The sequence below is a fragment of the Fistularia commersonii genome, chromosome 23, assembly GCF_037954325.1.
Source record: "Fistularia commersonii isolate RoL2024-O1a breed Wild chromosome 23, RoL_Fcom_v1.0, whole genome shotgun sequence".
Taxonomy (NCBI): domain Eukaryota; kingdom Metazoa; phylum Chordata; class Actinopteri; order Syngnathiformes; family Fistulariidae; genus Fistularia; species Fistularia commersonii.
This window is the reverse complement of record NC_141306.1, coordinates 8332276-8474984: the sequence shown is the minus strand read 5'-3', so window position 1 is coordinate 8474984 and position 142709 is coordinate 8332276. Positions and strand designations below refer to the sequence as shown.

The 142709-nt window shown below is 42.6% G+C and overlaps 8 protein-coding genes, 1 long non-coding RNA gene and 1 other non-coding gene across 13 annotated transcripts in view; 2 read left to right on the top strand and 8 right to left on the bottom strand.

The window, feature by feature from the left end:
* npr2 (natriuretic peptide receptor 2) overlaps positions 1–53666 on the bottom strand; it is a 62640-nt gene extending 8974 nt beyond the window's left edge. The window contains exons 1-15 of the mRNA XM_086171123.1: positions 52662–53666; positions 43344–43525; positions 39100–39213; positions 38689–38824; positions 37368–37462; positions 31383–31518; positions 28439–28523; positions 17724–17844; positions 16632–16706; positions 15412–15489; positions 13504–13608; positions 11512–11583; positions 10584–10743; positions 10349–10504; positions 6910–7078 (exon numbers count right to left, since the gene is read on the bottom strand). Coding sequence (XP_086027249.1) covers positions 6910–7078; positions 10349–10504; positions 10584–10743; positions 11512–11583; positions 13504–13608; positions 15412–15489; positions 16632–16706; positions 17724–17844; positions 28439–28523; positions 31383–31518; positions 37368–37462; positions 38689–38824; positions 39100–39213; positions 43344–43525; positions 52662–53439 — 2462 coding nt within the window. The 5' untranslated portion in view covers positions 53440–53666. The remainder of the gene's footprint in view (positions 1–6909; positions 7079–10348; positions 10505–10583; positions 10744–11511; positions 11584–13503; positions 13609–15411; positions 15490–16631; positions 16707–17723; positions 17845–28438; positions 28524–31382; positions 31519–37367; positions 37463–38688; positions 38825–39099; positions 39214–43343; positions 43526–52661) is intronic.
* On the top strand, positions 10883–13252 carry LOC147220946 (uncharacterized). The gene is made up of 2 exons (XR_015107988.1): positions 10883–11024; positions 11862–13252. It is a non-coding gene; the product is annotated as an uncharacterized LOC147220946 (long non-coding RNA).
* A 5125-nt stretch (positions 53667–58791) lies between the features above and the next one.
* Positions 58792–67042, bottom strand: LOC147220944 (inactive all-trans-retinol 13,14-reductase-like). Its single transcript, XM_086171120.1, has 12 exons — positions 66821–67042; positions 65706–65888; positions 64053–64191; positions 63860–63962; positions 62437–62632; positions 62159–62356; positions 60617–60736; positions 60370–60508; positions 60134–60243; positions 59808–59974; positions 59542–59701; positions 58792–59418 (listed from the first exon to the last, which is right to left on the bottom strand). Exons 1-12 carry the CDS (start codon positions 66981–66983, stop codon positions 59270–59272), a joined length of 1827 nt encoding a protein of 608 aa, XP_086027246.1. The 5' UTR covers positions 66984–67042; the 3' UTR covers positions 58792–59269.
* Positions 67043–72762: 5720 nt separating this feature from the next.
* On the bottom strand, positions 72763–83573 carry mpp2a (MAGUK p55 scaffold protein 2a). The gene is made up of 14 exons (XM_086171119.1): positions 83499–83573; positions 81799–81847; positions 81292–81392; positions 80882–81040; positions 80607–80780; positions 78972–79079; positions 77760–77879; positions 76118–76249; positions 75905–76007; positions 75072–75140; positions 74816–74977; positions 74466–74668; positions 73158–73286; positions 72763–73060 (listed from the first exon to the last, which is right to left on the bottom strand). Exons 2-14 carry the CDS (start codon positions 81827–81829, stop codon positions 72884–72886), a joined length of 1668 nt encoding a protein of 555 aa, XP_086027245.1. The 5' UTR covers positions 81830–81847; positions 83499–83573; the 3' UTR covers positions 72763–72883.
* A 1619-nt stretch (positions 83574–85192) lies between these two features.
* pyya (peptide YYa) lies at positions 85193–88743 on the bottom strand. Its single transcript, XM_086171118.1, has 4 exons — positions 88602–88743; positions 87405–87592; positions 85452–85532; positions 85193–85356 (listed from the first exon to the last, which is right to left on the bottom strand). Exons 2-4 carry the CDS (start codon positions 87584–87586, stop codon positions 85332–85334), a joined length of 288 nt encoding a protein of 95 aa, XP_086027244.1. The 5' UTR covers positions 87587–87592; positions 88602–88743; the 3' UTR covers positions 85193–85331.
* On the bottom strand, positions 86004–86075 carry trnah-gug (transfer RNA histidin (anticodon GUG)). The gene has a single exon. It is a non-coding gene; the product is annotated as a tRNA-His (tRNA).
* A 6113-nt stretch (positions 88744–94856) lies between the features above and the next one.
* On the top strand, positions 94857–103503 carry LOC147220940 (complement component C7-like). The gene is made up of 18 exons (XM_086171116.1): positions 94857–94922; positions 95568–95626; positions 95852–95927; positions 96055–96196; positions 96323–96467; positions 96565–96703; positions 97114–97242; positions 97320–97563; positions 98106–98219; positions 98453–98619; positions 98695–98923; positions 99325–99496; positions 99571–99658; positions 99745–99877; positions 100469–100660; positions 101889–101985; positions 102063–102256; positions 103109–103503. Exons 1-18 carry the CDS (start codon positions 94917–94919, stop codon positions 103273–103275), a joined length of 2493 nt encoding a protein of 830 aa, XP_086027242.1. The 5' UTR covers positions 94857–94916; the 3' UTR covers positions 103276–103503.
* Positions 103504–103878: 375 nt separating this feature from the next.
* Positions 103879–106805, bottom strand: rpl23 (ribosomal protein L23). The gene is made up of 5 exons (XM_086171117.1): positions 106762–106805; positions 105731–105814; positions 104919–105047; positions 104477–104590; positions 103879–104004 (listed from the first exon to the last, which is right to left on the bottom strand). The coding sequence occupies exons 1-5, from the start codon at positions 106772–106774 to the stop codon at positions 103922–103924; spliced, it is 423 nt and encodes a 140-aa protein (XP_086027243.1). The 5' UTR covers positions 106775–106805; the 3' UTR covers positions 103879–103921.
* A 1249-nt stretch (positions 106806–108054) lies between these two features.
* Positions 108055–121623, bottom strand: LOC147220938 (SWI/SNF-related matrix-associated actin-dependent regulator of chromatin subfamily E member 1-like). 4 transcript variants are annotated; one of them, XM_086170322.1, is made up of 11 exons: positions 121569–121623; positions 120984–121038; positions 120388–120431; positions 119660–119758; positions 117104–117196; positions 116535–116666; positions 116028–116199; positions 115746–115918; positions 110778–110879; positions 110359–110623; positions 108055–109911 (listed from the first exon to the last, which is right to left on the bottom strand). In XM_086170322.1, the coding sequence occupies exons 2-11, from the start codon at positions 120988–120990 to the stop codon at positions 109547–109549; spliced, it is 1452 nt and encodes a 483-aa protein (XP_086026448.1). In that variant the 5' UTR covers positions 120991–121038; positions 121569–121623; the 3' UTR covers positions 108055–109546. The 4 variants fall into 4 exon arrangements, with proteins under 4 accessions (XP_086026448.1, XP_086026449.1, XP_086026450.1 ...); XM_086170323.1 differs by having other exon boundaries at positions 117116–117196; XM_086170324.1 differs by lacking the exon at positions 119660–119758.
* Positions 121624–123662: 2039 nt separating this feature from the next.
* Positions 123663–131611, bottom strand: LOC147220937 (von Willebrand factor C domain-containing protein 2-like). The gene is made up of 3 exons (XM_086170118.1): positions 131249–131611; positions 127886–128015; positions 123663–124766 (listed from the first exon to the last, which is right to left on the bottom strand). Exons 1-3 carry the CDS (start codon positions 131609–131611, stop codon positions 124525–124527), a joined length of 735 nt encoding a protein of 244 aa, XP_086026244.1. The 3' UTR covers positions 123663–124524.
* Between the last annotated feature and the right edge of the window lie 11098 nt (positions 131612–142709).

The window sequence follows — 142709 nt, the reverse complement described above, 5'->3', positions numbered from 1 at the left end:
TTTACGAATTACTTCATATTTTCGGCATTTAAAAAAAAACGGATCGCTGCCCTTGAAAATGAGTAAATAAAATGATAATTCAGGTGGTTCCCACGACGGCGCACGCGGTCTGCCGAGCGGCCCTCGGCTCGTACCATCAAGTCGATCGATCGGTCTAATTTGAGGAAGTCTTTCTATAATGTATGAGGACAAGTGGAGAGAAGAAAATTGTGCAGAGAACGGAGGTTTAACGTCACCGGAGGTTGGTTGTTGTAACACAGTCCTGATATAAAACTGAGGTCGAAAATGAAATGAATGGACTTTTTACGAGATCTTATGCTTTCTGTGAGCGTATGATTAGTAAGCGCTGGCACGCAAGGTGCTAACCAAGTCATCTGGTTGAACAAGGGGGGGGTCAGTGTCTTGCCGGGGATATTTCGACATGCAGGTGGAAGGAGGTGACTCCATTCTCACCCTGAGCACATTTCACATATATATTCTAATTATGTAATGCATGTGCCGTATAGTATGCGTCTCGGGAGAAGTCTGCTCACACACACACACACACACACACACGTATCTGCGCACACTCTGGCGGAGAAAGAGTGTGAGTCATCCTCATCATCAATCATCATCGCCTGGCGGGCCGCCATGCTTTCACCGGGTCACAGATCCTACACACACCCACAGGTTTGAGTTGAAAGGACCAAAACATCAGTGAGAAACGCTTGAGAACCGGTGTGTGTGTGTGTGTGTGTGTGTGTGTGTGTGTGTGTGTGTGAGCCCCACTGTCCTGCTCATCATATACATCACACACTTCTGATTTCAGAAAATCATAACTTTCTGTCTTTGGGTTTCATGATAAAAAAAAAGAGAAGTAATTCACATTTTCGTGCATTCGCCGAAAGACATGCTTTTCCAATATGTCCGGTCGGCATAGTTTCTGGAAACCTCCAGTCATGGTCATTGTCTCGCTACTCCTGTCTCTTTTACACACATCTGGAATAAGAAGACAATTTACAAGATTGCAGCATTTTTCTACTCAGAGATGCAGCGAAGTATAAAAAGTCTTGGCCGAGGCTCCTGTTGTTTACTAAGTGGTTTCACATGCGCGGGGAGGTTCCGCCCAAAGCCCGACGATGACTTTTTTTTTTTCCAGCAAACCAGTCTGGAGGAATACTAGAAAATATTCACAACATGCGGCGCATCTAAATGCATGATAGGAGGCGGTTTGTTCGCATCCTGGTGACGGGACGAGTTTCAGACGCTCTCATTGGTCAACATGAACCCCTCAAACACACACCAAATGTAACACCTCGTCCATCACGTCACCTCAGCGACATACAGTTAATTAATAAAAATAAGCATTGGGTAGTGCTATTGCGTTGCTGAGGGGGCCACACACACACACACACACACACACACACACAGGCAGGGGAGTGGCGATTGAGCACGTCACTGTCAAGGGCATCCTCGATGGCTGTCAATCATAGCGATCCCCCGGCCGTACGTCAACAAGCTGATCCAACGTAGACTTGAAAATGAGCGCAGGAGAGGTGACGGGAAACACACACAGTCATAGACACACACACACACACACACACACACACGCGTGCGCGCGAATCTTAACTACCTGTTTAACACAACTGACATGAGAAGAGAGTTTTGGCACGATTGTTCGGAGACGGCATGGATTTAAACCTTCTTCTGATGATGGAATGAAGAAAAAAAAAACACTCGCCGTGAATTCATTGGAGATTAATCGATTAAATAAAACCCGCCGCCTATCGATGAACTCAAAAATGCGGCGGAGTCACCGGGACGAGGGGCCTTACTAACAACCGCTATCCAAAACGACCTAACAGGTCGTCGGAATAGACTCCGACAGTTGTATGCGGTGGTATCGCCATGGAAACCGATCAGCAACTAAGACAGACTGTTTACATCCTTTCCCTGCAGCTGCACATAAAGAAAAGGGTTGCATTTTTCTATAAATAGCCAACGGCGCAGCATGCAGAGCGATCGCTGATGTTCCTCCATCGGCTCGCTTCCTTGAGCTTGTCAAGCCACACATTCCCCGATCAACTTCATTTTTCCTCTAATATTTGCGCTAATCATTTTTTGGGTGAAAAAAAAAAAAAGCCTGGCGCTTATCACCGCTCCTTTGCTTATTTATATGTTAATGAGCATAAAACGCACTTGATGAATATATAGTTTTTTTAAATCCCTTTCATGCTTTTTTCAAACACGAATGACTGAATTATCATGCAGAGAGATGTGCACTGTGCATGAGTGTGTGAGTTTACACGGACCGGTTAGAGGCGAATAATAAAAACTTTTGTCAGTTCATAGTATTTAATCTGAAAACTACTACTACACTTTATATTAGGCAATGACAATAATTTTGCACTATAATATCAGTACACCATAATGCAGCGTAATGCGGTGTGCGATGCTTCTGAGGTCTCATTGTTTGCTCATTTCCTCCTGAAAAAGCTCTCCGGCGACTTTTGTTTCTGGCTCTTTTTTTTCAAGAGATAGCTTGTGGTAGCTAATGTGTGAAATAGTGCGACCGAGTTAAGCGCAGCAGTAAAGCGAAGGCGGAAAGAGACGTTTTTCCAAATAAGATCTCGAAGGTCTAATGAAATAATTATAATTTGTGCCAAGAGAGGTTTTCTTTGCGGACCGGTACCAAATGCTCCGCAGGCCGGTACCGGTCCACTGGTCTGAAGTACATTAATTCAAGCACCAATGTGTGTGTGTGTGTGTATGTGTGTGTGTGTATGTGTGTGTGCACGCACTGGACAGCAAATGTGAATTATGTGCCACTTTGCAATCTCATAAACAGTCAAAAAGACAATCACCATTCATGTATGTTGGTTGACAAAAAATTCTTGAAAACAAACACACACACACTCACACTCAAACACACAAACACACACACACACACCCTTTTCTTCTTATGTTATTCATCACGTGACTGGTGAGTGAACTGGTGATGGACTTGTTTTTTTCTACTTCCACAGAATACGAAGCTCGGCGTTCGGCTCTCTTAAAGCTCAGACCAGTCAATCACCATGACAACCCTTTTTTTATTTTCTCAAATATTTTTGCTGGTATTACTGATTTCCATAAAACGCTCTCTGAACAAGAAAAAGAACACACGGGGGGTGGGTGCATGTGTGTGTGTGTGTGTGTGTCGGTGGGCCCTTTCTATTAACAGAAAACACCAAGATGAAACCTTCAAATTAAGACATATCACACAGCAACGCACACGCAAATCGCGTGTTTGTCAAAACCTTCACAGAGTTTTACTGAACACACGTCACTCCTCCAGAGATCTCACTCCTGTGAGGAGTGAGATCTCTCTAATAGTTGGAGACGAATTTGAAGACAAACATCGAATACTGACTTCAGTGTTAAAATATGAACGGGTTCGGCTGTTTCTGGCTCCACCAGGAAGATGGCATCTTAACATGGTTGGAAAAAAGAAAGGCAGAGACGGACGAGCTGCAGAGTTCAGACGACAGACAAGAAAAATGTTTATTTAAATGTAATTTATATTTTTGCATATGCATCAGTGGTGTATTTAAATGGACAAATCCCACAGTTAAATCCTCCTGGTGTGGAGGAGCATTTATCCCCGAGCAGCTTGACCTCCCGGTTGCGCGTTAATATAAACGTATTCGAAAAAGTCACTGTGCGTTTGTTACAATTTACAGCAGCCCGATGATGCCACGGTGATGAAAAAAACTCGACGATGACTCGGAGTGATCGGTTTAAACGGGTCGCTTCCTGGAGCCGCTACGACCTCGGGGAAGGAAAAGGGGGAAACACGGGAATCGGCAGCAGCGGAGGAATGAAGCCGTTTACTCTGAGATAAGCTGAGGCGGCAGCGGGAGCGGAACCGCGACCCCAAATATCAGGTGTGCCCGATACATTGATCGCTATCTACCGGTCGATCGTAAAGGTAGTGTGTGTAGATCGCGTGGCATTAAAACGTCAACGTCAGCCTGTCATCCTCACTAGGAAATTTGTCACTCGACTCTGTCTGTCCAATCCGATCTTTTCTGACACAGGCGTCACTGCGCACGTGCACATAATGGCGCGTTCTAGCGAGCTAGCGAGTTAGCCTCAAATTTATGTCTTCTAAACTTATGGGTATAAAAATGAGTGGTTGAGCTGGACTAAGTAAAAAGACTAAAACGTATCACTTCCAACAGAATGGGAGGTCGAATTTTTTTTGACTAGGTCGTTTTCAAAGTGCGTTCGCCTCATCTGCCGCTCTACCGTCGCTATAAAGGAAATGTGGAGCGGCGTTTTCAAACCGTTCATAAAAACTACAGCACCGACTTCCCTCCGAAAAGTGAGCCGAGAAGGAGAAAGGCGAAGGAACTAAAATCCCAGCTGTCAGGACGGCGGTCATTTTTCTCCAAGCTAACTTCAACTATGCCGATGACTCCATTCAAGTCATCAAAATAAGGTATTTACCAAAAAAGTACTCTGTTGTTGTGTGCCGCATGGGTTCATCCAAGATCCACGAACATTTATTGTGTTAAGTATACTCAGTAGATCAACACATAAATATACACTGCTCAAAAAAATAAAGGGAACACTTAAAAAACACATCCTAGATCTAAATGAATGAAATATTCTTATGAAATACTTTGCTCTTTACACAGTTGAATGTGCTGACAACAAAATCACACAAAAATGATCAATGGAAATCAATTGTATCAACCCATGGAGGTCTGATTAGGAATCACACTCAAAATTAAAGTGTAAAAACAAACTCCAGGCTGATCCAACTTTGATGTAATGTCCTTAAAACAAGTCAAAATGAATCTGTGTTGCTTCCTGAGTGGACACTATGATTTCACAGAAGTGTGATTGACTTGGAGTTACATTGTGTTGTTCAAGTGTTCCCTTTATTTTTTTGAGCAGTATATATTCAGCATTTTTAGTGGAGGTACATCATTTTCACATGGTCATTTGAAAAGTAGCTCACAAGGCGAAAAATTGTGGGCACCCTTGATCTACACGGACTGACAAACAAAAAAAGTGTTTCTCCGAAAGTTCATCCCATCTGATGTTGTGGTTGAATCCAAGCTCCCCGGCCATCACCATAAATACACACACGCAGTCGTGATATCGTCTGACGGACGCCCCCCCCCGCCCCGCTTCGCCACCTCAGCCAAGTTTTGACAGGTTAAGCCATCGCTGATACACAACACGGGCCGGCTGCAAGTCAAAGCGCCAAGTTGTGGGTCAAAGTAATGAACCGTGACTCGTGTTTTGATCTCCGTGTCAAAACTGTCAGCGCAGGAACCGCGACCGGAGCGAGCGGGTCGAGAACTTCAACCTGGATGCGGGCAGGCGCAGGCGAAACCTAATTTTACCCTTTTAGATTTAATACAAACACGCGCGTATGCACACACCACCTGCCAAGGATACTTCCATTGTATCGTTTGCACCGGGGCCAACTTTACTGAGGCTCCTGGACGCTACGTCTGACAAAGCCAAGATGCCGTTATTATTATTATTTTTTATTATTTGTTATTATTATATTTCTATAATAAACAAGGGATCCAAATGTGGCTCTTTCATCTTTGGAAAATAAACCATGGGAATTCAATTTAAATTATTTTTTTTTTTTTTACAGTTTTTTTTAATTCTTACTATAAATTTGAACATTATGGCAGTCTTGTAACATTAAAGTAAAATGGCAGCAACGCCATTTATTGGGCGTTTACAGCCCTGATGTGGAGATGCCGTGTGCTGAGGTTGAAGAGCAAAAATCACATTAACTAAGTAAAGAAATAAATTGGTCCTTTTTTTTTTTTTTTTATTGCCAGTGACAGCTGACTGCACGCCCTGGTAAACACAATGAAACAACGGCATTTTTGGTTTGCTACAAGGGGATCATTTAAGTTAAGCTTTTTATTTCATAAATACGGGGAGGGCTCAAATAGACTATTTTATTGGAACATAACATTCAACCATTTTTCTTATTTTTTTCCAGCTCAAAATGTTATTACATTACATTACATTACGGTAATTTAGCAGACACTTTTATCCAAAGCGACTTACAAAAATTGCAATTCAAACAAAAATTGCAATTATAGTTGCATGAGGATTTTTTTTTTTTTTTTTGCTCTGTAGTATTAGTAAACACTATAGTTTTTTGATAGATAGCATAAAGGGGAAAAAAATGATTTGAATATTTTGTGGGTCCAAATTTTATGCTTTTCTGTGGGAAACACGGATGCAAATGACGCTTTTGAGAGGAAGGTTTGCCGACCCCTGACTTAGACCTGCACACATGATTTTAATCTCCGAGGAAATTCTCCTGAAAATTCTCCCAAATTTTCCTGATCTAAGGCAGTGTTTCCTCGCCGCTGTCGCTGAGCGCTTGCTTATGGGATGTTGGGTTTCTGTCAATCATCTTAAAGAGCGGCGTCCAGATCTGCTCTACATGGGAAGTGTCATCGGAGAACCGGGTTGTGATTTGGCGCCAGATAAATTAAAATCTGAATACATTTGTGTAACTTTTACCGAGTATATACTCCAAATTATTCCAATTTTGTCATTTCTTGACAGCGGAAATCCAAACATGTGAATCCCCTGTGCACGGGGTGTACGGTAGGGATGCAACACGCTAACTTTTCCAGAATGACGTTCCCTAATTGAGCGAAAACACACGCTTTCCAGGGCTGACATAAAAGAGGACCATTCACATGAATGATTAATGGAGTCGCTGAAAAAAAAAAAAAAAAAAAAAAAAAAACGGTAATGTGGAGTCAGTCGCTGTATTTCCTCGCAAAAACGCACCCGCGGAAAAATTTCGGCATCGTCTCATCGGCGACGACGACGACAATGTGGGAAACCGCTCGGCCTCCTCAGGGAAGGAGTGAGAAACGGCGGTCTCACTTGTTGAGTTTGGCCACGTAGATCTTGATGTGGCCGAAGTCGGGCCTTTCGGCGGGATCTTCGGCCCAGCAGCCGTCCATCAGGATGGTCAGCTCCTCCGAGTGACACCTGTTGTCGGTCGTCGGCCTGAAGTAGGGCTTCTGGCCGTTCCTCACCTTCTGCACGATCTCTGGAAACGGAGCACCAATAAAGTGTTGAGAAAAAAAAAAAAGAAAAATTGAGGATTCCTGCAGAGGCGACACGGTTAAAACCACCGTTTTCGCTTTATGAGAGGTATACTCGGTTGCTTGGCAACCTTCTGCATCCAATATCCTCCTTAGCCAAAATGCAAACTCGTTTTTTTAGATCAACAAGAGTCGATGAGAGAAGTTAGTTTCCAACACAGGACACGGTGAGACTGCCTTCCTCCTGAATCTAATTCGGTCAGAAAACAAGCACATTTAGCGAGTGGCTCGTCGTCTCCGTGGAATCGTATTTGGACGTTTGAGATGATGGCGAATCTGAGTCTTGAGCGTCGACTGCGGGATTCACCTGGTGGTCCAGACGACGTTACGGACCGGGAACCTTTTTTCTTTTGCAGACCAGAGACAATTACTGACGCCTTGGAGCAAATTGTGATCTTACCACTTCTCTATATCCAATAATGTACTCAATGGGGAGTCAGATCTATTTCAGCTTTCATTACAACCTCAATAGAGGATGCCGGACAAGAAATCTGTGCTTTGAGAGAAAAAAGGGAATTTTTTTTTTTTTTTTCCGCAATGTCGTGATTTGACTGAAGTAAAAGCGTGACCGTCACGAACACGGCGCTTTCACTTATTGAGAAACGACCCGGGTTTGTGAAGCGGCGCTGAATGGATTTACGAGTTCAAAAGAAACAAACGGTATGTTTCAGAGCCCAACTGCTGCACGACTGTGACCGCAGCTGTTTCTATTTCTACTTTAAAAGTTTTATTTTCCTCTCAGTTTCTATAGACTGTTGTTGCAGTGAAACTTGTCAGTCTAACCCCAAAATGTGCAGGTACACATCCATGGTGATAAGGCACTGAACGTGATTCCACACATGACATCGTGATTAAATAATCTATTTCAGAAATAAATAAAACCAGGGGAAAATTGGTATTTTGTGTTGCAACATTAGCATTAACAGTTACACTATTCCTTTTCTTTTAAATTCTTTTCTAACTCGCTTTCAATGAGGGTCACATTGGCGTAATGGTTGCCCTCAAAGGGCCACATAGTATAAATGTAACCAAATGTGATGTAAATATATGTAACTTAATGTGAAATAAATCTGAATTCATTACTCATTCAAAACCAAAATGTTAAATATGCATTTCAATCTTGAAACAGCTTTCCATCTGCATAAGCTTTTCTCTTCCCGGACATTTAGAGATCATTTGTATTTCAAAATTCCACTTGTTAAAAATGGCATAGTGGGAAATGCACGCGTTTGACTTATTTCTTTTAAGAAGATCGGACCATTAAAGATGTTCTCGCCGGCCGCATAAAATGCCGTGGCGGACGAAATTCGGCCCGCGGGCCTTGGGTTTGACACATGTCGGCTTGGGTGAACCCAACCTCTGCAGGAGGTAACGATAATAAATTAATTCAAGTTACGCAACATTTTTGCATATGCATTAGCACAGAGAACGTCTCCTCTTATCAAGAACTTTAAAAGACTTTGCCTCTCTTTCCTGTTCCAGTACAACAAGTAATTAGAATCTGCTGTATTTGCGCACGGAGAGCAGCTAAAGAGCAGGTGTGGCCTTTCGTGCACGGTAACGGGTCGGGAGCAGCGCTGCAGAACGTGACTCTGAATAGGAATCGTGCGAGGAGAGACGCCGCCGGCGGGTTTCGCTTTTGTGAGTCAATTTCATCATTTTGTTCCTGTTGTAGGAGCCGGTGGAGAAAATCCAGACCCATTTTCTGGAGTTTTCTCTCTCTTTGTGATGAATAATCACCTGCTCTAATAGTGATTTTCTATTTCCCTCACCATACTAGGATTTCAAAAATGTTGTAGCGACAAAACCAGTGAAATAATCATTATTTCCTGACAAATGAGCACAACACAGGGAAGTTGTGCCGTCACTATAGTTTGTAGTGTTTTTTTTAAGTAAAGAGGCAAAAGGTTGAATGTGTGTGTGTGTGTGTGTGTGTGTGTGAGACCCTACTCAGTGCTGTGTTTTCAAGATGGTCACACTTGTCTTATTTTGAAAACAAGTGGGGCAAAAACGTCCACAAGTCAAATGGCCTGTTGTCCTCGATCAATACCAGTCATGTTTTTGTGCAAATCCTGTCATTGATATCGATGAATTTAGAGTTTGTTTTTTTTCTTTTAATCTTGTCTTTTGTTTAGAGAGCATCAAGGTGGTCAGCACCTCCGCCTCACACGGAGAAGACACAAGAAAGAATTGCATTGTATAAAATGAAAGAGTTGCACCAGTTCTGGTGGAAACTACAGGATATTCATTTATCATTGATTATTTGAGATTTAAAAACATTTGCCGTTCAGTTTCGATGCATGTTTGCAGGTCTGAGAACCCATTCATCAATCGACCGAGGAATGTTCTCACTTTACGGCAAAAGCGACATTTTACACACATGCATTCACACGCGCTCAAAATTCTGTACCTGGAACAATGTTATCAATTCTTGACAGCTCTCAGTTTCAGCGCTTTTTTTTTCCACTTTCATTGAATCATAGCCATTACCTTCCTCGCAGCGAGGCGCGCCGGCACAGGCAAGCCGTGAATTTACTTCTACGTCGGTTAAGCGAGAGCACCGAGCGGCACGGCGCGTTGGAAAAAACTGCCGGTTTGTGAGATTTGCATGAAATCCAAGCATGAAGCGCAATCACTTCCGACTTCCTGGGATGTTGCTCTGACTTTATATGTATTCCTGACTTGTAATCTAATCAGCTCGGCGCTGTTTCGACACCTGCCGGGATTGTAAATCGTTGAGTCGGTACGATCGAGAGGTCAAATTGAAAGTACACCAACAGCGCATAAACACCAGTCATCGATGCTGAAAAATATTAGATGTGTGTACATTTTTATATTTACGATCACAGATACTGACACAAATCCTTTGTGTGAATGGTTTCTGGGAACGTCACGGCGGGACGGCGAGCGGCGCGGGCCTCTGCGACTCCACCTGCCCCCGACATCTGGGCAGCATGTGGCCGTAAGAAGTGGCCTTACAGACGTTTACCATTACAAAGGCTTCCCTTCAGGAAACGTCAGAATGAACGAATGAATGAACTTTCCAGGTTGAGAGCTTGTTGTAGAAAAATGGTGAATCGGCGACTCACTGATTTATCTCTTTTTGTGTTTTACGCGGTCGATCGCCGACTTACCGGAACGCTCAGCCGCCCCCCCCCAAAAAAAAATCCAGGGACCATAAAAAAAAAAAAAAAAAAAAAAACACTTGTGTTTACCTTTGGGGCTGAGGTCCATGCCCTCCACATAGAAAGGCCCATTCCTTAGGGCTATTTCCTGTAGGATGATGCCAAAACTGTACACGTCACCCTTCGGAGTCCCTTGGGGCGGGTGCCGGTCGTATATTAGCAGCTCCGGCGCCGTCCAGAGCTTCTCTGAAAAAATAAGAGGGTTGAAAGGCACGGCAGAAAAAAAACGCCAGACGCGCGTCCGATTTGCACGGGTTGGACTTACTTGCATAGAGAGCGTGCGAGTCGTCGTTCTCGCAGGACGAGCGAAAGCTGGCCAAGCCATAATCTGTGATTTTCAAAACAAATCGACTATCCACTACGCAATTAGATGACTTCAGATTTCCGTGGCAGCCGAAGTAGCTGTTGTGGAGGTAGTTCATTCCCTGCCGGAGAGAAGCGGCAAGTCAAGCATTACAGGGCGGCGCGCTCTTTCTTTTTCCTCTCGAGAAAATCATATATGAAAACACACAAACCGAGACATGTGGAATTAATACGCTTCAACAAGTGGATGTACGTTGTTGGTTTTTTTTTTTTTTTTTTTTTTTTTTTTTTTTTTTTGAGTTTTTTTTTTTTTTTTTAATAAAAAGAAGCTCAGCCGTGGGGAAATTTCTCTGAAATTGCCGTTAATGCAGAGCGCGCTCGCATTCAATACGCTGTGGAAACGGTGAGTCAAATGTCCCTCCGAAACGCGCCTCCGTCGATCGTTCTCCGCCGCGCCGCTATCTGCGGCGAGCAAAAACCCCGGCCGCCTCGATCATGGCACTGAATAATCGAGGGGTCTTATCTTCCTCCACAAGAAACTCCCCATCTGGTCGGATTAAAGATGCCCTTTTCCGGGCAAAGTTGTGATTGGATGAGGTGAAGCTGGAAGAAAGTTTCATTTCAATTTATAATAAGCTGTCTGTCAGACTTGAAACTACACGATGGAGTCATGTTTGCGTTGGCTCCTCGCTTGTCGGCCTGATTCTGTCCACATGAAACCATGGCAACCTGAACATTAGCAGCTGAGGCTCCCAAATCAATCGTCTTTTCCAAAAAATTCCTTTTTTTTTTTTTCATTAGAAATATGAATGAATCAATGTTCAGCCTGTGCCAACTCTCAACAAATGTGCAAACACACACACACACACACACACACACACACTACTTACCTTCACTATGTCATTGATCAGGGAGTAGCGGAACATCCAGTCCAGGTTGATGCTCTCATTTTCTAAAATGTCCTGGAAAACAAAAAAACAAATGATAAACCAGTGACTAGCATGTACACACACACACACACACACACACGGACACACACACCTACTCTCTGGCTTAGCTTGTGAACTTCCAAGGACTTCTCATCAAGGCTGCCTTAGTTTATTCAGAGACTAAATAAACAGCCGGCAGTCATGGCCGCTGTCCCTGCAGGACATTAATGAATAACCGTCCAGTTACGGGAATCTGGGTTGTCATATCTACCGCTGCTATCTTTCTTTCTCTCTCCTGTCTTTTGCTGCAGAGCCCGACGCCCACCCCCGCCTCTGCATTCTTGGAAGGTTAAAGGCAGCGTCCGGGCTTCCCGTCATTTCCCGGCTTTTTTTTTTTTTTGGAAGTGGCGACTTTTCGGGCCAAGAACAAGCTGCCGCGAACCTTCCTGTGTTTCTCACGCGGGAGATCGACAAAGGCGAAAAAAAAAATATATATATGCCCAAACTTTAAAAGGCCGCTCTCCTCCTACAGTAACATTACCGCAGACTAAATAAGGTCATTTATGTCGCTGTGGGCAGACCTGAGCTCCAGCCCTGCCAGGAATAGCAGCTACTTCTCCTCACCCTTCCACTGCTGCAACATCCATCACCTCCTTCACACCTCATACTTTCACTCATTCATGTGTATTTTGCATTAATGCGCTGGCAAGTCATATTTTTTTTTTCAACATAAACAAATAGAATCCGGACATTAAGCTCTCATTCATGTCCAGTGTTGCAGTACAAAAAAAAAAAAAAAGTTAAAGAAAATACAGCGACTGCATGTTTTGATGAAGGATGAAAACATGAGCGCGCGTCTTTGCATTTATGATTTCTACTTCGCCTTTAGCTTACGGACATTAAAACAGACATATTATCATTTCAACGCGGTAAATTTCCTGTCAATCCGGCCTGCAGAGTTTGCGCTACGTATCTATATTTCTATGTTGTGAGAGAAAATAGTTGACACGTGCACGGTGTGATTGTAAGCTGTTTTACAGGCGCATGTGGTTGTAGTCACTGCATTGTAAGGAGACAAAGCCGTAATGGATGTGCGTAATGACAGCATTAGAGGTTTCCGTGCCGTTGCCAGTGCGAGGATGGAAGCCATGCGCTCATCTTGATAATGTTGAGACAATCCCCACCACACACACACACACACACACACACACACACACACACACACACAGACACACACACACCTGCAGCTCACATACTGGAACTGATGCACGCTGATGTGATTCTTCCTCTGCAGTGTCATCATTTCTTCCGAGCCGCGTCCGCCACAGTTTTTGCACGTGCGTCTACATTCTTGTTCAATTTTTTTCACCGCGTCGGTCCAAATAAGCACCGACACCTTCTGACAACCTTGTATTTTTGTTTGTTACTTCTTCGCAGCGCTTTCCCTTGCGATGCCATAATGCTCGTAAGATGTTGGCGGACTTTGACCGCTCTGACCGACGAGAAAAATAATTCATCGCTGTCCTGAAAGTGTTTTCCGTAAAATGTCCTACATTACTGTAGCACTTTACATCTCACTCGCTCTTTCACCGACAGCCAAACAATCCGCTGTCTCGTATAAACTGCAGATCCTTAAAAGGTTGGAAAGCGAATGACAAAATCACCAATACATAAAAATAACAGGCGTCGACGGAAACACCGAATCTGTTTAATAGCGGTATAAACATCAAACGAATATATTTGAGTCGAATTTTCATCCTAGGAAGAAATGGAATCCTCCTGCCGGTTCGAGGGCCTCCGTGAAGACCGGAGGAGATTTAAGGATTCAGAAAAGAGGTCCCAGAAGGAGAGGGTTAGACGGAGGCGGGTGATTGGCTGCTTATTGAAAAACCGTCACGTCATTAAATGGCGCCGACGTGAGCGTAAAGTTTGGAGCGGGAAGCGGCGGTTCACCTGCAGGCTCCCGCGGGGACAGTACTCCGTCACGATGCAGATGTTGGGGGGGTCGATGCAAGCCCCGATGAATCGCGTCAGATGGTTAAACTGGACGTCCCTCATCTGGAAACGAGAGCAGAGGAAACGGTGAGCGCGTCCAAACGCCGCACTTCCGGGACGCTTCCCTTGCACGTAGAAAATTTCAGAGGACGTCGCTGCCAGCGTTTCTCCAAAATAGCCCGTTTGCAGGCGGCTAGCTGGCACCGCGTCTTTCTCGACGTGTCGAGACGCATTCCTGCTCGGGGCAGCCGGGCTCGAGTCGTGTGTGTGTGAGTGTGTGTGTGTGTGTGCGCATAAATTGCCCTCAGAGGTTATGAATGAAGCAGTGTGTGGACGGAAAAAAGAAAGGCCGAGGTGTTGACAGAATGTACGAGCCGAGCGGAGCCGGCGGAGCTCGTAAAACTACTTTACATGTAAATACGTCCCTAATCGGGCGTCTCATCCCGGCTTTTTACGATTCGGGTTAGCCATTAACGCGCGTTTTCTTCCACGACGACAAAGGACGTCGCTCGTCGACCCCCCGGCGCCTTCTGGTTCCCGTGCGCTCGGCCGCTGACAGGATTCTCTCAAAAAAGAAAAACACACACGGAATAAGAAAACAATTTCATCCAGAAAAAAAGGGGCGGCGAGTGACAGCCGTGCTCCACGACCGGGGAGCTTCTGTTTCGCAGCTCGGTGGATGTTAGCCTACCCTTTGGCCTATATAATTTGCCCCTGCTGCACGCTTCTCGGGGGAGGGGGAGGTGGGGGAGCGCTGGAAGACAAGTGGTTAAGTTTCCACAAGCAGGACCGCCTTCCCCCCCCCCTCCTCCCATATTTTTCACGAGCCGAGGTTTGACGGGGCGACCGGGACGTCTGAAAGGCTGCCAGCGGCTCCTCCGACGGGTTAAGGGGCGACGGGGAAGCGGGAGGAGGAGGAGGAGGGGGAGGATGGCGTCCAGGAAGCCCCCGCGCTCTCTTCTCCAAAAAGACGCGTCAAAAATCCACCTCGCTCGCTCGCACACATCCGTCTCCCTCCCGAAGCTGCAGTGGAATTTCTGAGTTATGATTTCCCGGTGCCACACTGAGTTTCCATCAGCAAACCACATAAATTGCGTAGAGTTTCTTCCCCCTTCCATTTACTTATCGCTGCCTCGTAAATAAATCCCGGCCAAAGAGGGACCTTTTCATCAACAGCCGCCGTCACCGGGAGCTTTTAAGTCGCCGGGCGCCGCAGGAAACGACGGCACCCGCGTCCGTCTCGCCGACGTTCCGATAAAGTGTCGGCTTCCGCTTCCTGCCATCGGACCAATTTCAACAACTCCAATATGAGCTCTCGCTTTATCGCCCCCAGAAGCGTCCGGTCTTTACTTTTATATCAGACGCTTTCTGTGACAAACCACCGGCCCCGGTTTGAGAACCCAAACGCCGCCGTTCTCCAACTTGACTTATGATACAGATAAAGTTATAAACACCCGACATGGGAAAACACCTGCTTGGTTTTCTTTTGTGAGCGAGTACAAGTTGGACTCGCCCGAGTTTGGTTCCCGCGAAACCCTTTTTTCTCACCACTTTAACCCATGAAAACGTCTCAAAACAAGTCACTGAATGGAAATCCGTTGTTGGAACGTGGTGGCGTTTTTAAGTAAGTCATCACGGATGCGTGTTCCACGGTTCCTGGCTCCAACGCTGCTTGAATGCACAAAGAAACGGCTTCATTCCTGGAAAGGTTGTGGGAACTGCAGAATCCAACAGTGTAAAAGAGGCTAATAAGGGACCCGGATGCTTCCGAGGCTCCGGAACTCAAACGACGGTGAGATAATGTGACCTATTAACACCGCAGGAAACACATAGATGTATATATATATATGCATATAATACACTTACGTGTTTGAGTTCCAGTAAAACCTGTCTTGTCAGCTCGATCCTCTTCTTGTTGACATGCTTGATGGCGACCAAGTTCCCCTGAGGGTCGGCGTTTTTATCAGGTGGGAAGAAGAAGAATAGAATTAGACCATAGGTGTCAAACTCTGGCCCGCGGGCCAAATTTGGTCGGCGCTGTAATAATATTTGGCCCGCAAAGCCATGCTAAATGACCATTGGTGCTGGCCTGCCGGGATAGACTACAGTGCATGTACTGCTAATTCTACAAAATTTTCTGCTTGTGTTTTGGCACGAAAATCACAACAGGACCCATAAACGCCCTCTCCTCTTTTGACAGTTGTCATAGCGACCTTATGCTAATACTGGCACCCTGCTACTTAGGCAGAAAACAGGATCATGCATGTTTGTTAAGTTATACATTGTATATCATTAAGCTATGCTTGCTCCATGTTTAGTTTTTAAGCAAAACTTGTTTGGGTCTATATCAAAAGGTTCATCGTTATATCTGGAGGAAGATTTTTTTTCAATAAATATCAATGTTGACCCGCGACTCTGTCCCAGTTTTGAATTTCGGCCCACTGTGTATTTGAGTTTCACACCCCTGAATTAGATGTTGCGGGAGCCGGACGAAATGTATCAATGTATAAATCGATTTGGCACCATTTTTTTGTTCTTCCGGGTTTTCCACTTTCCTCCCGCAGTTCAAAAACACGCAGGAGGTTCATCGGCGACCTCGCTGGTATGATGGCGTCTCTTGATGAACGTATCCAACTGTATCGTAATGTATTGATAATTGCATCCAACTCCCTGACTGAACCTGTGTATGGTTCAAAAAACCAAACAGTGACATCAGCGTTTATATAAAATCAGCATCGGGGGGCTTTAAAAAAAAAATCAAAAAACAAAAACAAAGAATTGTTCTAATTATCCAGAAGCCTCTGTGTGTCACATTTCCTCGCGCCTCCTCCATCTGACACAGATAAATTAACGGCAGCAACAAGTCAGTGGCTGCATCCAGACTGCGAGGCGGGGAGCGTAGAGACGGAGGAAAGACAAGGGAAAATTGACGCATACTGCAGCTCGCATTAAACTCCCTCCGTTCGCCCACACTCTCCCTTTCTCTCTCTCCCCTTCCAGCTTTCTCGGCGAGTGTGTGCGCCGGCGTGTGGGTGGGAAAAGGGAGTGCGCAGGAGTTGAAAATGTCAGAACTCACTAAGCCTTACCTTAAAATAGCCGGTTTTTGCAAATAGCTGATATTTTCCATGGGCAGTTATCAAGGAGCCGTAGCTGGAGCCTCTCTGGGAAGGTGGAGAGGAGCAAAGAAAGTCAGATGTGAGCAGATTAGAGCAAAAGGGGGATCGAGCCGCGGCGATTTAACACTTCCACTTCACCGCAAACAACATCATCTTAAAAGAAAAGACGCCCGTCTTCTCACAAAAAAAAAAAAAAAAAAATGTCGCCTCTCATCTACATTTGAGGTCGTTTGAGGTTTGAAAAAGATTGACCCCGCGTGGCGGATAGGATTCCAGTGCACGCGCGCAACTGCACATTCAGTATAGAATGCAAATATTGGCAGAGCATGGCACGCTGGAAAATACACCGGTCTGGAAAACGACTGTTTCCATTGGGGTAATGAGAAAGGTGCATGTGTGTGTGTGTGTGTGTGTGCTCTTCGCAAGCGCTCCCATGTGCGAGACCGAACTCAACCTCGCAGGAGATGCATTAGCCCTCAGACAACACAACCCGACACCGGCGGAACACGACGAGGTATTACACACATCGCAGTCGGGCTTATTTGAACAATCATTTAATCTGCGTCTGCCGCCCGCGAAAACCGAGCCACCTTCAATAAATCACCGGGAAAATCTCAGGAATGTATAAACTAACACGGGGCTCTGAGTCCGCAAGGCTGCAGCTTGTGCTTTTTCGGTGAAGAATCCCAATTAATACGCAGCAACACCACACGCGCGTGTGTTTGTATGTGTGTGTGTGTGTGTGTGTGTGTGTGTGTGTGTGTGGGGATGGGACCAGGCCGGAAAGTTCAAGCATGTCAGTTTAGCATTTTTGATCCCGTTTAAGGCTTGAGAGGCCACAGACTCCAGTCTCTCCCTTGCAGATTCTGCGGTGTTGCCTGCCAGATCAATAAACCCCCCCCTTTTCCTCCACGATGCACTTTTTTTTTTTTTCAGAGCTTCCAGTTTCACTGTGAGATCACATTTGTGCGACAGTCACTTGTCACTGGATGTTTTTTCTTTTCCTCGCCTGCAGGGTTTTTTTTTTTGTGTGTTGTTATTGTCTCGTGGAGCGGCTGCTACCTGTGAGAGGGTGAGGCGGCTGCCGGCCCGCTTGTGGTATTTATTGGGGCTTTCAAACTGGAGGTCCTCCCACCGAATCCTCCACAGCATTCCAGCCAGCTCCTTCTCCAGCTTCAGTTTCCTGCGGGAAAGGGAAAACCAGGTGGTGAAGACGCAGCGAGCAGCACAAAGAACAAAGGGGAATCTCAGAGCTCGCTGGCCCGAGGTCGCCGCGGCATCTTGAAATGATTTTTTTTTTTCTATTCTTTTTTTTTTTTTCTACCACAGAAACAGTGACAGCTATTTGAGTCTGCTTCTTAAATGACACCAGTGTGATGATCTGTTTGGATTTAAGCGGCTGCCGGATGGCAATTAACCGAAAACGATTAACTAGCCTCTGCTTTTCCTGTTTGTATTTGTGCTCCAGACAGTGTAAGTCAAGGGTCTCGAACTCCCGGCCCGCGGGCCAATTGCGGCACTCGGAATAATATTTTGTGGCCCTCTGCTTGAAATCAAATCTTTGCGTTAGTGCGGCCCGCGTGTCTTTTCTCACACGCATCTGGGAGTTTTACACAGTGGGTTTAAAAAAAAAAAACAAAAAAAAACGGGCAAGGAAAAAAATGAAAAAGTAACTTTGCCACTTTGCGAACTTGCTAATTTTTTTGCTGAAAAACCGTCTTGTGACATTGTTAAAATGATCTTTGCTTATTTCTATAAAAAAACAAAACAAAACGATAGCAAAAAAAAAAAAAAGGCAACATTAAAAAGATTGATTTAATAACCAGAATAGCCACCATTAGCCTTGTAAACATTATACCTCCTCTTATACATGCTCCATTTTCAAGTGGCAAATTTTCCCACTGTGACAAGATTTTCTCTTTTAATCAACAATATTTTTGGGGTGTAATTTTGTAATTTCATCAATTCTTTTTTAATATTCATTTTTAATATTAATTCATCATGTATGTTTTAGAGGAACAGTTCCTGACATATAAAGATATTTATTACTTTTATTACTTACCTCTTTACACTAAAACAAAGGAAAAATTTGGACTTAGTGTTACTTCTAGGCAATGATTTTACTGGTCCGACATCAAATTCGGCCCCCGGACCAAAATAAATTTGACACCCCTGGTGTAAGTGAACGTGCTAACACACAAATAGATTTAATTTGGGTCCACGAAACTCCAAGAAAGCACCGGGACTCGAAACCTGATGGATGCAGAGGGAAAAAAAAAAAATCATCACGGTAAAACCCGGGCTTACAAACACCTCAAATCACTAACAACGTGGCCTACAAACAGATATTTTGATCAAATTTTGCATCAAGCAGCAAACAAGGAACACACAAACAGACAAACACAGGCTTTCCGCATTGAGGCATCGTAGCGCAGTAGCACACGTGCATGTTGTTTACATCGTTGCGTTTGCCCGTTATAACGCTTTTTTTTTTTTCGGTAAGTTCATCCTCATTATGGTTGTAGGAAATGTCAAAACTGCCAGTGCTTGTGGTGTTTGGAAAAATAAGAAGTGGATCTGAAGAGGGAAATTATGGCTAAATGTGAGAGCGGTTTTCGTGTTACAGATCTTACAAGCACTACGACGCGGCTAAGTCAACCATCGATACAATCTTGAAAAACAAAGACGCGCAAAAGACAGCCGATGTGACGTTACTTTACATTATGTTACGTTACGTTAACGAAGGTCTCAAGTCTTAGAAAAAGCAAAAAAAGTTATTGTTAGTTTGGACGAATGAGAGACAGCTAGCTGGAGATAGCGTTAGCGAAGGTTTTACTTTGCTGATTTAGAGAGGGAAATGCTGGCAAGAAGAGAAACAACACCAGAAACACAGTAATAATTAAGGTTATCTTTAATTCCTGTCTGTATTTTTGCCACAAATAAACCCAAAGAAGAGTTTCAAAAGAGTACAGTATGTTTTGGGGGATGTGGGACGGATTAAACGGGATTTAAATTCATCATTCGATGAGAAAAATGGATTCAAACTGAGTCAAAGAACAAATTAAATCAGATGTCATTCATTCGTTCATGTCGCATATTTACTTTATACGGCTTATTCTGCATTCGGAGCCTATACTGTAAGACACACACAACCATTCGTCAGCATCATCAAACTGGAAAACCAGTAGGAGACCCACACAGATTCGGGGAGAACGTGGAGAAGCTACACAGAAAAGCGTCCGAATGCGCCGAAATAACTAAAATAACGAAAATATCTAGCGCTAATTTTTGATTCTGGAGACGCGCTGGGTCGAAGGCCACGGTCAACCAGACATTTAACGGATTCTACAGCTTTGTTCCGGCTGAGGAAAAATACAAATAAAATAAACCTTGTCTCTCCTACACCAAATAAAGGAGTGCGACGGAGGCGAGTCCTGATGACTCACGGGTCCTTCACTTGGTGAAAAATGAAAATCTATGAGACGATAACTACGCGGAAGAATGAAATCCAGCTCAGAAAATCTTACAACCGGGATAAATAGAATGCCGGTTCGAAGCTGAAAGAGGGCAGGATTCCTTAAAACTGACAAACTGCATGATATCTTTTACAGCTCATACCGACAACACGGACACAACAGAGCGTGTACTTCAGCACGGTGACTTTTACATGCTTTCAGTTGAAAATTGCTGGAAAATCAAAAAATATCTCAAATTTGAATATATATATATATATATATGATATCTTATGCAATGTTTATTTCACAGGAAAATATGTATGCATTTGCACATACAGTCAACTAAAATACATTCATTCAGTCATTCATTCACATGAAAAAGGCGCTAAAAAAGAGGCATCCAACTATTAACCCTCTCATTCGGACTGCTTTGGGTCTCCGTTGAACCTTTTGCGTGTTTTTGGACTGCGGGAGGAAGACGACGTAAAAACACGGGGGGAAAACGTGCACATTCCACACAGAAAAGGCCTTCAGGTGGAATCCAACCGCGGACCTTTTTGTGGAAGCGCAAACAACCGCCGTCTCCGCGTTCTGATTCTTCGCTTAATTCATTCAAATGCAAAATAACATACATAACCATATATTTATTTGAGAAGATTTATCCTCGTGAGCCGGATCCTTGCGTTCTTGAACGCTATCTGTTGATTTATTATTACGTAATAATCTATAACATGTATGGTTACGCGTTTGTCGTACGTGATGCACGAGTAGCCGATTGGGACGATCGGGTGTTGCTTTATCTCGCGTTGCATCGCCGTGCCGTCGTATTACCCCCGCTGACATGTTATGCTATGTCAAGGATTTTTCAGTCTCTTTTTACAAAACCAGCAAGATAATTATGGCCCGCTTTTCGAGCCCGATCACATCTGGAGGGTGGTGGAATAACAAAAGATAGGGCTAGAAATATAAATTGGCGCGGAGAGAGCCATCTCTGGATGTCTCTGAGGCCCGACCGGGTTCATGAATTCAATATTTTCCATGTCAATAATATTTTTGACATGTTTCAGGGTGTTATTTCTGATCATCAGACTTACTGGAGCGGCGCGGAGGGGAAGGAGACATTCCAGAGCACCGACACATCTGGTGCAGATCTGAGGGGGCAACGCGCTTTTCGGGACAGAGAGGGTCATTTCTCTCCCGCTTGCTTTCTTTTCCCGTCGTGTTTTTTAAGCGAGGGGAGAAAAAATCATTTTCATTTCAAAAAAAAAAAAAAAAGAAACCCTTTCGAAATGACAAACGAGCAGAGTCCACACATTCCATGCCAATCTGAAAGGTGTAAAACACTTCCAGATGGCGGCGGGAAAAATACCGCGCCGCTGGCTTATCACGTTTTAACCTTTTCCTGACCCGCCCCATCCCAGTCGCTCCAATGGCAGCTTATTTTCTTTTTCATTCTGCCTTTTTTTTTTTTTGTTTTGGGGTCCGTCCAATGCGGACGGTGTCGGCCAGCGACACAGAAAACTTCATCCTGATATTGTGTGTGTGTGTGTGTGTAGAAATACCGCGGACTGTATGCGTGCGTGTGTTTTAAAGGGGGCAGGAAACACCCGTAAAACAGCGGTGCCCTCCAGCCCCGTCAGCCGTCACCGGAAAATTGTATTTTTCTATTTAAGGAGGCTGGTTTGGAGACCTCTGGCAGCGGGAGGGGGCAGCGTTCGGGGCTCCACACTGGGCCTATTGTTCCATAAATCCCCACATGTGAATACCTGCACTGGAACCGGCCCCTCCGTTAAAACAACAGCCGCCGCCGCCGCCGCCGCCGCCTCGACATCCCATAACACCAGACTCCGAACCTACAGACTCTTACGCGGGTTGGATTTACAGCACGAATCACCGCTTCGCTTTACGGCACGTTATGAACACACATTTCCTGGCAGCCTTTTTTCCGCTGCAGCAGTTGTCAACAGACCGGTTCGCCTCTCTAAAAGAAGCTGGGTTCACGTGTCGAAGAAAAAAAAAAACATAAACAGCCCTTTTCAGATACAAACTATTTCTTTTTTATTAAAATGCCAGTAGATCAACTTCAATCTTCGTACATTTCCACAAAGGCACAGTTACTTGCATGGTGATTTAGGAGCGACATAATGCCAAGGTTACCCGCCGGGGCACCCGTTTCTTACGCAAAATACACCGGCGATGTAGATTTCACAGTCTTAAGAGTTTACATTCTTTTACAAATCCGTATGAGATTCTACCCTGTGGATTAAATCTGGGTATAAATTTCTCTGCCTATTCAAGAAAATACACATGTAAGCAGCATAAACTATACAATGGATAAAAAAGATACTATATATTCTATTTCATTGTTTTCATTCAAAAAAAAATATACATATATATATATATATATATATATATATATATATATATATATCAAATAAATACTGCATCACTGGAGATTTCCGGCTGATCGATCTGACAGTGACAGTGACGAAACACGTTTAGTTAGTGGTGTATTTTGTAGGGTCAAGTACTGAACGCGGAGGCCTCGGCAGCAGGGGATGGAGACGACCGCGCCGCCCAGCTCAGCTGGTGTCTGCAACAACAGGAAGTCATTCTGTTAGCTTTCCGTACCCGGCAGGGCCGCTACTTAAATATATAAACCTCTGGCGCGGTTTCGGTCACTCTTTCACGGAAAAGCGGTGCGAAAATCGAACGTGAAATGAAATGTTTGTGAAGAAATAGCTGTTTAAAACTCCCCTTATGGAATCGGTCGATCTATACTGCTCAAAAAAATAAAGGGAACACTTGAGCAACACAATGTAACTCCAAGTCAATCACACTTCTGTGAAATCATAGTGTCCACTCAGGAAGCAACACAGATTCATTTTGACTTGTTTTAAGGACATTACATCAAAGTTGGATCAGCCTGGAGTTTGTTTTTACACTTTAATTTTGAGTGTGATTCCTAATCCAGACCTCCATGGGTTGATACAATTGATTTCCATTGATCATTTTTGTGTGATTTTGTTGTCAGCACATTCAACTGTGTAAAGAACAAAGTATTTCATAAGAATATTTCATTCATTTAGATCTAGGATGTGTTTTTTAAGTGTTCCCTTTATTTTTTTTGAGCCGTGTATATGTGGCGAGAACGCAGGTTCCCGGGAGCGGAAATGGATCATTATCGGTAGAAATTCGCCGAAAGGAAGAACCGCAAGAATAGACTCACCGGCCCAAGAGTCCAGGGGGAACTAACTCATCAGGAGGCCACGCTGCGCTCGCTGGACGGTGAGCTGAAGGAACGAGAGAGCGAGACGTTAACGTTTCCCGAACGAGATGCACACCGTGCACGTAACGAGCCGGTAGTTGCTTGATATTGAACATGATCAACTCAGATCCAGATGTAATGGATTTACCTCAGGTGGAAAGCCGCTCCTCCGTCTCTCTTCCACCATTCCTCTGATCAAAATCCACTCTGACTGGCTGGTGATTAACACTCGACTGTGTTAATTGTCAAGTTATTGCAAGCGTGATCAGATTAATGGCGCGACTTTGTTAGTCAGAGCTGCGAAATGGGGTATGAAACTGCTCCTCTGTGCATGAGTGAAGAAATCGCGGTGCATTTTAGCAGAGAACACAAGAAACAACACACACACACACACACATACATAGATCTTCTATCATTAAATGCAGATTGTCCCCAGGACGTTCGTCCAAAATGTAAAAAAAAAAAAAAAAGCTTGATTTCTCAGAGCGTGCATGATTAACTCCTTGAGTAATTAAGTCCCGCTCGAGCGCAAACTGAACGATCTCGGTGGACGTGGGCCGCGACGCCCCAGAATCTATTTCACGTGACTGAGAGCCGACAATGAAGCCGGAAAACCATTAGAGACGTGACGAGTAATTATTTAATCAAAGGAATACTCGACGGCAAGGGGGTAGCGGTGATAATTACACGGTAGTAGTCATTCAAACACATCAGATCCGCGATATGTCGCGCTCCCTGCCAGCGTGCGGCGCAGGAGGATATTAACGCACGTTACATAACTTCCTCCATCATGAAGTTTTTTTTTTTTTTGCACAGAATTTACTTATTACCCCTGTGTCCAAGCTGTGAATGCGCTTTACCTCCGAATGCACAATATGGCAATCATTTTGATTCCCGCGTCGGGTTGTTTTGCGACTCGAGACAGAATTTCAGTCGTACCAAGGTCAAAGGGCAAATGAGACGTATTTGGACATTAAAATTCATCTTTATGATTAGTCATGATGCAACTAAAAGAACCCAAAGTGTCGCATTTGTCGATTGGCGACACGCTTTCTTTTCGATTCAGGGAGAAATTGCTGTGGATAAAATAAACCAGGAAGTGGGAAAATTATAGGTAAACAGTTCAAATCTATAACCCGATGTTTGATTATGCACCTAATAAAACAGTGTTTCATACTGTTCTGTTTGAGCATTCTGCAGGATTCACTACAAAACAATCATGTTGTGCACAAAATGCTGCTGCTTGGAGCTTCATCCATAACAACAAGAGGAAAACAATGATTCAGAGGAGCTCAACGGTCAGAATAGCAAGTTTTCCTTCAGCAGGTCTCATCGGGGTCCATTAGTGCAGGTCTTCGGGGTTTACGCGCAAACTCGGACTCACAAGAAGAGCTTGAAAACAATCGAAGCGACACTGGTGTGAGGACCGGCGTAAGTCCACCAGAACTGAACCCTGTGAGTCGCTCATGGTTGTAAAAATGAGAGAACCCTAATATCTTGAGCTTAAACAGGTAGCGCCGTAGCAACGACCTACCGGCTTCTGCTGAAACTAATATGTTTACATGGAAAATTAACTCATTTGTTGCTAAGAAGCTTCCTTGTCTTCCCTAACCGGCCGACCTCGATGAATAAACCAACAATATATTTCCACTGTCTTAACTAGCCTTAGCGAGGCTAGTAGTTTGTAGCCTTAAAATACATGAGTCAAGGGGTCTGCAGAATAATATGATATTCAGAATATAATCCTGAATCCTAAAATTAGCCTGAAAGCCTTTTGTGATCATAACAATTCAAATATTTTTATAATTAGGTTTATTTTTTTTCTTAGAGTGTGTTTTACACTTGATTTACTGATATTCTTTGTGTTTTTTTCCTTAATTCTATTAACATGGGATGTATTTATTTTACAGCCTTTTTAATGTGAATGCGTCATCGTGAATGCGCAATCACACTAAGACATAAAACTAATAGTTCAATGCTTTAAACCAGGGGTGTCAAACTCATTTTTGTCCGGGGGCCACATACGGCCTAATTTGATGTCAAGGGGGCCGGACTGGTAAAATCATTACCTTTACATTAGCATTACATTAGTGTAAAGGAGATAAACAGGTAAATTATGAAAAATCTTTATATGTCATGAACTGTTCCTCTAAGAAATACATGACGAATTAATATTAAAAATGAAATGTTTAATATAAATATCAAATAGTAATATTATGGAAAAAGAATTGATGAAATGACACCCTAGAAATATTGTTGACTTAAAAGAGAAACTCTTGTCACTGTGAGAAAATTTGCCACTAGAATATTAATTGGTAGCCTGTACAAGAGGAGGTATAATGTTTACAAGGCTAATGGTGGGAGTTCTGGTTACTAAATCAATCTTTATTAATTTTTCCCATTTTCAACAACCATAATGAGGATGAACTTACCGAAAAAAAAGCGTTATAACGGGCAAACGCAACGATGTAAACAACATGCACGTGTGCCACTGCGCTACGATGCCTCAAGGCAGAAAGCATGTGTTTGTCTGTTTGTGTGTTCCTTGTTTGCTGCTTGATGCAAAATTTGATCAAAATATCTGTTTGTAAGCCACGTTGTTAGTGATTTGAGGTGTTTGTAAGCCTGGGTTTTACCGTGATTATTTTTTTTTCCCTCTGCGTCCATCAGGTTTCGAGACTTGGTGCTTTCTTAGAGTTTCGTGGAAACAAAGTAAATCTGTTTGTGTGTTAGCACATTCACTTACACCAGGGGTGTCAAACTTGTTTTGGTCCGGGGGCCACATATGGTCGAATTTGATGTCAAGGGGGCCGGACTAGTAAAATCATTGCCTAGAAGTAACACTAAGTCGTAATTTTTCCTTTGTTTTGGTGTAAAGGAGGTAAACAGGTAAGTAATAAAAATCTATATATGTCAGGAACTGTTCCTCTAAAACATACATGATGAATTGATATTAAAAATGAATATTAAAAAAGAATTGAAGAAATTACAAAATGACACTCTAAAAATATTGTTGATTCAAAAGAGAAAATCTTGTCACAGTAAGAAAATTTGCCACTAGAATTTATTAGAAAATTGATTGGTAGCATGTATAAGAGGAGGGATAATGTTTACAAGGCTAATAGTGGCTATTCTGGTTATTAAATCAATCTTTTCACTTTTGCCGTTGTTTATTTTTTTGCTATCGTTTTTTTGAGGTAAATAGAAATATGAAAAGAAAAGATCATTTTACCAATGTCACTCTGTTTTTATCAAAGAATCATTTTGTTTTTCAAATTTTAAAGCAAAAATTACATTGCAAAGTTACTTTTTCATTTTTACCTTGCCCGTTTTTTTTTTTAAACCCACTATATAAAACCCCTAGATGCATATGAGAAAAAACTAACACAAAAATTTGATTTCAGGCAGGGGGCCACAAAATATTGGGCAGCGAGTCTGAGACCCCTGCTTTAAACCAACTGGGTAAAAGAGTGACCGAGTATTTACGTAGCCAGACATTGACAAATAAATTTGTAGAATTGATATCAGAGTTGGAAGTGAGACAGGGAAGGGATGCAGACGCCGGCAAACGCACACATAAACTCCTTTCCCGCGTCTGTTTCAACAATGGCTGCTGAGCCCTTGTCAGCCCACAGCCGCCAAAACAACCCCCCAAATCCAACCCCCCAAAACCCACAGGTGACATGCTCCAAAGCAGCGGTGAACTCTGAACGACAAGTGACTGGAGTGCGACATCCCTGATGGGTTTGTTAAAAAATCATAGGTTTGTGTTTCCATATGATGTGTGCTTTGGAGCTGGACGGAGCAGCTGGAAAACACCAGAACAGTTAAAAGCGCTAACTTGTTTTTAGCACCTTTTTTACTCTTTGTAGATCAAGCGGATTCATGGAACTTGATTTATATCGTCGGCTTACTTTTAGCCGAGACGTGGTTTTATCGCGGCTCGTGTTTAAACTATGAACGGGAAACCATGTGAACTCATTAAAAATTGAAATAAATCCATATCTCTTCTGTATCTAAGACTTGATGTCGGAGATCAGATCGGTCTGGAAGCTCCATCGCTCGCACAGACCTCTTCATTTGACAGAGGTGCACAAGCATCCACCCTTGATCTGCTCCTTTTTGTGTTTTCATTCAATAAATCCCAAAAGAGGAACGAAGTGGACCATAAATCTGGGATCAGATATCCGACCTCTGCCTGTCTGGGGCAAAAACTATACAATCCATAACTCTTGCCCTGGACAAGCACATAGAAAGGCAGCCGAGCCAAAAGTCCTTCTGCTTTTTGAATGTTTGGAAAATATAATGTAAAAAAAGAAAAAGAAAATTAGATTCCATAGTGGCAGATGACTTCACATGTTTAAAAAATAAAATGAAAAAAAAGAAAAAAAAATTAAATACCATCGTGGCAGATGACTTCACATGTTTAAAAAATAAAATGAAAAAAAATAAGAAAGAACATTAAATACCAGAGTGGCAGATGACTTCACATGTTTAAAAAATAAAATGAAAAAAAAAAAAAAAAATTAAATACCATAATGGCAGATGACTTCACGTGTTTAAAAAAAAAGACAGCTTCGGACACAGACGCGCACACACTTGTGCGCTTTAAAATGTTTGCAGGGGCATTTTAAAAAGTTATTAGCGCATTTCTCAGACATCTCACTGGATTTAAAAAGGTCGTATAAGCCAGCAGACTTAACAACCCAAGGACGCGGCGTTCATCTTGACACCAGCGGGGTGTAAATTATTAAAATAAGTGGCATTTAGCTTTAATCCGCGGTAAAGAAAAAGTTAATGAACACACTAATGATCATTAAGCGAGTCCAGAAGGGCAGTCAGGGGCCAATATATGAGCTCACCCGGCGGCTTAACCGGCCTTCGCTCTTGCTTTAACGCCATCACCTGCTGAGCTGTTGCCATGGCGACAATTGTGTAAATACCACACTGGCACCTATTGCAGCACGACCCATAAATTCAGTTTCAAACGAACTCTCTGTTTTTCTCTCTCCCGTTTTGAAAAACTCCATAAAGAGCCGTGCATTCAAACTCACCTGTAAATGAGGAAACTCGAGATTCCAAATATGATGAGCGCCAGGCCGGATCCGACAGCTACGATTCCCAGAACTGGCAGATGGCCTGGAAACAGGAGAAGACGGATTCCACTTCAGTTGTCTCTCATATGTTCAACAGATGTCCACATACATAGATTTGAAAGGATTTGAAAAGAAAAAACACTAGAGTGCCGTGAAAACACACACACCCCCGGCTTCCTGCAGAGCAGCTGCAGTCTGCCAGCCTTACACTCACGCCGGCAACACTTTTCACACATTTTCACAATCACGATATCCATGTAAAACCCTCGTAAAGATTAATTACGCCGCAAGTTAATAATCACGGAACGGCGGCGCGCAATCGGAGAAATTGAATTTCTAAAATCAACCGCAGGGGATGTTTCACTTCCCCTGAATCGACTAAACAAGTCTAAAATAGCACCAATTAATATTTAAAACTGTTGTCATTTAAAGCCCCCAGTGTGCAGATTTCAGGTCTTGAGGCGCTACCGCACAAAATAAAATGTCCAACAGTTGATTTTCCCTTACAATAAAAATCCCCATTGATTTTCTTTATGCGGTCGCCATCATTAAATGTGGCTCGGTCAGTGTCACCGGCGCTTTGCCCCGTTCTCGGTCTGACAGGCGCTAATGACTTCCTCATGGTGCTTTCAACAGCTAAAAAGATACGCACGAACGGAAGAATATACCATTTTGAGACGTACGCACGGTCACATTCAACCTAAAATCAAAAAGAGGTATTTGTTGCGCTGGCACACGTAAACAGTCAGCACAGGGGCTCCAGAGGGGATATGGTCTGCAGCTCCATGACGTCTGAGGCCTTTTACAGGCTGAAAGGCTTAAAAGTGATTCTAATGGTGTGTTTACAGGCAAACGGAAACCGGAACGACGAGGCTTTTTGACTTGTTGATTTATTTGCCGCTGGTTGGAAGCATTGAAAGTGACACAAGAGAAATATACTTTTTCCAAGGCATAAGTTAGTTCAACATGTACTTCCAGATTCACTTTTGCAGATATATTTGTGTCCCTTGTTTTTTTTTTTTTTGCTAAGTCAATAACAGCCAGCTGACTGGCTCCTAAACAAAAACACATTATGTCATATTATGGGAGTTATTTTGTATTTTGAACACCAACACATTCACAAAATGTCCCATCACCGCTGAAGGAAAAAGGGGAAAACAATGTGTGACTTAAAAGCTACTGATATACAAGATGAATTTTCATCTGTATTTTATTACTTCCGTGTCAGCGTGAAATCATTTATATTCTGCTCCAGATTAGAAGTGTTGCTGTTCTTTTTGAGACAAGAAAGAATAAATGCAGATATCAGACACACACACAAATATATATATATGTATATACATACATACATACATACATATACATATGTATATATACAAACACACATATATACATATATATACATATATATAAGCAGCAAAACAATGCTGCACATCCAGACCTGGAATGTGAATGTAGCATTGCTATTAATGCTTGACTCCCAAGTGAAGCCTTTGACTGGGACATTGCGTGCGCGTGTGTGTGTGTGTGTGTGTGTGTGTATGTGTATATATATTAGATTGAGGAAGTACAAATTCCTAAAATGTACATATGGATATAATACTGGTGAAGATCTTGACTTACCTGAGCATGCAGTCTGCTAGCATTTCCAGGCAAAAGTCAATTAAAACACACGCGCATTGAGACTAATGGGTGTGTCACTGGTTTTTACACTAAACCCTACTTTATGTAAAAAGGTATATTCACTTTTTTCGAATTTGTTTTGTCCCTGTTCACACCGAGTTCTTCGTCTTCCTCTTGGTCGGGTGCGTCACTGTGCGACGCCGTGGTTTCTTTCCGTCCTCTGCTGCCCTGAACGCCTCTTCAGGTCGAGTATCTAAAGATATATACTTAGTAAAGGCCCGGGAAGGAAGTGTAAGCTGGGCTCACGCCGAAAGACTGTCATGGTCACGGACAAAAACTAAAAGTCAGGAGGATTTTAGGCGTTGTAGCGCATCTAGATTGTTAATTGTAAAATAGTAATCTGAGCTGTTTTAGATTGGCTTTTTCCTAGTCTCGGGCTTACAACAATAACAAATGCGCTGGTTTTATCCCAAGTCTTTCAGTCTTGAGGTAACACAACTGACGACCAATAGATGAACTGTCAGGCAAAATAGGACATTTCGGATGGACAGGAATGGCAAAGGACTTCCGAATCGGTGTGGACTTCAGAAAGAGGAGCGAGAATAGCTCGGCTCGTACCGCGTCAACTCTGCAACATATCACGACGGAGCGGAGAAGGAAAAGCGACTGAAATATTTGCGACTGCAAATATCCGGGGAAAACATTGCACGGTGGGAAAAAAAAATGCTGACGGAATCTAGTCATAGTCTTGTAAAAGATGAGATTCAAAGTCTGAGACTGGACTGCAACGAAAAACTTTAAAAAGTTGTCTTTCGATGTGAGATGATGGTTTTCCACGAGTCTTGTGATGTATGGGCGGTATATGACTCGATGGAGTACTCGTGCTTTTTCTAAGAAAAAATTCAAGTCATGAAAAAATTTAAGAAATTCAAGAAAAATTCAAGAAAAATTCAAGAAAAAAATTCAAGAAAAAAGTCAAGAAATTCAAGAAAAAAATCAAAGAAAAAAATTCAAGAAAAAATTCAAGTCACGTGCTCAGGGTTTTTTTTTTTATTTTTATATTCACGTTGAATCAAGAGCCGGTCTGATTATGCTTCCCAGCTGCTTCGCCAATCAGCGGCGATTGAACATGTGGGTGACCGTGTGACCAAGTAAAGTGTGTGTGGCCTAACCGCACCCCCATTTTCATTATTTCTCACAATCTCATAGCAACGTCACTCGCAGGTAAAACTAGACTCCGATTGGACGCTCGGCTTGTCAATCATCCGGGGGGTCGTACCGTCGTTGCAGGAGGGGTCGTCCGCCGAGAACACGCAGGGAGGATTATCCAAGGGTGGACCTCCGTTGGCCCAGCGAATCTTCTCTGTTTGCGACCAAATGATTTCTTTGAGGGTCCCGTTGTAGTAGGCGACCAGCTGCGAGGCAGGGAAAAAGAAGAAGATGAAAAAATTGAGTGATGTCACGTCTACATCATCAGCATATTTACGATAATGCACTTACATGCATAATACTCACACATTCTCGCGAGGGTTTACGGGAAAAGATAAATGCACGTGTTGCTAAATCGTCATTACATTACATTACATTACATTGCATTTGGCAGACGCTTTTATCCAAAGCGACTTACAATAGAGGTTGGTTGAGGTCATGGTTGTATACGTTTAATAAGGGAATAAAACCTCACCGAATATGTAGAATGGGAGGAAATAAAGTGAAAGTATCATTGATATTCATGTCATCATCGGGCGTCGACTCATCTGAGACGTCCATAAATTACAGGATTCGATTCCGACTCTGCAGATGCGCGAGATGCATCTGTTGTCCGCGAATTCCCCTTTTTTTTTCTAACAAGCCTGAGGGTTTTTTTTTTTATTTTCCTGCTCTGCCAAAAACGGAGGCTCATGGGATCGGGTCTCAAATCTGAAATACAGCGGCGGTATTTCGATGCTAAAAATGCATTGGATTAATGCCGTCGTTGCGAATATATTGTGAGACCCCGACAATTCATGGGGTTGGATGCACTATTCCTCAATATTCACTCCACCTGCTCCCCTGGAGATGTTTATTTTTATCATACATATATATATATATATATATATATTGGAAAGCTGCTTAAAGGATTTGCTCTCAATTGGCTGCAGGAGGTCAACCGCTGTTACGTCCCAGAGAAATGTCCGCATTCCAGTTCATCCCGAAGGTGCTGGACGAGGTCGAGGTCAGTCTCGGGCCCCGTCGTGACGCGACCCTGAGCGTGTTACCGTGCGAACGCCTCGAAAGCCAAGACAGACACGGATCGCTCGCGCTCACTGCCTGCATTTAAGAATAGATATTACCGTTTCAGAACACAGACTATGAATCTATAATGGCGCTCTGGGAATCCACACCTTCCTGTGGAATCGAGGTTGTGTCCGGATTCTGTCCGTCGCCTGACGCCCTCGTCACATTTGCCCCAAAAGGACAAATCCTTCAGACGAGAGGAAACTCTAAATATAAAATTAGAATGACCTTTAGCTGCGCGTCTCTCCCGAATGACAGCTCACATGCACATTTGTCCGAGATCGAAACACGCCGCGCGATTCTGCGAGCGATTTTAATGAACACGACATTCTCGGGTCAAATTGAGCTAATTATTTTTGACATTTTTTGATCAAGGCGAGTGATAAATATTAGCCTCCCTCTTTTCAGACGCTGTCACCAGAGCAAAGAACATACTTCTTGGAGGAGGGAGGAGCAGCAACAAGCCTGATATATTCTCTCTAATAAACTGTTTGTCAGGCTAACAAACCAATGAAGTCATGTCAGCTTTTAATGGAATACTTTCAATTTAGATTCCACTCTTTAAGGGGATCTACAGAAACCTAACATTTCCCCAGCAGTGAGGAAACACTGCCTTCTGCCAGCCAGAAACCAGGTTGGAATAGAAAGCAAGAGCGAGTGAGAGAGACGGGAAAAATCCAAAAGCTGATGACAAAGTAGCTACAAAGCTCTGCTTGATTGGTGAGCCGGCGTTTTGGTCGACGCAGAAAGAGTTAATGCTCCTTTTCCCGTCCATAAATAGCGATAAATAAATATAAATAGCAAATATCGACAGTCCCGCTGTATCCCATACATCACTTTGGTGCCGTGAGAGGAAGCCGCCTGCAGCAGCAGCTCCCGACGTAATTTGTCTTTCATTTGTTTGTTTCTTCCTTTTTAAGTATTTTAATAATTTCAGTATTTAAGTACTTTAATCTATAATACTTTTTAAGTATGTTTCGGCATCTGTTCTATTCTTAACAATTTCCCAAGCGTGGTATCATTAAAGTACGTCTCATCTCATCTCTTACATATCTAATTTTATCTAGTGGATTTTTCGCAAAATCACAGGTTTTTGTGTTATATACATTTTTTTACATCCTTATTATTCCAATTAATTTTATGGAACAAAAAGCATTTTCTTGGGTGGCGACCATACCAGAGCGTGATGTTCTGTATCCTGGCCTCTGATTGGCTCAGCGACCGGCGCGTCTTTCTCTGCATCTCCTGAGCGTAACATGCATCGGGCATCTTCCCTCGTCCATTTCAAATCGACGTGCGATCGCTACTCGTAGTCTTACTCTGTGTCTGTGTGACTTTGTGTGGTTAATGAGAGCGCGGGGAGGCTCATAACACTTTGAAATATATAGAAATAATAAAATAAGAATTAGGCCAATACTTCTCATTATCTATGCGGCTTATCTACCCTGGACCAAAGCTACGTAGAGAGACACGCAACCATTGTCTTTCCTACCTGAGGCTATCAGACTTTTTAATTCCTCTCCCATCAGCCGCAGGGAATCACAAAATTTTAAACCTAAAAAAAAAAAAAAAAAAAAAAAAAAATCTCGCCCACTTACTGTAAATTGTAAAAACTTATCTGTATATATGATCATAACTGTGCAATATTTCACTTCATAACAGCTACATGTACAATATTTTTTCATACTCTCGTGCACTCCTTATCTTTCACTTGGTACTTAAGACCTTAAGACACTTTATTTGTATTTCTCATTTTCCCCTTTTTTCATTTTTTTTACTGTTTATACTGTTTATGCAATTTTCTACTACTATTTATTATTGTTGTGTTTTTCTTGTAACTCTGGCATAACAATTTCCTTTGGGATAAATGAAGTTGTTGTTGTTGTTGTTGTTGTTGTTGTTGTTGCTGTTGCTGTTGCTGTTGTTGTTGTTCGTCTTATTATTATTATTATTATTATTATTATTATATACAGAAAGACTCGCTGTCGTAATCAAACCAGGGACCTTCTTGCGCCAAAAAACTGAGCCACCGTGTTACCAGTATTTATAATATCCCATATATTTTTGGGATAAAGACGAACAATCTAAAACACTGCGATCGTTTTGTAAATATACAACAGGGAAGGCCCATTTTTACACCAGTATTCATGAGAGCCGGGCGACGGGGTAACTGAAGTTATTGGGGTCTGTCGGTCTGAAGGCTGAGCTGTTTCCAACGGGGCCGCTGGTTTCTCGGGTCGATCGACCGCACGAACCGACCAATTAAAACCGGAGGTTGAGCGACAGCGGGGGGGGGGGGGGGGGGGGTTAGTTCCCCGACGGCATCGAAGAGCTGCTATGAAATTCTGACTGAACTCAAACCTTGCTAACCCACTTGGTTCTTTCCCTCAGAGGGCGGGAGGCGGGGGGTAAATAAATAAATGAATAAATAAAATAATAAATAAAACACACAGGAGCTTCACAGAGCTGTTTGCGGAGCATCGATACACATGCAAATATTTTCTTCCGACCGGGAGGGAATTTTGAGGTTTTATGCATCTAACCATTAGTGAAGTCGGGACCCCGGGTAGTAATATTCTCTTGCCGTGCAGGATGTTAAACATTTGCCACTCATTGCAGCGGCAGACGCTGGCAAAGACGGACGTTTGTAAAAACTAAGCAGAATCACCGTGTGCTGAAAACCGTTCTGAGAAAATAATCCCGGCTGTAATTGAGGACAAATGGAGGAAAGCTGGCCCGGCTGCTGCTTTTATTTTCTGCTTCACCAGCTTCCCATTCTGAGACGGAGATGGAGGAAAAACTATTTGGTAGTACTTTACTTGGCTTTTTCTGTTCGCAAAGACGTGTTTATCATATGACAAAAAAAAAAAAAAAAAAAAGGTCAGCGATGCTGTCTCGGGAGCAGGATCAAGAAAACCGTAACCAGGCAGGTCACGAAGCCTTAGGAGGTGCAAAATGACATTTTCCTCAAAAAGGTCACCAGATGCTCCAACACGTGACCACTGTTTGGGCGCCGTCCCGATGCCTTTTTTCTTTTTTTCTTTTCGTAAAACAGACGTCTACTTAGAATACGCTTCTCTGTCTGCGGGGGAACTAAAGATGGCGAGTTCAGTGGTGGGACAAATATCTCCGGAATAGTCTTCTGAGGCAATGTAGGGCGAAGGATGTGCCACTTAGTGCTTCGGGCGGAGCTGCGTTGGTGGCATCTGAGGCACCGTGATGCCGTTCTGTTGAGTTTACGCGTAATCGTGCGTCACCGTCCAATCGAACCTCCTCCCGCATGATATCCCTGTCACCTCGAGTGAGGGGTTTTAAGAGAAAGCGTGCAGGTTGGGACGGAATTAGAGTATGGGATGTAGTGTCAAGGGGGGAATTGATATTAATGCAAAATGAATTAAAGAGGCCATCAACGTTCAAATCTTTCTCCAGATAGTAAGCTCCCCTTCTAACTGTCCGGGCCGAAAGGTTTGTTTTCGACCCATTTGAGGATTCCTCGTGACACTTGCGCCTCTTTTATACGCTTTCATAGTCCCAGTGATTTCCCTTAAGGCAAAGGTATCTAACCGACTCGTCGATAAAGCGGAGCGATGAAACCGGAGATGAAAAAAAAAGTTTCGACGGCTGAGACTCGGTCCGACTCCACGCCATCACATTTCACACAGGAGAGGTTTACGGGCAGATTTTGAGAAAACTGTGGAAACGTGGGTGGGCCGACCCCTTCGATTACATTTATTTGTCAACTACGAGACCGGCAGCATCCTCTGGGATACGATATTTTCGCAGAGCTCATCAAATGATTCTGAGAGGTCAAACCTCAGAGGATGCTTTGGATTCTCTGCGTCCCAGATAATTAAAACTTCACTTCCCCTACTCTAAAAGGCAATTTGTTCAAGAGGTCATCGGTAAATTGATCCACCGGGGCATAAATTCACCCTTTCCTCATTTAAGTTACAAGACGAGGCCCTGCACACTCAGACGACTTCATATATTCAAGAGGGACGGGATTAACAGTGACTACCCGGGCCAGCAATGCAGACAAGTCAGTCATCAGCATAGAATGTCACCATAGCCTCAATTCCCCGCTTACGATAGCAAAGAAAATGTACTTCTGCTGGCCTACCTGACAAAAATCTGCTTTTTAGCAGATGTTTCCTGTTTCTGTGCCGCTACGAATCAAACGTCACGGGGGCCTCGAAGGAGAAAAGCGACCACAGTCCTCAAAAGATGACTCAACAACAAACAGCCCGGTTCATTTTCCACCAAATATAGGAATAGTTTTGTGTCAAATCGGACTAGATTTTAGCACTTTTCCTATTACAATGAATCGTGTACTCTAAATTGTCCCGCCCAATGTGAGCCTGAGATCAGGGGAAGCGGTATAGATAATGAATGGATGGATTGTTAAAGCATGCAATTTCTGATCAATAGTCAGGAACTTCTCAAAAATTCAATTGTTTTTCCTTTTCTTTACTGGAAACCTTCAGTCACGCTCTCGCTGTGTCTCATGTCTTTCCAGAAGCGATCGCAACCTTTTCTTATCCAAAATCAAAAATAAGCATTGAGGTTTGATACAAGACAAACATTTATTCTAGCAAATTCAATATCAAACAATAGGGATTTTTCTCCGCCCATCTCCACCGAAGCCCACAGACTGAAAGGCACACGCGAAGCCGATTTCCATTCCTTTTCCAAAACTACCCGGCTTTATTTATTTTTCCAAAAGCTTCTCCTGCCCTGGAAAGAGTCGTTTTTAAATTCCACATATTTGCCAGGCTTTACATAATATCAGCAAGATTCCCAACAAGCTGTAACTGACGCGGGAGCGACTTTTTTTTCCCCCCGACATCGAAACCATGTTTTACAGAAAAACATTTCCAATCAGGAGATAACGGAGACAACAGCAAAACGCCATCGCTCGTCTTGTCGACGAACACATGAACGCCGAGGCGGTCGGCCAATAGAAATAGAGAGAGACGGCGTCACTCACCCCGTACTCTCCGGTCTCGTGGTTGGTCATCGCCCACAGGTTGATGTCTATGTCCCTGGCGTTCTTGTGGTCGGTGGTAACAAGACCCGTCACCCCTGGGGAAGATAGAAGGCGTCACCGTGAAGGTCGAGTCGCAACAACAACACGAAACCGTCCGTCCGGGTCAAACTGAAATTTTTTTTTAGAGAAGAGGGGGGATTTTTTTCCCTCCGTTTAAAAGGGCCGTTAATTATGACAATCAAAACAAAAGAAAGGAAAAGTATAAGTTTACCGCAAACAATGATATATGTATGAGAGCGCAAAAGAACACAAAATGTTTCTTATTTTTAAAACCGTTGGATGTGTCAACCTCGCCAGAAACACATTCTGGAATTTACAAGCATTTCTTAAAAGCTAGAAAATAGCGGTGATATCATTCCCACATGCAGCGGGCACGAGAAGTGGATTTTAACCCTTCAGCATGATCACTTTAATCCGTAAACCACGCCTGACTTTATTTCAACATGCAGCTTCCGGCTGCATCGGCCAGATCTAAATGTATGACAGTGTCTCCATTGTTAAATATAAGGCTCCTTAACGTGAAGCTATAAACATATGTAAAAACATATGTAAAAACTGCATCCGAAAAGGTTTGGATTCCAGCAGTCAGACCTCCGGCTATAATGCCTTTTCCATTATCTTTTCCAAAACCGGTCCCTCTCTCTTTCTGCTGCTTTTCCAATCACGCCGAGCAAAAAACAGCCATCATTAACCTTCTTCATCCGAAGCTACAAAAACCCCATTGTTCTTCTTCCTCCAAAATTAGTTGTGTGTGTGTGTGTGTGTGTGTGTGTGTGTAGGGGGGGGGCGGCAGCCTGAACAAGCGGCATCGAGCACCAAACACACTATTAACTGGAGTGCTGCGCGATAACTGTTCATTAACAAGGTAATTACGGCGCTGAAGGAGCAGATTGTAATCACATTTGGGAGGCTTGGCGCTGCCTGTCAGCTGAGCGGCGGTTCAAATGACCACGCGCCTTTCGGAGTGGAGGTCGAGATTTCGCTCATCTGCAAAGTCATTAACATCAAGTGCGCGTTTGGCGTTGTGCCCTGCATGTGGAGATATCTGGATTAGAAAAAAAAAAAAAAAAAAAGCACAATTGGACGCAGTGTGTGCCGAGCACATATGGATCTAGAGACCGTGAGACCCTCGGGCAGAAAGTCCTGCGAAAGGCCGACGTTTTGCATAAGGGCTTACGCGTTTGTGTGTCCGTGCACGGCCGCAAAAATGTGCGTTTGAAAGCGAATGGGTTTGATTCTGAGACGGACGCCCGGCGCTCACCCCAAAAGCGTCGGTTCTGCGTCCTCCCGGTGATGTTGATGCCGTCGTTCTGGGCGCCGCCCTCCGCCAACGTCTCCTCCAAGGCCATGGCGTAAAGCACGAAACCGTCGTAGAAGCTGCCGGCGATGTAGTCCATCTGCGGCCAGCAGATAAAAAGACACAATTAACCAACCAGTTCATTCTAATAGGTGAAAAAACGGTATACAAAGATCTCTTTAAGCTCCGTTATTTCATCTGCTTCTCATTTTTATCTCCGGATTTACAAAAATGTCAGACCGTGTCACTTCTACCGTTCTATCTAAAAGTGCACGTGAAATCTCGTAACGTACAAGGAGCTGATACGATGTCGCTCAGCACAAAGTGATTCTTTATTGGACGACAGAAGACCTTTTTTAGCGTCTTAAAACCTACCAGAGACGGTTCCAGATGGACGCCGAAGTCCCTCTGAGCTCTGGCGTGCAGCCTTCGCTGGAAGTCCTTGTATTCTGGATTGTCAGGAGGCCGATACGTTATGATGAAAACGGACTGGAGAGACGGGAGAGAAAAAAAACGGGGGGGAGGGAAACCGTCAGACAAATCCGATGTGACGGTTCAAGGTTCGATCCAAGCGGTCGACTTCGTCCGGGTTCACCTGGGTTCCCCGGCCTCCTCTCACACTCCTAAATCCCGTCTGAGTGACCCAGAGGTGTGAGTGGTCGCGCGTGATTGACAGGTGACAGCGCCAAAAGAGACCCCGCCTCTCGCCCTCAGCGCCACCTGGGATTGGCTGTCACTTTATGCATGATTTTCATTCGTGTCAGTCGCTCTTTGAGCTGAGCTCAGCACGGAACTTTCAGATTTCGTGCACCGTTATCTTTGATTTTTCTGATTTTACATGCAATGTTTTGACCTCGAGGTGCAACTATAATGATAAATCATACACATGAACCGCTGGTAAGTTTACATGAATGTGTGTGTGTGTGTGTGTGTGTCCATTGTTACACTTATTGGGAGACGATGCCAGAAAAGAATAAATAAACGTCAGCGTTTGGACAGGATTTTAAATTTTCAGCTCTATTTTGCATTAAATGAACGACGGGTCGATACGTCGAAATTGATGCGACCGTTAAGTTTAAATGCCTTTTAAACACTTCGGACTGAATTTATATGCTTTTTCAAATAATAAGACCAAATTGGACGCGGGGGGGGGGGCGTGGTTTGCAGAAAAGAACACCCGCTCATTCCAAGCCAAATATTTGTCTCAAAAGACCTTTGGTTCTGTTGCCTCTTCTATCACACACAAGGCCCTCCCGTTATAGGGGGATATTAAAAGCGCAGATATATCGTTTTTAAACTCGCGACAAACACGGCGGTTGAGATGATTTTCAAACGGGAAAGGATAAAAGCTGGAGGTGGAGGAGAATTACGAGAAAAACATACTCGACTCGACGACGAGAGCGCGCCAAAGCGGAGCGAGTCGTGATACATCATCATTTCAGCCTACCGTTTATTCTTTTCCCTTTTCAAGAAAATGAACAGTCAATTACGCCGTATTGAGAAAGCCGCTCGGCTGAGTTAGCGCAGAGTAAATTAAGGGGATTAACAGACGCCAGATTGACATGCAAGTGATGAATTAAGCAACTTTTCCCGCTGTTTCTCTGCTGTGCTTTGACTCGCGGCGCTCTGAGCGAAAACATGCCCTGTCACTGACTAATGGCAAGACTTTGTGTAAGCGTGTGTGTGTCTGTGTGTGTGTGGGTGTGTGTCGAAAGAGTGAGCTTTGAGAGCATCTCCAGAGCTTTCCCGTCGTTCAAGTAAAAACCTCGCTCCGCTGTGGGTCATTTTTGGAGATTTCCTGACAAACAAATGTAATGTTTAAACCAGGGGTATCAAACTCATTTTGGTCCACATACGGCCTAATTTGATGTCCAGGGGGGCCGACCGGTAAAATCATTACCTAAGAAGTAACACTAAGTCCAAATTTTTCCTTTTTTTTTAGTGTAAATGAGGTAAATGGGTAAATAATGAAAATCTTTATGTGCCATGAACTGTTCCTCCAAAAAATACAGGACGAATTAATATTAAAATGACTTAAAAAAGAATTGATGAAATTACAAAATTAAAAAAATATTGTTGATTTAAAAGAGAAAATCTGGTCACTGCGGGAAAATTTGCCACTAGAATTTGTTAGAAAATTGATTGATAGCATGTATAAGAGGAGATATAATGTTTACAAGCCTAATAGTGGCTATTCTGGTTACTAAATCAATATTTTTAATTTTGCCTGTTTTTTTTTTGCTATCGTTTTGGTTTTTTTTTATAGAAATAAGAAAAGAAAAGATCATTTTAACAATGTCACTAGACATTTTTTAGCAAAAAAAATCATTTTGTTTTTCAAATTTTGAAGCAAAAAAAAAAAAAAACTTTGCAAAGTTACTTTTTCATTTTTTCCTTGCCTGTTTTTTTTTTTTTGAAACCCAACAGATAAAACCCCCAGATCCAGATATGCATGAGAAAAAAACTAACACAAAGATTTGATTTCACAAAAAAAAAAAAAAAGACTGTTCCGAGGGCCCCAATTGGCCCGCGTTACGAAGATGAGGCTCCTGCCTGCACCTCTGCTTGCGTCCATGATAATAAGACACTGCAACACCAGCTAGTGCATGGAAAAGTTTGGACTTGGTGTCGTAGACGTTGCAAATCTGCAAAAAAAAACCCATCGAATAATGTTCCAGGTTGGCTTTGAATTGCTCCAAATCCACATGAAAAAGTTACAAATCCATGAAAAAATGTTTCGAATTGAAATGGAAATGTTCAAAATCCCGCGGCAAATATGCATGAAAATTTTCCAAATCCATGTCAGGGTGCTGCAGATTTATAACAAAATGTCACGAATCCAGGTACAAATGCTGCGGATCCACGGGTAAATGTTTAGCGTCCACTTTACAATGTTCCAAATCCTGAGGAAAAAGTTCCAGATCCACGCGAAAATGTTCCAACTGTGCTTACACGCCTTCCAAATCCATAAAAAGACATACCAGACCGGCTTAATCGTGTTCCAAATCCACACAAAAACGTTCCAAATCCACGTCAAAATGTTCCTAATCCACTTTAAAAAGTTACGATTCGATGCGTTCCCCGTATGCCGAGTGCCGACTTCAAACATTTCTTCGCGAATATTTTCATGTGTTTTTTTTTTCTGCGTGAGGACGAGCCCTCGGAGTGAGACGCCGATTCTGGATTCCACCATCCCGTCTCCTCCCGGACCAGAATCCCTGTCTGGTGGTTATTTGCCTGCATCGGCCATCAAGTTTCAATCTTTTGTCTGCCGTTATTCACCCGGATAACACTTTTTAAGGAGCGTAAACACGTGTGAAATTTCCCAGGAGTCACGGTATTAAACAAAAACCCCTTTTCATCCCACTGGCTATTTGTGTAAAGCCGTCTAAAGGTCTACATGTGAACTCCGCCGAGGTCAAACGGTCATTTTTCACCAAGAATCCCGTCGGCGCTGCCAAAAGTGAAAGATAAATTCCCCTTCGGAACTGACGATCCTGAGACGTCTGGGGGATATTTGAGATAAAAACACGGGCTTTAGTGAAACCGCACAGGAAAATAACGCTCCGATCGTCGTGGCGATAATGATGTCACTGGTTTGGAGCATCTAGGGTGAGATAAAAGAAACCGCTAAAGAAAGAAGCCGCTACACCGGCACGTGAACATGCACATGCGTGCACGTATGTGTGTGTGTGTGTGTGTGTATGTGTGAGAGGCCTTGACATGTTTATAAATCAGAAGCAAAAATAGGTGAAGCAAGTTGCTCTCTGCTGCCCCCGCTGGCGTTATTTTTCACAAAATAAAAAACATAATTTTTCCACCGCTAAAGCGCGATTTCTGCCTAATTTCCGTGTGAGCCGCAGGAACATTTGAAACAGGACGCCGCCGAAGCGACTACATTTTCACGGCCGACCTTGTCGATGGTTTTTGAAATAAAGGCCCTGCAAAATAATCTCACACGCGGTGAAAAGAAGAGAAAATTCCATTCATCTCAGGTATCTTCGGTACACGGCAATAATTACACAGCTGAATATAAAGAAGAGTCGGGTTATATTCAATCATTCATTATCTGTGAGTTTCGGGGTCGCGGGAGACATATAGAGACATTCAACCATTCACACATCTGGACGTTTAGGGTCTCAGATGAACCCGCCGCTAATATCTTCCGTATCACTTAAAAAGCAGGAGACGCTTTTCAGACGTCGCTTCATTAGACGAGACAGTGACTTTGAGTTCATAAATATTTTCACAAGGATTTTATGGATCCGAGTGACGACAGCGAGAAATAATAATAATAATAATACCGAGGCATCGTGATTTGTTTGAAGGAACGTCTTGGAACGAGCGCCGCGTTCGAGCCAATATTATGTTTTCAACTGGATTTGGGTCTGTAACACAGTAAGAAAGGCCCGCGTGAATTCAGGATTAGAGAGAGAAGACGGGGAAGAATTGCAAACTGCATATCCGTAGACAGACGTTCGTTTTCAAGCCAAACGGCAGTTCCAGTCTTTTTTTATTATTTCCTCTTTCCCGGATAAAACGCAGAACCCACATCCGATCAGTGCGTCAGAGGAGTCCTTAAACGGATCAATCTCTTTTTCACTCTGTGTGTGTTTTACCTTGAAGACCTTGATGGGATCCATCCAGTCGGGATCGGCGTTCTGCCACGGTTTACGCTCCGTCAGGCTCTCCGCGAAGACATCCAGGTAGAAAATAGCGTAGTTTTCCGGGTCCTGGATCTCGCTGTTGAACAGCTTCATGATGTAGAGGAAGGTGTCCAGCGGGCCGCAGATGTACACGACTGGGGGGCGAAGGGACGCAGAAGATATAGTTTTAAATCCTCCGTCAGCCTTGACTTGAAACACCAGCTCGACAAATATCAATAACGTCATTTTCAAGCACAATCGCTGATGGAGCGGGTTGTAATAAGAGATGTATAAACGTGTAATAAAGCCATGTTGCAACCAGATCTGAGGTTTTCTAGGAATAACTCATGAAAAAAGGATATTTAAAATATCTTTTTCCGCCACGTCACACCTACGTCACTGACCACTCCGGCCCCAAAACCAGGCCTGTTCGGCAACTCAACCTGATCATTTGCAGTTTCTTCCGTGTCCGATTTGGAAAGAAAACAAGCCGCTCCGCCTCCATTTGCCTCTGCCCCCACCCAGCCGCCGACCCCTGACCCCTGACCCCTGACCCCTGAGCCCCGGAACATGCCGCGGCACAAAGTTGCCTGGGTGGTGAGAAAACCATGACGATGATGACGTAATTTTTACTTAATTAAACCGCAATTGTGACTGTCTGCTGAAGATTTTTTTTAATTCCAGGTGTTGGTTTGAACTACGAAATATGAACGGTATCTATTATTATATGATCGATTAGCATCCAGTATGAATATATGGTAATGAAGGGCTGTTTTGCATCAAACCCGAATAATCAAGTGTACTTGAAGTCGGCGTGCTGGATTTCAAGTGCCTCTTTGCTGTTTTTCTACGCGACCACAACAACGACTTCCAGCCAAACGCGACCACGTGACGCTTTTTTCCGACGTTTTTTTTTTTCGCCGTCTCACATCTGCAACACAATCTCAGCGGCGGATTACGAGCACGTGGCGTTGTTTTAAATTTCACAGGGGCTGATTCCAATAAATGTCGGGATTTTAAATGCCCGCATCTGCGAGCGGGGGGGGGAATCCGAACCCCGATCTCAGACGAAGAGACCGGGGAGGCGGCAGAAAAGATCAAAATCGGTGAGAAGTTTCGGCGAGTCTTGCCGTGACGCACAAGGAAGACACCGAAAAAACCCCGTCTGACAGCAACAAAATAAAACAAAAACCTTTTTCTCTATATTTAAGATAAGATAAGATAAGATAAGAACAACTTTATTAATCCCGAAGGAAATTGTTGTGCCAGAGTTACAGAAAATATAACAGTAATAAATAATGAAAAGAAAAGGCAGAATTAGAAATAAAATAAACTATAAAGTATAAAGTGTCTCAGTGACACTATAAAGTGTCTTAGTAAACAAGTGATAAAACTATAAGTGTCTTAGTAACAAGTGAGGTAAGGAGTGCACAATAGTATGATAAAGGAAAAATTGTCGTGTACTGTTACGAAATGAAATATTGCACAATATTTGCCTTATTTAATGATAATTCATCAACTATTGATGAAAGGTCTGAGCGGGTCAGCCGTCCCTTCTCTCGGACACCCTTCGTGAATGCAGCATCCCTTAGCTTAGCCAAAAATGTCAAAAACGCCATTATTTTTCAACTCGCGGTGAAAAGCGTGAGCAGCTGCTCGGGCTCCCCTCCCGAGCAACACAAGGCTGCTGCCGAGACCCCGAACACCGCCAAGTAGTTTTGTCTCTTGGACGCCCCCCAACAAAAATGCAAAGGCGCTCCGGGGGGAAAAAAGGTCCTTATCTCGGCTGCAGCTGGAGGCTGGACCTGGAGCCGGTTCCACAAACACAATTGTGTATAATTGTTTTTTTTAGGGGGGCGGCACGATGGCGCAGTGGTTTAGCACTTCCGCCCGACGGCAAGAAAGTCCCTGGTTGCGAGTTTGCATTTGCTACACTTGTTTCCTCCAGGTTCTCCTGTTTCCTCCCACTGGCCAAAATCATGCAGGAAGTTCATCGGAGACCCTAAACTGACAGACTGAATGGTTTAATGGTGCTATATGAGGCGTCCACAAACCCCGGTCCCCGGATCGATACTGGTCACCAGATCATTTGGTACCGGTCCGCAAAGAAAATCTTTCTCGGCACAAATTTTAGTTTTTTCATTAGACTATCCAGATCTTATTTTGGAAAAACAATCGTATCCGCCTTCGCCTTACTGCCACACTTCATATTGTAATTGCCTAATATAAAGTGTCGTCATTGTATTCAAATGAAATACTGTGAACTGACAAAAAAATTTTTATTTGAACCCACACGCCTCTATATGTGGAAACATTTTCATGGATTAAACTGGTTCCTGGTACAAAAAAGGTTGGGGACGTTGACCTACTGACGATGTGATGATGTGTGAATGGTCGTGCGTCTATACAGGAGGTCCTCAACTTATTCCCAACAATTGGAATTCCGTTCGTACAGCACGGCGAAATGCAATTTTCACAATATGTTGGAACTCCGGTGTACGCTTTTTATCCCCGGGGTAAGATCAGCCCAAGCAACCGGACAATGTCCGTTAGTGATTCCCCAAACTCCCAGTGTTTATTTTATTTAATTTCACTTCCATTGTGATGGCTTTCGTTTTCTTCAAGGCACATCAGAATCGTGAATTACGCTTAGGAGCCAGAATGAAGGGCACGAAAACAAAAATATAACCAGCAAATGGAAACAGAGTTGTCTTCCTGGTAAAGCTCACTGCGACAAAGTACCTTCATCCGCTCTGCTCGGCCACGCCACCTTAAAAAAATGTACGGGAGTTGGCGACATAACCACAAAACGCCTTAAGTCGGGAGGTGTCACAAACCGAGGACTTCCTATCTTGTATTTGCGGCACCGTGATCGATAGGATAAGCAGTGGATGAAAGAATGAATTTTTTTTTTTTAGACAATTTTTACCCCCTGAAGCCCAGCTGCTCTTTCTTTGGGACGCCTTTTGGGAAACACTGTCGACTTATAGAGCGCTTTCAAATTGCTTTAGACATGATTCACCCATTCACACACCGATGGTGGCGGCGCCGTCACGCAAGGCTCAACGGGCCGTCGAGAGCAAGCCGCGGGTCCGGTGTTTTGTCCGAAAATGCTTCTGCATGCAGACGGGAGGATCTGGGAATCGAACCGCCAACACCTTGTCAACCAACTGAGCCCAACGCCAGCCCAGATCCAATGCGGACAAGGGGTTTATTTTACCGTAAAACGCCGAACTGGATCCAGTCATCTGAATCAACCCTTGATGTAGGCCTAAATAAAACTATCACGACGGTCATTTGAAGTCACGTGGCCCCGCCCGGTGCATTAGCCTTAATGGCGGCACCAGCGCCGCTTCTTCGCGACACTAATGCAGTCATTATCCGTGGCAGATAATCACACTCGATTTCTGGCGGGTGAGCAATTAAAGCTGTCAATCAATTCCCAGGAAAAGAAAAAAAGTGGAACGGCACCTTTTCTTCGACCCATTTCATCCACGTCTCCGCGAGACACCGGTATTATCCATCAGACGGTCGGACATTCTCCGCCGTTGTAAACGACTCCTCAGACAATCGCAAACAAGAGCGGCCCGAGAAGCTTCCTTTTTTGTTTTTGTTGCACTCACATTTGGATTACGCCGGATCTTCTGACATGACAGTGTTGAAGCGGGATCTTTTTCAGAGAGGATTATCCCGCGCCCTCATTGTCTCTCCATGCTCTAATCTGCACGCAGCTTCTACCAGTCTTGGGAATTCGGCAGCGAGAAAAAATATGTAAATGCGTCCTCTGCTGCTGCTGCACGGTCAAACTATTTTTTTAGTCGAAAGCATTTCGGCGATGACATCTGAGTTGGTATTTCATTGTCCAGAGATGTTCTTTTCATATTTGGGAGAAAAACAACACACAGCCTGATGTATTCGTCCATTCACGCATATCCGTATCCCTATAATAGACCGAGAAACATCAAGGTGAGACGGAAGCGTGAGACGCCCTGAGGAGCGGAAATATGTTTACAGAAAAAGGTTATTTCACATCAATGCGATTTCTCATTTAACGGGCTGCTTTTGATATGAATGGGAATGAATGAACAGTCGGATGTGTCTTCATGACATGCAGAAGATCTGAAATGCTCCAATAAACCAATGACGACGAGAGAAAAGTATTTGAATGACAAGTACAGATTATAGTTATTTCCGCACCGGTGCGAGACTTTCGAAATCTCAGGAACGTGACGGGTTGTTTTTTTTTTTGTCTTCCAAAAGCACCTTACGCGAGTGTTATAGTGTTTTAAAGACGGCGGAACGTCGAGACGCCCCCGAACTCCACCAGACGGAACAAACACCGGATATCAAAGTGATCCCAGCCCAAGAAGTTGCACTTCCGATCCAAAACACATCAAAAACAACAGGATGACGCCATCGTAATGTACAACGACACAATTTAAATGTAAAGCTCTCAGCACCACGTGAATAAGAAAAAAAAAAACATATTTTTCGGACACAAAAGTCTCATACGTGGAAAATAACAGCATTAAGGAGCCAATCCGTCAAAGCATCAACAAACCGTAGCTTCCCACGATCTATTTTCCAGGTACTAAAAAAGAGGAATTTGTGGAATTGGACGTGAGAGAGATGTTTGGGTCTGACGTGAGGCTCTGCTTCTGGATCGGGGTTTACCTGCAGGGAGGAGGGCGAGCGTCCGGGAACAACAAGCCCTGACAGAACCATTAGCTCCTCTGACCTCCTGCTCTCCACAGCCTCATAACTCATCCACGGGGAGCAGAAGGAGGGTGGAATTCTCTTTCGCCCGCTCCCCCCTGCTGATGCTCCACCCGATTTTAATTACCTTTACGCTCCGGTTATTATCTTATTCCCCGACAGCGTGCAAGAAACACGCTCGACCTGGACCCGTCTCGCCCGAGCCGGACCGGGGCAGCGGACTTTGCTCCTGCCTAAAAAAACGATTGCTTGCAAACTTCATTGAGAGAAATACGATGCATTATAAATGGAGGCGTGAGGACCAAGACTAACGTGGATTCCCATACATCTGCACTTCCGCACGTAAAATACAAATTCGATGACGGTTGCAGTTACTTTTCACACGCCGGACTTTTCCGAACAACTTAAGGTTCCGATTCAGTCGCATTCAAGACTGTTTTCTACTTTTGTTCGACGTGTTGTTCTGAAAACATCACCAACCGCTGGATTTGGATGGAGCCGATCTTGATCTGAATCCGTTTTTCGGTAATGGGATTGGAAATGTGATCCAACAAATGCAAGCCTTCTGAACGCCAATCGTCCTGTCAATCATTCATGACACGCAAGATTTTCAAATCCTCAGGGTTGTGTGAGTGCATGTGTGTGTCTGTGTGTGTGTGTGTCCCCTTTTATTTTCAGTCATTCATCCTATAATTGTCTACACTGCTTAACCTGCACTCAGGGTTGCAGAGACATTCACCCTCTCATCCATACGTCATATAAAGCCACATAATATATGTCTCTTTATGTGACCCTCCTCGTACCCCGAGTGAGGGATAAGCAGTATAAATAATGAAAAAATTAATAAATGTATAAATCCTTTATATTCTTTTTCCAAGAATTTTCTTCTGTCTGTATCTTTGCCACACTGAGTGTTGATATGAGGGCATTACATTTCGATTTTCCTCACACTAAATAACTCTATAGACTTTTTTATAATCTGGTATGTGTAGGAAAAAGTTTCAAACTATTTTTTTTTTCTATTACTGTTTCTATTACTGTTTCTATTATATATAACTATAAAAAAAAAAAAATAGCAGTTTTAACAGAACTGCTGATAAGACGCACTCATCTTATAATTAGAAAAATAAAATGATCACAAGCTCAGTGGACCACAAGTGACACCAAAAAAAAAAAACGATTCTTTATTAACTCTTCATTACTTATTTTCCCGTAAAGTCAATCAGATCTCCAAGTATTGACTCAGATGTGTTGATTATCGGCTCTCATTTCTGCTAAAACTGTTTTTTAGGGTCGACTTCCCGCTAACCAGGCGGTGAAACGCCGCTTTAGCCTAAAAACATCTAAACTGAGACACGGCGCACAGCATCAGTGTTGTTTCTCTAAAAAGAAGAAACTCCTACACAACACACACACACACACACACACACACACACACACACACACACACACACACACACACACACACATTTAAAACACACTTAAAGCCTCTTTATATTAACGGTGATTTGTATCAGCGGCCTCGACGGGAGCAGAAAGCAGCTGTTTGTGGTTGCAGGTGGGGGGACGCTATTTGCCGGAGCTATTTCTGACAAACTGTTCATTTATAGTACTTATAGTATTAATAGTGCTTCTGTGCAGTCGCCCGCCGTAAAACGGGAACAGCAAGTTTGGCCCTTTCGGATCTGTAAATACAAAACGTCACCGAAGCCGGCCAATACCTCCACAACCCCCCCGGACGCGAGAGGAGGATCGGTCACCGATCGAGAAGGAGCTCAACACTGACATTTTGCTCTTGTGTGCAAGAAAATAGCAGTTGCGCATCGGTGAATTCATGAATTATAAGCACTAAGAGGGTCGACATGAATGCACTTTATATTTACCGTTTTCCGCGTGATCATCATTTCATTTTTTTCTATCAAAACCTGGGGTTTTTACATTAAATCCCCATGTTTTCTCACACTGCTCGTGACGATTTCCAACGTCAAGTGCATTTGGGTGTCGTGACCTTGGACTTTCCGGGTTCTCGCCGAATGCTGGACGTCCATTTCGAAACCAGACGCTAAAAAAGGAAAAAGGGCCGCCCGACTATCGGATCTCTCCACAGAGCTGAAGCGTCGGGAACATTTTCAGGGAACTTGAACGTGAGGTTTTCATGATTGAAAGCGCAATAAAAGTCCGGAGCGGTCCTTTCCTGGATGGAAATAAAGGATAACCTCTCAAACCAGAGGGGGGTTTATTTTATTTTACCATCTCACGCCGGGAACTACATTTGTAACACAAAACGACATGATTTCAATCACAGCTTCGACATGTTCTGCACACTTCTCCCCCTGCGCTTCTTTTTTTTTTTTTTTTTTTTAATAAATCGTGCCTTGTTACTCCAGTTCTGGATTTAGATCTCTGTCTCGCAGCCAGTAATCACAAGCCATAATCCCAGCCTCTGTCACACATCCAGCTCCGCAGCAGCAGTAACGATGAAGTCAGTCTCACCATGTTCCAGTTAATTAAACTTTGGGCGAGAGCAGCGACGAGTGGTTAAACGGGGTCCTTGTTGCACTGACAACACTGTTTTTCGTCTGTTAACAGCCGAGCGACTCCCTTTGATTCATTTTCCAAAGTTACAAATTGAGCCACAGTAATATACCCACTTATTACCGCGTAATAAACCTCGTGTCCGGCGGGTGAACCATTCCAGGGGCCGTCGCCGCACAACAAGTGCCGGACATGTTTGGCCCCCAGACAAACGTGTCATCATCATCATCATCATCATCATCATCATCATCATCATCTCGCACGCCTGCAAACACACGGTTTGCTCACTAATAACTCAGGAGAGCAGCATTCCTGTGTTATATGCGTGTAATATGCACGCCTTTCTCTGGACTCACTTCAGTCCAACCTCTGTGAACTCACTCAGCATCTCCAAAAGTGGATCAAATAAAATACACCACGAGTGAAGGCTCTGTCTTTCAGCTTCCCGGACGTCAAACTATGAGATGGAAATATTAATAACACCTGCCATAAGTGCTGGTTAGTAATTTAGCAAGAACTGCGCGTGGGAAAATGATTATTTTTCAATTATTTTTTTTGATGATATTAAAAATGTGATTATATTTCCAATTCTATTCATTTTTTTAATATTCAGTCCCAAGTGACATAATAAAATGTGGACTTCTTTATGGGGTTTTATTTCAAAATTTAAGAGACTTGAAAAAAATAGATATGGACTACTTTCTGGGGGGCCATTTCAAATTTTTGCATACAATTGAATCAAATATGGAAAGCTCTCTGAGGTTTCATTTCAAAATTTAAGTAAATTAAAAATATGATATGGACTCCTTTCTGGGGCTTATTTCCAATTTCAAATTTTAAGTAAAATTTAAAAAAGGGTTACTTTTTGGGGTTTGATTTCAGATTATAAGTAAACTTTAAAGAATGACATGGACTATTTTCTGGGGGATTCATTTCAAATTTTTACATAAAATAAAAAAAAAATATGGAGGGCTTTCTGAGGTTTCATTTCAAAATTTAAGTAAATTAAAAATATGATATGGACTCCTTTCTGGGGCTCATTTCTAATTTGAAATTCTAAGAAAATTTTAAAAAATGACTAATTTTTTGGGTTTGATTTCAAATTGTAAGTAAATTTAAAAAATGGCATGAACTATTTTCTGAGAGATTCACTTCACAAAATTTACATACAAAAAAAAAATATGGAAAGCTTTCTATGACTCGATTTCAAATTTTAAGTAAAAGCAAAAAAAGAATGACATGGACTTCTTCCTGGTGGTTCATTCCAAATTTGAAGTAAATCGAAAAAGATAGATATGGAGTACTTTCAGGGGGGATTCATTGCAAATGTTACATAGAATTGAAAAAAATACGGAAAGCTTTCAGTGACTTGATTTCAAATTTGAAGTAAATGCAAAAAAAAAAAAAAATGACATGGACTTCTTCCTGGGGACTCATTTCAAATTTGAAGTAAATTGAAAAAGATAGATATGGACTACTTTCAGGGGGGATTCATTGCCTATGTTACATAGAATTAAAAAAAATGGAAAGCTTTCAGTGACTTGATTTCAAATTGTAAGTAAATGCAAAAAAAAAAAATGACATGGACTTCTTTCTGGGGGTTCATGTCAAATTTGAAGTAAATCGAAAAAGATAGATATGGACTACTTTCAGGGGGGATTCATTGCATATGTTGCATAGAATAAAAAAAATGGAAAGCTTTCAGTGACTTGATTTCAAATTGTAAGTAAATGCAAAAAAAAAATGACATAGACTTCTTCTCCTCATTTCAAATTTGAAGTCAATTGAAAAAGATAGATATGGACTACTTTCGGAGGGGATTAATGGCCTATGTTACATAGAATTAAAAACAAATATGGAAACCTTTCTATGGTTTGACTTCAAATTTCAAGTAAATGTGGAAAAAACAACGACATGGACTGCTTTCCGTGGATGAATTTCATACATCCCCTGGGTACTAGGGGAGTATTTGTGTTAACACTACAGATGCAATGCTTTAGATAGTTGTTTTTATAGTTTTTTTAAAGACGCCAGACTTACTCCTGCCGCGCTCCTTCATGAAGCCGATGTGCTCCTTGTAGTTCTTGAAGTCGTCCTCGTAAGGCTGGGCCTCCACCGTGATGTTCATCTCCTCCTTCAGGTTGAGGTAGATCCCCTCCGACAGGAAGTAGTGCGGCCGGTCGTCGTGGCGCAGGTCGTGGAAGACCACCACGGCGCGGGACGTCCAGTTGAAGTGCGTGTGGAGCACGTTGGCGAACTCGCCCAGCTTGGTGGTGGACGGCCCGCTGCGCACGATGGTGCGGTACTCCTCCTGCTTGTCGAAACCGTACGCGGGGCCGCCGGCCGTGATCAGCGGGAGCTTCCAGTGGGACGCGAAGCGACCCACGGAGGCGAGCGGGTACACGCAACCCGGGCCGAAGAACGCGTCCGGGCGGATGTACAGCTTGGCGTCCACGGCCACCACCTGCGCCCGGCTCTCCGCGCACGACCCGGCCAGGGGGTCCTCCGTGCTGTAGTTGAGGATGTGCACGGAGCGGCCGAGCAGCAGCCCGTGTTTCCCGTGGAGGTCTTCGTGCGCCATGAGGAGCGCCGGGAAGACGCGCGGTAAAGCCCACGGGTACTTGTGGTGGTTGTCCGGGAGCATCACCGCCACCGTGATGTTCCCCGCGCAGTCCGGCGGGAGGCAGGCGAGCAGCGACGCCGCGACCAGGCAGCATCCCAAGGCGCGTCCGCATCCCATCTTCCCCAACTTCCGTGCGGCCGCCGGGAGCGCGCAGAGCGGAGCGCAGGCACGTCCGACCGGGACTCCCCGGCGCATAAGTACCCTCACCCCACTTTCTTTTTTTTTTTTTTTTCTTCTGGCTCTCTTTCAAAAGTCCGATAAAGTCAGACCGCGCGTCATCCTAGTGCGCCCCCCATGCGTAAAACCTCTCTCTCCCCCCCCTCTCTCTCTTTTTTTCTCTATTTCTTTCCCTCTCTCTCTCTCTCTCTCTCCCTCCGGTGCAGCGCAGCGCACCCCTCGACGTCTCTCCGACGGCGATAACATCCATCCGGATGACTGCAACTTAAATCGGCCCTCTGCTCGGCCCCCCACACGTCACACACTGTAAGAAATGACCCGCCGCGCTACCGGTGAGAAAGTTGACTGTGGAAAAAAAAAAAAAAAGATTTGGACGCAAAGGGTGATGTTTTTATTCGAGCAAATAAGCAAAACAAACAAAAAAAAAAAACGTATTTTCAAAATGAAAAAAAAATTAAATGCAATGAAATAAAACAACGTTGAAATGATGCTTGGTGAGAAATGGCAGCGAATTTGTTGTAAACTCTACAAATTAATAAAACCCACATCAAGCCAAGAAGAGCGATCTAAATTCTTATTTTCAATAATGACGTTATTTTAAGTAAAAAAATAAATCAGGACGCGGGGGGGGGGGTACGAGAGCATAAACAAATCACTTGGGTACAAAATCTACATTTCTAGATTTTTAACCAAATATTATCAATTCTGTCAAGGGGGATGTTGAAGTCCCTTTTACTAGATTAGAAAAGTGAACTGCATGGTGATATAAATCTGATGTGGACCGGATTCGCATATCTTTTTCAACTCGAGCCAACAAGTGAAAGTGTGAGAAATGTGTCTCTCCTGTTAAAATAGAAGAGCAGACCAATCTTTTGCAGCGGGTGAGGAGCCTTTTAGTGCAGGTGGAAGTCGCCCCCTGTCTGTGAGGACGCGGGGCATAATGAGCCCCACTGACTGCCCCGCTGCACTACGACTCCTTTTCCACCCACGCATCCACGCATCCATCCACCCACGCATCCAACCATTCAATCATTATCTATATCAGGGGTGTCAAACTCATTTTGGTCCGGGGGCCACATATGGCCTAATTTGATGTTCAGTAAAATTGACCAGTAAAATCATTACCTAGAAGTAACACTAAGTCCCAATTTTTCCTTTGTTTAAGTGTGAAGGAGGTAAACAGGTAAATAACAAAATCTTTAATGAACTGTTCCTCTGAAAAAACACATGACGAATTAATATTAAAAATGAATATTAAAGAAGAATTGATGAAATTACATCCTAAAAATGTTGTTGAGTTAAAAGAGAAAATCTTGTTACAGTGGGAAAATTTGCCACTATTAGACTATTAGAAAATTGATTGGTAGCATGTATAAGAGGTATCATGTTTACAAAATCAATCTTTTTAAGTTTGCCCGTTTTTTTTTTTTTTTTTGCTATCGTTTTTGTGGTTTTTATAGAAATAAGAAAATAAAAGATCGTTTTAACAATGTCACTAGACGTTTTTTCATCAAAAAATCATTTTGTTTTCAAAAAAACATTGCAAAGTTACTTTTTCATTTTTTCCCTGCAGTTTTTTTTTTTTTTTTTAAACCCCCAGATCCAGATGTGTGTGAGAAAAAAACACGCGGGCCGCACAAACACAACGATCTGAGACCCCCGATCTACAGGACTGTCTGAGAAAATTAGAATATTGTGATAAAGTTCTTTATCTTCTGTAATGCCATTCAAAAAAACAAAAAGTACTTTTTCATGATATTCTGATATTTTGAGATAGGATTCTTGGGTTTTCTTAGGATGTAAGCCATAATCAGCAATATTAAAATAATAAAAGGCTTGCAATATTTCAGTTTATTTCTAATGAATCCAGAATGTATGACATTTTTGTTTTTGCATTACAGAAGATAAAGAACTTTATCACAATATTCTAATTTTCTCAGACAGTCCTGTATATTATGGCATGTCATATAGACAAATGCAACCATTCACTACCATCCAGGTTGTCCTGTCAGATTGTTCATTAACAAATAAACTACAAACATGGGGCTCAAACTGCAACAATCAAAAAAATAACATTTTCCATGGCTGATTAGTATGTAGCTTTTTGTGTATGAGTGGGTATATTTAGCTGCAATTATATACGTGTGTGTGTGTGTGTGTGTGTGTGTGTGTGTATGTGTACTACAGTGTACGTTACTGGATATTTGTGACATATTTGTGACATATTTGAGAATTATTTGAGAATTAAGCGGTTGGTTGAGGATCATCACATCTTGCCAGTAGATCATAGAAGCTGGGAAAACATTACATAATCATTACACACACACACACACACACACACACACACACACACACACACACACACACACACACACACACACACATCAGCCATGAAGAGTTTTATCTGTTGATCTTATCAGCAGCTGATACGATCGAGGTGAAACTCTCCTCTCGTGAACTTTAAACTGAGCTTTCCAGGTGTTTTCAAAGTTCGTGTTACTTTGAGCCTCATGTTTGGCGTTTATTTGCTCCTGTTAACTTCTGACAGTTTAATTGCTCGGCTCCAACCTCTCAGTTTATGAGCTAATATTTAAATGGGGGTCCGGGGGAGGCCTGGCATAATGACATAATGCTTGTTTAAGGAGCCCTCTGTTACTGGTGGGTACTTAAAAAAAATTCAATTACATTCTTGGGTGTTTTTGCCAGTCTATAACAACATTCTTCAAATACAGTTGAGCCCTTTTATAAGTGTATAATATTAATAATAATAATATGAAGACATTGAGGCTGATAAATTATCCCGGCTTTCCTCCATAATAAACAACAAGCTCGAGCCATTCTCTGTGACTAATGTCTTAAAAATAAAAAGTAAAGCTCCCGAAATAAATCATCTGATTATTACCAATCAATTTACGGGGAATGGATAGAAGATGTTTTTTTTGTTGTTTTGTTTTTTTGTTGAGCTCACTGGGCTAGACCTTCCTGCCTGCATGGTCAGTATGACTCAGAGAAGGTGAGAAATTCTGGATTCATGATTTAAAAACTGTCGGGCCCAAAGTTAAGTAAACCTTATTCCCACTCCCCGAGTGTTTGGGTTCATGCTTCTCGATGCCGCTCAGAAAAGCGTTGGGAAAAACAAACAACTTTTTAAAAGGAGGCTAAATGACTAGTGCAGTGTTTTGTAAATTGTCCATAATTTATAACCAGCCTTGCAGTTTTTCTGAGTTCCATTTTAGCATCCAGATCAGCCCAAAAAAAAGTAACCAGGTCAGGAAAACACCCAGTCTGTCCTAGTTGCCCTGCCTTGAACCTGCTGCAGAGGCTAAAACACCTCCTCCAAAGCCTGACTGATCTATCTATCTATCTATCTATCTATCTATCTATCTATCTATCTATCTATCTATCTATCACCTTGCTAACTCACCTAGCTAACTCGTCTAGCTAACTCACCCAGCTAACTCCCCTAGACAGTGTCGGTTGTAATAAACAAACAATAAAAAAAATTAAAAAAGGAAAATTGAATTGAATTGAAAATTGTCTGTAAGCAACTTCATTCAGGTGTTTAGTCATTCTAAACAAAGCTGGCAGATGGGAGTCACTTCGTGGTTTTCAGGACGGTATTATTATTGTATCTATTTTCATCTATCTATCTATCTATCTATCTATCTATCTATCTATCTATCTATCTATCTATCTATCTATCTATCTATCTATCAACTTGCTAACTCACCTAGCCAACTCGCCTCGATAACTCACCTAGCTAACTCGTCTAGCTAACTCACGTAGCTAACACCTAGCTTTAATAAACAACCTAGCAGTTATTGCTCCCCATTTTAAAAGACAAAAAAGAAATCTATCCATCTATCTATCTATCTATCTATCTATCTAATTTTATAGGAAAGCATTGAACCAAAATAATGCTGTAATATCAATTATAATGGTAAATGTTGCAATATGCAGCTGATTTTTGGATACGACCATGTTTGACACACACTTTGGCATCCTTTGTTTATCCCCTCTAACAGGCTGTGAGGAAATTAGATCCGCACACACACACGTGCACACACACACACACACACACACACACACACACACACACACACACACACACACACACACACACACACACACACCTCCCAATTCCTCATATTCTGATGTACCTCGGCCGCATCAAGATAGTTTACACAAATCCCCATTTCTAAGACAGATATAGAATCCCATGGGAGAGTGTTGTCCGGTCCTCTTGATATCATATCTGTGTTTCGTTTTTTGTTTTTTTCTAATAAAAGTAATCTGATCTGTTTGTATCCCAGCAACACACCTGATTGAAACACCTGCTCTCATCCTGCTTGCACGCAGCCTTTATTTAAAAAAAACAGCTGAAAGCATCGCTACATTTCAACGCTAATGGCCCATAATATTCTTTTAAAAGAGATAATGTGTCCAAAAGTGCAGAACTTCTTTGTGCAATTTTTGTGTGAGTGTGTCAGACGCATTACTGACACCCACCTGCTCACTACGATGCTGATGATTATGGGATTTCGCTCCCGGGCGTCGGCGCAGCGTGGGGGGACCAGGTCGACTGAGAAACTGCTTTTTTTAGAACGGCTTCACCTTACAGAAGACCGACGGGGCGCGTTGTTTCTTTGCATTCACGTGCCGATGCAACAAAATCTGGTCCGGCCTGCTGAGTGCACGTCATGACCCTCAGATACAATAGCACTTTATCGTTAGAACCCATGATATGACATAGTAAATCCTGCCATCTGCTGGTTTTCTCCAGGAACTTATCAAACCTGTTGCAGAGGGACTGGGACACACCTGGTATTAATATAATGTTCACGTCAGGGACGCAATGGTTAGCGCTCCCGCCTCACAGTAAGAAGATCCCTTTTTGGATTCCAGACCTTTCTCTGAGGAGTCTCCGTGTTTTCCCCGAATATGCAGGGTTTCCAAAGATATACATTAGGTTCATCGGAGTGAACATGAGTGAACGGTTGCATGTGTCTATATGACGTCTGAATGGGAGGGTGAACGGTTGTATATCTCCATCCAGGGGGAACCCTGCCTCTTGGCCAATGACATGTCTTTAAATGAATTATAAAATTATCCTCAGTTAATTATTTAAAGACGATAAGGTCGCTTTTAAAATTTTATATCTCATCAGTGAGTTGCTGGAAGTGCCCATATAACCATAGCCCTTTTCAGACAGGCACTGTCAACCTGATATTCTGCAGGTTGACAGACATTTATGTCTGAAAGGGGAATAAATGTACCATTGGGGAAATGAGCCACGCTTCAGAAAACACTATGTAATTAAATGTAAGTTCCTCAGAATATCCTTTTTTTTTTAGGAACTGTTTATTCACTCATCAACACAGAGCACAGCAGACTAAACCAAATCAGGTCCAACCCAGCGCAGGAAGTAGACGGTATTCTTCCCGGGGCAGACGATTGCAAAGATTTAAGAAATAAAAAAAAAAACAGCGGCGGATCAAATTCAGGATACCAAAATATGACTGATAATGTGAGATATCCTCAAATCATTTGTTTTCAGAGGGAGCCGAATTAAGTCTCAATGATTGATATTATTGAATATTTGCCCTGAGATTGCCGGGGTTGTGAATTAATAACTGCATTTCATTGAGACTAGATTTCAAAAGAAAAAGATGAGGTACCAAAATAATAACAGGAACCTCCACTTCTTCACGGACGAAAACCGGGGTCAGTCGGTGATGGAAGGAAAATAAATAAATACGTCGGACGGGGTATTTTCCGAGCCGCGTCTCGATCTTGTTGTTTACTTAGCTCTCGTGTTTTGGGGGAAGACGGGACCGTGACAACGCTGTTAAGTCAGCTTGTTTTTGGCCTTTTTGTTTTTGAGTCGCATCTTCAGGGCCAGAAGGTCGATGTAGAGGATCTGGTTGAGGACGGCGGAGGCGCAGAGCATCCCGCCGTGCAGAGCGCCGGCCATGCCGTTACAGAACACGTCCTGACCTGCGACCAACACACACACACACACACACACACACACACACACACACACACAAACACACACGAATTCACACTTTCAGCGTCAATCGAATCAATCCCCCTCCGGCTGCCGGTCGGTCGGGTCACCTGTTAAGTAGAGTCCACTGATTGGCGTCTGCGGCCGTGTCCTGGCGACCGTTTTCGGGGTGAAGCGCTCCAAGTTGTGTTCGGCGCCGTACATCTCGCCTCGAGGTGCGCCCAGGTAGTGGACGTTGGTCAAAGGGGTGGCTGCATCCACCATTACCACCTGAAAACAGACGCAGATTTATAGACAACAAACTTGTACGAATGACTTTATCAGCTCAGTTACAACAATGATGCACACACACACACACACACACACACACACACACCTTGTCCCGTAGTTGAGGGAAGATAGTCAAGGCCCAGTCCAGCAGCTCTCGGGCCATGCTGTTTTTCAGATCCACGTAGTCCTGTCCCCTCTTGCCGAGCTTGGTCCCCTCCCACTCCTCAAACCATTCGTACCGGGCCATGGTCAGCAACGTCATGCAGGACTTTCCTTTTGGGGAAACGTAAAAAAGATAATGGCACTGATACTATTATGACGTTCTATTCTGATGTCCTACAACCGGTTGTCGTGCAAACAGTCTGACACCGGAAAGGTTGGATTCTTCTAACGCCGATCCCAAGAGCGCTTGGGGTTTTGGACGGTCCTCACCTGGATGTCTGATGTTGGATGTGGGATCTTTGGCGGAGGGAAAGGTGATGAACATCATGGGAATGTTGCCCAGTACGTCTTCTCTGCTCAGAGAGGAGTACTTCTCCATTCTGCACATCCGAGGGTATCAGTGCACAAACAGGTTTTCACGTCAGATTTTTAGGTTTGAAGTTACAATGAAAGTCGGGAGAAGAAAGTGTGATGAAGAGAAAGGGATAAAAACGTCTAAGACGCACAGTGGGTCCAGGTCACTGTCTTTGTACATCCAGAAGTTGGTGGACACGATACCCAACTCCTCCTTGGTTCCATCCAGACCGACGAAAACCAGGAAAGAACCCATGCCGTGACGCACCATACCCAGCAGGGATTGGATCTCTACCCTCAGGAGAAGTCCGAAAATTAAAAATGAGACGGTGCTGGATCAACTTGTTTTCTTTCAAAACGTGTTTAGAGTTAGCAGCCAAAGGACTCGGCGTATATTACCTGGTTTCTCTTGGATTTGCTTGGGCAAAAACTTTTGGAAGGTATTGAAGATTCCGGCATTGGAAATGACACAGGGGGCGTGGATCTCAATCTCGTCCTGCCCTTTGAGCACCGTCACTCCTGTTACACACAGCGAACACCCTTATTTAGGCGCTGACCAGACAATCGGCACCAACCGGAGGGTTCAGTGTCTTGGACAAGTTTGGGAAGCGAACAGCCAACCTCTGATCGGAGTGGCGGCTGCTTTGCTAACTGAGCCACAAGCACCACCAAGTACCAGCACAGAAACTAGCAACACAACATCATATTTAGATTCAGACTCAATCTATTTATCCCTGAGGTGCAACTGGAGGGCGCATGGGTAGCATAAACATTCAACATCTGTAAATTAACCAGACAACTGTATAATATACTGTGCATCCGTACATGTATACAGATGGCTGTAGATTAGGGGCGGGCAAACTTTTTGGCTCACCACAAGATACGATACATAGATACTGTAATTTCCAGATGATAAGCCGCGACTTTTTTCACGTAAACAACGATGCGGCTAATATATGGACTTTTTGGGTGGGGGACGCTAACGAACTTCACGGCGCTAAAACATTTTATCCTCGTCACATCGGACCCATGAAATGAACGGGAAATTTTGAGTCCGTTCAACTCTGACACCGAAGAAGACGACTTTGACGGTTTTAGTGCGCAGGATGAAGCCCGAGATAGCGATCGGCTAGCCTGGAAATTACGGTACATACAAAAAAAAAAAAACACATTTGTTAATAGTACATATCAGACTTGTCCGACATTTGTCCGAACATTGTCTGACATTTGCTTCGTAAATAAAATCAGCTTGGTTTTGAAGGCTCCAGCGTTTGCTTGCGTTTCATGCACAAACCGGTTTTTAACTTGTCGCTTCGCGTCCAGCTCGTTTATCTGTGTCAGTATGTCCGCAGGAAAAAGCTAAATCACAAAGCCAATCTGTGTCATTCCGCCCAAAAAAATTCTTAAATGTTCTCAAATAGCTCCAAAAATGAAATCATCTCCTGTTTGAGCCTCCACATTCATTGATCCGATTATTTGATCATTCACATCAAGTATGAATTCCGTACCAATCCTTGGCGGGCCGGATTAAAAAAGACCAACGGGCCGGATGTGGCCCGCGGGCCGTAGTTTGCACACCCCTGCTTTAGATCTATAAGAATGATAAGAATAAAAACAACTTTATTTATCCCGAAGGAAATTGTTGTGCCAGAGTTTCAAGTAAAACATCTGATATCATAAATATCATAAATATCTGATCCTACATTAACTGATCATTTCTTAAAAAATCACCTATTTTTGAGACCAACAACCCACAGGATACACTCCCTGCAACTTTTTGACGATTCGTTTTTGACAATTTTCATGTAGCATTATGCATAGCCTGGAGTAAAGTCTGTGGATGAAGGTCAAAGAGGTTATCATCATCCAGACACAGATGTCAGGCGTGTGTGTGTGTGTGTGTGTGTGTGTGTGTGTGTGTGTGTGTGTGGAGTTCCTCACCGTAGACCTTTCCCCGCTGGTCGAGCAGCACACGCTGCACGGGAGCCTTGACCAGCACGGCTCCGCCCGCCTGCTGAATGACCGGTATGATGTGGAAGGCGAACTCACTGGCGCCGCCCCGTGGGTAGTAGGCGCCACGTTTGTAGTGGTGAAGAAGCAGAGCGTTGATGAGGAAGCTGGACTCTTTAGGAGGAACACCTGAAGGGAAAGACACGGGACGGTGAGGAGGGCGGTAGTTAAGAGTGCGACCGATTTGATGCGCGTGTCCTCGCAGGTACCGTAGAACAGGTAGGCAGAAAGCGCCTGCAGGTCCTTGTTTTGAGTGAGGCTGGACATTATTTGGGAATGGTTGGTGGTCGCCAGGCGGAACACCGACGAAATGCAACCCAAAAGACGGGTCCAGATCAGGAAGTTAACCAACCAATATGGAATGATCTTCAAGATGGCGATAAGTGGCGTCCGCCGTGAAGCTAGCTGCCAAGGGAGGATACACACGGGCGTTTCATTGGACACAATACACTTCAATATGCATGTAAAAACATTTATATGGCTTTCCGGCAAGGAAATTGAAGAAATGCGGTTTTTAAATCGTACACATGTAAGCACAGACACATTGATTCATCCCCCACCTCAAATAACAACTGAAAACACATCTGTGTGAAGTGGTCTGTTCTATCTATCTATTCATCCATTATTTTTTATTTTCATCACTTTGTCAATTTCACTATTTCTATTTTCATCGTTTCTTTTAAATCTGTATTTTGCGTATATTTATATGTCTCTAGGGTGTCCTTGAGTGAAAAGGAAGGCACCTTAAGTTAATTATTATTGGGCTTATTATAGAAATAGCATTTAGAGTGATTAGAGGATGCCTGGTAAATGCCTGGTAAATGTCCAAAGAAATTTAGAAACTTTCCTGAAACCAATTTGTGTGTTTAGGGACGGACGCGAAAGGCGCAAAATGGTCATTTTGACCTCGGCTGATGATTGACATTCGATCGGACGGAGAGGTGCTCTTTAGAACAAGTCCTGCGAGTTGCACTTCACTTTCCACAGACCATCACCAGCATTGACTTTCCTCAAACCAGACTTCTGCCCGCTCCGAACGGCGAGCCCAGTCTCTACAGATTGGCGTTGTGAATACAGAAAAAGCAAAAAAATGCAGCGGTACACACCCGCTTGCTCCTCACACACACATCCACCACCACTGAGGGTGTCCTCCTGTCTCCAGACACCCCTTTTTTTTGCCTGTCTTTCACCTTTGACCACCTATTAGAAACCTGGCGGTAAGAATAATTTATTTTATACATAAGACTGTATTATATCATCCTAATATCATGTGAGTTGACCGATGTGTAACTTCTAAGAAGAGCTTTCCAGGAAGGTCAGCCATTGTCTCTCCCTGCGCCACATCTTGTTAAAAGCTCCCGAAACACTCCACGTTTGGCCATTCATCTTCCTACGTGGCAGCAGTTAAAGGCAGGGCGGGCTTGGGAAAAGAATAATATAACAATATAACAATATTTCTCTAATCTGCTTCCGAAGATTTAAGAGAGTGATTTTGGATTTTTAAATTTGTCGCCTCACTTGAGTGTGAATTTTTCCCATCCGAAGTTAAAACCTGCTACGAGTGTGGTTAAAAAATGTGCCGGAATTGTTTGTTTTCTCATTCTTCCCTTCATTATCCGTGATCACAGATACCTTCATCAGCCTCATGAACTCATCGATAGCCGCCTCCTCCCCCGGGAACTGCTTCTTCAAGCTGGCTGCCATCTCGGTCTTCCCTGCGTGGATGTGGTACTCCCTGAGGAACGACGGCCGCACATTCACAAACCGACGTCAGGAAGAGTTACGGCGGGGGGTTTGAGTTTGACAACATGTAACCGGGACCCACCTGCGCTCCCCGCCCAGGCCCAGGATGAGGGTGTCGAAGTGCTGCTCCAGCCGGGTGAACTGCAGCTGGCCCTCCGTGATCTGATCCAAGGCCACTCTCAGCAGGCTGTTTTCATGAAGCTGGCCGAGGTAATGGATGCCTAATAGCGGGGGTTAAAAATGCCATTCATTCGTTGTAAAATAGCATTTTGCCAGTTTTATGTATCAGAAGACGACATCTTCTCTGACCATGACTTCACCGGTCGACTCACTTCTGCAGGATCGCCTCTTTTATTCGCTGTTCTCGTGTCTCCCGTGGCCGATGTTACAATATTTTGCCCTTCATAAATCAAATGAATTGAAAGCACACTGCACTTCCTGGCAGGTCAGTTCATCTCAGACCCTCCAATGGACCCGGAGCCGCAAAGACCGGGCCCGTACGAGCCCGCGGGAGGCCGCCGGACGCAGCGCGGCGTGGAGAAACTCAGACAGTCGGAGGTCTCGCCGCTTCCAGATCTGGAGAAGCATCTAATGAAGGCTCCCCGGAGCCGGCGGCGTGAAAAAGGGAGGGACCGACGGTGACGGCGGCATTCGATCAGAGTAATTTCAAAAAATGCTATCATGTGGGGATTTTTAAAATTTAAAAATACTATCTGGCGAGCATCCAGCTATTCGTGGATTCAAGAAGTCGTTGGCAACGAGCAGACGAGGATGTTCGTTCCTGCGTTTCCTCGAGAACGAGTTGCCTAATTCGTCCATTTTTCAGCTTTTTGTGCATCGAGAGACATTCTTTTACCTAATAATATCACAACGATATCACTTTCAACTTGCAAAATACTTATTTTATTGCCTGTTTATATATTGTACAGTTATTTTATTGCCTATTTGTATATTTTATATATATTGTCTATTTGTCCAGTTTTATATTTGTATTGTCTTCCCAGGACTACAGATGGAAATTAGCTATGAGCTACAATCTGGTACAAACATCTCTGCCTCTGTGCTTAATGTGATTGTACACTGTTCTAATAAACTTTTTAAACTAAACTAAACTAAACCTACTCAGGTTAGTGGATAGCCTCTGGAATCTGTGCAACTACTTTATTAATAGGTTTTTATGGTGATATTTAATGAAACATTTACACGGGATGTTTCTGACGCCGTGTTTCGCACAGATTACGGCTTACATTTGCACTCACGAGCGTTCAAAAATCATTTTCAACTTAAAACTTAAATCACAAAGTCGAGGTTTTCTATGTCAAACCGGGCTTTGATAAGTATCGAAAGGTGTTTCGTGACACCGGGTTTCATTTGGAGGAAAAGAACTCAATACATTCGATTGATTAACATAAAAATTGAATAAAGCGTTTGTTTCATATTTCGCCTGTGTTTATGTATTCAAAATATTTCTCGGGAACGCAATCAAGATTAGCCGCGGGGCATCACCTGACCTCTGCACGCCACTGCCACCGCATGCCCTCGTCCTATATTGTATCCTGGTGCCGCGTCTTTCACAGGTCACACACACACACACACACACACACACACACACCTTAATCCAGTCCTGATCGACACCTGCTGCTTGGTATAACATGCTACTACCTTACCTAAATCTGATATAAATGTATCTTGGTGCTTCATGGTGATTTTGCATGCGTCTGAGGTTGCATCTTACCTACGTCAAACTCAAATCCCTTATTCTGGAAGGTGTGTGTGCAGCCTCCGGCCTGGTCATGTTGCTCCAGCACCACCACTCTCTTCCCGGCTTTAGCCAGGAGCGCGGCGGCGGTCAGGCCTCCCACCCCGCTGCCGATCACCACGGCATCCAGAGCGGTGGGAACGCGGTCCAGGCGAAACGCTGCGTAAATAAATCATATGAAATATCAAATCGGTGTGTTTAAATTGCATTTCGTTTGCATGGGAAATCTTTGAAATCATTTGTGCTTCAGGCGCGGTGAACACAGATGGAAGGTGACACCCATTAGTGTGTGTGAGGGCTGTTCATGAGGAATCTTTCACAGATGCACCGATTGTTTTATTTGACCGGAAAATTGATTATTCTGTGTTATGTCACCGCTTTGGGCGAGAAAAAAAATTTGATGCCTCGAGAGCCATTTTGACCTTCTTTTCTCCCAGGAAATAAAAAAAAAAAAACAGCAGGCGACACAAAACCCTTTGGATATTTAGAATACAGAGAAAATTCAATTGTATTTCTGCAAGCAGCAAACATTTTTTGAACTTAAAAACGAAAAAAAGCTGTGTTGAAGGTAAAAATAAAACACGCAATGTCTTTGTATTTATGAAATAAAAGTCTGACGCTTTAACGTTTCCCCCGCAGCAAACTAAAAATGGCGTCTGTGTCCGTGTGCCGCCAGGTTTTACTTAAAAAAAAAAAAAAACACAGATAGAAATAAACCAATATATGCTGAAACCATTCTTAATATCGAAGCATTATGATACACGTCGTGTTTTACTTTCACAACAGCCATATATACATTTTAAGATGTGAGCTTCCTGTTTGGAATCCCATTTTTATATTTTCAAAGCTCTCGGGAAAACTCGGAAAGTAAAATCGCACTTCTAATGGATATTTGTAAAAGACCGAAACCCTGCGATCGAAGGATCCATATGCACGGAGTGTGTGTCAATCACGTCTCAAAAAAAAAATCAGGCTCTTAAAATTCCTGATAATGTGCTTTTAAGCAGGAGATGCAAATCACGGGTTATATTTTGAATCCGTTGAAAGGAGCAGCGACGGTGAAGAATCTCGAGCCCCACGGGGTTTCTTACCTCTCTTCAGCCTCTCGTCCCTCTTCTTGCCGTCACAGACCAGAGGCCCGGGAGGCCTCACGCTCTTCTCGCTGAACACCTTGTAGCGCCGGCCGGTGATCAGGAAGAAAAGGACCACGGCGACCAAAAGCACGCAGCCGGTGATGCCGAGAAGCCACCACATGGCCCCGGGAGGTCAGAAGGGCCGGAGGCGCTTCCGGGGGAAGAAGTCGAAGGAGAACGCGAGCGATAATCCAGAGGAAACGCCCCTGATGAAAAACAGTTAGAGGATGTGAAGATCTGCAGGAGGGAAGAGCAGGAGAATCTCCTCGGAAGTGAAGGCGAGGAGGAGGGTAAGGTGCTTATCAGGAGGAAGGCGGCAAAGCAAATGACGCGACGCACGTGGCATCTTGGAAATGATCAAGAGGGCAGCAGATAGGCAGAATTCTCCACACCACGAACATGAGACTGGCCAGAGAAGAGAGAACCGGTTGTTTATCACTTCATCACACCGGTGGGCCAAACCACGCCGGTTAGACGCTCATTAGCCAAACGCCCCAGGAAAAGTTCTTTTTTTTTTTCCATGACTTTTCTTATTGTATAATTAAGAAACACGCATGTGAACAAAGATGCCTTCAGAGCTTAGTCGCAAAGCAAGATAACTATATGTTTGTGTGTGTGTGTGTGTGTGTGTTTGAGACGCTCGGACAACATTTACAGTAAACACTACTTTCGAGATGCCAAACGAAAGAATATCTATAAACTATTTCCTTCCACTATATGTCAGTATTCATCCCAAGGATGTAGCCTTTGCAGGATAAATACTTTAAGTATCAACCAGGAACTCTTAGTTTGATGAATTAAATCATGTTTTGCAGTGAAAGGACAGTTTGAGAGATTACAGGGGAGAGAGGAGGAAGAGGAAAATACAAGCATGAATGAGTGGTCGGGGGAAAAAGGGAACATTTGTTCATTTATTATTTAAACTGTTTAACCTTCACTTCAGGGTGAAGGGGGGGGTCGGTAACCTGTACCGGCTGTCGTTGGGCGAGAGGTGATCTGCAATAGACTAGTTGCCGGTTGATCACAAGGCCACATAGAAGGACAAAAGACGTACAACCGTTGGTCTCTTCATTCACAAGTCTGGCCGATTTAGAGTCTGGACTGCAACGTTTTTGGAGAAACCCCCATGGAAAAAAAAAAAAAAAAAAAAAAATTCGGTCGGAATCCAACCTTCTTGCTGTGAGGTGGAAGCGCCAACATGCCGGCCAGTTACCAAATGAAAAAAATCCCCCCAAAAACCAAACGTGCCCGACCGTGACAGTAAAACCCAGAACAAGAAAGCAGTACAAGCAACCCTTACTAAAGGGATTCACACGTTTCTTACAAACAAGTGGAGGCGACAATGCATGAATACAACCAACGTTCCTGATAGCATCCTTACCTGCAAACAAAAGCGCAGCAATGCTGAATCCGCCTCAGAATCCCACAAATGTCAGGTACAGGCATGTCCTGAGGAGAGGGAAGCAGCAGGGTCCTCCAGGAACACTGAGAAACAGGTTAGAGCAGTGCTTCTTGTCCTTGTTGGAGGTTCTGAACGCCACCACTTTCATACGCGCATTAACTTTATTTATCGGAAAAATAAATTGTGATTTTTTTTTTTCAAAATGCGAGACGTACATTTATGTTTTATTGGTGCACAAAATAAACCGTGCATCAACATCACTGTGTTGAAACCAGCAAAATGTGATTTTCACCCAAAAACGAAAAACATAACAATGAATAGAAAGGAATAAGGATGTGTTCCTTGGGTTTTACCAATGCTAGATGCTGCACTGCAAATCATGCAGTTCGGACGCCAACGCCCGTCGCTTTACGCTCTACACGTGAATCCATATCGTACGCGTTTGTCCGACCACTTTCTTTTTTTGCTCTACGTAACTAGTACGAAAGGATTCAAATATTAACAAAGAAATCACACGACGTACCATCGCAACAGTCACAAGTTGACGACCGAGCGCACCGAAATCCCTACAGCACAGATAAATCAAGGTATGTAGCGTGATCACCTGCAGCCGGTGACGGCCAATTAAATGGGATGTGTCATCGTGAACCATATGAATCGGGCGTGTCCTGACCTCTGCCGAACCCCTGGGGTTCAATCCGACCCATGTTCAGAACCACTGGCTTGTAGGGTTGGCAGGGAGCGGCGGTCTGGAAGCCCAGCGGGACTCGGCAAAGACCGACTTCCGGCGAAATTTTCTGCCACTTTCCCGAATTCGTGCCCCGGGAAAGTTCTTCTGGGCTGTGACGGCTACCTGGGTTTTGATACGTTTGCCCAGACAGCTGTTCCAGGACAAGCGCCGGTTCGTCCCGGGTTGTTTCGTCCCGTCGCAACTTTTGCCGACTTGACAAAGGTGACAGAAACAAAACAAACAGCCGGTTCGGATCGATCGCCGACGCACACGAGAAGGGGTTTTTGATCCGGGACGGGATGGTTAAGCTCGGTTCAGGCATGTGATCGTCGAGGTCGGGTGAGACCGATGGGAAAATCCTGGGAATTTACACTCCTGCACGCCGAATTACGCTCTTCGATTTTATCACCGTTTTAAGCACAGGATAGGAATGGCGGACAGCGAATGACCAAATAAATGCTTCATTGACTTGGAGGTGTGCAGTCACCGACGTACATTTAAGGGGGGTGGAAAAAAAAAAAAAAATCACAAGTTACTGGGAATTTCTGTGGAGGTCAACCCTTTTTATTCACCAAAAACATTATTATGTGACATTTACGGAAATAGAAAATGACAACGCTCTAGCTCAGCTGAAAGCAGCGCCGGGAGAGGCTTCCTCTTTCCTGCTCTGAAGAGACTTTTAAGAGTCACTGTTCAAGGACGGTAAAGGACACGACTATCGGTTTAGCGACGATGTTAAGATCAGCCATCAGCGATGGATGCGGGAGCACCGGAGTCCAAAAATAAATAAAATCTCAGTTCGGTTCAGAGACGAGGAGAAAAGCGAAGTCCTCCACGTTCCGCGTTACCTGTTTATTGCACGCACATTATCCGTGCTAATGGAAAAAAAAAAAACCCTCCAGCAAAACTAGCAAAGCTAAATTTAGCTCAATTTGTGCATTAATGTGGAAAAATACTTTCACTAAAATAGCTCTTTTTGTATCCACGAGGTTTTTGAATTTCTTTGAGAGCGACTCTCAAAGAGGGATTTTGATTTAGAGCTGCCAGACAGACATTGGTTGTCATTTTTTTCTTTTTTTTTCCTTTTTCCTTTCATTTATTTTCAAAACAGCACATATAAATTGGGATTAAGAAAAGGACGTGTGTGTGTAGAAACTTAGAAACGGGTCGGAATCACAATCTTGGTTGTACAGACACAAGCGGCCCAAGTATCGGCTATCTGGCAGTGAATATATCCGACATTTGACGCTTCTTTACATTCGAAATTCATTAGGTGTAGGGTGAGCACAAACCGCGTGTTTCTGGCACTTTAATTCCCGGTTTTTACATATAATTATCAGTCTTCATCACCTCCAAGCTACCGTATGCATGCCTACTTTACTGCATGGATCTCTGAAAATATCATTTAAACGTCACGTGCTTTGACTACAAGGCAAAACAATCTTACACTATAATATATAACGTGACTAGGTATCGACATGCTATCTAATAACTGAGCCGGCAAGAACTTTCTACCAATCGGTGATAAAACATCACATCGAGCTTAAAAAAAAAAAAAAAAGTGGATACTGAGAGGCATTTTGTCCTCAAACATGAGGCCTAAATCTCTGGATTTACACCCGGCGTGTTCTTTCACCGAACTACGATCAGCAGCCGATGATGACAATCAATACTGAAAGTTTGGCTGTCCGTGAAAGTAAAAGGCAGTAGAAATAAAAAAAAAGAAATTGCCTTCTTTCAAGGCACGAACTCCTCACTCTTATTCGCATCTCATTCACTTCACAATAAACACCCGACGCTGTCATTGGTCTACCTGTGACATTGAGATACATTAGTTATAGATACATTTTTCGCGTAATGAGCCACTTTGTACAGAATGTGACACATAAATTCACGGTTTTATGAGTTTCCTCTTGGTGAGTTCATGAGTTTGGCTGTGGAAAGTGGCTTTGGAAAGCGTCGACAGACAACCGGGCTGTGATTGCGACTGGATTAAATAAATCGGAGTGGACTTTTTCACATTAGCGAAGGGAATCGACTCTGTCCAGATATAAATGGCAGAAATTCTCGTCCGATTCTCTTGAAAGTAGGGAACAAATTGTGTCTGAAAAGACTGAAACTGGACTCCGGAAGTTTCACCTCAGGAACATAAAGCTTAAAGTTCTGCAACTAATTTGAATAAATCCTTAAAAAAAAAAAAAAAAAAAAAAAAAAAACATTACTGATAAGCTATATGTACTGTTCAAAAAAAATAAAGGGAACACTTGAACAACACAATGTAACTCCAAGTCAATCACACTTCTGTGAAATCGTAGCGTCCACTCAGGAAGCAACACAGATTCATTTTGACTTGTTTTAAGGACATTACATCAAAGTTGGATCAGCCTGGAGTTTGTTTTTACACTTTAATTTTGAGTGTGATTCCTAATCCAGACCTCCATGGGTTAATTTATTTGATTTCCATTGATCATTTTTGTGTGATTTTGTTGTCAGCACATTCAACTGTGTAAAGAGCAAAGTATTTCATAAGAATATTTCATTCATTTAGATCTAGGATGTGTTTTTTAAGTGTTCCCTTTATTTTTTTTGAGCAGTGTATATCACAGTGGGTTCATTCTTTCCTCTGCTTTCAGATTTTTTTGTTTCCCCAGTTGCAGGTGTTGGCCGTCAAGGATGTGAAATGGCCTTTCAAGGAAACAACGAACCAAATCGGTTTGACAACGTAACTCGTGACTTGCTTCGGAGTTCATAATCCGGCGAAACGTTCTCTGACTCACAAGAGCGAAAGAGACCACGGCTCGATGACGGGTGTGACGCCGAAGCGGGAAAACGTTAAAAACTGCGGCCGTGCTACTACGCTTCTAACCTGCGAGCGGCCGTGGTTGCTGTCCAAATGTGGCCGCCGAGCGAAGGCGTGTCGCCGCAGTCGGCGATTCTCAGCTAAAAAAGGAAAAAAATGCCGGCGGTGTAATATTTGCAAAACGTTGTTTTCCTCACTCTCTGCAATGCTCTCCTGAGGGCAGCAGGATCAAAAGATCCTCCTCAGATTTCAATCTGCCAATCAAATGTGAAATGAATACAGAAAATCTAATCAGGACGCGAAAAGAGTGAAATTAACCCGAGAAACAAAAACATCTAAACACATTTTCCAAAGTTAAAACTGCGGCTTTCGGATCTCAGTCGATCACTTAAATGGTTTTCCAATTAGAGATAAAGCCTTGAAATTGGCACAGTGTGTGTGTGTGTGTGTGTGTGTGTGTGTTGCATAGGCTGGTTGTGCTCTGTATGGCGTCAGCTGAGTTCAACTCTGCCTTGCAGGCGGTAACTGTTTTTTTGAATCTCTTAGACCTTAAAAAACACTTGACTTTTAGCAGATTTAGCAGAACACGCTCATTTTAGCGAATGCAAGGAAAATAAGGTGTATTCTGCACGCAGCCCCCGTCACATTTAGCCCTAAAAGACTTGGAAATGAGGCGAGTCTTGATCTCCTGACATGTAAACAATGACTGTCTGCTGATCACTGAGAGTAATGGCACGGTAAAAACATACACACTTCTGTGGAAAACACACTCTCACACTAAACACACGAGCATTGACACACACACTGCTGCTTCACTCGTGTTCCAAAATGATTATTAACTCTGATTTTTGCCCTTTTCCTCTCAAGTAAACCGTGAATCGAACCGTCTAATCATTTTTCAACAGTCAAGTGTTTGGCAAAAAAAAAACCCTCCCGACGCCCAGGCAAGAGCACGAAATGTACTTCGAGATGCTAAGCTACCGCTAAGGGGGGAAGCGAATCTGAACGGAAATATTCATTATCAATGTGCGTTTCCAGTCCCGACGGTTCTTTTCTCGGCCGCCGCCGCCACCGTCCCGACCCCACCTTCTAGAAAACCCAGGTGACGGGGACCCACTGGGGGTTTTTGGAAACGGTTTCCAGGGCGGCTTTGACGGAGCGGTAGGTTTCATCCAGGTTGTTGTTGACGATGCAGAGGTCGAAGTAGTGGCCGTAAGCCGCCTGGATCTTGCCGCTCTCGTCGCACGTCCTCTGCAGCTCCTCGTCCTGCGAGGGGGGGAAAACACCCATCCCGGCGTTACCCGCGGGGCGTGGCACGAGGACACGCGTCTTGCGGTCGGCGCGGTCGGCGAACGCCTCTCACCGTCAGGGTCTTGGCAGCCACGTCGGCCTCCACGGCTGAGCGGTTCATCGCTTTGAGCACCTCGAATTCCGGAGCCTGAAGGAACACCATGAAGGGCAGGAACTCGGAGGTCCTCAGCACTTTGAGGGACTGAAACGAAAATCCCATTAATCTGTGAGGGGGGGCTTGATAAATAGGCGTCTCGGTGCCGACTTGCCGGTGACAGTGATTTTTTTTCTTTTTTTTTTTTTTTCCACTGTCTCACAGAGGGAACTGTTGACGTGCCCTAAAGCAAGGCACATGACACACATCTGACTCAAGAGATCATTACTTTTTTTTTTTTTTTTTTTTTACTGGCATTCAGCGTCTGCAGGGAGCCATTCTGGTTTAACTTAGCAGCCATGAAGCAGGAATCACCGAACGTGTGTGGGACTTCAAATGTGAGTAAAAACCCCGATGTTGCAACGGTGACAAAACACGGGCCTCTTTAGAGAGCTGACAGTGAGCCTGTGAGCTACTTTTCAAATGACCATGTGAAAATGATCTACCTCAACTAGAAATGCTGAATATATATTTATTGATATATCTACTGAGTATATTTAACACAATAAATGTTTGTGGATCTTGCATGAACCCTTATGGCACACTACAACAGAGTACTTTTTTGGTAAATACCTCATTCTGATGACTTGAATGGAGTCAGCAGCATAGTTGAAATTAGCTGGGAGAAAAATGACCGCTGTCCTGATAGCTGGGATTTTAGCTCCTTTCTCCTTTCTCCTTCTCGGCTCACTTTTCGGATTTTTCAGTTTTGTAGTTTTTATGAACGGTCTGAAAACGCCGCTCCACGTTTCCCTTTTTCGGTATAGCAACTGCAAACCGGCAGATGAGGCGAACACACTTTGAAAACGACATAGTAAAAAAAAAGTCGACCTCCCATTCCATATGGAAGTGATACGTTTTAATCTTTTTACTTGGTCCAGCTCCCACACTCATTTTTATACCCATAAGTTAGGAGACATAAATTGGAGGTTAAGTCGCTAGCTCGCTAGGTGCACGTGCGCAGTGACGCCTGTGTCAGAAAAGGTCGGATTGAACAGACCGACTGTCAGTCGAGTGCCAAATTTCATAGTGAGGATGACGGGCTGACGTTGACGTTTTAATGCCATGCGATCTACACACACTACCTTTGCGATCGACCGAACATATTGCGCACACCTGTCCTAGAGGATCATATAAATACTAAAAGATGGAAAACCCTGAATTTTCCCCCCATGGTGCATCTCCTTTTTCCCAAACTGTAAGGCTACCGCCGCGGTTCAAACATACCTGAGGGTTGGCGTCCAGTATGCAGACACGTCCTGCCTCCACCACCTCATGTATGGAATCCATCTTGGTCCCGTACAAGTTGCCGTCATACTCTCCGTGTTCCAGGTACTGGCCGTTCTTGATGTCCGCCTCCATCTTGCCGCGGGAGGTGAAGGCGTACATTCGACTCTCGCGCTCCCCCTTTTTGGGCTTCCGAGAAGTATCTGGAAGGGGCGGCGAGGGGAATATTGTCAAACTGTGTTTATTTCAAATCGCTTTACATTTCCGGTGATTTTCAGTTGAAAATCCAGCCAGTAATTCGTTAAATTATTGAAATGAAAATCCCCGCTCCTTTTGTTATGGTATCATACATGGAATCGTGGTTCCGAAAATTTGTGGATCCCTGAGGAGAAGCTTGTTCTTGAGTCTCCGTCGGCCCACGCCCTGAGCGCCGATCAGAATCAGGGTTTTCCTCTTGAACGGGGGAACCTTGGCCACCTCCTCGTAGAGCAGTATCTCGTGTCGGTCAAACTCTTGCGCAAATAAAACAAAGGAAAGATGCATCTCACGGGCGACAAAATGAGCGAAAAGAAAAAAAAAATCTATTTTCTAAATATGGCTTCTTACCTGCATTCTTGGTGGTCACGTACATCATCTTTTTCTTCTTTTTTCCTCCAACTCCGGTGCACAGATTCCCTGTCAAAAAAATGTGCATTCATGAAAACAAACAGTTAAAATCATGTTTTTCAACTGCAGACGGACGTGAGTGACCTTGTCCTTCAAGCTTTGGGAAACGTGCATCTTCTGATTGATGAAACTGTTTTTATTCGGAAGTTTAAAGTTCAAAATACTAATAAGCGCTGACAATGACAGACTATTCATTCATTGGCTATCCATACTGCTTGTTCTGCAGGATCCTATCCAAACTGTCATTGGCGCTAAACTACCGCGACACCTTTCACTCTCAGCAGAATTTCCATCCCTCATTAAATTGTGTGTTACATGCATTTAATTCCTCTTATACAAACCGACTAGCAGTACCTTTTGCTCGCTCTAAGTGATCTCAGGCAAAACTGTTCTCAGTTCTACTACCTCAGGTGGAGCAAACTTCCAGAAGCAACAAGACTAGCATCATCTCTCTCAACCTTCCAGAAACAGATAAAAACTTTTCACTTTCAGGACTATTTACTGCACTGATGCTTGAACTGCCCCAGATCAGGTTAGGCACCAAGTTAGGCTATGCAGTGTGTGTGTGTATGTGTACGTTTGTGTACGTCTTTGTCAAAAAAAAAAAAAAAAACAACTCACTAACCCAAGCTTACTGTTCTGTATATTTCCTGTGCATCTTGTATTTGCAAGTGTTATTTGCAGTCCTTATGTCCTCTATTGTAAGTCGCTTTGGATAAAAGCATCTGCCAAATGTAATGTAATGTAATGTAATGTAATTTCACATCTTTTACCTGCAGGCGCCAGCTCCACGTCCCTCTTCACAAACGCCTTCCTCTTCTCTTCCAGCATCTGACTGGGAATCAGGCCGGCGCTCCCGCCCTCCACGTGACGCGCCTGCGTGGGACGACATGATGCGCAGATTTGCTTTTTATTTTGGCTGAATATGAACCAGTCAGAGAAAACGGAGAATGCAGATATTCGTGCGGGTTCTCCCGACACCTCACCTGCCACCAGTTGACGTCGTCCTGGTTGACTATCTGCAGGATGTCGCCCGTCTCGAACCTTAGCCCCGCCTCCTTGCAGGGAATCAGGTTGTCATTGGCTGGGTTGTAGTCATAATGACATTTGAAGAACACCTGGAACAACACGCATATAAAGTACTTAAATGCACTAAACCAAGGGTCGGCAACCTTTACCACTCAAAGAGCCATTTAGATCCATTTTCCCACAGTAAAGAAAACACAGAGAGCCACAGAACCCCTTTGAAATTTAAAATGAATAAACACAGCATATAATGTTTTGGGGTTTTTTTTGCCTTCATGCTATGTATAAACAAAATATGTGTTGCATGTTTATAAAATCAATGAACAACTGCAGAGAAAACTAAATTATATTTTTGCATGCAACAAAAAATTTTGAACTCAGAAAAAAAGACGTTGGGTTGAAAGTTACTTTTAAGCAGAATACTCATTGTCTATTTGAGTCATTTTATTTTTATTCATGAAAAAAATTATCCACTGGCAGGAAACCGAAAATGCTGTCCTTTCTGTGTGCCGTCATCCTTTTACTGGCGCGTGCAGTTGCCAATTAAGAGCGACAAAAATATTTAAATTAATTCTATTTATATGTTATAAGATTGCCATTTAAATTCCATTTAAAAAATTAACAAAAAATTTTGAACTCAGAAAAAAAGACGTTGGGTTGAAAGTTACTTTCAAGCAGAATACTCATTGTCTATTTGAGTCATTATATCTTTATTAATGAAAAAAATTATCCACCAGCAGGAAACCGAAAATGCTGTCCTTTCTGTGTGCCGTCATCCTTTTACTGGCACGTGCAGTTGCCAATTAAGAGCGACAAAAATATTTAAATCAATTCTATCTATATGTTATAAGATCGCCATTTAAATTCCATTTAAAAAATGAACAAACTAAAATAAAATACGTTTTAATTAAATACTCGTAATTTATTTTCAAAAGCCACAGGGAGCCGCGACAGAGGGATCAAAGAGCTGCATGCAGCTCCGGAGCCGCGGGTTGCCGACCCTTGCACTAAATGACATTTCTTTCCGTTTCCGTGACATTATGTGGACAGTGAATACAACTTGTGGTTCACAAGTGGCGAGAGGATACGAAACGGGAGGACGCCTAATCGGGTCATCGATAAGACCGCTCGCGATTCCCGAGTTACGGGCTTCGTGGAGCTGCAACTCTTTACACTAATTTCTAATTTTCTCTGCGCGATTGTGCAGAGAAGCCTCAACCCCCACACACACACTCTCCTGCCCCACAGTGCTGTGATTTGTGCCGGTAATCACATGAACCCATTGATTCGACCCCGATGAGGATAGGGTTGTACTGCACCAAAGCCGCCACTAGGGGGCGCTGATGTCACATGCTGGAAGTCATGATAATAAAAAAGGAGCTGAGATCAGTCGTCTTGCCTCGTCCACTACCATGGAACCGGCTTTTTAAAGAACTGCAAAACACTTTAAACCGCTTCTTTAGAGCTTCAGGTCAAGTTTTCTTGGGTTTTTTCTGTCGGTGAATTTAACCGATTGGCTATCCGTTATCGGTCTTGGCTCATGAATTCGACTCAGCTCCAAGAAAGAGAATTTCTCCCGCGGCGCTCGGGACGATGTTGCACCTGTCTGGGCGGTATAGCGTCACGGTAGCTGGGCAGTATCTTCAGCACGACGCCCCCACTGGCTGCCTGCAGCTCCTCCTGCAGCACTCTGGGGTCCTGGCCAACCTCTCGTCCGTTCACCTGCAAGCAGCACGAGACACTGAAGGTCCACGCCAGGGGTCTCCAAACTTTTTCCTGAGAGGGCCAAATAACTTTTCCCTTCTCTGACGGGGGGCCGGGCCAGTTTGTAACAAAAAGTGTGACAATCGCAGAGGTGTCTAAACTTGAACATTTATTGTTTTCCAGAAAGCCACACATTAACCAAAAATTAACCCTTTCTGGGATCTTGACAGGAAAAAAAAAAAAAAAAAGGAAAAAAAAATCAGAAAATAAATAATAACATTACTAATGAATAAATATTACCATTTATGAAATAAATAATAACCAAATAACCCTATTCAAGTTTTTCACAGAAAAAAAGACCAGCAGGCTATGAAACCCAACTGAAAGACCTTAAAACACTTGATAGCCTTAACTTTGACACTTTATATTTTATTGTATTTCTTATTCTCCCTCCTTCCTACTATTATCTATTATTGTTATGTTTTGCTTGAAACTCTGGCACAACAATTTCCTTCGGGATAAATAAAGTTGTTCTTATCTTATCTTGATACCAACACGACACATGTCACTACCAATATGGTTGTAGACAGGATTTTATCCCAGTAGATTTCATTATGATTAAATTTGTATCATTATTGCATTATGATTTTAAAATCCTAATGCATCTCTGGTATTGCTCAGGGGCCGGGCAAAATGTGGAGGCGGGCTGTAGTTTGGGGACCGCTGGACACGACGGGTTTTTAAAAAAAAAAAAATGGATAGCGTGGTTTTCGATTAATAAAGAAACGCATGAGAGTTTCTTTTTGTGCCATTAGTTTGAATCTGTTTGGGCTTGGAAAGTCCGTTTTAAATGCGACCCGTTTCTAATCGGACAAGACAAAGAAATAGATTTTCCCTCTCGAGGTTCGAGAGCAGCTCGAAGTGATGAAGCCAAAATTAGTTCCACATCCTCTCATTTCAATTAGAGGACGCGACCGTGAATATCCATCTGTTCCGGAGCTGTCGGGTTGACTTTTCATATCGCGGTCGCGGGTCTAATGTCCAACTTCGGTCTCGGTCCAAATGTCCGTAACACGAGCGGAGAGACATTTTCTTAACCTCGCCTCTCACCTCTTTGATGATGTCCCCGATGCGCAGCAGCCCTTGCTGGTCGATCATGCCTCCGTGGAGAATGCGCGCTATCACCAGCTCGCCGTCCTCCACTTTGAACGTCACGCCCTGAAACACATCCGTGAAGCCCCTTCTGTGTTCAGTTGATAAGAAGTTTGGCGAGGAATTGGAAACTTTCCGATATCTGCTGCCGCAAAATCACTTCGCTGAGCATCTCCATCGTGTATTAGCGTACTCGGTACCAGCACAATAACAACTCAACTTATCAAACGTCTAAGTTCGTAAAATGTAATTCATCAATAATGTATAAAAATATTAAAACATAAGAGAATGTGCGGAACAAACTGGTTGTATAAAGTGTATACAGTATTCCCTTGTTTTTCGCGGGGTTTACGTTCCAAAAAGAACCCGTGAAGTAGAAACCTTTTTTTTTTTTACAATTATTATACAATTAAATACTCTATTATACATTGAAAAGAAAGAACGAACCATTTTACAGGCTCAATCATTTGTTTCACAAATAAAAGTACCGTGCTTTAGAAACGTTTTTTTCAACAAATAACTTCTGTACTGTACTGTCAAATAATAATTTTAATCATCAATGTGAACAGAAGGCTTCAAATTTTGGAGATTAGCACCGCCCGCCGCGACCTGAGTAATTGGATTAAACGGGAGAAAATTAAAAATGATCATGAAAAAAATACAAAGTACAGTCGGACTTTGGAACGAACGGAAGATACATTAATTCCGTAATGCCGACCTACAGCCGCATAGCTTTTACCTTCCCTTAGCGTGTCCAGAAGTTTAACTTTATCTGCGATAGATAGCATCTTCCGCTGCCTTTTGGGCCCTGCCCGTCAACATTATGGGTTTTAGAGAAACTCGAAATTGCGAGAGAATTTGCGCGTACGTAATGTAAATTTGGCAAAGCTGTTTTACGTACCTGCACATATTAAACTGCAACGTTATTGACGCACAGGTAGAGAAGAAGCGGGGTGGCTTTTTAGCCAATCAGAACGCAGAACACAACGCACGATGCAAATCCGTGAAGTAGCGAAACCGTGAAAAGTAAACCGCGTTATAGCGAGGGATCACTGTATACGGAAAAGATAGGACGACAGAGGAGGTCTGGGGAGTTTTTAGTAACTTAGTCACTACAAACTTTAAATTTAACTTGCACACTTTGCTGCTTTTTATCACTAAACCTAATTTAGCAACTGGTCCTCTTTTCAGAATGATCAAACCGACCCCTTACTGGCTTTGAATGACTCTTCCGAAGCCTCGTGCGTTGACATTTCTCCATAAATGTCTCACAAATGATGCCGTTCTCACCGAAATTCTCGATCTCTTTACAGACAAGTCGGCGACACGCACACTTCGCCTCGCTCATGTTTTTTTAATCGTTTTCGCCGGGCCGCCGAGTGGCGCAAGACACGTACGACTGTTTTTAAAACGCCAATACACAGACAGCTTGTTCCGCTTGCTTGTAACTCAGGTCTGGACTTGTATCTCCGAAGCAAAAATCGACTAAGCGGAAGCTCGTATCCGTAAGTCAAGGTTCCCCTGTAAAAGCGCTGCTTTAAACATTGTATTTCTGTCGTTCTGCTTGAAATCAGAGGTTTGGAAAACACCTACCAGATGCTCCCCTGAGACTTTCCGTATGCCGACCATACGAACGGCGTCCTGGAGCAGGGGGGCGTTGCTCGGCTGCCCTTCTTGGTCCGACTCATGGCTACCGAAGTCACAGGGACTGGGCGGGGGGCTCTCAGCCACCTGGGACGCCACCGAGTCATGAGTCTCCAGTAGAGACTGATAACACCAACGAAGGGGGGGGGGAAATACAAATTGCATGTGTCAGTGATACAGATGGAGGAAATAGAAGACGGGATGTGTGTGTGTGTGTGTGGCACCTGAAAATGCGGTTGTGTTAGTATGCGGGCGAGCTCTGCGGCCGAGTCACAGTTGTGTGTGAAGGGGTCTAGATCTCTGAGGATCTCCTGCAGGAGCTCCACGTTGTTCTCCCGCACAGGAGACAGATATTGCTCCTTCAGCAGTCCTTCCTCTTCCTCCTGACACACACACACACACACACACACACACACACACACACACACACACACACACACACACACACACACACACACACACACACACACACACACACACACACACAGATATATGTATAAAATAATTCTGTTGTTTCTCAAGGAGTTTAAGTAGTAATGCTGTTTCTGTGTGTGTGTGTGTGTGTGTGTGTGTGTGTGTGTGTGTGTGTGTGTGTGTGTGTTTCTGTGTGTGTGTGTGTGTGTGTATACCACACCAAAGGGCACTCCATGATGCCTTTGAGGTAGATAAGGTCCAGGTCATTGGCGGTGGTGGAGCTGGTGGTACTGTCACTCATGGTGTCCTGCACCTGGGGTACTGTAACACACACACACACACACACACACACACACACACATATATTTATATGTACAAGCAAATGATTTGGGGCTATGCTTAGTGAAAGAAGAAAATGACTGAGGCTGTAACAACAGTTTTCAGTGTCCTTAGAGTTGTTTTAGGACAGACGAATAAATGACGTAATACTAGGAAGAAACATCACAAGTATTTTAAAAATCAGTTCCAAACTGATTTTTTTCTTTTTCAACTCAAAACTGTCTGCGAGCCGGAAGAGCCGTAGGTTCCCGACCGCTGCTGTAGGTGTTCCTGACATAATAAACACAGGTCGCAAACGCTGCGTTTGGAGGGTGCGAGGGAAGACATAAAAAGTGACAAAAAGTGAACGGTCAGAGGAGCGACGGAGGAGTAAGAGGTCCAGTCTCACCAGGGTCTGTCCTGGTGGAGGCCACGGGCATGGCAGTGCTTCGGTCAATCTGAGAGAGAGGGACACAAAAGTTTTAGTGTTTTTATCCAGCGTTTGCCTCGGCGAGTCACGACTCGGGCGCCGTCACGCCCGATGTCGTCTGCGAGAACCCTCGAGGAGTGATTCGGATGCGGGGAGGAGATAAATATCAATTTTCCTCCTCCGTTTTTATAGCCGTTTTACTGGCGGGATCAAGAAAAGCACCATTTGCGCGTGTTTATTAAACAAACATGATTCTATTGTTTTTTCCAGATCATGCGGTATCTCAATGTTTATCACGACTCGGTTGTTTTGCGTCGGTATCGACGTCGGCAACGACCTTTCACGGCACGCAAACTGAAAGGTCACACCCACAAATATATAATCATATTTATGATAATGTTTACGCTCTTCCATATTTAAAGGCACTGCAGACAGCAAAGTAGGAATTTCACCGTGCAGCAAAACACAGGTTTCTACACCGTGCACGTGATGATAAAAGCTTTGAATCTCTTGTTTCTAAGCGGAGAAAAAGCAGATTCTCTGTAAAATTTAAATCGATTTAAATCGGGCCGAACTGGAACGGCTGTCCTTGCCAAGCACATCAGTTGGAGATGCAAAACATTTAAATGATGTCATCATCCCATCGCAGATATAGTTCATAGAGATGAGAAATCGGGCAAAAATTTAAAAAAAAAAAAAAAACTTTGATTCTGCATCCTGATTGGTTCAGGAGAAAAGGGCAAAACACATCCTCGGAATAATGCGAAATACTTTCATTTTAAACAAATCAGGATCTTCAGGAGGTCTAAATATTATCATAGTGATTACATAAAATTGCAATTTCTTTTTTTTCTTAAACCAGCAAGTGCTTGAAATGAGCAACATTTCTGGAACATTTTCAATAATATGCAAATGTTTCACCCCACCCCTCCTCCAGCCAAAGTAAAGAAAGAGCGCAGCTAATATATGCACCGCCACCACAATAGACAGCATTATGAGGAGGCAGAACCGACACTTTTGGAAAGGAATAATAAGTGTGTCCACACATATTTCTGACACTGGGATCTGCATAACTGGTGGAGAGAAAAATAAGTTTTTTTTTCTTTCACGTCGCATCTGAAAGATGCATCTTTGGAGATAATACTTCAATTTGGGGTTTTTAAGTATAGTATCAGGGGAAGAAGAGTATTTCTCAATATTTAATAGTACTGGAACTGCGATGCACCTTTGTTTGTTTGTTTGTTTGTTTGTTTGTCCTGGTGGAATCAATGGAAAAAAAACAAAAAAAAATAATCTGACTTTTAGGGAATCACCTCACGGCCACGACCTCCCACTCACATCCACGCACACGCGTGACTTTCCTCCTCCATCACCGCCCTGCCTCCCACTATCCTCCATCTGTTCCCGTGTTGCAACCCATCTTCTCATGCTTCATATTTTCGGTCACGCGTGAATATAATGAGACATGTTTCGTGCACGTGAGCGTGCGTAAAACCGCGCACCCACGCACAAACAAAACAAAGGGCGGCCGCACACCTGCTTCCCACCGAGGAGACAACGGGACCCCACGAAAAAACACGGATTCAAAACGCCACGGCCCGGACGTCACGCTGCAGGAGCCGACCTGCGTGGGGACGGAAGGAGGGGGAATAAAAAAACACGTAGCGACCCGTCGGTACCTGTCGTGGAACGGGTGCGTGTTCCGTGGACCGTGGCGTGTCGCGTGATTCTTGTTGTCGTCCAGCCTCTTCTCCGCCTCAGGCCACGGAAATGGGATGAGAAATGCAAATGACTTCCGCTTTCACTTCAGAATAAAAGCTTCTGCAGTCATTGGACCTTCACCCTGATTGATTGATTGATTGATTGATTGATTGATTGATTGATTGATTGATTGATTGATTGATTGATTGATTGAGTTAGGTTGAAAATGAAACTGAAACTACTTTTTCAGCACATTGCATTTGAAATATATGTTTCTGGCTCTTAAGTCTATGGAGACTTACAGGACTGTCTCAGAAAATTAGAATATTGTGATAAAGTTCCTTATCTTCAATAATGAAATTAAAAAAACAAAAATGTTATACATACTGGATTCATTAGAAATCAACTGAAATATTGCAAGCCTTTTATTATTTTAATATTCCTGATTATGCCTTACATCTTAAGAAAACTCAAAAATTCTATCTCAAAATATTAGAATGTCATGAAAAAGTAAATTTTTGTTTTTTTAATTGCATTACAGAAGATGAAGAACTTTATCACAATATTCTAATTTTCTGAGACAGTCCTGTACTCACTGAAGTTCCATATGGAATAGTCTTATATTTAGCTTACTGTGTGTGTGTGTGTGTTTGTGTGTGTGTGTGTGTGTGTGTGTGTGTGTGTGTGTGTGTGTGTGTCCAAAAGGTCAGAGCTGGTTTTGGAGTTGTTCAGTATACCTATCACATTTTTGATTCATTATTTTAATGTGCTGAAATCTACATCATATATTAAACTGATACAAACAGTTGGGTCAGATCCTTGTGTTCTTATAATTTGGGTAATTTTCTTTTTATCGGCTAAAATGTGTGTGTGTGTGTGTGTGTGTGTGTGTGTGTGTGTGTGTGTGTGTGTGTGTGTGTGTATGTGTGTGTGTGTGTGCGTGTGTGTGCATACAAAAGATCGATTGAAATCGAAGTCATACTGAATTTGTGATCATTTTTAAATGCACTTTTTTCCATGCATGTACTACTTTATTCCCTCTTTCCTGGCACATTGTCAATTATCTATTTATTAAAACTCAAAATGCAAAATATTTTGTGTGTTTCATTGTTTATTTTCTTGAATCTAAATATATATGTTTATCTTTTGGGTTTGTTTTGCAGGCTTGGAAAAATGGCTTCACTGGAATTAATTTAAGCTCCAGTAAAAGTATTGGTGAAAAAAATTATAGTATAATTGGTACTGAATCTTAATCTGCACTTTGATATGTTGTCGTATGACGTCATAGCCGGACCAAATGTAGATTTCTATGTCAAGCTACTGAAGGATACATTATTTTGGGAGGTAAAATTCCTTGTTTTTTTTAAAAAAAGATGTGTCACTGGAATTAAATTAAATTAAATTAAATTAAATTAAATTAAATTAAATTAAATTAAATTAAATTAACAAGAATGCTAATAGTAAGAATGATAAAAATAATAATGATAACAATCTCACATCAAGATTTTATTGATATGAAGTCATGTTTTACATCAGCCAGCAATGGTAAAACTAAGGAAGGTGATCTGTGACATCAGATGTGCACGCAGAGACATTGAGGCATTTTAATGAGCAGCTTCGATTTCATGTCCTTTTCAATAGCAAAATAGGTACAATTTTCCTTTTAATGTAAGAAACATGCGGGGTGGAGCTTGGTGACGGTCGGTCATTGACGGGGTCAAAGGTGAGAGGAAATGATGGCGCTGCAGGGGTTTTGGAATAAACCCGGAGGGGACGTCCGGTGAAGATGGAGGAGCCGGGGTTTGGCGGAGTCACCACATAAACGCGTCATCGTATCTGCGAAAAGACACAAACGTGAAAGCTCTCGCCGCCGCCGCCGGCGGCACCGACCCCGAGTCACCGCACACACTCAGGGCCACGGCGGCGCCCACCTCGATCTCTGATCCCTCATGCTGCTGCCTCCGAACAGCAGCTCTGCCACCGCGTTCTCCTGAGCCGCACGTTTTCCGTACCTGCGAACCAAAATAGGAGAGCTGGTTTGAAGCGCGGGAGCGTTTCGGTCGAAAACCACCAAAGCAGCTCAAACGTTCCTCTGGCTTCAGCGAGGTTTGACATGCCTATTCCATCTCGTACGGTGCACACACACACACACACACACACACACACAAAACGTTATTCACATCGTTCCTATGATGGGTGCACATTAACTTTATGAAGTTGTCCTCCAAAAGCAGGTTCCCCAGCACAAATATTATACCTTAAGGACCGGATTCCTGTATTTTAATAGACTTGCTGTGTGTGTGTGTGTGTTCGCTCAGATGGCTTCTCTTACCACTTGCTCCACTAGCCCTTTAAATTTGATCTTGTGAGCTGGGAAACGATGAGTTGAATCCTGATTCTAAATTGGATATTGTAAAGGGGACAACTTAAAATGATTTACCTGCATCCTCCAGTTTTTCAGAGTATTTTTCCTGAAGCAGGAGTGCCATGACCCGGATTCGAACCGGGGTTGCTGCGGCCACAACGCAGAGTACTAACCACTATACGATCATGGCTGATGTAGCACCGGTCGTGATAACTTCGATTGTGTCAATAGCTGATGAGCTCAAAATGATGAATAAACAAATTAAAAAGAACTAAAATGAATGAGTGGTGAGAACGGTCGAATCGCCAGGAACACAGCTGATCCCGTCCTTCCCTCCGTCAGACACGCGGGTGGAAACCCGAATTACAGCTCGCCTGTCCGACATCTCAGATTAGACGGCAACTAACCACCTGAAGCTCAACCTGGACAAGACCGGGCCGCTCTTTCTCCCGGGGAAAGATTGTCCGCACAGAGACCTGGCCGTGGTACGGCCGACCACAACTGCGAGAAACTATTCTCAGGGAACGTCGCAGCGGTCGCGCGTTCCTGCAGATTCCTCCTTTATAACATCATAAAGAGTCGCAGATTCCTCACGGAGGATACGGTGCAGATACTCATCCGGGCTCTAGTCATCTCCACCCGGTGTCGGGGGTGTTCAACCGTCCCAAAATCTCCCACACAACTCCCCTTCTTACGTCCCTACACTGGCTCCCGGTAGCCGTCCGCATCAAGTTCAAGACCCTGGTGCTCGCCTACCGGGCGGTGAGTGGGACGGCCCCGTCTTATCTCCAGGATATGTCGAGCCACATGTCCCCGCCCGTCCCCCTCCGATCTGCCCCCTCCCATCGCTTCGAGCCCCCGGCCGCCGATCGAACCGGTCTCGGCTCTTCTCGGTTCCTCGGCGGTGGAACGAACTCCCGACGAAGGTCAGAACAGCAGGGTCGCTGCCCATCTTTCGCCGTGAGCTGAAAACATACCTCTTCACCAAGCACTACCCTATTAATCGCACTTAGCCCCCCCCCCCCAAAAAAAAACAACAAAAAAAAAAACAAAAAGTGAGTGTATTTACAGGACTGTGTCAGAAAATTTGAATATTGTGATAAAGTTCTTTATCTTCTGTAATGCAATTACAAAAACAAAAATGTCATACATTCTGGACTCATTACAAATCAACTGAAATATTGCAAGCCTTTTATTATTTTAATATTGCTGATTATGGCTTACATCTAAAGAAAACTCAAAAATCCTATCTCAAAATATTAGAATATCATGAAAAAGTAATTTTTGCTTTTTTAATTGCATTACAGAAGATAAAGAACTTTATCACAATATTCTAATTTCCTCAGACAGTCCTGTATGTATATGTATCTGCGATGGCTATTTAGCTGAGTGGTCACTTCTGGCTTTCGACGACTGGTACTTCGGATCTTCGGTGACTGAATTGCACTTTTTGTAAGTCGCTTTGGATAAAAAGCATCAGCCAAAAAAACTGTAATGTAATATAATGTAATGTGTCTACCTCTGCCGGGTGATCAGGTTGATGTAGTGTCTCAGCGCGGTGTAGTACTTGGCCAGCTCTTCAGGCGGAGCATCTTCTCCGGGGTTCTCTGGTTTGGGCGGGTAGGCGTCCGCCAGCATCCCCAGACACACCAGGGCGCACAACACCGCGGCCGCCAGCGCCGTCCACGGCTTCAGCATCATGGCCAACTTTTAGGGCGCAAGAAGTCGGAGGAGTTATATTTGCACGGGTTCTACCATCATTATTATTATCTTTCTGCAATCGGTATCATGCAATGTCATGTTTTGGAGCAGAGCTGGATGATGGCGTTTTTTTTTTGTTTTTTTTTTATCCGGCCCGCCAAACTATTTTCTTTGAATATTCTAGGAAGTATTTTCAATCAATATCGAATTTAGAAACTTCTTATTTTTTCCTTTTGTTTAATTTTGTATGGAGGACTGCATACAAAACAATATTGGTACAATTATGTGATCGTTCATGGTTTTAAAGTATAAATAAAATGCCAAAAAATGCAAATATTTAAGTTGCCATTTTCTTTTTGTTCAATTCTCATGATACCTAGTTGGCCCGCGTATGAAAATTAAATAAAAAACGTGGCCCGCCAGCCAAAATAATTGCCCACCCCTGTTTTAGAGCATTTCAACTAATAATTTACCCCTACGATAAACCAGTGAGATGGTAAAATGTCAAAATACCGGCTTGAATGATATTAGTAGAGCATTCTATAACATCTATTTAGCCCAATTACATTTTGAAGGCTTAATAAATCACACATTCATTCATACACTGCTGGAGCTGATAAATCTTCATAAATCTTATTTTAAAATGTTCAAAAAATGAGTTTTCATGTGTAAAACAGTAGGAATGAACTGTTTGAAAAGTTGTCCCACTGTGTTTGTAGAAGGACCCTCGGTTGGGAATATTGTCAATAATTATAGAGTTAAAGTAACGCTTGTTATGTTTTAATGGGACATTATATGAATATTAATGACTCTTTTTCTTTTGTCAAATGCAGACGCTGTATTTACTTTACCGCAGAAATTAGAACAAACCAGACTATCTGTTAATCGATCGGGTGACGATGGGGACGATATCATTTAACAGAAAAAAAAAAAAAACAAGCAAACACACAAAATCAGCCAAAAAAACTAGTCTAAATGTCTTCTTCTGCCACAGAAAGTAAATTTGAAAACTTACCTTGTGAAGATGTGAGAGGTGGTTGGAAGTGGCGGGACGTCTCTCTCTCTGTCTCTCTCTGCAGCGAGATCCCGGTCGCTTCTGTTATCGTTTTTGTTTTTTTTTCTCTTTTACTCGTCTTCTTCGATCGGTCCCGGTTCTCTAAGTCGCGGCGCCTTAATTCGAATCTCCTGCCGAAGGGATTTATATAGTTGTCAGTCACCAAAAGAGGGCGGGCGGGAACCACCGCTGTTTAATGTTTCCGATCCGGACGAGGGGGGGGTTGAGATTCCGCCAGCCGGGCGGAGGTGATGATTATGACAGAGATATTTCTGAGGCTGTCAGTCAAATAGACGATTGTGAAGGTGGTTGCAGATCTTGTCGCAGGTGTCCTTTGGGTCTTTTAGACGATACATGAGAACATTTTGTGTCCATCAACTTCCTCTCACGGTCCAAAAAGGCAAGGCCCCAAAAATTGCCCGGACATGTGACTTGATGACTTGTCTCTATGTGTCAGGGGTGGGCAATTATTTTGGCTGGCGGGTCACATTTCTTATTTAATTTTTATGCACGGGCCAATTAGGTATCATGTAAATCAGGGGTGTCAAGCTCAAATACATAGTGGGACGAAATTCAAAACTGGGATGAAGTCGTGGGTCAACATTGATATTTATTGAAAAAAATCTTCCTCCAGATATAAATATGAACCTTTTCATATTAACCCAAGCAAGTTTTGCTTGAAAACTAAATATGGAACAAGCATAGCTTAATACTATACAATATTTAACTTAATATTGCACACGTGCAAAGTCCTGTTTTCTGGCTAAGTAGCAGGGTGCCAGTATTAGCATAAGGTTGCCATGACTACGGTACACAGAGGAGAGGGCGTTTATGGGTCCTGTTGTGATTTTTGTGCCAAAACACCAGCAGAAAATTCTGGGATTTATAGAATTAGCGGTACATGCACTGCGGGCCAGCTTTAATAGTCATTTGGTATGGATTTGCAGGCCAAATATTATTACAGCGCCGGCCAACTTTGGCCCACAGGCCAAAGTTTGACACCTATGATGTAAATTGACCAAAATGAAAATTGCGATTTGAATATTTACATTTTTGGGCATTTTATTTCAACTTTAAAATCATAAATGATCATATAAATGTATTGACATTATTGTGTATGTATCCATACAAAATTAACCAAACGAAAAAATAAGGAGTTTCTAAATTCAATGTTGATTGAAGATACTCATTAAGATATTAAAAGAAAATTGCAAAAGAAAAATAACGGTCCGTAAAATGCCCAAGTCTGCCATATGTGATCAACACGGTGACCAAGCAGAATAGGTGATAAATTAATTCAAAATACAGAAATTATAGTCATTAAGGGGTATAGAATGAATGTAATGCATAAACACACACACACACACACACACACACACACACACACACACACACACACACACACACACATTATGGTCCAGTGATACACCATCTTGTCGTATTTTCGTCACAGATTCATCAATCCCAGACTGAAATCCACAGAATTGTGGAAGGATTAACATGTCGCACACATATAAATAAGAGGAATTTTCTCAAAATAAGGTATATTTGGAAAAAGCCTGTTTTTTTAAAGACGTGCGTGCTGATAACTGTCAGCGATAGCGTTGTTTTTTCTTTTTCCTTTTTCTTTTTCTTTCCTGTTATCAGCGTGGGTTAAATGTTTCCTGCCACTCTCCCCCTCCGCTTTCAGAGATTCTAACCTTTACCGAGTCGATACCATCTGCGGCAAAAACACGGACGCTCTTTCTGAGATTTTTCTTTTTTTTTTTTCATCTCTCTAAATACATAACGTTCGCTTTGTATCCGGAAGCTGTTTGGTGTTTTTCAGTCGGAGAGATTATAAGGAAAAATAAGTTATTTTTGGGTCAAAGCAGTGGATTTGTGGCGGTGTGAAGATCAGCGGAGAAAGGGGTGGAAAGGAGAAGCCTCACAGCGGAGAAATAACTCTGTTTATTTGATTTTTTAGGATCAACATCTTTCTTCATTGTCTGTACTCTTCAGTTCTTGGCGTGCACTGATGGCTTTTTGCAGCAAAAACTTTTGCAGGAAAACACTTGGGGAAGAGGCGATCTAACAGCACGTCCTGCATTTCAAAAATTTCAAAATATTTTTACTCAAAATGTAAAACGTGCGCTCATTGTATTTGAACGGCGATCCTGCACAGCCTCTAAAGTTTTCATTGAGGTCCAAAATGAGAAAAGTCAGGACGTGCAGACCGGTCGCCTCCTGCTGGTATTTCAGTTTTGAGATGCGACGACATTAAAACGCCGCCGATCCCGGTCCTGTTAATTTGATCTCAGCGCGAGATAATGTCTGCCGTTTGGCCTTTTCAATCCCGGTTTGCAGCGGCCTTGGTGCTGGGAGCCGTCATGAAGTTTGACAAGAAGTGTTAATAAAAAGAGTGAAAATAAACTAATTGTGAATATTCAAGGTGAAGCCTGTTGGTCAATGAGAGTCAGACTCGGTTTCGGTTTAAATCCGATCTCAATTTCGTCTAAATCGTCTAAATTTTAGACGATCGGTCATTTGATCTGACTGTCTTCGCTCCACCTCCGACCCGCGGTGCACGTCCAGGCACGTACGGATTCACCGAGTCGATATCAACACCACGAAGCCTGAACCCACCCGAACAGGAAGCCGTCGGAAAGAAGGAAGTTTCAATAAAAAACAGATGAGGATCGTTTGGCGTCGCTCAAATATTTCAATGATTTAATAGAAAAGTCTTGATTTATGCGAACACAATATCTACAATGAAACGTGACGTGGTGGTGATTTTATTTATACGTAGCACCGAAATTATTCGCAGGCAATTCGGAGGGTTCGGGTTTTAGGGGAGAAATTTGAAATTTGCCGTCATTATTATTATGAAAACACAGAAAAAATGTCATTTCAAGTCATTCTTTTCTTGTTGTTCTTATTCACTCCGTCAGCCGTCGCAAACATCTCAGCGGGAGGCCGCAGAACGAGGCTGTTGTTGTCGAAAAATGATAAGTCTAGTCTGGTCGCTTGTCTTTTTTTGGGGTAATCCAGGAGGCGGGTAGGCGCTTCTGACTTGCTTCAGAAGCTGGAGGATCGCTAAGGTTTCGGCTCCCTGGAGGTGTCCACTTTAAAGCGCGGAGGTCGACCTCCGAACCGGTAGGATTTGGTAATGATCACGCGGCCATCCTCGCGTATCAACGTCAGAAAGGTCGGACGGTTGAGTCGCTCCCACAGTTTCCTCTTGATGGTCTGCCCCAGGGCCATGCTGTAGGGATAGAATTTCCCCGCTTTCGTCCTGCGAGGAGCAGCAGAACCAAAAATGTGAGACGCCAGCCGCCGCGAAGTGCATCGCAAAAGCAGCGGTTACGCGATCGGAAACGGGAACGACATACATCATGGAATCCACGACGTCGTGGTAGATCTTCTGGTACCCCTCCACCGAGTGGTTGTGGATGTCCAGCGGTTTGTCCTGGTCCAGGTGAGATACGGACAACGGGTTGGAGCCGGGAGGCACGCGGGATCTCATCGCCGGGAGGTCCTCGGGCGGGATCGGAGACCGCGGGACCAGATGCAGACCCTCTGGAGCTTTGGGAGAAAGGCAAGGCCTGGAGATCTGCCTCCTGCTCAAGAAGCTCTCCGGAGCCACCTGGGGTTTGAAAGCGATTCGGGCAAACCTTGACTTAGGAACGACGAGTTATTTCGACTCATTTTTCCTCCCGGCCGTGTCTCACCTCCCCACAGTGCAGTTTGTCCAGGTGGGCGACGATATCTTCCCCTTCTCTCAGCCACCGACTCCCTCCGTCCTCCTCCTGCCTCGTCGTCTCGATCGACTCCTCCATGGATTTTGGTCGCGAATCGGTATAAACGCGCCGTATAAACACGATTGATTTCACAGCCGCGCGGTGACGTCATGCAGTAGTAGAGGTGACATCACCTAATGACGGAGGGAAGGGTACTGATGTCACCCCAACTTTACTCAGAAGGGGAATGTAGATGAAACAATAACTATATATGATAATAATACATTCATGTACTAATTCAGTGAGGTACCCGAGAGGAATTTTGCGCCCGTCCGACACAAATACACCAGTAAATAATGTATGACAGCCCGTACTCGTGACATGACAGCGAAGCCTGTGAGGCCGCCGGACCGACGGATTCGGGGGTCCCCGTTCGGAGCGACGTCTGTGAATGGATGTGTGACGTTCTGTGAAGTTTCCACCTTATTCAGTTGATGTCAGCTCGCCTTCGCTCAGAGTCCACGGCACATCACAGCATCGCCAGCACCGACCCTTTTTTTTATTTGTTTATTTATACTATTATATTTGGTTAGTATGTTTACGGCAAATACTGTGGAGTTACATGAATATTAGAGGTGTGCAGTAGATCTACATAAACCTATTTACCATGTTTGGAATCAGGCAGCAGAGGGAAAACACACAGCCTTGAAATCCCACATACCGCCGAATTTGATGTCAAGGTGGCCGGACCTGTAAAATCAGAAGTAACACGTAGTCCAATTTTTTCCTTTGTTTCAGTGTGAAGGAGTAAACGGGTAAATTATAAAAATTCTTTATATGTCATGAACTGCTCCTTTAAAAGATGCATGACGAATTAATATAAAAAAGGAAATATTAAATATTACTGTTAATATTTAAAAAAGTGATGAAAGTACGGCCTAAAAATATTGTTGAGCTAAAAGAGAAAATCTTGTCACTGTGGGAAAATTTGCCGCCTGAATTTATTAGAAATTTGATTGGTAGCATGTATAAGAGGAGGTGTAATGTTTACAAGGCTAATGGTGGCAATTCTGGTTATTAAATCAATCTTTTTAATTTTGCCTGTTTTTTTGTTGGTTTTTTTTGCTATCGTTTTTGTGTTTTTTATAGAAATAAGAAAAGAAAAATCGTTTTAAGTTTTTTCATCAAAAAATCATTTTGTTTTCAAATTTTGAAGCAAAAAATACATTGCAAAGTTACTTTTTCCTTGCAGGTTTTCTTTTTAAACTCAATGTATAAAACCCCCAGATGCATGTGAGAAAAAAGGCCCAGGGCATGAGGTGATTTGAAGCATGAGGTGATTTCCCAATATGCAGCGGAATGGTTAAACATGTCAACATTGGCTGAACTAAGCGGAATTTACCGATAATGCTTATAAAATGTCCCCAAGCTTGTGAAAACTATATCTTGCTGCATATTCTGCGGGCACAGAAATGTGTGTCGGCCAATTTACCACAACATTCTTCGCTGACATCCAGGAGATGAGGCTCCACGTCGCCTCTTAGTGGATGAACCCAAAACCAACAAGAAAATATCTGTCATTTCTCCATTTTTATCAGATTGTTACTGCGCCCATATAGTCAGAAATATGACATTGTTCATTTTTGCCTTTTTTTTCTCCTCCAAATGCTGGAAAAGCAGTGAGACAAAACACCGTCCACTCTGAAGTGTCAGAACTGAAGGTTCTTAAAAAAATAATGAAAACAAGTCAACATTTAGTCGGTGCTTTTGTGAAAATATGGCATCATCTGTAACAGCATTGATCCATTCAGTCTTGAAATACCGTCTTCTCACATTATGCATAAAATAGATTGCCAAATAAATGAAAGTGAATAGATCTATTTCACATTTTTGCACTAAAAAAGAGAGAAAAAAAACTAATTCCAGGTATTTCAAAGCTGGGCAAACAAAAACATCTTCCAGTTCTAGTTTTTTTGGCCGAACTGAACGGTCAGAAAATATCGTGTCTTCTCTAATTATAAAAATGCTGCACTTCATTTATACGAATGGATTGTTTAAATTGATCTCTCCGGTCTTATTTCAGGATTTTTAGAAACTGTCTCAGCAGGCAAGCAAGCCAATGGGTGGATTGAAATAATACGTACTGATCGGTTTATTTGTGTGTGTATTGACATTGGTGGACATCAAACATGGAAGAGTTAACCTTTGTCCCGTCACCAACGCGACCTCATTGCCCAACTGTTCCCATTCCTGATCAATCAAAGTGGTTTTTATCATGTTCAGTCTCTTTTCACAGTCTTTTTAGCCAAAAAAAAAAGCAAGAAGATCTATTTTTACTGAGTTTTATTTTTATTTTTATTCAATACAAAAGCGGGATCCGCTGGGTAGAGGAAAAAAAAAAAAAAAAATCCTGAATTCTCCAAGTTTCCCAAATGGTGCAATTCCTGAACCGACAGTGTGGTTGAGTAATCCCACCTCCAGCCTCCTCCCCCAGACTATATGAGCCTCGCTGCTATGATACCAGATCAGGAGGGTCGGCGCTGAACCGCAGCAGACCATGAAGGTAAATCCCAAAACACACATTTACCTTTTTTTCCCTTGGATGTAGTAACTTAATTACAACAGAAAGGTGTCAGGACGACTCCAATGTCATTCCAGGTTACTCTTAGAAAACAAAAGCTTCCTTTAAAATGTTTTTTTTTCGGGTCAACGACAAAACAGAAATCGGCGCCGTACGGCCTGGATGCTACCAACAACCCAACAGCACCTTATAAGGGTTTTTTAACTATTATTATGATTATTATTATTGTTGATGTTGTTGTACCATCATCATTATTATTGTTGTTGTTGTTCATTTTATTGTTGTTGTTGTTAATTTCATTGTTGTTGTTGTTATGCCATCATCATTTTTATTATTGTTGTTGTTAATTTTATTATTATTGTTGTTGTTAATTGTATTATTATTGTTGTTGTTGTTAATTTTATTGTTGTTGTTGTTACACCATCATCATTTTAATTATTGATGTTGATTTTATTACTATTATTGTTGTTGTTGTACCATCATCATTATCATTGTTGTTGTTGTTATTTTTATTGTTATTATTATTGTTGTTGTTTCTGTTAGTAGTAGCAGTAGTGGTATTTGTAATATTATTAAGTTGTTGTTGTACACAATTAAGCTTGTTTTTTTCATGCCCTGTGTTCCCAGTTTGAATCAGCTGCTTGTTCTTCTTGGCTGTTATTTCTTGTCCTTCTGTGTCCAGTTTGGTAGGATTATGCGCACACACACACACACACACACACACACACACACACACAAACACACATCAAGATCAATTTTGGCATAATAGTACTACAATGCTGTTAAATCATATGGACGATTTCACTGATGTCATATTATTGACTCATGTTTTTATTTCACTTGTTTGGATCATTTTCACACTGATCCGAGGGTTAAAAATAATCCTTTTTTATGATTTCCATTCATCTCAGCTGCTACCAGCGAGTGAACTGCAGATGGGGGGATTACGGAGAGTGGTCCGAGTGCGACGGCTGCTCCAGGACAAGGGTATGTATGTCACAGAACACATCGCCGACATCCCAATTGGGATGCAGAGGAAAGCCCAACTACCGAAATCAGCTTTAAAACCAAAAATATATTCGCATACGATCTGATAACCTACATCCGCCCTCAGGTGCGGGCCCGACCCGTGGCAGTGTACGGCCAGTTTGGGGGCGCGCCCTGTTCGGGGGAGGCCACTCAGACTCAGCCTTGCACCCCGCAGAAGGGATGTCCTCTGGACAATGGCTGCGGAGAGAGGTTCCGATGCACTTCGGGTAGGTCGGTTAGTCTGTTCCTCTCTCTCACACACACACACACACACACACACACGTGACTGGAGATCCCCGCATACATTTCCGTATGATTATATATGGTTATTATCCTTATGATTAATAATGCAGGTCAGTGCATCAGCCAGTCTCTGGTGTGTAACGGAGATCAAGACTGCGAGGACGGTCTGGATGAGAGAGGCTGTGACCCGGACGCGAGCCACTTCTCCTGCGAGCTGGACAAAACGCCGCCCAACTCTGAGCTGACGGGAAAAGGGCGAGTCGACCCGCCTTCGACCCGATACTTTCAAGTTTGTGAGGTACGTCATACCACATTGGCTTAGCATCTTATCGTTGTTGTTATTGGTTTACAGGTATGACGTGCTGACGGGGCAGCTGAGGGCGGGTGTCATCAACACCCTGAGCTTCGGGGGTCAGTGCAGGAAGGTGTTCAGCGGCGACCATATGGTGATGTACAGGCTCCCACAGAGCGTCCTCAGGTACAACTTTGAGGTGAGTCGACAAAAATGAACTGCATTATATTGGTATGAAATAACCTCCGAGTGACGAGCAGAGGTCCAGACATCCACACTGAGTAATAACTGCATTATCAGCGCTCGATTTCTAGCTCATTTCATATGTGGTTGCTTGCGACACCTCACAGTAAAGACAGGAGATGAGATTCCGGTCCGGTCAAGGGCGATTCCTGCGTCAGGATAAGCGGTAAAAACCGTGGAAAGATGGATGGAAACTTATGGGTTATCGTCAATTCTTACGCCCCTGGTACTTCCACACATTGGAACCCCGTTGAAGTCAGAAAGGGCCTTTGGATTTGGAAGAGTGACAGAGGATGGCTGCGGGCTGAAATGATGAATGAAGTATTTTTAAATGTAATAGCTTCTGTGTTTCGTTTTGTGCCGCAGGTGACTGTTGACAACGAGGAGAGCGATGAAATGTACGAAAGCAGCTGGGATTACGCGCAGCACATCCAGTCCAAGCAGTTGATGGGTAGCGAACGTCGCTCGTTTCGCAAGACCATCTCAAACAAGAAGGTGAGGATGCGGGTAAGAGGCGTCCGGATCACCGTGACCGTTTCTGGAAATCACATTCAGCTCCGTTCACGTTTCAGAATCACAGGATTTTAATCCTGAAGAACAAGGTGGAGTTGGCCCAGTTTCAGAACTCTGCCCCCCAGTATCTGACCCTGGCTGAGGGATTCTGGAAGGCTCTGTCCTCCCTGCCGCTCAGCTACGACCAGGCCGCCTACCGCCGGCTCCTGCAGAAGTACGGCACGCACTACTTCTCCGAGGGCTCACTTGGAGGCGAATACCAAGCCCTGCTGGAGTTTACCCAAGAGTCTTTGGCCTCCTCGAGTAAGCCGTGACCACGCTCACCGTCGGTATCTTTTCCAAACCGGATAGATGAACTGTCATTTGTCAAGTTTGCCTATAAGTCAGTTCAAGGCGGTTACTGCGTGCACGACTGTAACCCCTTGTTCGTTAATCCGTTAATCCGGGATTTTATGTTTGCCTTGGTTTTGGGGAATGGGAATTTGAAGAAAAAGAAAAAAAAAAAATCTAGCAAAAGCTCATTTCCTTCATAACGGCCCGGCTGTGTTACCCAGCTTGTTTCCAAGGTGACGCAACCTGCTGGCTCTTGTGTTAAACAAGTTATTTATTAAACAAGAAAGAGAATTGGAAAATCAAATGAACGGATAGGGAAAAGTTTTTGAATCATTAAATGCAAAATGAAAAAATGAAAATCAAATGGCCTCCATTCAAGAGGGCGGGAATAACCGGAAATTTGATTTGATTTGATTTGATTTAAACTCATTTTGTTATATTTTATCCCCACTTTTGAATTGCACACTTGCATTTTAACTGGAAGCTGTCTCTTCTATCTGTCCCCCATGAAGGCGTGACGAACATCGAGTTCGAGAGATGCTGGAGGAAGGTGAAACGTCGTTTTTTTCGGAGAAAAATCAAGTACGTCTGTGAAAAAATGACAAGGGCTTTCACAGAAAGCAGCGGTGGGTTTCCTGTCCCGTCCATCCACAGCTCAGTGGTGGATTATTCAGAAATATATGATATGATATGATATGATATGATATGATATGATATGATATGATATGATATGATATGATATGATATGATATGATATGATATGATATGATATGATATGATATTTTAGAAATGGGCTAGAGGGTAAAGGTCGGCTGAACGTTACCGGTTGGGTGTCAATTTGTTGTCTTTTCATTTGCAGGAGGAAACAGCAAGAGTGCTCCCCTGAAGGTAAACACGGTGGGAGGAGATCCGTCCTTTGCAGACAGTCTGAGAGCCATTGACCTGGAGAACCCGGAGAAGAACGGCGAGGCCTACGACAACTGGGCCTCCTCCGTCAAAGACTTTCCCGATGTGGTCGAGCAGAAGGTGCATTGCAGCAGAATGAAAGCAACTCCCTTCTGGATGTGAATGTTCATGCAGTTTTAATTTGTTGTATGTCAGCTGCGGCCCCTGTATGAGCTGGTGAAGGAGGTGCAATGCGCCGGACTGAAGAAGCTCCACCTGAAAAGAGCCATAGATGAGTACCAGGCCGAGGCACACCCGTGTCACTGCGCCCCGTGCCAGAACAACGGCCAGCCGCTGCTCACGGGCACCGAGTGCCGCTGCATCTGCCGACATGGAACCAGCGGGCCGGCCTGCGAGGAAGGGGCGGCGGTCGGAGAGCAGCCAGGTGATGGTCGACCTGTAGAAAAAGTCATTATTTGGTCAAAATAGATCCGACAAAAATGATTTGTGCGCAAACCGTGTTCACTTTTCTTGACCTGCACCCTACAGCCGATCACCTTCCTCCATCTAACCCTCTCCTGTGCGTCCTCCTTTCTCACACCAAACAAACTTCATGTCTCCTCCCTCCATCTATAAATCTCCTCTGTGCTCCAACTTCAGCATCCTTACACCCAGATCTCCACTCTTCCTGCTCTGTGCACGTCCAAAACACCTCAGTCTGACTTTATCTCCAGAAGAACGTCGAACATGAACCTCCGTGTCCTTCCTGGCTGGCCTCGCTGGTCTTCTACACCTTTCCGATACTCTTCAGCACCCCTGACACTTTGCTCGACTTTTCCCCCCCAGGGGTGATCCACGGCAGCTGGACCTGCTGGTCCTCCTGGGGCTCCTGTTTTGGAGGTCAAAGGGCGAGGTATCGCACGTGTAACAACCCGGTTCCCCAAAGAGGTGGTCAGTATTGTGTTGGACTGCCCGTGGAGCACAAATCTTGCGAGGAGCCGGATATACAACATTTACAGTACGGACCCAATCTGAATTATCAGTAATGGGTGGTATCACTATACTCAATGTTGTGTGTGTGTGTGTGCACAGGATGATGGAGCCGCAGTGCTTCGGTCTGCCAGTGACTCCGCTAAAGACATGCAGGCCGCCTCCCAACCCGAGGAACGGCTTCGTCGAGGTGAGCTCCAGTCGCCGGCGTCTCCGTCTGCCCCTGACGTGAGCGCGTTTTTGAAAAGTCACCGTTGTCGCGTTTGTGTTTTCAAGAACCCGCAGGATTTCTACCTGGTCGGGAGCACCGTGTCCTACTCCTGCGTCAGCGGCTTTCACCTGACCGGAAGCTCAGAGGCTCGATGCACGGACAGTCAGACGTGGACGCCAGAAGGGGTGGTGTGTAAACGTGGGTGTTTTATTCCATTAACTCTTTCAGGCTACTTCTTGTCATGTTTGTTAGTCCATTTGTAGTCGTACTTAGTCAAAATTTGGGTTACTTGTCAGACATTATGATCATTATGACAAATGCACAGCAGTCTTATTCTATTCAAATCCATTATTAAATAAAATTTCAAGATTCTTGCAAATTCACTTCATATGTAAGTTGGTTAATGCACTGAGGAAATAAAGTCTTTATGACAGGAAATACAAACAGAAAATACTAGCGTATTTGCTGATGCCCCCCTTCTGACCATCATGCTGAAGCCTATCCCGATTGTGATTGGGCGGGAGACGGGGTTCACCCAGTCGCCAGCCAATCACAGAGCTCCATATAGAGCCATGCAATCACTCGCCCTCCCATTCACACATCATATAGAGACAAACAAACATTCACTCACTCTCTCTTTGACGCAATTTATAGAGACAAACATAATCATTTTGACAAGTTAAGATCCAAGGATAAAATTCACCTCACCTGGATGTTGCAAGTGGAAGTTTTCTCTGTCTTTGTATTGTTGTTTATTAAATCCCATCAACATCGTCTTTTCTTTTTTAGCCTCTGCATGTGGCGTTCTTCCGCTCAACAGGGAAGTCAAAGCTACGCCCATCAAATCAACTTATGCTATTGGAGAAAGTGTGTCCCTGTCCTGTCCTGTGGGGTCGGTGATGGAGGGCGAGGCTTCGGAGATCATGTGCAGCCCCAGCCTGCAGTGGTCCCCCTCCCCGACTGGAATTCACTGTAAAAGAGGTACAAATTGCCATTTTGAATTGCTTTTTTTTTTTTTTTGCTCTAATTTCTCATAGTGTAAACATGTCATTAATCCAGAGGTGCAGCGTTTGACTCCTATAAGACAGTTTGCTGGTTTGACACAAAAACGTCAGACAAGCGTTAAAAGCAGTTAAGTAATGAGTGGAAATTGAATTGATAATCATAAAGTAGCCTGTGATCGCCATAAGTGTACACAGGCAGTCTGCTGGGTTTACTAAGACCCTTCAAATAATACAAAAAAAAACCTTACGAGTGTGTAAACTTTATGAGAAACATCAATGTCGATTGACAAGGTATAAATATAATGACAATTACAAATAACAGGTATCAGCATTGAGTTCACGGCCTGATGTTGTACAAAATGTGGGTAAGTATGACATCTTGTGGCCAGAAAGATTTTTTTTTTCTTTTTGCTCACAACGGGACCCATCGTGCTCAAGACAAATATAACACAATACAATACAATACAATACAATACAACCCAACGCAATACAACACGATACAATACAACACGGTGCAACACAATGCAATGCAATACAATACAATACAATACAATACAGCACAACACAATACAATACAATACAATACGATGCAGTAATTTGACTCTGTCTTCAAGCAATCTGAAACACATAGAACAAAGATTGTTTCCTAACTGTTTATTGAATTGTTGAAATCTTCTTGTCTTGGCAACTGGAGTTGAATTTCTTCACTTGTAGATGTTTCACCTCTCATCCGAGAAGCTTCTTCAATTTTGTCTTTTAAATCCATTTGCCACGACAAGAATTCACCTTGAACCTCGACAGACAGCTTTATAAAATTGTTTATTAAAACCCTCCTTTGGTGGCTATATGACTCTTAACCCTTGTGTTGTCTTGCGGGTCAAAAGTGACCCACTACCATGTTTAAACCTTAACCTATTTTTTTCCAACTTGAAATTTTATGACTTTTCCCAAAGAGACCCCATAATTAGAAAAATTGATACTTCTTTTTTGTTTATGTTTCCATGTGGGCTGTACACCACTAGGGTACAAAGATTGTCTTATGGGTCATTTTTGACCTGTAGGACAAGGGGAGTAAACACAATGTTAAGATCGCACGAGGGTTAATAAAAAAAAAAGTGAGAATTAACATTGTCAGTGTCAGATCATTTGAGATGTTAGTCAAAGTGTCCAAAGATGTGACCTGCAGGCCTTCCTCGTCTCCTCAGCCCTCCCCACTCCTCTCCCTCCCACCGGCCTGCAGTGTAAACAATGGGAGAGCGTCGGTAAAAGCGGGTGTGTGTGCAAGATGCCATTCGAGTGCAAGTAAGTGCAACCGCCCCGACGATCCCGCCCAAGTTGCGGAATTCAAAATAAAAAAATCCCCACCCCCACCCCTGCAGGTCGCCTCCCGGGGCCCCTCTGGAGCTGTGCGCGGCCCTGGGCTCCGCGGGCCCCCGGCTCCTGAGCGCCTGCCAGCTGGGCGCGCTGCGCTGCGCCGGCCGGAGCTTCACGCTCGCCAATGACAGTGAATGCGAGTGGCCGCAGGAAGCGGAAGATTCCTGCGGTTCCTGCAGCCCGGGGACGGTGTGTCACGGTGAGGGTCCGAGTATTTTGGATAACTATGCCATTGGAATTTCACGGTTTGGGGAATTAGTCAGGGGAACACCCGGGTGACGGTGAAATGTCTGTTTAATGAGCAATAGATGTATATAATATATAACTAACTGTTCCTGCTCAATTCCAGCTAAAAAATAAAATAAAATAAAATAAAACGAGTCATTGCATCCCAAAACCACACCCACACTATTCTCAGCAACCCCAAAATGACGCATCAACATTCATAATTCGCTGCATTATATATTCTAACATATTTGACTATTTTACTCTTATTTCCCTTTCACCTTCTCCCTTCAGAGACAACCTCCTTTATCTAAATATTCTCTGTATTCTCTTCTCTCTCACAAGCTAACTTCACATCCTCTTTAACTACATCCATAAATCTTCTGGACTTCCTCCAGTCCTGCCTTGCAGGTCAACCTCATTGTCCTTCTAACACGTTCACTTTCCCTCCTCTGTACATGAACAAACCTTCCTGTGACCTTTCCAAGGTGTGCTCTCCCTCTGATGATACTCTCCATCTTCTGCATTCCACAAGAATTCTCAAAATCTTCATCCCTGCTGCCACCAGCTCTGCTTCTTGACTCATCCGGATTACCAGTCTCTAAACCACACAAGTATCACTGGTCTCACCACTATTATGTGCACTTTTTTTGGCTGATACTCCATTCGTCTAAATCGAAATCACTTCAGTATTGATCAGAAAAATGATAGCTGGCATTAGAGATTGAACCACCCTCATGAGTGATTAAATCAAAAACTCGAAACATGCAACACCTCAATCTCTGTATTTAAATATGACTAAGAATCTTCCTCATTTTCAATCCAGGAGGAACATGCGAGTGCCAGAATCCATCAGAATGCCCCAAAGACTCCAATCCGCTGTGCGTCAATTTTGGCAGCGTTGCCGTGACAATGACTGAATGTCAGGTGGGGGCCAAGAGGTGTGTGGGGGAGCCAGTCACTGTGATAGACATCGACGCTTGTCCAGCGTGAAGAGATGTGTTTTCCCTGCAACGAGACGTGTAAATAGAAAGAACCATCCAGCTTTTCAGCTGTTCTTTGCCAAGGGGACAGATGCAAGGACATTTTCATTGCATTCACACTTCAAGGAATGACAATCATGTATTAAAAAAAATGTGTATTTTGACATTTGGGGAAGCTTTCTGGATTCTGTCAGAGAAGAATCATCTGTGAAAAGATCAATAAACAGGAAAGATTCTAGATTTTCTCCCCATTAAGTAAACCTGTTAATAGAATTCTGGTAACTAAAAGACTAACATTTAAGTACCAAAATTTGAAAAGCATCAGGACAGGAGAATTTTAACTATCGACAAGAACAGGGATCAAATTCAGGTCAGCCAACAGTACATCTTGGGCAGAACTAGCTGAGATGAGGTATACATAGGGCAAAGCAAAACTCAAAGATCTATAGTGGGTAATTAATCAGAAATTCATTTTACCCTTTAAACCTCCTATTCCTGCAATAAGACCAGACAGTCAGACACCTGCGCAACAGCCACCGCATGCACCAAACAAGAGTCCTACTGTCAAATGGGATACAATAGTTCGGAAACTGAAGACACGTGAACTGTTCAAAACGATTAACAGTTTATTGAAAACAAGCAGTGTTGGGTCCAGCTCAGGCTATGCTGCCAGCATTGGAGGCAATCCTGGGCCACAGGTCGGCACATTCTTTAGCCACTGGGCCTGTGATTGCTGAACCTGCAGACAGAAGAGATGTGCTTGTGGTCAGATTACATTTGACATGAGGGACTTGAGTTCATGGCTAGTTTGTGAAAAAGGTAGAGGGCCTTTCTTAAGACTATCAATCTTAACAGATAATGGCTTTGTCGCATAACTGATTGAGATTACTCATCCATAGAGAGGAACTGGCATCTCACCCACAGTGATGCGCTCAATATTCCCTTCTACGACAACTCACCGAGCCACTGATCAGACAAAGCAAGTGCTTTTGGAAGGGGAATTTGTACTTTGGCGCGAGTTCTAATTTTCAGGGCAACTGTGGCAGAAAACGTTCTAGTAGTAATCAGAGGCAACCAACTTTTCCATGTCATTACTCGAGCTTCCAGTCCAACTTTGATTCTTGGCACAATTTCTAAAAACTGCCAATTACGAAGGAGTCACAAGTCAAAATAATTTAAACAGACAAGGCTGAGACTACATTCAAACCCACCTTTCATTTCTCCTTTGTTGTTTACTATTACACCTGCATTGTCTTCAAAGTAGAGAAACACGCCATCTTTTCGCCGGTACGACTTCCGCTGCCGTATCACCACAGCAGGATGCACTGTGGACAGAGGAGTGTCTGTTTCACTGACGCACAAAACACAGCCCATACTTTAATGAATCTAGGAGATTAAGACCATTTCTAGACATCACTCTTTAAATAAAAGCAATATAACTGACTGAACACCTTCCTTCCTTGTATATTTAAAACTGCCTTTGAAACATTGTTTATGCAGAATCATGTGTCAGTGGCTCAGCATCCGCTGGATACTTAACAGGGAAAAACCCACATTCCCACATGCACAAATGAGATGAGCATAATAAGAGATAACTTGTCAGTTGCCAGTTTGTGGCCATACAAAATTGTCAACTGGCATATTCAAACTCACCCTTCTTCCTTAACTCTGGCTTGCCTTTCTTGACTGTGGCCATCACCATGTCACCCACGCCTGCTGAGGGCAGACGGTTCAGACGCCCCTTGATGCCCTTGACAGAGATAATGTACAGATTCTTGGCACCTGAACAGAAATTGCAGGTGTCAGCCAGCATAGAACACTATTACTTTATACACGACCTGTCACAAGCCTTGCTGGGATTTCCTTCAAGTGTATGGGGGGTTCAGTGAATAATTTGACTTAAGCTTACAGTGCAAGATTTGTGAAATTGCATCTTTTAGTGGCTTTACAGGGATTTACAAATGTGATGTTTTCTGGACCTATGAGAATAAGATCAACTTTGCTTGTCCCCAAGGTTAATTGGGGGCAACAGGGTAGCGGCATCCAAATTGTGAACATCGAGAATATCATAAGACCTATGTCTATTTTCTAGGGGTTAAGATTACCCAGACCATTTGTGGCAGTGGTTATAGCAGTTGTGCTGACTGCTCGAGAGAAAATGGAACACTGGCATTTAAAAACCTTAAGACACTTAGGGCGCCCCGGCCCTGAAGTGGTTTTCACCACAAGCCTGGGGAAAGTGATTTCTTTCAAATGTGTGACTAGAATTTTAATTCCTGTTTGAGTCAAACTAACTATTTCAAATTTGTCTATCAGCTGTAGCTGGAGTTTTTTTTTGAATACTAACCTGAAACAACCTACTAATTCAAAGTGAAACACTACACTTTAACATGAAGGTCACTTACTATTATAACTAGATGTTACAAGGCTGAAATATCATAACATAACACTAAATTCATTCATACCGGTGTTGTCCGCACAGTTGATGACTGCTCCCACTGGCAAACCCAGTGAGATGCGGAACTTAGCTCCAGAGGAGCCACCACGTCCTGTGAAAACAAACATATTCGGAATTAGGTGAGAATTTCACAACATTTCAGAGATGTGAGTGTAACCACAGACTAAGAATCAGATGGCGTTAATGCCTTGTCAGGCCTTCCAATCACTATAACTGCACCATGTTCATATAATTGATCGAGCTATTGATTTCAATTAGGTTAAATATACGTAGTTTTTGAAAAAGTTGTATAGTACCTCAGACAGGTCAATTAACACTCTTACGCTACATTGAGGTAGTCTGCAGGACTACAACAACCCCCATGGTATGAACATTTTACTCAACCTTTCCGCGAACATTGAATCCAATCGCGATTTTGAGCTTTGACTAGCTAGACCATGCTACTAGTACTGGATGCTAACCATTGAGTCAGCGGAGACTCGAACCGTCGACTGGGCAGCATTCAACTCGGATAAGAAAAGCTGCATTGACAAAAGCCAAAGCACTTGTTTCAGGACATTTTAAGTCGAAAAGGTACGTCAGTCAGGAGAATCACTGGAAAAAAAAGACGGTGAGATATTAGCTAGGTGATACGGAGAGCAACCAAAAACTTTCGAATAGCTACCTTGGGTGGCACGTTCATAACTTAAAATCCACGATTCCGTTTGGTGTGTTTTAGAATTAGTTTGATGTTACGATACAGAGGAAGAAGTCCTCCGATAAAGGCGCATAGAGTAAAATTCACAAAATAAGTCGAAATCATTACGCGCCTGCTACCCAGCTAGCACGGGGCTCGTGCTAACGATGCATCATGGAGTCCAACGACTAGCTTCCCAACACTCATCAAAAAATGGGTAATCATCGTCGAAAAAGAGGACTAATGCGTTTAAGAGTATGGTTTCCCACTGCCGAACACGACAGAGCAGCCGGTGAGATCAACACGTCGCAGAGAGCAGAGGATTGCAGTGGATGGACGTTTGGATGTCGGCTTTTACCCACCTCTCTTAGACATCGCTGCAGCGGGGAAAGAGGAAGGCGGAAGGAGGAACTATGTGATATAAAGGTGAAGAAATTACTTCCGGGTCAGGGGGTGGAGGGACACGTCCTGCGCTCAGGTCTACCAGATTCAATTTGCGCTCAATAGCCGTTGATACTGACTTATTTTATATAGTTTTACGAACATTAATAATAATTTTAGAATTCTTTAAGAACCCGACCTTTATTTATATGGAGCCGATGTAGCCCAGGAGAATGCTTTATAGCGGGATGATTAGACAAATTTAAAAAAAAATCTGAGTGTTGTAATGATAATTGTTAAGTCTTGTTAAAGTTATTCGCCTTAAACCTGTCCACAATGCTTTTCCTTAAATGATTTTCTACTGTCTTTTCCCATCTCTTAATAAATGGCCAATCACTCACTCAACATTAACCTTCTCCAGGCAGATGTTGCAGATTTGCGACAGCCAAATATCAGATTTTTCCTGCAACTACAACTTAATTTGAGCCTGAGAGGGTTAAACGGACAAAACAGGCCCGGCATAAGCAGTTCTGCTTGTGAAAATATAGCAACCGACTGCGTTAACACCTGTCTGTTTATGTTGTGAATAGAATGCAGACTTAAAGAGTTGCTCAGTCCACTCTCAATTCGTTTGAGCATCCAATGAACAGGTGGTTGAGTAAAACCTGCAGGTGAACAGACTGCTTATTCAGGCTGGTTTTAAACAGTAATTTGCAGCTCTACTTAAACGATAAACATTTTCAAACTCAATATCTATTTCTGTCGGTCTTAGAATCCGCTCATCTTTGTGTCACTGCCATCAGCCAAAGAGCCTTTGCATGATGAAATGCAGTCCATTTAGCCTCTCCTGGGAAACCAGCAGATTTATACTCGCCACTAGATGTCATTTCCAGCAAGGGAAAAGGATGTTCCAAAGATTTACTCACTTTCCGAAAGTATAATCCTAGTCATGTTGAAATGGTTTGCTTCATAATTATTCGCTGTGTATATTGCTTAATTTAAATTTTCTTCACCTAAGGCTTTTGTTTCTCATCATCTTAGGTTGAGACTGTTTTCACGCAGATATTTTAAGCATGCGTGTCAAGCTCCGGAGCCTACGGATTTCTCTCCCTATGATCCTTGAGCCAGATCATCCGTGACAAGATGCAAATCCTACTGCTCCTTGTTAGATTGTTTCACAAACTGACTTTTAATAAAGTCCAAGTCTGAAAATCTGTGAATATTCACTTCAGGGTATTACACTCCCTTCATCCCCACTGACCACAAGAAACTGCACACTTTACTCAAGTTTAATAGGAGTCCCAAATTAAAGACATTTACAGGCTGATAAATCTGATTCATAGTTGAATATCCCTGGTCTGAAGATACCTTCATGCTTGGTCTTCTTCAGTAACCCACTAGTCAGCTTTTTTCCCCCAAACAAAACATTTTTTAGAATTAATTCCAGACTTTATTCAACTTCATACAAAACCAGAGGGAATGTAAAGGGAGCACTGCTTGAGCAGCAGAAACACTTTTACAAGTATGCGTATTCTGAGATATCCTGTTACCATTGACAGCTATTTTAGAAGGTACAAAAGAAATTGTTTTTTTTTAAAAAACAGGAGTATTACTAACAACAGTCCAAGTAAAAACAGTCCTTTGAATATAATGGGACTGAGGTAACATCCAAATGAGGGTAGAATTAAACTGTATGAAAACCAAATATGCGGTTGAAATTGAAAATATGTCAAATAAAACTTCGTGTTCTTGAGTTGTTGTCTTCTGAGTGGTTTGATGACATTTTCTATACATCCATTCTTCTAGTCAATGCAAGTCATATGAAGTTGACGGCTTATTGCAAAGGTTATTCATTATTTCTTATTGATCGATCTAAAATGTTTATAATCTATCTCTAAAAGCACAAACTACAAGGTTTGAAGGGGAACAGGTCCTTCAGTGCACTTCACCACTATAACGTACACAAGCCTTTCAGAAATCATACTCACTCCAGAGTACGAGTCAGGCCGCCTGTATATCGCATTTACATTATCATCCCCAAAAAATCTTGAGCGCTGACATCAACAACAAGGAATATACAGGTAAAAACATCCAACAGTAGCAGTAGTTGAAAACCGCCCAGTGTCCTGATTATGAGCAACATTAGTTCTGTTAGAAACAGAGTGTGGCCACCATCTTATTTTCTGGAATAAGGTCAGGAGCTCTCAAACGTGAACACTATGGCAGCTGACTATTGGGAGATACTTTCTGACTACAGGATTAGCAATACAGCAGCTCATTGTGTTCAAAATGTTTCAAGAATTGTACCAAACTTAGAAGAAGAAGAATTCTGTGAAGAACCCCTTTCTTTTTTTTTATCCAGCAGGGACTGGAACTGTCCCTTAAAAACATTAACTGATTTGACTATAGAAGTGGTTTGTACAGTAGGTGGAGCACTCAGTCAGGGTCAATCCTGCACTCTCTGAAGAGACCTAGACTAGACTTTGCATGCTGAATACAAGGGAAACGTAAGCAAATTGACTCACAACACACTGGTGGGTCTAGGTGAAAGCTTATGTTGAATCGCTCTTGCGTGGAAAATGTTTCAACGCAATAGTTACCTTACTAACAGAACCTCAGTAAGCACCTCTGGCCACCGAGAACTATGACAGCGACTGTATAACCCCTTTTGCAAAGAGGCAGCTCAGCTACAATGCTGCAACTTCATACAGAGGAAGATGAAACTACAGCACAGAGAAGCCTCCTGACCCTGAACCCGATTGGTCATTACATATACTGCTGGCTGCTCTGGCTTGGGGGCCGGAGTGGTGGCGCTGCTTCTTCTGAAGCAGGAGGAGGTGGCGCTGCTACGTTAGCGTTGTCTTCTTGGGCTGACGGGGGCTCCGGGGCAGCTGCTATTGCTGTCTGGTTGCTTTCTGAGGGAGGAAGAGGCACACTGTTGTTGCTGCTGCTGCTGCTGCTGCTTGTGCTGCTACTGCTGCTGTTGCTGCTGTCATCACCAGGGGCGTTGCTGCTAAGAGCCGTGCTCTCTCTGGGAGGTTCTGGTTGTGGGGTTGTTTTATCAGAGGCAGAGGTAGAGGAATCAGATGTTGGAGGTGGAGCTGGCTGGGTCTCAGCAGGTTTTGCCTCATCTGGGGAAAAAGGTGGACAGACGAGAGTTCTTCATTTAAACAACAAAGTGTTTGCGTTTATTTTAAATGAAAATGTTTATTAAAAAATACTCAAATCTGCGATTGAGAATATTAAATCTTGCTTTGCATTATTGTCTTCCCCTCATTCCCGTGGGCAAATGATTGTGACATTCAAATATTAACACTATGGTCCATTTGATTAACGTGCACTAATGGCTGTCCCACATCCCTTATAAACAATGAGAATATTCTTTATCGAAACAGGAAAAACAACACTAACATTCACAACAAAAATTTGTTTCGATGACTGATTTGTTAAGGTATCTAACGAGGATTCAAATTATCATGTCGCAAAGAACTTCTGTTATACATAGGATCAAATAAACAGTGGTTTGAATTTTGAAGATTATTGAAGATTATAATTCTCAAAGGGTTAATGGACCCGACCTGTCTCCATGGGTGTGGCCTTGTCCTCTTCCTTGGTCCCTGATGTATTATTAGCAGTGCTTGCAGCATTAGTGCTGCTCTGTGCTGTAACTTTGTTTCCGGCAGTCTCCTGCTGCTGCTGCTGCTGGGCCTGCTGAGCAGCCTTCTCAGCCTCTTCGGCAGCTTCACGCTCCCTCTCCTCCACCCGCCGCCTCGCTGCCTCCTCAGCAGCTGCCATCTCTGCTGCTAGCTTCTCCATGTCAACCTCAACTTTCTGGCTGCACAGCTGGTGACAGAAATCACTGTTACAGAAAAAGCTTCAGCATAACTCCAGTATAAGCTGAGCCTGAAACATAAGTTCGGAGGCCAATTAACAACATCCAGCGAAGTAGCACGATATGAAGTGACACGCCCTCCCTCAATGTTCAATAAAAACCCACCCGTTTCAGCTCAGTGTTGAATGAGTCAGTGGTCTCAAGGAAGCGCCTTTTCTTGTCTTGGTGGCGATCCTCAATCTGCAGAAGCTCTGCTTCCAGCTTTCTCTGAAAAAGATACCAATAATGTTATCTATGATGGCCTTTGATACATTTCGGTAAACAAAAAGAACTCTATACATCTGAACATTCAAACAATGGCCATGAATGAAATGAATTAACAGTTGAGTACATGAATGGACAATGACAGAACCTTTGGTCATTTCCTTGTTTGTGCTATTTCTAACCCTCTGGACCTCACCGACAGTTCAGAAAAACAACCACTCAGCACAAGCTCAACTCTTGAGACGAAAGGCCAACATTCCACGCTATTAGCTCAAATTAAGAAAAATGCTGTTCAAGGTTCTGTCTGTCAAATGTCTTAACACATCAATGAAAATGACAGTATAGGTTCAGAAAAGGTCTCATATTCGTTAACCTTAATGCAAAATACTTGTTCAACACCTGGAATCACACAAATTTATCACTCACATCCTGCGCCTTCAATTTGAAAACCTCCATAAAGGTGAAAACATGGCAAAAATTATGTCATTGTCCACATACTTATGGTCCTGACTGAATGGTGGGGGCAAGGCCTCCAAGCAATTTTGCGGTTATAAAAAAAAAAAAACAATTCCACTGAGGCAACTTTATGTTGGTTTTTTTTTTGGTCGCTTTTTCTTAAACTACTTCAGTCTTTACAACTCTTTTGTAAATGTAGGATAATATAAACAGAATTGTGCCGAAACAAGCACCGGCGGTTTCAAGACATTAACTTCACAGATTCTGAGGTGATTGTGATGTTAGCTTTAAAACAGGGAAAAACATGAATTTCATGAATGGAGCAAAAATAAAATTTGCTAATTCCAGAGACAGCCACACAAAATATATTCAGAAAAATATCTACTGGAGGAACACACAGATTCCATTTAATGTAAACCACACCCTGATCTTTACAGAACAGTGCTAAGATCATATCCTGCGGTGACCTGACTCTGCCTTATTTAAACAGAAGATCAGCAAAATGGAAAGCCAGACAGAAAACAAGCAGTCAGGTTATGGTTTAAAAATAAGACAGATCATCTATGCTACTAAGGTAGGTCAAGAATCAAGGGTTCTGCCACGTTGAAAACACAAAGTGACAGAAAGTATTATATTTGTTTGAGATATAGCACTACAAGGCAGGATATTAAAGGACTGTGAGGTAGAAGTTCAGAGCAGACTGATCCAGTGGAAGCCAGCGGTGACCTTGAATAACCACAGTTGCAGCTACTTAAAAAGCATAACTTGACTTAGATTTGGAAAGTTTCCACCTAAGTTTCCCCTAATAGAAGGTTATTTACAGTGCTGTGCTGAGCCCAGTCAATAATTTATGGAATCTCTAAGGACAGGCGGGTTTGAACCACAGAATATGCGACAGATTTTCAATTTACTGAGCACATCTTTTAAACCAATTGATAAATACATGACTATTAATAAATATGTTGCTTTCATAAATCATAGCTGGTATTGGCGCGTGCCACACACACACACACACACACACACACACACACACACACACACACACACACACACACACACACACACACACACACACACACACACACACACACACTTTAAACTGATCTGTATAATATACACATTTTGAAAAAGTCTGGATCCTTCAATCACATTGTTTTAGAAGAACATTCTTATAATCTAATATTAAAAGTATAGCCAAAAAGACTCCCTTGATCACTTAAGATCACTTGGAACGGCTATATTCCAGTCTAATGAGTATAGTAATGTGTAAGAACACTTCTACATTACAAAACAGAAATAATTAATTTGACTATTATTATGCCTGACTGCCACAGATACTGACAACTGCCATCGCACAGCCCTGTCTCAGGCCATAATGTCTAACTCTGCAAGGCAATTTCACGTTATCACAGGTATGCAAAACAAACATCAAAATATACAATGCCTAACCCAGTTCAAAACATACACTGGTCTCAGACAGTTGCCTTTAGGGCATTTAAAATTGTAGGCAAACCTCACGGAGTAAAAGAAACAACACCTTTCATTTGATGATGTTCACTCATAACCATGTTAATGTCACCTGAGTTCTTTGCTACCCCAAGGAAAGTATATGAGATTGCATTAAAATCTACAGGCTCTAAAAACGTCCAGCAAGCATTTCAAATTGAAAACACCATCCGGCATCTCCATATCATCTGACTGTTCATCTTGTAATCTAAATCCAAAGCATATCCACAGATGGGCTGTTATGTCAGAAAGTAACAGATTGTAAAATTGAAATCTTATCCTATTTGTTCTGAGAAACAAAAAGGAATTTCTGTATTCTACCATGTTCTTATCTTGGACTTTATACCAAACACCGGGTAGTTGTCACTCTATACAGTTTTGTAATGTATCATCTGCTGAACATCATCTACTCAACAGGAGGTAAATAAGTAAAGTAGTGAATCGGTATTGAACCATCGTATCCGTTTGTGATCCAACGGACAAAACCCCAGCCACGGCCCATACTAATAACACAATTTTTGAAGAACTGCTGCCCAAGATCACTTTTGATATAACAAAGATGAGATTTATATAATCACCTGTGGCCATTTCTTAACAGCTAGACTAATTTTCTGTCCTTTTACAGGCAGAAAGGTTTAGAGAAAAAGCGACCAAATGTAAGAAGACAAAAACACCTCAATTGCAGTGATTTGATGTATCAGACATTAAACACAGTATCCACACTGAACCATACAGTTAGATCCATGAGGATTTGGACAGTTATGGAATTTTTGTAATATTTTCTGAATTAAAATAAAGCTTTACAGAAGTGCACACTCCAAATTACGTTTTTTTGTAAACAGAAATGCTGGATTTAGCAGTCAGAAGATCTAGTCAATATCAATGATACATCATTTTCAAAGGCTCAAAATAATTAGTAGAATTTACATCAAAGATCATATTTTGTTTCCTAATTTCTTTAGTCAGCCACAGCTACTACCTTTAGATACTTCAACTGTCAATTAATTCGGTCTCCCTTGGTTGATGGTTTTTGGGGTTTGTCATCCTCAATTCAATCGACAGTACATTAATCACACTTTATTAGAATGGGATCATTGTGTGTGTGTGTGTGTGTGTGTGTGTGTGTGTGTGTGTGTGTGTGTGTGTGTGTGTGTGGAGGGGTTGGTTCCTATCTGTTTTTTGCAACATTTGGTAAAAAGCCATGAATTCATGTGCATAATCAACATTTTTAATTCATATCTTTTTTTTCTTTTTGTCAGAGGAATTGTGTTGGTCTATACCAAAAAAAACCCTGTCCAGATACTTATGGACCAAACTGTAAATGATGACTGAAAGGCCGCAGCAAAAGTAACATGAGGACAAAGAGAAAACCAATCTACCTCTTGAAAATGGAGGCTTTACTGTCCACAAAAACCGAAAAGAACAAACAAAAAGTAAAGACACACTGTCAATGACCAGCAAAACAACAACATGTTTCAAACATTCCTGACTATTACAATGGCTAGAATACACAAAGTAAGATATTGAAAGTCCCAAATCATTACAATACCGAGCATCTGGAATTTTCCAGCCCCAGGCCTGACGACATATTAAAAATACAAATATTTCTTAGTTAACAGCATATTAATAGACAGGATTCCAATTAACAATAAAGGAAAATTAGAGCTATGACTTTTGGCGCTCAAATAAGATCAGAAACATGATTCACCTGCAGCTCGTCTCTTGGCTAGCTATGATTAAGCGATAAAATAAATCTATTCTATTTTGAAAGGTCAGTGTTATAGTAATACAGGATGAAAGTGCTCTGCATCCCCGAAAATGAAGCTCAGCTAAAAATAAAAACAAATAAAAGAAAGCAGTACAAAGGCTGGTTAAAGTATTAAACATTGGTAGTTCTGATAAATCTAAGCACTTACGTCTCTCCTGTCATGCGGGCAATATGACTTCAAATGAACATTGATTTATCGGGATTTTGATAAAATTACAATGATTATTTTTAGACTTTTTTGTATTGTTTAAATGTTACTTGTTTGATTTGGGTCACTTTTAGCATGTCAAAATGTGTCTGGCAGACAAGTTTAGGTATAAACTGCAAAGTGTTCCCATTAAGCTGGCTTTGGCTCGGTCTCACTGCTTATGCTATCAGGGTAGCCTTGCTTTGAGCCATTAACAGTTGTAGGTATGGCAGCATTTGACTGAACACAGCATGAATAATATAATCAATATGAGCTGCATTCAGTTATTAGATGTGTATCTGGAAATGTACTGCAAACTGTGGAGTGGACGCATACTGTCAAACATCAGCAAGAACTTTTTCATTTTTTGAAACACTACTATCTGCTGTCAATCCACAGTGAGAAACAAGTGCCGGACCTCTGTAATATCAAGCACTGAGCAAACCCAGAGTGAAAGCCAGCAATAAACAAGGATATCCAGCATATCTCCAATAAAAAAACAGGAACGACTAAACACAATTTGATTTCCATTAGCACTGTAGAACATTATATTCCAGGAACTTGTAAAGGAAACTTAATTAAGGTTCAAGATAACTGGCTTGAGATTTTTCACTGCTTTTTCTCAAAGGACCAGTTGGCAGTTAAGGGGCATAATGGTAGTCGGAAAGGTCTTTTACTCAAAAAAGATCTGTGTCACTTTAAGTTTGTATATTATGCAATAGTAATTTTATTAGCGCTTGTCTAAAATAACAGCAATAGCAACTATCTCCCCCAACTTGCATTAAAGGAAGTTAGAAAAATGGTTGCTGAACGAATAATCAACCAACTGTAATATATCTTAAACTTGGTTAGCAAAAAGTCTATGTTAAACACATTAAAAATCCTTAAAATGCAAAAAATTCTAACATCGAGTATTACTGTGTCTCTTGTGTTGAAGGTGCAGTTGCCCTACCTGGTGCACCATAAGAGACTGGACCTGCCTCTTAAGGACCTGCATACGAGCGGTGGTAACCACGGAGCGCACGTCAGGCACCACGATCTCACTGAGGATGTCACTGATGAGCCGGTGGTTCCTCTGAAAGCGGGCTGCAGCTGTGTGCTTTACTGAAAAACCGTCATCATAGTCTAGGCAGAAGGGGAGGGGGATAAGTTACTGTCAATTTTTTTTCATCCTTTTAAAAATGTGTTAACTTCAAGCATTTGTAATTAAAAAAAAAACACAATTAAAATATACCATCAGGATCTTCAGCTGGCTGAATGCTCATGTATGGTTCCCCTTTATCCATACGACTCTGCCGCTGTCTACTCTCCTCTTCCATGGCAGCTTCGGCTCGATTCTTGGCGTTGACATAAGCCAGGTAGGCTGGTGAGTTGTGGTATGCTTTCAAAGAGTCATTGTACTCAATCTAGAAAACAAAGGAAGAAGGAGGGATCGCAGATGATTAGGCTGCACATTAGTGTATGTTAGATCAAATGAATCTCGTAGTAGTTTGCAGACTGTATGTTTTTCCAAAGTTACTGTTAAATGGAATTTTATTGGTGTCATAGGACAATTATCAGAACATAGAACTCACATAAACCTTCTATGTGTAGGTCTGTGGGTCACATGTTCAAGAAATATTATGGCTTACGTGAGCAGATGAAGTAAGTACTTTATGTAAAACGAAATCAGAAGTATTCTATATGACAGCCCAGTGTGTCGAATACTTATAGCGAAAACCTAGATATTTGGACTCCTCACCTTTTCAGCTTCATATTCGTTCAGGTAGTCCTGTTTCTCCTCGTCTGTAAGGTCCCTCCACATGCCTCCAATGATCTTTCCAATCTCCCACAATTTGAGGTCTGGGTTGGACGCCTTCACTTGGTCCCATACCTTGCATGTGAATACATACAAGGGAGCCATATGTTCATTGCAGCACAACTGCAGCTCGCTATACCAAAGTCTCAGAACTACAATCCCAAAATAATCAAAGTTTGGCACAGGACTGGGGGGAAAGAAATGTAAATGTGTTAAAGTAGATATTTAAAGTATATAGTTCCGCTCAATAAACTACAGTAATGGGTAAGAAAACAGCAGGAGTGAGGCTTCGGAAGCAGCGGTAGATTAGGCTCGAATTACGAGCAAGGGTAATTTTTATTGTTTATTACGGAAAAACATGAATGGAGAACAGACCGCAGGGTCTGCAGTAGGTGGATCGGGAGCTTGTGAAGGCGTCATGGCTTGGCTGATTCCAACCCTCAAACCCCTGCATACTTTCAGGAGATAGGAGGACAAGCAGTAAAAGCAGACACCGTGGATGGGTGTCTTACCTTCCTGCTTACCTTCCGGCTGTAACGCATGTAAGGCATCAGTGGCTTGTCTGGAGGTTTAGGCGGCTTTGGGACAGTAATGCCTGAGGAGTTCTGTGGAAGAGACAGAGGAGAAATGTTACCAGGGAGAAGATATTTGATGAAATTATAATAAAGACTAGGGGTTTGGAGAAAGACAAACAAAATAGCCACCAACACAACATCAGCTGATCGTGTTCATGATGGTGAGGCAAAAGAATGAGTGAGTATGAAGATGTGGCAATGGACAGTCAAGGGATCCTGGAGTGAATGGTTTTACGACAGTGCTGAAGGAGGTCAAAATTTAGCAGTTGAAAATAAAAAAATGGACACAGAAGTTCAAGAAGGAGAACAATACCAAGACCACAAGCAACCACAACAAAGAAGACCAGAACGCAGAGTGGCCAGCTTGACACTTTGCTTGGACACTGACCAGCCTCATCTGGAAAAGTAGCCAGAAAAAAAAAAGCAGCCAGTGTTTTCCAAGATATTATAGTTGAATACATGCCACATATGTGTTGCTTATGGAAGGTAAAAACACCCGACTTAAAGACCACCTGCACCCTCTTAAAATACTGGAATACTCACCTATGCCTCACTGATGTTAACCTGGCTACAAGCTAAAAATGCACCTTCAGACATCTACTAAAATGCAAGCTGCCACTAATACAATCCGACCATCAGAAAAGCAGTTGGCTGGTCACGATCATGTTGATGATTATATTGCACCCCTACTTATCTAGCAATTTTTTTTTCCAGGACCATTTAAAAAAAAAAACTACACAAACCCAGCTTCAGAATCTAAAAGTCTCATTATATGCCTCACTAAATCAGAAATAATTTCATTTTACAGCTCACGGCATGAACTGTTGGACTCAGGAGGACCACCAAGTATATTCTTAAACTTGGTCATATAAATTTATACATACGGAGGAAATCATTCTTTGATGAGACTTTTCATTAATATTGGAAAAGATGTTTAACCTGCTATATTACAAGCACAGTAGATGTGTGTAGGCAGGTTATCATTGCCATGACCATACAGCGCCCCTTCACTTCACTTCACTTGGATTTTTGTTACGTTCAAGCAATTCTGCTGCCAGGTGTACTGGCGCACATTGGTTTAATATCGTTGCCACAGGATGTGTTAAGTACGCGAAAAGCAGGATAATGTGCATTAAATGGATCTGTGGCACAGAAGGAGCAAATTGAAATTTCCCAACTGTTCTGTCAGAGGCAGGGGGGCCATGGTTTCCCACCCCGCTCCGACGTTCGTACTAATTGCTACATGCTGATAACAGTGATCATCTGCTCTCTTCCGCCATGTTATTTTAAAAGTCTTGTGGCATGCACGTAAAAAAACGTTGTAATCACTGCACTGTTGTTCAGAAACAGAGAAATAACATTACAATGGTGGGCTTGTTTTTACACCGGTTAAAGCACAAAGGTCCTGAGTACATCTTGATTTTAATATATTAGATTCATACACAACTTTACAAGATATATCATGCTTCTTGAGTTTCCTCACTTGTAAAAGCATTTGTTCGAATCATGTTTTAATTACATTGGATTATTGCCATATATTTGTGTGTGGATGGGATGAAAGGGGTGGTGATGGGTTGGGCTGACGATGAAAGCTTACTGCTGTAATGTGCTTTACCCTGTAAAACACTGTGATGGTTTTTGTATGAAAAATGCAATAAAATCTGATAGAGTCACTGATGCAGGTATTCTGATTTGTTTCCAATCCGCTTTACTACCTTTTATTGTCAAAAATGCACATTGAGTTATCTTTAAAATGTCACCATTTATGGGCTATTAAAGCAATATATTGAAAAATTCATTCAGTTATCATTTCATAGAGCATAGTGGTTTGTGCTTTAGTAATGTTGCAATTTTCCAAAAGAAACTAAATCTGAAAATGACCCAGTAAAATAAATAGGCAGAGCTGAAGGCTCAAGGCAAATGTCTTTTTCTGAACTGAGAACTGAACAAAGAAATCTATGAAGCAAAGTGAGCAGTATCTCCAAACAGCACTCAGTTCAAGTGTTTCAATAATTGTCGAGTTACATTATTTCTCACTTAACTGGTGTTTTACAGACCAGCATGGTCTACAGATTTGAACATTACTGGATTGATTCCAGACTCTACCAGAGGCTATCTCAATATGTCTGTCAGCAACAGTTAACTGTTCCTGAAAAGCCCCATTAATCCAACATCAGTGTGAGGTAAGGAGATAAGGGAATGACCTTACTAAAATAGGCAGACACAATAACTTCACCCATTTTGTTTTTTTAAACACAATTACTTAGATTTTCAGTCTCTGTTGACTTCTTAAGAAAAAAAATTGACTTGTACCAATCAAGCATAAAAAAAAACAAACAAGTAAACTTACTACGCATCATATTGGTCATTCTGTGTTAAATGCTACCTCTACGCCCCCTTGACTTTACACCATTTTAGTGTTGAAATTTCTTCTCAATGCCCATCATCTACCCCGTATTTCATGTCTTTTAAAGACCTAAATTATTTCATTACCCTGCTGGAGCCTCCGGAGCTCCCTCCCAGTCGGAGGTTGTTGTAGGCCAGATGGCTGTAAGGGTTGTAGCCCACAAACCCTGGGGTGGAAGGCATTTGCTGATGGAAGACAAATGAGACAAAACACGAATGAGAAATGGATTACAAACAAGAGGAGGAAAAGGGATAAACATAAATAAGTGAAAAGGGGAAGAACATAAAAATATATGTAGATTCTGCATGTTTGACTCTCATGACAACATCATGCGGGGAAAAAGGGCAGGCTGGCATTTAAAATGAGAGCAGACCATGTTAATGTTTCTATATGTTAGGATGTTGAGTTTAAATTATGTTGCACGTTAATAACGCTCGACCCCGCATCACGTTCTCTCAATGCTACTCTATTTGGCTCAGTCAAGTGAAAGACTGTAAAACAGACAGTATTGCAGGTATATTACTGTGTGGCTATAAAAATGAGATGAGCTGCATCAACTTTAGAGAAAAGTAGATACACAGTCATTTAAAACCCCCACAAGGAGAAAGCATCCCATCTGCACAAAATCTTCAGATAACGATATGACTGGGAAAAAACAGGTTAGAAGATTCATGTTTGGACAGAAACTCAATGAACACTTCTAAGTTTAGAGGAAGAGCGAGTAGAGCAGTAAGAGAATTGTTTGCAGAGTTAAAATGACTACTTCGGGCCACAAAATAGTTAATGCCAAGACTGGACACTTGGCGACACTTACTGTGGTTGGGGCAGGAGGTGGAGGAGGGGCATATGATGGCCGTTCTGTGAAGAACAATTAAGAACATCAAGGGTGTGAGCGACAGATTACGACATAAAAGTTGACAGTAGAACAGTATCGCTCTAGCAAGCCCCACCTATGTTACTTAGGATTCTACCCTGAAATATGAGTCATATTATATAAAATCTGAAACTATTATTAGTTTGAGATTAGTTATATGCTACTCAAGCAGCGATATGGTCAATTTTGGTGGCTGGTGAAGAGAAATTATTTGCATAATAAATGTTTTTTGATAATTAGTGGTTAGATGAGATGAGATAACAACTTTATTTATCCTGAAGGAAATTGTTGTGCCAGGGTTTCAACTAAAAAACATAACTGTAATAGATAATAGTAGAAAGGAGGAAGAATAAGAAATACAGTGAAATATGAAGGAGTTAGCAGTTAGGAGCTAACAGGAGCTAAACAGTTTGGAGCTAACTTAAGCCTTTCTACCATTCAAGATTGAAAAATCTGTATCAAGGCAAATATAGTATACTAATATTGACACCCATAACACTGATACCATGACAATGATAAAACACATGTGTACTTACTTGACATGGTGACTGCAGATAACTGTTCGGATTAAGAATTCAGGCCAGTTCCATTCTGCATAAACAAGATGCAAGAAATGCACGAAACGTGCAAAGATCAGCTCGGCTAATATACCTTACACACAGACCAAATACTTTGCATGAGGAATACTACAGTTAAATTAACAAAGAGAGTGGTCGGTTATCAATGACAACATGGCTGAATGCCGGGCCTCATACATGGCGAGAGGCGCTAACCACAACGAGGACATTTAGCGCAATGAAATGTCATTATCAAAAACAACCGTGACAGACATTCAGGACCACTATTCTGGAAAAAATACGCTCTCTGGCACACCAATGCGAATGAATTTGTTTGTGGGCGCCACATGCTAACGCAAATTAGCCGTAGCGTTTCATTAAAACAAGCTAGCTGTTAGAGCTAGGCTAATATATAAACTCAAAACAAATCCTAAGCGCATGAGTAAATTCACGATTACTGCCCAAGTAACCGGATTAAATACTTCATATTACTGATACTATGAAGTTGGAGAACTCGAAACGCCATAACTTCAAGTATTTCAACGAGAGACAAGATAAACATACTCGGTCCTTTGTTCCTTCTCGTTGCCCGCTTGTTCCGCCTCAACTCATAATCCGGAAGTGTCGTGAGTGGCAATGGCCACCGTCAACGGAAACCATCGCGATAATTCACTTTTAGAACTAAAAGCACATTTTTTTCACAGAAAAACAAGAAATAAAAAAAAACCTACATAAACAAACGGTCTATCAATTGTCTGTAGGACATCATCTACCAGCTCAATATTCGTTTCTTAATTAAAGCAAATGTAATGAATAATTATAGTAAAACAATGTATATTCAACACAATTATTTTAACTATCCTTTGTGACAAGAGACATCAAATTTGATTGATTTGTAAGAAAGAGATAATTTAACTGTAGTTTTTCTGCAAAGTTTGCCTTCTTGCCTGCATTTTCTGATAAAAAAAAAAAAATATATATAATATACAGTAATGTAGAGACCTGACAGGCAATGCAATGTGAACAAGCACAAGCTCTCCCTTAGTTGCTTCACTTCCTTCCCGCTTGTTCACAAGGTCATTTGTTTGTTCCAATGATATCGTTGTCAGGACAACTTAATGGAGAGTTTATTGGTAAATTTCTGCTGATACAGTGCAGCAAATCATTTGCCATTTAAAAGAAGATGCAACAACTTCATCAAGTTCCAGTCTATAGCTCTTTTCAGATGCATCATACTTTTGAATTTGAGATTCATGAGATTTATTGTGTCGGCCTTTGCAATAAGTCATGCATTTGGCTTCTCCTGGATAGTGGTGGAGATGAGGCTTAGTCACTTTTGGCATAACAATCTATTTCTGGTGCTCGATGGAAACAGACCTGGGTTGTGGAGGATAATGACTTCCCATCGGGGTTCAGAGTATAGATCAGACCCAACATGTGAAACACCGAGCACGCGTATGACTTTAAATCTTGCCTGAGCTTGCTTTTCAATCCCCATTAATTCTTTAGAAATTGTTAATTTCTCCACTGTGGAACAAATAAAAGAATATTTAATCCTATTATTTGGCCTGCAGTCTCAAGGCATGTGAAGTCTGAAAGCCCCATTGGGTATGAAACTGCCTTAATTCAACTACAAATGTTTAAATGTTCTATAAACTCTAATTAATATGTCAATTTTCCCGAATGCCTTCCAAGGCTCAAGAAAGTCCACACAAATGTCTGCTGACTTCCAAGAGTTTTAATTTGTTATTATTTATTCATGTTAAACAGGTTTTTTTTGCCTCTCACAGAAGTGTACCGAACATCATGAATTTGTCACACTCAATGTGGGTGGTCCGTAAACAAATTAAGAGTTGCTTATCCGTCCAACATCCAAAGATGAAGAGAAGCTGGTTTGACAACATGCTAGAACTAGAATTACGTCGTATGTTGTTGATTTGAATCCTGTTCAATTGCAGATTATGATGCTTGAGGGCTCAGCAACTGGACATGGGAGATCCTCGCATTTCCCTCGAGGCCTTAATGCAAGAGACTAAAGAGGGTCCCTATTGAAAGCAAATTAGAAAGCAGCTCCCTATATCTGGTATGACACAGAAGATTCAGATCCATCCGGGTCATGGCACTTGCTGATAAATCTCAAAGTTGCAATAGGACTTGCTTTCATTTCCTGGTAATGGTGTACTTCTCATCTCCTCATTTATTGGATGAGAGGTGAATTGTTTTGCAGAAATTACACCAAGTCCTGTTGCCATATTTATCAGCAGGTGCTTTTGCCAAGATATTCCTCTTCCAAATACGCCCCAAAATCTGACCATGTGATTCCTTTGCTTGCTTACACAAAATTAATGAACACAAGTGTTTATCACTGCAGACGGTTAATTTATATAACATTGCAGTGCAACATGTCCATTCTATAAATGGATCACTAGCAGACTAATGTTTGCATATTCTGTCCCAATACATTTATAAGCATAATATAACAACAGTACTCCTAAAGTAAAAAGGCTTTACATGGGGGAGGGAAAAAAAAGTGCTGCTGCATTAATAACAGGAGTAAGTTGATGCCAAAAATGAAACTGACACTTTCATAGGGAGGCGAGCTCACATCACCTCTGTATTCATAGCAATGAAAAAAAATGCTCAGAAAAGCACGGAAAATTTTCAAGAAGGATCATTTAATTCTCCAAATGAACAAAATAATATGATGCACGAAAATATATGCTGTATCTCATTGTATCCAGGCAATCAGTATATGAAAAATGACACTTTTTAGTATTAAATAATAAGAACTGTTGCATAATAAAAACAGCTGATTAAATGTTTGAAGTACAAAAGTCAAATGAATGCATCATGGTGGAGATCATTAGTGAACACAACCAAAGACATGGTCATCTATATCCATTGTATCCATTTATAATATATATAACATTAACATTTTAAGCAAGGGGCCCTTTCATTATCTGAAGCAACTTGGGGTTCTTTTTTGGTGCTTCTCTTCTATTTTTTATGGGAGCACAACAATAAAGCTTCGTAGCATGGTAATTATTTGTTCTGACTGTTATTGAAAATGTCTAAAAATATCACTGCAAATACAAATGTTAACCGGATGGCATTAAAAAAAAAAGGGATGTTGACATTCAGCATTCCATCTTGAATATGAACGTCTGCACCAAATCTGATATTACCTTTCGAGTAGTTGGGATACATTTATATATTATGTATTGTAGATGCAGGCTTACAGACATTCACAGAGACACAAAGTACTGTAATTGTCCAATTCAGGCAAACCTGAGCCTGAAATGAAATAAAAGGTACAACAAACACAAAGCAATGCAATAACTACAGCCTAAAAGGTATGGAGTAAATTTTCAAGGTTTAAAAAAAAATCACCTGACAGTTCCGTCTCACCAGCTGAAATAATTTCCCTGATTGTGTAAAGCCTTAATGAGTAGACACTGAATCTATTGCATCTCTTCTCGGTCTCACTTGAGTATCGTGGTATTCGCGAAAAATCTTCATGTCAGGGTATCACGGCCAGTCTGGGGATAAACGTCCTCCCCTTTCTCTCCCTGGACTCCTCGTCCCTTGGGGGCTCGGTGTGGCTGTTGGGTGTGGAGCTGAGGAAGGGGCGTCGCTCGCAGGTGGCTTGAGGATGTGTGTGCCACGTCCCGTCCCTGTAGCTGCAGTAGCATACTGTCTGATGATCGATACTGACCGGCTCCCCCGCTGGGATCACCCTGCTCCCGGCAAAGCAGTTTGGACCTTGAGGGACGGCAGAGGGGGTCAACGGCAAGGCTGCGCTCTTTTTGAGCTCATTCTTTTTGTTTTGTCCACTAATCAGTTTGTAAGCTAGGATTAAAAACAACTCAGGAGTATAAACAGCAGCAGGCTCTGAGAATTCTTCTTTACAGCATATGCAGTCGTCATGGTATTTATAGTGTATATGCATTTGCATATCTGTGTTAACATTATCATGTGTTAAAAATGTTACATTTGCCTTTTTTAGGAAAAAAGGAGGAAAGTGTCAAAACTTGATTTAGTTTTAATGTGCGCAACTTGTGGATCATTACAACGAATATTCTACAACAGTAACATTTTATTTTCCCATTTCTTACAACTACTGCGCCACTTAGCTTTAGCACTACAGCTAGGTAGCACCAAAACTATCTAGAAGTTGTTTATGAAAGCACTGCGATCAAAATGATGTTTTAGTGGTAGCCTGCATCTCCAAGTATGACATATTTAATCCACTAACTGATGGAAAATAAATGTTTATGAACAGTTGATTTAAATCTTCAATTTGAAAATCTGAAACTACAGATGTTCAGTAAGGTCAACAGAGAGCAGTGATTGTATGAAAACACATCCAATCAGACTCCCTCCCCTTCTCATAGGGATTATAATATGTTGCTCTGAATGGAGCTCCTTTCCTCAGAACTGAATATATAAGGTAAAGTGTAAACAAGTAGCTATTGACAGATGGGGGTTCCTTTATTTGGCAGTTACTCGTGAAACAATTACCAACGGCAGTCAGCAGGTGAACAGGAAGTACACTTCATCTAATGCCAGATCCAACGGTGCGCCTTAAAACTCAGCTGACGTGAGACAAAGTGGCAGCTGTGAGGAGAGAATATGACGCAACCGAGCAGTTTTACAGTATAACTGCATCCAACCAAACCATCTGTCCTTTACACTCAAATCCAAACATATGAAAGGCAACGTGTTATCATCCCTGCTTCTCTTTCTGTCTTGCACTCGCGCACACACACACACACACACACACACACACACACACACGCACAAACACGCACATACACAATACGAGAGTGATTTACTTAAAAACGTAGAAATGACGTAACAGGGATTGATGTGCAAGCCACAGAGTGTGATATAACCACACAAGCAGGAAAAATTCCCTGCAAAAGACAGGAATGGATAAGAGGTGTGTTTGCACAGAGGGATGCCCTGTGAGCTCACAATGCAGTTAAACATGCAACATGTTTTACGTTCTGTTTATTTCACTGACCAGTTTTTGCAAGTTGGACAAACAAGCAACAAATGTTCCTTTTGTTTCCATTTCACCACATCATTAACTGAGCTAAAAGGTCATCTGAATCCCAGATACCAGAAGAGCCGAGGCAATTTATGAAACCTAAATAGAAAAACAGAATCCGAAAACGATTGGCCATTTGATACAGTAATAAGACCGCATAGTTGATTTTCAAACTGATAAACATTATTGTGATGAGTTGAGATGAGATGAAATGTACTTTAATTCTTGGGAAATTGTTTCACAGCAGCAGCGAGACATACGAGGACAAGACAGGCTAAAAATAAACGTAAAAAATAAATAAGAGCGCATTGGACCCCCATTGTGTATACTTTGAAATCTGCATTCTAGTAGAACCCATAAAATGTGTTTTGCAGTTTGAGATCTATTTGCCATGAATGCTCTCTGTCATCCAGGTGACAGCACTCGTATATTTTTGTCTTCACAACTAAACAGGTTCAGTTGCTAAGAAAGAATATACAATGTCTAGATTGCCATCATTTGCGTTTCAAAATGCTTTGCAATTGTGCTCTGTGGGAGGGTTTGGGACTGAAGCAAGACGTATTATATGTTTAAAACATGCAGATTGTGGCTCAGCCTTGCTGAGGGACGTCCCAAAAAGACAGTTTGCAAGGCAGCACAGGCTGTACCTTTTAATATTTATGGCATTTCCACAGAAGTACAACTTCGATGCCATCATGGGCACAAACACGAAATGTGTTTTTTTTTCTTACTTATAACTGTGGCTGGTCTCTTCCACTTTAGCCTGGACCAAACTGACCTAAGATACAAACTCATCATACCAGAGCGGTTTTCCATTCCAGTCATATACATGCATGAATATGCCAGCAAAGTTTGGCCTGATCTTTACCTGATATGAACTTGGTCTACATTTGTAGATGCTGCAATGAAATTGTGTTGACTGGCAAAAGTGCACCAGCGCAGTGCAAGTCAAAGGCATTAGGAGTTGTTTTTTATCCATTCCCCTAGAGTCAGTGTCTAGATCAGGGGTGTGCAAACTACAGCCCAACATCCGGCCCGTTGGTCTTTTTAATCCGGCCCGCCAAAGATTGATACACAATTCATACTTGATGTGAATGCTTGAATGATTGGATCAATGAATGTGGAAGCTCAAACAGGAGATGATTTCCTTTTTGACACAAATGACACAGAATGACACAGATTGGCTTTGTGATTTAGCCTTTACTGTGGACATACTGACACATGAATGAGCTAGATGTGAAACTACAAGGGAAAAAACGGTTTGTGCATGAAATGCAAGCAAATGTCAGAGCCTTCAAAAACCAAGCTGGTTTTATTGTCAAAGCAAATGTGAGGCAATGTTCGGACAAATCTCAGACAAATGCATTTTATATTTTTATATGAATAGTATCTTGTAGTGACCCGGCCCTTCTGTCAAATTTTAAAAGTCAAATCGGCCCTGAGCCAAAAGGTTTGCCCAACCCCTGGTCTATATTGTCTGAAATTTGATTACAGATTGTTGATTGGGAAATTCCAAATTCCAGCGTGGAGCACACTAGTCAGTTCTGGACATGTGGCTCAAGAAGTTTCTTTGAATATTTTGCAAAAATCCCTTTCTGTCCTTGCACACACACTCATTAATTATCACTTTACATCTCTAAAGTGTAGCTGGCATCATATTGAGAAAAGAGCTTTATTTACAGTAAGGGGGCAACTCACATTCTTTCACTTGGACCTGAACAAGTTCAGCTTTTTTGGAACTAAAAAGAAATGTCCAAGCGAAATGAATATGTATGTCAATATTTGAGAGTCCTCGCCATAGATGAAAATGTTGATGATGGAGTCTTACCATTTTTACAGATGGGGCAGCAGTGGTTTGCTTCGTAGGTGGGGTTGACACAGTGGGGGGCCGGGCAGGTTGAGATGGTGCAATAAACTTCCCTGTTGGACTCACAGCGGCATCGCTCACACCTTGACAGCTAAAACACAAAAACGGGTTGAAATTTATTCCTCCAGTTATTCAGGGCAGATATTTAACATATTTACAAAGCTGTATTTCACCGTCAGTTACATTTGACAGCTATTCATGAGGTTTGGCTCTTAAAAAAAAAATGATAAAAACTGCCCATGTTGCCCAGAAATTGCTACACCTGCACATATAAAAGGAATAATTCTGCCCAGTCAGCCGCAGTTCTTGGTTAAACTTCAAAACACAATCCAGAACTCCCAATTCTATTATGTATTATAAGCCTCCACGATGATGCGGTGTAACAAAGACTTTATTTCCCCCCTTTAAGTTATTTTTGTGCTCTGCATTTCAGACATTCATGCACCCAGCGCCTGTTCAGCTCAGGTCATTTGCAGATGTTACTAATTCAAAAAGAAAACAAAGAAAACAGAATGCTATGAAGCTAATTGTTGAGCGTCGTTGAACATCTCTTCACTTAGTGTGTGTTTGTGTGTGTGTGTGTTCTACCACCATACTCCTATGCCACTTCACAGAGTTCCAAATGAGGTCTGACAGCTCCTATTGCGTTCAAGTAGCAACACATTTTATTCTCTCGGTTTAAATCAAATTGGACGGGTATGCAGGAGTCGGAGTGTCATCTCCTGGTACACGTGTGTGATATCTTGTGTGAACCCAATTTGAACAGCGGTAGACATCATCTTTGCACACCTTCATTTCAGGATAGCACAGCTGTGAGAAACATTTCGACCGGTATTTCTTTTTTGTTAACTTTACCTGTAAAATGCTAAACTGACATTTAGTGGTGACGTTGTCTTACTGTTTTGGGCTAATGAAACATGCCTTTCCCCTCTATTAAGAGACAACATGGAGATGACGCCACTTAATAGAAATAGTTTTTGGCACATCAATTTCTTATCCCATTACAAAATAGTTTGACAATCAGCAGTTTAGTCTTTTGCATGGTTTGGGAAAGCGAGTATTTTCTTAAAAAACAATTATTTCATGATAGGAATGTGGACCAATGTCCAAGAGATACAACATTATGCAGATTTGTAGGTTCTAGTTTCCAAGCATTTATATAACCAGTTGAAGCAGAGTGAAATCAAACAGGGTCTGTCAAAAGTCTCAATTCAGTGAAGCGTCAGATTTGCTTTTAAATTCAAATTTGAATTGGTTTCATTTATAACAGGCAAGCCTGAGGAGCCCAGTGGGCCGACCGCTTCTAGGAGCATCCGACTCTCAAGCAACCGTGATCTAAAAGCGTCCCTTTAATTCTTAATTTAATCATATATTTAAATGAATAAGAGGACATTTAATTAAACTTCCATGTTGCTGAATTAAGCCTTTCACAGGCGCTTAAATGACAGAAGCTGACGCAGCACTGCAGAACAGCATGTGAACAGACAGACCCCAGGTGGGACTCGGGCACCTGCTCTTTTGGCTCCGACCAGATAAGATCCCTTTTTAGGATTTTTCATTTCTACTTAAATGGTTTTGCTGTAAAATGTGGTCCACGGAGTCAGTTTTCCAGTTACAAAAGGACACATTCATGCTCGGGAGTGCACAGATTTGAAGCATGGTGGACAGGAACCCGCTCCCTCTTCGAATTTGCGCAGACCTCAGTTCATCCACATGTAAAAAGCCTCCCATCTCTTCTACAATTAGGCAAAATTTATATAGAAAATGAGCAGATCTAATCGAAATTGCATCAAAGATGACATGTCACTTGTTCAAGTGTATTCCTGTTCAAAGTGCGTGATAGAGCCGGCTGTAATATTATCAAAATATTCAGAAAGGTAAATGAATGTATATCATCAATTTTAGGTAATATAATATTCAATGGCATTAAATGCAAAAAAGGCTCTGGGTGTGTCTGCTCTTTGTGAATACTTCCATACCAGTATAAAAAAAACATCTGTGATTTCAGCAGCGATATTACTAAATGTTTTCCACAAAGCCAGCGTCTCTCTAAGCGGATAAATGCAGAAGGTTGTGTAAGAAAGTGCATCCTCCATAACACTTGTGGCAACAGCAACTATGGAAATCGAACATACTTACAGCGGATTGGTTGAAGCCGACGGCAGATTAGCGCCAATAATCTACAGCAAGGATGGGCAATTATTTTGGCTGGTGGGCCAGATTTCTTGTTTAATTTTTATGCGTGGGCCAACTTAGTATCGTGAAAATTGAACAAAATGAAAATTGCAATTTGAATACATACATTTTTTGACATTTTGTATCAACTTTAAACTCATGCATCGACATTATTTTGTATGTAATCGTCATGTAATCAATACGAAATTAAACAAAACAAGAGAAATAAAGAGTTTCTAAATTCAATAGGGATTGAAAATACTCAAATAATAATATTCAAAGAAAATACTATGGCGGGCCGGATAAAAAAGCCCAGGTCTGACCTACAGGGTACCAGTGGAAACTGGGCTACCGCTGGTCGAAGAAAGAGAGGAAGAAGGTGTGTTTGAAAGCAGAGATGATGAGGATGATGAGGAAGCTCCTCAGCATCATGGACAACATCCATCACCCCCTGCATGCCACGTTGATGTCCTGTCAGAGCTCTTTCAGTCGTAGACTGATACCACCGAGGAGCTCCACTGAACGCCACAGGAGGTCTTTCCTACCTGAGGCTATCAGACTTTTTAATTCCTCTTCCCTCAGCCGCAGGGAATATTCAAATCAAATCGAATCTTTGTAGTTACAGTTAACAGTTAAGACAATTTATATCTCATTATATTTCATTGTATTTCTTATTCTTCCTTCTTTCTACTATTATCTATTTCTGTTATGTTTTTTACTTGAAACTCTGGCACAACAATTTCCTTCGGGATAAATAAAGTTGTTCTCATCTCATCTCAGTGAGAGAAAAGAGAAAATGTGACAGAGGACAGAAAGTTAGTCAATGTGAGAGAAGAGGATGCAGAGAAAAGGGTTCAATGGAGGAGGTCGAGTTGCTGCGGCGACTCCCTGAAGGAGAAAAGAAAATGTCTACAAAACCCTTGCTTATCATGCAAAATCCCTTTTTTTTTCTTTTTTTTTTTTTTTTGCAATTACCTTCAAAACTTCTGCCCAAATGCATCAATCCAGGTGTGGCATTACTTTTAATCATCACTGCTTACATTTTCAAAATAATAAAAACAATTTTTTTGTTTTTAGAAGAATGCTACAAGGGAGTGGAGGGTTTTATTTACTTCATATAAGATGATAATAAAAAAAAAAAGTGCTCACCCTGAACTCCTCCAGCAGCCGGTAGGTCCTGCCCCCGTACACGCACACCCGCGCCACCGCCTCGCACACCTTGCAGCACGCCCGGTAAGACACCCGCGTGCACCGCGGGTGGATCGGCGGACACTTGGGCCGCACGCACACCGGCCCGTCCGCGGTACACGTGCACGGGCACGCCGTGGGACTCGGGTAGTACACCTCCCCGATGGCGTACACGAAGCCGTGGTCGTCGAGGCACCACTTTCCCCGGTAGTCGCCGAACTCGTAGTCCGGGTCGGTCTTGGAGGAGAACTCCGCGCGGACCGCGCGCCGGAGCGGCAGCGCGAGGAGGAGGAGGAGGCGGAGCGCGCGGCACCGGGCGCTCATCGTGGTGCGGCGGGCTCGAGACATCCGGCGACTGACGGACACGCGCGAAGGGGGGGGGGGCGGTCGCGCGCGGGGACGCACGAGAGGACGGGATGGTGCGTGCACGAGACACGGGAAGAGGTTTACCCCGTTCCAAATAAAGTTGGATTCTTAAAAGTTGTTTTTCCCATGCATAGTCTACAACATAAGAAGATAAAAGTGGTAATATGAAAAAATATATATGTAAAAATCTATATAAACATAGAAAAGTGTGTACAAGTACAGAAGATAAGATAAGATAAGATAAGATAAGATAAGATAAGATAAGATAACATAACATAACATAACATAACATAACATAACATAACATAACATAACATAAATGGAAGAAGACGGATGGAAGATAAGATAAGATAAGATAAGATAAGGTAAGGTAAGGTAAGGTAAGGTAACGTATCGTAACATAACATAACGTAAGCGGAAGAAGGCGGATGGAAGATAAGATAAGATAAGATAAGATAAGATAAGATAAGATAAGATAAGATAAGATAAGATAATTATCTCCGCTTCTCGCCCAATGACAGCTGGGATAGGCTCCAGCAACCCCCACAAACCTGAGTACAGGATAAGCAGAAAAAGATGGATGGAAGATAAGATAAGATAAGATAAGATAAGATAAGATAAGATAAGATAAGATAAGATAACGTAACATAACATAACATAACATAACATAACATAAGCGGAAGAAGACGGATGGAAGATAAGATGAGATGAGATGAGATGAGATGAGATGAGATGAGATGAGATGAGATGAGATGAGATGAGATGAGATGAGATAAGACTTTTGATCCCACAGTGGGGGAATTCAGTTGTCACAGCAACATTGCAGACAAGACAGGGAGAGGGCACATAGGAGATGTTGGTGCAGCAGATCATTTACAGGATATACAATATGCAATATAATACATCCCTTAAGAGGAAGAAAAAGTCTAACATGATATAAATAGAAGAAAAATATATGGAATGCCTTGTGCAGGACAGTGGATATAAAAGTATATGGACATAATATAGATATAACTATTGCATGGATGAGGGTGGCAAAAAATAGATGGAGGTAGAGGGGCAGTGCAAAAAAAGCGCCTTTTGGGATGCTTGTGAGCAGTAAAGTGTTTAAAGTGAAGGAGCTGTGGTCGTTTTTCTTCTTGCGGCAAGGATGCAACATTCTATCTATATATACGTATAATATACAATCTTGTCCCACCTGACGTCTAACATCAACAACCTTGTGAATAAAATCAACTCTTTCTTCAGAGCTAAGTGTCAGTCTTTCCACGTTAGTTGTGCATGTCCAGCTGTCACAACGCCCTTTGTATAAATAAAAAACAAGAGAACAGCAGTTTATATGCAGATGTTGGTAAGTCATAATCAGACAAACACGAGCAGCAGCATCTCTCTAACCACTTGCGTAACTGGAGAGCCGGGATAGGATTTCGGACGATCGGCTGTCGCGAACATCTGGTTGATCAGGCTTAACATCGGCTCGAGGCTGTGGATTGAGACTGAGGCTGTGTCCTTGAGTTGAAAAATGGGTGTTAAGCCTTTTTGCGGGAGCCCGATGCTGTTTGTGATCCATGTTGGAAGAACCGTCTGGCACGGCCAGCTCTTTGGAACCTGTTTTTATTTTTTTCTCGTTAAAAATGAACCCAAACACCAGGGAAGATAAACACTTTCTAGACATTTTTGTGTAAGGATGAGTCAAACCATTTGAGCGGAATTTATCATTTATTAAAAACATTTGCCAATCTCGACCACTGTCAAGGGGAGAGCAAAACAGGCATGCAACACAAGAACATTCAAACCATAAAAAATATGGAATTTAAAGCCCACCGAACTACATAGGTACACCGTTTTCTGTTGAAACCTGCAACTTCTTGTCATCTAGTCAGTATCAGCACAGTAGAAATGACAACATGCAGTGTTTTAGGGGCCCCGTCTTTCTAAATGTACCTGTGTAAGTTAATTTCCAAAACCCACACAAGGAAGCGTGTGTGTTTCACACTGATGTGCGCTGGAGTATTTGGGTACCTTCAACATTCCAGCCGTTCTCCTGCTCACAAACTCATGGAAAATGTAATATATTCCCCACTGCTTGAGAAAGTGTTAACGGCAAGGCGACCAACAGCTTGTCCTCCGGTGCTGCAAAGACTTGACAAGGTCATCCCAGGAGGCCACTAAACAGGAAGAGACAAGAGCCCTGCAGGTGTGTGTATCCATTTCAACCAATCACGGTGAAGAATAAATCTACTAGAATAAGCTGATACTCTATTCCTTAAGTAGTGACAATTTTCTCCCTTTCAAGTGTGACAATATTTTGTTTCATGCTTCACATCCTACCAGGGCAATTAAAGTTAGTCACTTTTATCGAAATAATTATATCTCAGCCCCAATTTACCGTTTTTATGACTTTACTTATGTTCTCTATCGCAGATAAAGCTTTGTCTGTTTTTCAGTAGGTTCTAATCGGAAAGTAATCGAATATCTCTTTAATTTAATTGGCTAAATGTTAACATTTTCGCCTGATTCCCTCTATGCTGTTAAAAACTTGTAGTTTAAAAAAAAGGCAAACGTACCCCCGTTTGAGCTAATATGTCACAACAATTATTTGATATTATTTTTATTTTTTTATATTGTCTATTACTATATTATTCAATAACAATTATTATCCTACTATTATTTATTATTGTTTTGTTTTTACTTGAAACTCTGGCACAACAATTTCCTTCGGGATAAATAAAGTTGTTCTTATTCTTATTCTTATTCTTATTCTTAACCACTCGAAAAAAAAAACAAAAGTAGAGTCAATATGTAAAATGACTGTTGGTCGAACAAAGTCGAGTAGAAAATACTAAAAACGCCTAATACACATTACTTTTCAACATTTTTTGTGAACAAGTCGTGAACAATCGGCCACCATCTCTACATTTGGAGGTCAATGTGGACTCTTGGGAATAAAAACAAAATAAATACAGTAATATCGACATTCATTAAGCCTCCTTTTCAACCAAATAACTTTTTTTTAACTTTGATGCCTATTTTAACATGATGCAATTTTTTTTACTTTTTAACTTCATCTCATTTGTTTTGTCTCAGGACAATCAAATTAAAAGCGGACTTTTTGAAATACTGTCAGATGACATCAATTGGAAAGTCATTTCAAGGTGTCAAAGCAGTAGGAAGGATGTGGTGAATTTCAGAAATCTGTCATTATATTTTCATCCAAGTTTATTTTTACCATTTTCAAGACAGCGGTACATAAAACCGCTATTTTAAGTCGGACACATAACGATGCCTAAAATGAAACATGACGTCCGCTGTAAAAAAAATAATTTCTTTCATCAGATTATCATCTTCAACAAAATTCATTCAATGTGACGTGTACAACAACATAATAAAGTGCTCTCAGTGCCTCTTCTTGCAGGAACAAGCTAGAAAGTTGTTTTTTTTTTTTTGAAGTTTTTCGGTTACCGGCTCCCTGAGAAAGGGGGCCAGAAACCTATGACCCCCAAATTTTCTGGCAGTTTTCACATAATTTCTTGCACATTCTTTGGCCGCTACAAGGTGATTTTTAGATAATGCCTTGCAGACGTTTCAGTTTTGGCTTGCTGATTTATTCAGATAATCTCTCGATATCCCGTTACTGATTGTCGGTCATCATCTCAATCATCGAACCAATATGGATTTGAGGTAAAATAAAAATATCAAGTTACAACCACTGCCCTGCGTTTTCTTTACTTTTCACTCCCGACAGCTCCCACCATAATTGACGGTTGGCCTGTAGGTGAATCTAGTTAATCGTCCCCTCCAGTTTAGCGAAACCCGTCCCGGAAAACCAGAAAAAGTCAGCGTTATATTATAACACACTCGTGCGGGATGAAAGGTCAAATCTGCGAATCGGTGGTTGAAATGATCCCGACCCTGCAGCGGCAGCGGAGTTGAGCGGCATCTCGGTCGCAGCTTCCTCCGCGTATTCGGTCGGCGCTTTCCATTTCGATGATTTGATCCCCTTCAGTTATTGCTGTGTGTTGTTAGTCAATGCATTTAATGCAACAGCTGATTTAATCAGGAAGGAACTGAACCACTGTAATTGCCTTATTCTGCTTAGCTGAAATCCAGCTTTATATCACTGCACCTGGTTCAATTACTGTGACATTTCTCATTATCATTAAATGTCAACTGGCATGCAGTGTGCCAAAGAATAGGCACCTTATACCGAATTTACAAGGGGGGTTGTAATTGCATTTAGTCTTTTAGAATAATCAATATGTGCTTTGTAATTGAGGAGATTATTGGACATATTTTTGCACTTTCTACAGCTTTGGAGGACTCCAGCATTGTGGTTGATGAGGGCACCGATTATCATCAGCCCTTTTCATCAGGCTTCGTCTTTGGATGCCGCTCCAAATGTCATCACCTGCTTGGCTCTCAAATAACATTGTTCCCGGGTGCGGATAAATTCTCGGTCGGTAAATTAAACAATTACTCAAATATCGGCTCTACCCGGCCTCCCTGTGTTGCATTTTGGACGCTGGAGAACTTGCAGAGCTAAAAAAAATTGCAGAGCTAAAATTCAGAAAATACAGCTCATATCGCACAAGTATTGCACTTCTTTATTGATGAAACTGTTGATTAACAACACAGCTTATGCAAGTATACAAGATGTTATTGATGTAAAAAACACATAGTAGCACATAACAGACTGTCTGATTTTTATTCAACAAATATTTAAATCATGAAAAGCAGTTGAACAAGACACTGGCCAGCGCATTCGGTGAGAAGTTGAGAAGAGCCAAATCCAAAGAGGAGCCGACGACTCCGGGTAGAGAATGAGGAGCGGACGAGGTTGAACGACGAGGCTTGTGGCGTCCGAGGAATCTCCGATAGACGTTCACAGAGCTCCCGAACGCCACGTACCTACGGTTATGTGACTGTGACGCGCCTCCGAAAGCTGCAACTGTGCATTCAGCGAAATCCCGGCGTTTTATACATGTTACCGATTGGCAGTTAATTAACATTACCGCTAAAGTTTTTAGTTTAAGGTTAGTTTTAGATTATCTTTTTCTCCAAGAGTCTCCTATATTTTCAATTTGCGGCATCGTTTGTCCAGATGGGATGCCAGTTCTGACCGTATCGCGATCGCGGCCGAGATAAAACTGCAAATTAAAATCAATTTGAGGCTGCCAAGCGGAGTGTGTGCCGGGTGGCAGGTGTTAAGTCTGCGTTTTCAGACCGACGTCAGCTCGGGTATAAGGGTACACTCAACACTCGATGGTTTCTCTCATTCACAAACTCACCGACAGCGTTGAATGTTCCCCAATACCTGAGGAGCTGTTGTTGACAGCGAGGCAGCAAACAATTTGTCCTCCCCGTGTTACAAGGAGCGCACAGACATGACAGTTTCATCCCGGGGGGCCACTAAACAAGAAGAGACAAGAGCCCTGCAGGTGTGCGCATCCATTTCAACCAATCACGATGAGTAAATACACCCACTAAGACCAGCTGATATTTGATTACTTATTGCCTGCCTGGGAGATTGTTGTTTAATAAAAAGGTGTGGGCCTCCGGTTAAATTGAAATGAGCATTTATTTATGAGCAACTATTTAAAGTCATCTGTGACAGTAGTACACTTGGAATTTTATTCCGCTAAACCGGTAGTCGATATCATAAGTTAATTCAACGGAATATAAAGTATAACTCACATAAATGCATCTTCTTCATAAAAGTGCAACCCCCCCCAAAAGATTAATCTATATAGGCAAAATCTTAACTGTGCATTTAAAAAATTGAATGTACACATTTAAATGCAATCGGTGCATCTCTGTTACAAGGCAAATAAAAGTGTCTGGTATTATTTTTTATGGGTTGGTGGCACAGGTGGGCGAGCCAGCCATCAATCACCGGTCAGGCCGGTAAATCTGCGCACGGTTCGAAGAATTCAATCGACTAGGGTTAGTGTGCCGGACCATTTCTTGGCTGCGTGCAAAAAGGCTATCGAAATCATGTCATGGATATCACGGTTTATGACACGACCATAAAGAATATATTTCACTAACAGGATCACGGGGAGACATGTTGAAGATCAAGGCCAGACAAGACCCTTCCTTTTTCAGATCCTATTCGATGTCGCTCTGATTTACGGCACGACACCCCTCGGGCCCGATTCCTTTCCAACGCGGTCACCTTACAAACTATGTTGCCGGGATGTCCCTTTTGCAGGAGCGGTTCGTCACGTCAGTGTATCCACAGCCGGTCCGGCGGTGACTGGGCAGAACTGGCAAACAGCCACGGAGATGCCCTGAAGAAGATACACGGCACCAAGAGAAGCGTTATTTATAGTCAGAGGGGAAGCAAAACATATATTTTGATGTTAAACCAATCTGATAAATGCATTATTTACATTGCGGTTGCTAAAGTAAAACCACTTTTCTGCAGTCGTGCACACGGCCGGGCAATTCGTACGCCGCGGTTGCCCTTTTCTATTTTTCTTTGTTTGTTTACCTGTGCAGGTCTGTGAAGCAAATCGAGTCGACATTTGCGAACTAAACCGGTATTAAATGCCAATTGTGCATCCCGGATTATGAACCCACCTGTCACACTTGAAAACATTTTCTTATCTCATTTGCATCACATCAAAATGCCTCATCCATTATTTAACAACGAATTACCGATTATATGTCATTTCCAATCGATCAGATACAAGTTCAAATGTCCTGGCCGTCAGCACTGCTGGGACTGTCTTTGGATAATCTAAAATTATTGATTAGTTTCCCTACATTACTAGTTTCCCAGCACTTGCTTTATTAGTCGCCATCACAACTTGGCAATAATTTGGTTTGAGATAAAGTAAGAAAATGCATTGAGATAACACAGCACTTTACTGGGATGCGGTAAAATCATGCTTCAGCAGAGGTTTTTCCCCTTTAATTGGTCCCAAATGGAAGCTCTTATTAATATGTAAATTAAAAAAAGGTTAGACATTACCGGATTCACGGATGTTAATTGTGCTTACTTAAGTAGGAGCGTCATTTGGGGTTAATTTATGTGAATCGCCACCATAATGATGTTATGCAAAGCTGACGCCTCTGTGTTCCCCAAGCCAAAGTTTAAGTCGAGTTTATGATATCTGAATGTGGCAGTGGTTGCTTGTCACTTAAAAGATTTTAAATAGTATCTACCACGTAATTTTCTTATTCAGTATTTTTCCCATGCTTTTAGGTTCGTCAGTGGAGAGGATTATCATTGATGGCCATTCTCTTTTTCCGCATGCCATACCAAAAACATTACACGTGGAAACAGGAAGCGGCAAAAAGTTTAAATAAATAATATAATCAAATATTTAAATGTTTCTCTAACAGCAACTCCAGTGAATTCAAGTAAATATATACAGATGCGTGGCCGTGGGTGTATAAATAAAGATGAAGATGTGATTGTGCTGGTCAAAAGTGTTTCAGTGTGAGAGGAAAACTGCGAGTTTTGTTCCAAGACAAAAATAGCGCATGTATTGTTCGCACGGAGGCCTCTGACTGGTCGTCCCTTCCAACCCATATCGCAAAACGTACGCTCTTCTCTGCCTTGCGTTCGGACGTTCTGGTAACCATTCATATAAAACGATGCCTTACGCTTGCGAGAAGATTCTGACATCTTTATCGCAAAAAAGGTTGCATGTGACTTGAATGTGGGGAAATGTAAATAGCATCAATTCGTTATAATCGTATATTACTTTACAAATAACCACATGCACCCTTTTTACCTAATGACCAAAAATCAATAGAAATGCCATTCTGCAAGTCAGCGGATCCCATTCTTTATGTGTATATTCTTCTTCTTCTTCTACTTTGAGCTGCTCCCCACAGGGGTTGCCACGGCGAATCATCTTCCTCCATCGAGCCCTATTCTCTGTTTCCTCTTCTGTCACACCAACTAACGTCATGTCCCCTGTTTGTGTTTATAATGCCCGTTTAATAAATGCACATACTTTTTATCTAGTTGCAAATGTTAATTTCCCTCCCACATGTGATTTCTGTGAAAAAAAAACAAGTAATAAGGACGACATTGAGTGAAAAGTTATGGAAAATGATTGTAAGTTGTAAAGAATAAATAGATAAATCAAACGTATCAGAAAAATACAAATATATAAAAAAGCTCCCAAGGATGTGATGAATAAAGGAACAAATGAATTTGACATAACTTAAATAAAAATGTTTATGCCACTGACCTTTGCTGCTGGAGAACAAACATAAGTGTGGGTTTACATGTGCGTGCGTGTGTCTGTGTGTGTGTGTGTGTGTGTATACGGGCATGTGTGTGTGCACGTGTGTCTGAGTGCCGTTTTGTTTCCTTCCAACCTTGAATCTTGTCAAAATGGCTGCCGTGGGTGAATTAACAAATAAGTAACTTGTATCCAACCCCTCTTTTTTTAGCTGCAACTCATGTTGTCTCCAGGCCTGCGTGTGTATGTACGTGTGTGCGTGTGTGTATGTGTGTGTGTGTGTGTGCGTTCCGGCTGAGCTGAACAAGCTTGTGCAAGTGTGTAGCTGACACAGCTTGTTGTTCACTCATAGCCCAAGTGCTTTTGAGTTGTTTGGGTTGGAATGAGGAGGGGGAGTCAAGGTTGAACAGAAAGAGTAAGAAGGGTGGGGGGTTGTGGAGGGTTTGTGGGGGTTGTGGGGCTCGTCTGGCCAAGAGGAGTGTTGATCGATTCCAGACTTGGTATTTTCTAGACGGGCTGAATGGTAAAGGTCAAAGTTCAACTGCGCTTGTTTCCTATGAAAAGAGAGACTGTGTGTGTGTGGTGTGTGTGTGCTTGCATGCTATGCCTGTGTGTGCGTGTGTGTGTGTGTGTGTGTGTCTTCACATCGATCTCCAAAACTATCTGACTCGTTTTTGTCTCAGCATATTGGATATTTCTAATTACAATAGTCTCTGAGTCGGTCCTATGGGAGGAAAACATTTAAATTTGTGGCTCTTAATGACACACACAGTGAAAACTGTTGTGGGTGCGCCATCTGGTTGAAAATCTGTTTGAAGTTTTTTTTTTTTATTTTCTAGTAATTGAATATCTTTTGGTGCTTTCTCCCTGCATGTCTGCGTCCGCTTTTCCGTCATATTCTGTTCACTGCTCTTGTTTCTCCCGATCGTTGACCAGGTTCCTCTTTCGAAAACACAGCTGCACTTTAACTTGTTGTTCATGTGGTTCAGATTGCGCCGAAAAAAAAAAAAAATCAAATTATTTTGATGAAGATTATTTAACTCCATTTGCATTTTAAATAAATCAAAGTTCGATCTTTGTCAATTGCACGTCAAGTTCTGGAGTTGTTGGAACAGCTAAAAATTACACACTTGTGAAAAGTACTGGTGAGCAGCGGAGGAGCCGGAAGCCGATCGGACGATGACACAGGTATGCCGACAGATGACTGACGGGTCAGACAGCTTAAGGCGGGGACCGCAATCACGCAGGAATTGGAGAATGTGTTCGTCAAGCTGCCTCCCTTGGACTCGAAGCAAGGGGTGGCCGTGAAACAACACCTTCACCCGGTGTATTCGTTGCCTCTCGCCATTGCGGTTGAGCCAGCGAGTTCACATTTTTGCAGTGGATGCCGGAGCACGTTATATAATCCAGATATGGAATTTGAAGTCATAATCGAGAAGGATTAGATCCTGAAGAACATCCTCTCCGTGTCCTTCATGCACCTGCCGGCAGCATGGCTCAACCCGCTCCCCTTTGAGCGCGGCCTCTCCATTCAGGGCCTCCGCTACAATATGGAGGAATTGCTTTGAAAGAAATGTATTTTTCAACAAGAGACACAAAACGGCCGTGTTGGTTCAGCCACCGCCTCGGGGGAGAACGGGGTTTATGATGCACGCCTTCTCTTTCTTTCATATCACGCAAAAACACACTGTGAGTTTTTTTTTCCTCCTTTTTTCTTCTACTTTTTTTAAAAGAAAGAACGGACAATGACATCTGCTCAAATGACTTTCTGAACATGCACGCTAGCAGAGGGCTGTGTGTGCGCGCATGTGTGTGTGTGTGTGTGTGTGTGTGCACGTGCATGCATGCATGCATGTGTGTGTGTGTGTGTGTGCGATCGCTTGAATGAGAAGAAGACAGATTGCAGTGGCTGGACTGTGAGCTGTGAGGTAAAGAAAAAAAAAAAAAAGAGGGGGAGGGTAAAGACTTTAAGACACATGGGGTGGGTGGTACATCGGGTCGGGGTGAGTGAGTGCGAGTGAGTGGGTGAATGAGTGAGTGAGTGCATTAGGCCCCCAGCCGGCCCCTCCCTTCCGCCTTCCCTCCCTCGCTTCCCCGACCCCACCTGGGGCTTGAATCTGTGACCCCGTTCAATGAGTTTAAGGCAGGCTTCTTTCTTACCGAGGGAAACTGCATGTGCTGCTGTGTGTGTGTGTGTGTGTCTCCCTGTCTCTCTCTCTCTCTCTCTTTACTGCTATTAATTAATTTAAATATGTGCTTCCGCCTCTTAGAGACCTTTACACTTGTGTGGCATTCAGGCAAAAACAAGAAATCTGAGCTTCAAAATATAAATGAATGCATAACTAGACGAAGAATAGATTTAGTGTTCAACTCTGTGTGTGTGTGTGTGTGTGTGGAGGGGCACACACATAATAGGAGTGGCAGTGCCCCCCCCACCCCCCCACCTCCCTTTTGTTACTGGGTGTGTGACCCGTACGTGCATCTTGCTACCTGGCCCAGACTGGATCAATACTTTAATCTAATTGTCATTCATTTCCACAGAGACGACCCCCGGCTCACACAAAGCACACCGTGCACGCAACATAAGAACTTACGCGTTCCCAAAAACCACAATCACAGTCCGAGAAGATGCACAAGCATTGCCTTTTTTCCTCTTTCAGACACTTGCTGCTGCCGTCGTATCTATGCCTTCTACTATATTCACTTTCATGCACAACTCTTTGGCCGCTTCCTTGGGCGTTCCTCCCCGGCATTGCATCATGCACGCACATCATTGTCAGCAAACACCCGCTGACCCACTGTCACATCACATTCCTGTCAGCCGTTGAGCACGCTCTCCCCGGAGCGGCTCC

Bases quoted from the DNA above. Each gene is read 5' to 3' on its own strand.
- mpp2a (XM_086171119.1), bottom strand. From the start codon at position 81,829: ATGCCCGTGGCCTCCACCAGGACAGACCCTG. The intron at 77,880-78,971 runs GTGAGAGGCGAG...TGCTGCTTGCAG, and splicing joins TCGGGGACATCATCAAAGAG to GTGAACGGACGAGAGGTTGG. The intron at 73,287-74,465 runs GTATGTTTGAAC...TTTTCGTTTCAG, and splicing joins TACTGGACGCCAACCCTCAG to TCCCTCAAAGTGCTGAGGAC.
- pyya (XM_086171118.1), bottom strand. From the start codon at position 87,586: ATGATGCTGAAGCCGTGGACGGCGCTGGCGGCCGCGGTGTTGTGCGCC. The intron at 85,533-87,404 runs GTAGACACATTA...TTTGGTTCGCAG, and splicing joins AACCTGATCACCCGGCAGAG to GTACGGAAAACGTGCGGCTC. The intron at 85,357-85,451 runs GTGGGCGCCGCC...GTCTTTTCGCAG, and splicing joins ATGAGGGATCAGAGATCGAG to ATACGATGACGCGTTTATGT.
- LOC147220937 (XM_086170118.1), bottom strand. From the start codon at position 131,611: ATGAGCGCCCGGTGCCGCGCGCTCCGCCTCCTCCTCCTCCTCGCGCTG. The intron at 128,016-131,248 runs GTGAGCACTTTT...TTTGTGTTTTAG, and splicing joins GGCTGCTGGAGGAGTTCAGG to CTGTCAAGGTGTGAGCGATG. The intron at 124,767-127,885 runs GTAAGACTCCAT...CCGTCCCTCAAG, and splicing joins CTGCCCCATCTGTAAAAATG to GTCCAAACTGCTTTGCCGGG.
- LOC147220940 (XM_086171116.1), top strand. The intron at 99,659-99,744 runs GTGAGCTCCAGT...TGTGTTTTCAAG, and splicing joins CGAGGAACGGCTTCGTCGAG to AACCCGCAGGATTTCTACCT. The intron at 101,986-102,062 runs GTAAGTGCAACC...CCACCCCTGCAG, and splicing joins AAGATGCCATTCGAGTGCAA to GTCGCCTCCCGGGGCCCCTC.
- LOC147220944 (XM_086171120.1), bottom strand. From the start codon at position 66,983: ATGTGGTGGCTTCTCGGCATCACCGGCTGCGTGCTTTTGGTCGCCGTG. The intron at 60,244-60,369 runs GTGCGTCTTAGA...TCGGATGTGCAG, and splicing joins GACAGTGACCTGGACCCACT to AATGGAGAAGTACTCCTCTC. The intron at 59,419-59,541 runs GTGACCCGACCG...TGTTGGTCGCAG, and splicing joins CAGTGGACTCTACTTAACAG to GTCAGGACGTGTTCTGTAAC.
- rpl23 (XM_086171117.1), bottom strand. The intron at 104,591-104,918 runs GTGAGTTTGAAT...CTCTGTCCACAG, and splicing joins GCCAGAGTTAAGGAAGAAGG to TGCATCCTGCTGTGGTGATA. The intron at 104,005-104,476 runs GTGGGTTTGAAT...TTCTGTCTGCAG, and splicing joins CAACAAAGGAGAAATGAAAG to GTTCAGCAATCACAGGCCCA.
- LOC147220938 (XM_086170322.1), bottom strand. The intron at 117,197-119,659 runs GTAATGAAATAA...TCTCTTCCACAG, and splicing joins GCTCCGGAGGCTCCAGCAGG to AACTCCTCAGGCATTACTGT. The intron at 110,624-110,777 runs GTGGGTTTTTAT...TTCTGTCACCAG, and splicing joins TCAACACTGAGCTGAAACGG to CTGTGCAGCCAGAAAGTTGA.